The sequence below is a fragment of the Topomyia yanbarensis genome, chromosome 3, assembly GCF_030247195.1.
Source record: "Topomyia yanbarensis strain Yona2022 chromosome 3, ASM3024719v1, whole genome shotgun sequence".
Lineage (NCBI taxonomy): Eukaryota > Metazoa > Arthropoda > Insecta > Diptera > Culicidae > Topomyia > Topomyia yanbarensis.
In genome coordinates, this window is record NC_080672.1 from 276668374 (window position 1) to 276783688 (window position 115315).

Here is a 115315-nt window from a genome sequence, read left to right on the forward strand (position 1 = left end):
CTCCTGGTAAAGGCCTATTTACACCCTCGGTGAAAATGAACGTGAAGTCGATGCGCACCAAATTGTTTTTTCCAATATCTCACATATTAGTGCATAGAAATTGATGAAACTGGAACTAAACGATAGTACATTAATATACTTAGCGAATCCATGCACAATTATTCGATATAATTGAATCAATGCAATAATATTCATATTCCCCGATCATTTTAAATATTTTACGGTGAAATATGTTCGCAGTGGATAATTCACTTGTTCACTGGGAGTGTAAACGCGACGATGGGCGGAATTGATGCGGAGTGGTGAATATAAATGTCATCGCTGTTCACGGTGAACGTTCGCCTTCACACATGTTCACGTTCACTTTCACCGAGAGTCTAAATAGTGCTTAATCCTAAAGTATTGATCAATACCGGCGCCGGCCAGGCCCGAACGTAGATCGCGGAAGGAAAGGGAAGGAATGGTTAGTCCGATACTTGCTTTTGCTAGAGGCCGTATATACTACTGCGCACTCCACAAGTATCACAGGAGGAGGATATTTTTGTTAGTAAGAGTAAAGAAGTTGATCAATTCTTCTTTACCGATGCCAGAGAGGTGACTTCACTATCTGGACTAGATATCGAACCACCAAACTCATAGACCGGGGACCAACGGCTTTACTTCCCTTCCGAAGGAAGACGTGACCAGATTTTTTCACCTTAGAAAAATCTCAAAGACCTCGGCTGGAATTGAACCCAGGCAAATTGGAATGAGTGGCGGTCACGCTTACCACTCAACCACCGGCGCCGTCAAGGAATTGTTAGTCCGATATACTTGCTTTTGCTAGGGGCCGTATATACTACTTCGCACTCCATAAGTATCACGGGAGGAGGATATTTGTTAGTAAGTATAGAAGTTGGATCTACTTCTTCTTTACCGACGCCAGAGAGGTGACTCCACTATCTGGACGAGATATCGATCCATCAACTCATGGACCGGGGACCAACGGCTTTACTTCCCTTCCGAAGGAAGACGTGACCACAGATTTTTTCACCTCAGAAGTAGTTTCGACCATGAGTTTGATAATACCAAAACTTCTGAATTGCCGAAAACTTTATTACCACCTAACAATGCTGTTGGTGTTTATGACGTTTCAAATGTGGGCACTCCAACTATACATATACCATTTGTAAACTGACAAATATTTTGTCTGAATCACCCTTTGTGGTGATTTTAACTAATCCTGTGTCAGTTTTGAGATGCTAAAATTGTTAGGATGACTATATATAAGTAAAATGAAAACGTATAACTATTGTCTTCTTCGCAATTTAATAATAAGCCAAGAAGACTATATATATATATATATATATATATATATATATATATATATATATATATATATATATATATATATATATATATATATATATATATATATATATATATATATATATATATATATATATATATATATATATATATATATATATATATATATATATATATATATATATATATATATATATATATATATATATACATATATATATATATATATATATATATATATATATATATATATATATATATATATATATTTTTTTTTTTGGCATCACTGTTTGCTATATTACGGTCGTCAGTAGAGCTGATAGTTTTTTTTGATTTTTTAGTGTTTTACACTCGCGATCATTTTTATTCTCGTTTTATCTGTATATCGTTTTATTCGGTAGTACGTGTGCATTGAAATTTCGTGACTTCAAGCACGATTATATCTGCCGTTGTGATTCGTGAAAGTGATTGTTTTTGGTTGAGATTTTTGTTTTCACTTGTCATTATCACTGCACAGACGTTACGCTCAATTTTTTCGCCAAAAGCGACATCTGCTGGTGGGTAGTTGAGTTGTCACACGTTGCGTGCAAGTTTGCTTCCATTGACGCACGTTACGTCTCCTGCGCATATTGCATACCCGCTAGGCGTTATTTCTACATCAAAAGCATGGCTTGTAACAACTGCTCGAAAGTGGTTAATGATTCTGATCGAATCACATGTCGTGAATACTGCGGAAATTCGTTCCACATGATATGCGTCAAGATGGATTATGATGTTCGTGACGTCCTGGGAACCCACCCACGGAATTTATTCTGGATGTGTAATGGCTGTGCTGATTTATTCTCGAATGATAATTTCCGTAGAACGGCTTCGCGTTGTTGCGATATAGTGCCTGACGACAATTCTCTGAAATCTATAAAGAACGACATAGCTGATTTGAAAGATGTCGTCAAAGCACTCTCGGTTAAAGTTGACTCTAAACCGCTATCCCCAATTATAACGCCTTGGAATCGAATTGCTGAATATAATCCAGTTTCAAACACGCCTAAGCGCAAACGCGAAGATGATTCGCCCAAAACAAAAATTCCTAATATTCGTGGATCCAAAGCTGCGTTTGAAACAATAAAAACAATTTCACGACCTGAGGAGCTGTTATGGGTTTACTTGTCAGCATTCGATCCCAGCACGACGGATGATGAAGTTTCTACCCTTGTGAAAGATTGTCTGGGGGAGAATCTGCAACCGAGAATAGTTCGTCTAGTTCCTAAGGACAAGGATCTCTCATCTTTGAGCTTCATTACTTTCAAAGTTGGCGTTAGCAAATCATACAGGGATAAGGCTCTGTCCAAAGATTCTTGGCCGGAGAACATCTACTTCCGTGAATTTGTGACCAATTCAAAAATCCAACGACCTATCATCAGGATTGCGGCGGAGAAATCCATCTGGTGGTGGACAGTAGCGCCAAGCTGTTCCGGATAAACTCATCTGTCCAACTTCTTGTATCCCGGCGAGCGATTCAGGTCTACCTGGCGAATCGGCGACTTCTTCTGTGTCAGGTAAAGCCAAGAAGGGTATATGTCCTTCCGAAGCAATACAAGATGCTGCACCCCCTCAATGTAAATTTCACTTACAGTCTGCTGATGAACACAACTCTACCGCCGCTGTGAATCTTCAATGTCAAAAACAAAATTTGGATCCCATCGTAACGAGCTCGTCTCTTCACAGCACACTCGGCTCTACAACGATCACAGAAGGACTAAGCACTCTATGCTATGCTGGTATGACTCATCGCACCCTGGGACGCACTGCAGCTAGCACTATGGAAGCCCTTGATCCCCCTGCCACAGTCGAGCCATTGCAGCCAGCGTTCACCAGTCGTCACGGTCCTGTGTGCAGGAGTGGTGAAGGGGTCTTCCAAATCGATACCAACGACAATCAATCGCGGCATTCAAACCTACAAATATATTACCAGAATGCCGGTGGTATGAATTCAGTAATCGAAGATTATCTGGTAGCAAGTTCGGATGAATGCTTCGACATAATCGCCCTCACAGAGACGTGGCTTAGCGATAGCACTCTGTCAGTGCAAGCATTTGGTGCCAACTACGATGTTTTCCGAACTGATCGCAGCTCACGCAACAGTCTCAAGGCTACCGGCGGCGGGGTACTTGTGGCTATCCATCGTCGATTGAAAGCGCAACTGATTGACGATACTTTGGGGGTCTGTGTCGAGCAGGTGTGGGTGCGAATCAAACTGGCTGGCTACGCACTTTATCTTTGCGTGGTTTATCTTCCACCGGATCGCACTCGCGATTCGACATTGATTGATTCACATACTGAGTCACTGGAACGGATTTCCGCTCAAGCAAGCCCGGTTGATGAGATCCTGATTGTTGGTGATTTCAATTTCTCCGGATTAAAATGGCGCTCTGCTTCTGACGGATTTATGTTCGCTGATCCCGAAATGTCATCTTTTCATGCTGGTATCACCAGTTTGCTTGACTGCTACAGTCTAAATCTGCTGCGCCAAACGAATAATGTGGTGAACGAGAACAACAGAATCCTTGATCTCTGTTTTTCGAGCAAATCTGACTACGCGCCAAAAGTTACCGCAGCACCGTTCCCCCTGGTAAAGACTGTTAGACACCACCCTCCCCTGCATATATTGCTTGAAGCCATTCGAGTGAAGCATGACTGCAATGCTTCTGACACCGTCAGCTATAATTTTAGAAAAGCCAACTATAATAGCATTATTGACTTCCTGTCGAATATCCACTGGACTGAAATTCTCGACAATGATGATGTCAACGTTGCAGTGCAGACCTTCTCCAATGTTATGAGCTATGCTATCGATCGCTATGTACCCAAAAGAAGTGGCCTTCAATCTAAGCACCCAGCGTGGCACACTGCCGAGCTGAGACGGTTAAAAGCGACTAAAAGAGCCGCTCTGAAGAAGTACTCCAAGTTTGGGGGCTACGTGCTGCGACAACACTACGTTCATGTTAACCAAGTCTATAAAAAGACATCGAAGCGTTGCCATGCCGATTACTTGCGAAACGTGCAACGTAAGTTGAAGTCCGAACCTAAAACATTCTGGAAGCATGTAAACGAGCAAAGAAAGGAATCCGGGTTGCCTTCAACGATGAGCTATGGAGGACGTATGAGCTCTAGTTTACAGGAGATCTGCCAACTATTCTCTGAAAAGTTCGCGAGTGTTTTCTCCAACGAGAAGTTGACACCGACCCAGGCTTCACGCGCGGCTCTCAATATACCTCAATCATACCAGTCTTTGAACTCTATCAATATCGACAATAATATGGTACAACTGGCGGTTAGGAAAATGAAGGCTTCAACCTCGGCAGGCCCAGATGGTATACCAACTATTATTCTAAAAAAATGCTCTGCCGGTCTAATTGAACCTCTTTGTCATCTGTTTCAATTGTCGCTATCAACCGGAGTATTTCCCGAACTCTGGAAATCCTCCTTCATGTTTCCAGTTCACAAAAAAGGTGATAAAAAGGTAGTTGACAATTACCGTGGTATTACAACGCTAAGCGCAGTTCCTAAGCTGTTTGAAATGGCTGTGTTGGAACCCATCTCCAGCCACTGCAAACAGTATATCTCCGAGACTCAGCATGGATTTATGCCGAAACGTTCAACATCTACGAATCTTCTGTCGTTCACAACATATGTTACAGATGCTATGTCGGACGGCCTTCAAACTGACGTTATCTACACGGACCTTTCAGCTGCTTTTGACAAGATAAATCACGCTATTGCAGTGGCAAAATTGGATAGACTCGGCTTTGGTACTAATATTCTCCGTTGGATGCAATCGTATCTCAGTGATCGTCGTCTAGCAGTCAAGATAGGTGATTGTGTATCCGAAGAGTTCTGTGCTTCATCTGGTATTCCGCAAGGCAGCCATCTCGGTCCATTGATTTTTCTTCTGTATTTCAACGACGTTAACTTTTGTTTAGAAGGACCACGGTTGTCTTTCGCCGACGACCTCAAGTTATACCATAGAATCCGGAATACTCATGATGCAGCTTTCCTTCAACGCCAACTGGAAACCTTTGCGGAATGGTGCGAGATCAACCGAATGACCCTAAACCCCAAGAAATGTACGGTCATTACGTTCTCGAGGAAAAAAAACGCCAATTCGATTCGATTACTGTCTAGCTGAATCCACAATTGACAGAGCGAATTGCGTCAAAGATCTCGGAGTTTTTCTCGATGAACAACTGACGTTTAAACAGCATATCAGCTATATTGTCGCAAAGGCATCACGCTGTTTGGGGTTCATAATGAGAATATCTAAGCACTTTTCAGATATTTACTGCTTGAAATCTCTCTACTGCTCACTCGTTCGATCAACTCTGGAATATTGTTCAGTTGTGTGGAACCCTCATTATCTCAACGGTGTCCATCGAATTGAGGCAGTACAGCGCAGATTTGTTCGGTTTGCCCTTCGTCGATTGCCTTGGAGCAACCCTCACCAGCTGCCAAGTTATGAAAGCCGGGGTTTGCTTATTGGACTCGATACATTGCAAGTGCGACGGGATCTATTCCGTGCTATGACGATTTCGGATATTTTGCAAGATCGAATTGACTGCCCCGAGCTTCTCAGTGCGATAAACATGAACGTTCGCCCTCGCGCCCTTCGCAATAATTTATTCCTCCGATTACCTCTTCGCCGGACTAACTATGGAGTAAACGGTGCCATCATTGGTTTGCAGCGGACTTTCAACAGAGTTTCATCCGAGTTCGATCTTCACATTCCACGTAGCAGATTACAATTTGACTTTTTAAATAGATTAAGAAATTATCATTAGGACCACACTGTGTCTGTTGATATTAATTATAAATAAATAAATAAATATATATATATATATATATATATATATATATATATATATATATATATATATATATATATATATATATATATATATATATATATATATATATATATATATATATATATATATATATATATATATATATATATATATATATATATATATATATATATATATATATATATATATATATATATATATATATATATATATATATATATATATATATATATATATATATATATATATAGTTATCACAATGTTAATGTTGAAATAACTAAATACACTGTTTATGTGAACGTGACCCCCTTCGACATCACCTTTGGCGTACAGTATTTTTCAGCCGACTATGCTTTGTATTTGTGCCAACTATGCATCCTGTCAATTTTTTCATTCCATTTTGTAGTTCTATATAACGTCGCCATTATAGTGAAAATTTTCATGCTTAACACACGTGCGTAGTTTACTTCCCGGATTTTAAATTTTCCACATTTACTTCGTCGGATTTTTTTTATTTTACCATTGCATCAGGCGAGCAAATTCTTCAGAAAATTTATAATAGAATAGGATTTCGAAATCTTAAAATCATCAATTTTTTTATGTTCTTTGAATTAAGTGTGATGGCAGGGAAAGAAGAAGCTGAGGTCATAATTGACGATTACCTTGCGGATTATTTGATCGGTAATTATTTCGACCTTGCGTAAATGTAATACTTGTAATTCATTCGAGTAATGAATATTGCTTTTCAGAGCAAGATGAAGATATAGAGTTAAAGGACATTATTGTCGACGATTTTGCGCTTTGTGCTGAAATTTATGCCATTTTGATCCGTAAGTTGTGGTTATGTTGTATGTAGAATTTTTTATATTTGTAACTCTTCCAAACGTTCTAAGTAATACGCATTTTATTCCCTTATGATAGAGCACGGCGTCAATTTAAACTATTTAAAAATATTGGATGACCGTGCTTTGGCGGATATATTTTCGGTTGCAAAGTGTACGGCACACAAGCACGCCCTCCGCCAAAAGTTGGTTTGTTGGGAACAAAGTGTTTTATTTGCATGGGATGCACCAAGCATGTGTTGTCCCAACAGCTGTGGACAGCACGATATCTGGAACGAACCTGGCCTATCAAATCAACGCTTCAAGTATCTACCCACCGAAATCACGACCCAAGTATTGGATTCGCTGTTGGTTAATAACGAGAAAGGGAAGATAATCACAAATTATTATGCGAAACACGGTATGCTGGATCTCGAGCACCGGAAGAATTTAGCACACGTTATAGTTGATCGGTATATTGCTAATAACCAGTACTTTTCTCTGGCGGATATGAAAGCGTTTTCGGAAATAATATCCGAAAAATTTACCGATGAGTTCGACTAAATATCAATTCTTTCGCAATCTATTTTCTATTGTTTTTCTCTACGTTGCAGGAGTTGCATTACTCTTCCAGAAATAAAGACACTGGCAAAAAGAATCCGTCCGGTTTATTATACGAACGTTTCCATAACCGTAACAAAAATGAATCATTGAAATGCAAAAGAGATCTTCGAGCACAAAACCATGATTGTCTACAAGCAGTAAAGAAGCAAGTTTTTGCTTTGACAGATAGTAATTATGTTCAGAGGCGACGCGTGGTTCCACCGTTAACCTGTTCAATATATCACGAGGGCCCTCAAAATGTCACGAAATAAGCATCGGATCAGAAGCGTCACTAATTCAATTCCATGAGACGTTTCTGATCATATGATGTTTAATTTACCGTAGAACAAGAGCAAAAAATATATTACATCTTTCAAATGGGATAGCAATTGGAATTTTCCAAATGCAAATTATTAAATCCAGAAAACTTTTTTTCCTCGCAAAATATCATAGGAAAACTGCATTCAATATCTAACACTCATGATTAGAACATCTCCTGATTTGAATTTGTTTATTTTACACTTTCAGTAGACATATTTTCAGCATGCAAATGCAAACAACAAACAGTTTCTTTCAAGCAAAAGTAGATGGTTCATTATTGTCGTTGAACCAACCAAATACATACGCGCTTACAAGTATGTCCCTCCCAAGGAGAGAAACATTTTGTTAGGCTACCCAAGAAAACAAGCGTGTGAACGTATGACGCAACGTATTTGAAAATTATAGAGTACTTGACAATCTGTAACTGTATTAGTGTGTTCAACGATTTGTTTTCCTCCACCTGTCATAATTTCTGATAGCTGGAGGAAAACAAATCGAAAAAAAGCTTTTCGGTCAGATTATTTGCATGGTGGATCGAACCCAACCGGTATTGAAGTCTCCGGAATAAGTTTCACAGTGACACAGCATTTAAACACCATTATAAATACTTTAGGCAAGCGATTTCAAACGTTTAAATTGACGGACAGGTTTACATATGCTGGAGGAAAACAAACTCCCAAGTAGTGCGAGTGCATAGAACTCTATAAAGCGCTCTCGTCTTGCACATAGCTCCAACGCCCAGCAATGCACGCTGGTTCAATATTTGATTTGAACCGGTGCAAAAGGGAATAGAAAAAGCAGTCATCCTTGACACTCACCCTGTTATTCCAGCCATCGCTCATCAAGCTGGTTCCATCCAGAGCATGCGGTGAGAGTAAAAGATGCGTGCAAGTTTTTGGTTGAACCGGTCATGGGAAAGCAGAAAATTTCTGAATTCTACTCGCTGGAGACGTCGAGTTGGTTTATCGTTCGGATCAAATTGTCAAACTTCGAGGTTCGGAGATTATTACTTTCTTTTAAAATAGTAATCGTGCTACTGTCGTAATGGGTTTCGGGTCGTCCGATTTTGGAAACCTGTTCAATGAACAGATTGAACGTACCGACGCGTCGCCTATGATTATGTTTTATTATGTTAACATTAAATGTGTTAATTTTAACGTTGATTGCAGAACTTTCGTGCTTCGATACAGAAAAAAATTGGCTGCGAAATAATATAGCGCCCAGTGAAGAAGTAATGCGTTGTTGGAACGATACATTCTTCTTACGCGTTAAGGATATATTGGCTGACACCACACCTGATCGACACCAGATTATCGAACAGTGGCCACGATTCAACGATCCTGAGGGGTATTTGTAGGTAAGTTACGCCAAAGTAACTAGATTTTTCATTAAACTCTAGTTTCTAGCATAAATATATCAGTCCAAATCGATAAGATCCGACTTAAATTTATTCAAAAGTTCTGTTTATCCCGTATTTCAGAATTTGATATTGTTTTATTAACAGGTTGACTCGGATTTCGTGGCATTATTTGGCGAGGACAAGTCATGTTTTTTCAACGAGTGCGATAAATTTTCAAATGACTTTGAAGTATACCTCAAGCAATCACAAATCAAAGAGAAAGTTAGCTTGGCCCTTTCCAAAGAAATAGATTCAAAAGATTTACAAAGAGGTAAACAACATCAAAAATTAAGCTCACGAGAACTAATGCTCATTTTTCTTATAGACTACAGATACTATATCATCTCTGTGTTATTCCATTCCATCATAAAATCCATCATAAAACCCGTCCGCATATCAGAAAATAAGGTACCAACAATTGCTCAAGCTCAAAGTGATCTTTGCATCGCTTGTGACAGCGAGGACGAGTACGTTAATGCTGTGAAAGCAAGTCGGGATGATTACAATGTAGCTCGACGACCATTATTTCCATGCATTTTCGTAATCAGAGATAAAAGCCAACTTACGAAGTTCTATGTCGTATGTAACGGACTGGAATATAACTTACCTTCATTTTTGCGTTCTATAGACGTGGTGTTGAAACTAAAATTTGTCTTCAACCTAGAATTTGCAGAAAGCGTAGAGCCAACGTTGGTAGAGCTATTTTGGGGATTTTTAACGCGCCATTTCTACCACATAAACTACCAAAATAAGTCAAAGAACAAACAACTTTTGCTGCTGGAGCGATACTTATCAAATAAGCAGTGAACATGAATGGAATAAACTGCTTCAAGTGCAGGCATATTTTCTATCAAGCATCAATTTATTTCAAACACCTCACTGGTATTCATGGTATACCATCTAACTCTTCTTACATATGTACACTTTGCTGCCCGCGATCCGTGTTTCACTCCATTTACTCATTCAAACGACACGTTTTGAGACAACACCAGAACAAATTGGAAAATGCAGCGAAGAATGTTGAATATTCCAGTCAAAAAGGGCAAGTTGCTGGCTAACGGGGGGCTGTTTGCCAACTCGGATGCGCTAATTGCCCTACAATTTGCCAGGCAATTAGGGGGCTATTTTAAATGCAACATTTGGGCGATTTGCCACCGTCATTTTTTTGCCGCTCTACCCGCCCTTGAATCGCCCAGGAAACGCGCCATTTAATCGCCCTTAATTGCCTGATATGAAAATTAAAAATAATAATTATTTTCGGATTCACTATCTACTCACATAAATTTATCAGTACACTAGGTAATCCCCACCAGACTATTCAGCTTTTTGTTGGTGGCTGCGTCCCAAAATGCGCACCCCACTTTGACAAGTAGTCCGTCCAATGTCAATTTTGACAAATCATCAGTCTTGTCAGATTTGACAAACCGTCCTTCAGATTCAAATTTTTAATCGTGGTAGGCGTTCACTTCTGCTCTCAACTAAAATTGAACGTCAAATAAAAATATTGTTTTTCAGTTGAAAAACTAAACTGATTTCGGTACGGATCCGCACAGTCAACTGTAGTTCCATTCAACAGCAGCACTCAACTCGAAATGAGGATACAGAACATCTGCTATTCAAAACTATTCGCTACTCGCAATCAGCATACAAAAATCGGTCGACCAATACGGCAATTAATCAGTCTTATAACGTAATTGAGCGATTGTTATACTGAGGAAAACTAATCAGCGATATTCAATCTAGTCGAAACTAATAAGTCAGATGAATTGCAACCGTTTTCTTCGGTAAACGCAGCTGTAGCTGACAATTGTCAATTCTTGGTGCTAAATTTTGCTACAAATTTGAATCCAAACACAGATGTGAACAAACATTGTTTAGGTCTAGGTTTAGGTACTGTATCGTTAGAAGATGCTTTTCCGGGTCGTTTAAAAGCAAGTTTTTGACGTGCTATTATTAGTCATTTCATGTGTGATGAATTTAGGTAAGAGCAGAGGTTTTAATCGCATAATTCTCTCGACACTTTCCAACAGCTGAGAAGATGCTTGTAAATAAATTCACAAAGAAATTAAAATCATCGAAAAAGGCGTTTGAAACTAAACTAACAAATTTCAAATTTGACGTTTAACGTTTATTAAGAAAATAAATAAGCAGGATACATGATAGCCTTATGAAACCCAAGGCTGATGAGACCACTTGTCAAAATTGACACTGCTGACGAGTTGTCAAAGTTGACACTGTACACTTGTCTAAATAGAGTGCGCATTTGAAAACGCAGCCACCAGCAAAAAGCTGAATAGGAAGAATCAATGGTGAAATTCGAATTGCACACCAAAACTTACCACAATCTGACTTTCATATAGATTTTAGGTCAGAGATCTTGTTCCACTATACTTACACACGATTCCACAATTTCCCACACTCGTTGGCTAAATGAAGTGCACTAAACAAACAAAATACAAGCGGGAACACACCAATTGTTAAAAAAAACAATTTTAAACTTAAGCCAAACATGAACCGCCATGTTTGAAAAACGCAAAAAACAATCAAGTCCATTTCAGCCGCCAGAAAATTTGTCTAAGTATTGAAATTGCATTTAAATCGCATTCGCAAATTGCATTTGTTCCTAGGGGCAATTAACACAGGCGAGTTGAGTCAAACGTCAAACTTTTTAAATCGCGTGACCATGTTCGTCCGCATTTTTTTTGATAGGGTTCCAATCCGGATCATTAAAAGAGATTATAACTACTAGAGGGAGCAAAGCGCTACTGTCTCCATATGTATTCACGGACTGAAACATGGGGTCTCGCTCTAGCATATTGTATCCCATTACTTTGACATGTGTGTACCCGGGGCATTATGTGTCAAACTAATGGGCCTATACATGTATCGCAAATCTGACTACCCCTCAGTAACCCAGGTAACTGGTACTGTCAAATATGACATTTGGTTGGAAAATGTATGAAACCTGCAACACTGAATATTCTGTTATTTTTTCCAAACAATCTTCCGTGGCAACCCCTGGTTACGCTGTATGAACTTATTTGTTTACAAAATCGTTATTAGGTTTTACACGTAACCCCACAAAATGAGCCGGATGAACTTCGTTTGACAATTCTCGGTGGTTTGTTTACATGAAAGTTACGTGAGTTCGAATGTGATGAATGAGCACCCGTTGCACTCGCACTCACGCAACCGACTAGGGAAAACAAACCACCGAGAATTGTCAAACATGAACTTTATTCACCATGAGTTCATTCGTGTCGTCATCTTGTAGAACTCAATAAGTTAAATTTTTTCGGATAAATATTTTGAGTAGTGTATAGAGTAATTTATCATTTGATTGCTTTTTGTAATGTTGTCGTTGGTTTAACCGCCCGAATAGAAATGTACAGTAACAAAACCATGATTTTCACTGTGACAGTACAGTAATTTTACAATAATTTACAGTAAGTTTTAGTGTTTTGCTACAATACAAAAACAATAAACTTTAACGTTTTTACAGTAAATTTCAATGTAAAATAGACTTTTACAGTGAAAAAGGGGGGTGGTTATGTATCTTAACATTAAAAAAATTAATTTTTCTCCATACATTTTTTTCTTCAAAACAGTAAAATTTACTATGAATTCACTGTATCAGTTTTTTGCTGAACAGTGAAATTTATTGTAACATGAAATTTTATTGTAAATTTACTGTGAGAACTTAGCATCGAACAGTGTTGAAACAGTAATAACTATAATATTTATTGTTTTATGATTGTTTGTAGGGTAAATGTTATTGTAAAATTCTATCCGGGCGAACAAACAAGTTTGAAGAAACAAAAACAAATCTTTTGTATCAACCAAAGGAGAGAACAACTCAAATTTAGTTGAAATTAAACAAAGATTCTGTTGGTTTTTAACAAAGGGATAAGTTAGATCTAACAAATTTTATTTTGATTCAACAACACTGAAAAAAATCCAAACGTTAATTCTATTTGCTTCAAACCGCTTAAAATTCATATGAAGAAGAAATGCTATTGTTATCACGCTCACACATACCTTCTATGTGTCAACTGTATAAACTATGTATGCACACACATAAGTTATATGTGCATATTGTTATAAAATGGGGTTTTATGTGCCTAATAGTTATGGAATGTGAATGTAAGACTAATATTTCTTGTAAATACACACATTAGGTTTATGTGTTAGCAAATAGTGTCTATATGCCTCCGTCAATTGCAAAAATCTATGTGTAAAATCAATAAGCATAACGTTTACTTTTTTTTTAGTGAATGTTTCTATTTAAAATGTAAACAGAAGTATTTGTTGAACTAAACCAAATACATGCTTTCGAAAAATGCCCATTTTAGTTTGAAACAGTCATTCGCCGCGTTTTAGATTCAACTAAACGCTTTGTTGATTCAAAAAGGCCCGATTCTTCTGCGTGATTATTGGGTGGAACTTTTTGGATGCAGTCTCCGCGCATCTCTAATACAAGAATTATCTCTGGTCTGAACGATGTAAAATCTGGAAAAATCCAAAAGTGGAAACTTGGCGGCCCTGCCATGAGCTAACGTCTCAAACATTTATTATTATTTTGAATTTAGATTTGGAATTATAGGTATTGAATTATTAAATTTCTAAAATAGTAGTCCATGCTATTATTATTCAATCTTTTTATTAAAGCAACATAAGTGCAGCCAATTGAAATTCAGTAATTCGCGAATTAATTTTGTCTTACTCGTGTAAAACGATTGAAAAATAATTTAACCAATAACCTGTTAGTACAGACTTTGAATCAGGTCTAGAAAGTTGCTGCTATAGTTTAGTATTACGGCTTCATTATGACTTCTAGTTCGTATAGGTAATGTATTTGTATTCAAAAATTGCCCCAATTACTCATGCTATGTAACTAATGGTGTTCCACAGCTCAGCACACCCAATCGATATTATTGCCATAAAGGACATTTATCCAGGACTTAAAAATGTTAACGTCATATTTATTGTACTGGAGATTGGACCTGTTACGTTGACAAAGGAAAACCGAGAAGTTCGGACCTTCAAAGTAGCAGACCAAAGTGCGGCTATTAATGTGTCAATATGGGATGAACCAGGCAAGTTGTTGATGCCGGGAGATATTGTTAGGCTGACTAAGGGATATGCAGCAGTTTGGCGCCAGTGTTTGACACTGTACTCTGGTAAGAACGGCGAAATTCATCGGTTGGGCGATTTTTGTTTTACCTTCAATGAAATGATCAACATGAGTGAACCCAATCCAAACTTGATTACGAGTAACCAGCCGCTTCATGGCAATGGGGCTGCCGGAGGGGGTAATGCAGCCGGCAAATCCAATCGACAGCAGTCGGCACAGAGTGAATCAAGCCCAGGTCCATCGCAGATGCCCGCTAGTGGATCTACTGCGGCAAAAACTTCCCAGCAAGGTGGACGATATTCCGCTGCTGGATCTGAGCAAAGCAAATCTTCCCCCAAGAACACCCCACGTACTGGGCGGAGCGGCCAAGCGAAAGGTGCTGCTGCAAAAAGTGAAAGGAGATAATAATTATTGGAGTAGTATAAGAAAAATGTCAAATACGCTCAAAATGTGTTTCACAGTTTCAAAAGTTTTCCTTTAGAATCTTTGATTTCTTGTTTCACATACAGTTTGGCCTGGTTGTAAGCTCGTAGTTGTTACTTTTCTCCAAATTTTCGATATTTCTATGATTTCTGTGCAATGTAGGGGGCCTTAATTTTAACATTTCAGATTGACCCTAGTTTAAAGGTTATATTCACCTGTTGCTCGTTGAATATAAATACAGTGAAGTTCTAAATTCCACCAACTTAAAATCTTGCAATGATACCGACATTTGTAATTTTACTAGTGTTACCGAGAACCTAGTAGTGAAAACTGTTTTTCATGTCAAGGAAAAAAAACATTACATTTTTAACAAATGAAAAGATTTAATCTTACTATGAAGCAAGGCTTCAATCAATTTGAATTTTTTACTGACTTACGATTATGGGCAGTATAGGCTTTTTATTAGTAGTCTGTATTTGTTTTTGTTTGAAATAGCCTGATTTTTAATTTATGTGCATTGTTATTCACGAAAAGACCGTCATAACCGTAGTTATGCTATTCAAAAAGTGAGTCACTTATAAATTCCCTCAATGATATGACATCCACTGGAATGAGTACTACCTGCTGACAGTTTACCTTTTAATTTGTCTAGTAGATTTGCCATTGGTAGCGTAATGGAGCTCAGCACTGCTTTAGGGTCCAATTTGGACACTATTTATTTAATACTTCAACGGAAAAATTCACAAAGAAACCTTTTCAAACACGTAAAATGCATAATTTAACCATTAGCAAAATTATTAGATTATTAAAATACCCTACTACCATTAAATCTGGTATTTTAATCCTATTGGAAAATTTATCCATTAAATATTTTGCATAATGGTTAGGTTTAAGCCTTTTGAAGCGATTAGAGATGAACTAGCGATATTGAGACTTCAAAACGACTTAAACAATGTAATTGCTCGCAATAAACTAAAGGAATTATGCAGGAGTTCAAATCAGGTCGGTTACTCTACATCGTATTGTACTGGTAGAAAGTCGTAAAGGGAGCGTCCGATGAAAACCTCAAAACTTTTCAAAGCCAATTTAGATAAAACCTATATAAATCTGTATTGTGGTTTTGAAATCCGTAATAAAGCTATATTCTGCATCAGATCTGTGTTGGTACTTTTTAATTTGCATAGTAGATATAAATATAGATAAATCTACATAAGTGACACTTCTGCTTTCAAGTAATACTATCTTAACCCTTAAATGCATACTTTTGCCATTTGGCAAAACATACCGGATTCCGTGATATAAAGCCTTAACAAGAGGTATAGATTGTATCCAACCAGAAAAATGAGTACTAAGGAAAAATGACTTCCATGCATTTAAGGGTTAAGATGTGAATTGAAACAAATTTTTACGGTCGAAAGCAAAATGTCAATGTTATGTAAAAAGAGAAACAGTCTAACCCCTGACCCCACACAGAGCAGCAGTTAGAAAACACCGTTCGATACCAGCAAGGAAAATGAACAAATTTTACCCGCGTCGCTTCGTTACTCCTACACGCCAATACCAGAAAAACCTCGTTGCCCCACGAAGAGCGACATGAGTGAACCCAAAAACAATGTGCGCCCGCGAAGGGACAATACTGTCGTGATCGACTTTATGCAAACTCAAAGAAGATCTACAGTGCGCGAGGTGTTAAAGGTGAAAGTGGACCATGATTTTACGTTAGTGACACACTTCCAAATACATCATACAGAAATATGGTTTTGATAGCGTTCAATATGCTATTCGCTGCAGAATTCTTTTGTATGATGTATAGCATGGTATACGATGTCGAATACGACACCGTTAAAATCAAGATTCCTGTTTGTATTGAGAACGTTATTACGGAGATTCGCCTACAGGATTTGGTACCGTGCTCCAGTTTCGAGTACATAAAATTCATGTCGAAACACAGAAAAGCAGATTCGGTTACGAATAAAACATGGAGAAGCTTTTTCCTCGGCATTCTTTGCGGGTTTCCTGTGTTTAGAATGCAGCTACACCAATCTAATCAATCTTACTTGACCTTTGCATGCAAATTTGCCCAATGTATTACCTACATTCAAAGAATCCTATGTATAATAGAGTGGGACATGGTTATACGAAAAAAATAAAATTTTGCTCCGACTTACTTTTTGGGTCCCATTTAGCTCTCAGAACAACTCTGCAAATTTTTAGCTCGATCGGTGAAACTATATTTTTGCGCCCACGGTTTAAAGTTTACATGGGATTTTGCATAAGAAAATCGTCTTTTGCAAAATAATTCTTCCAAGAGTCACCTTTTACCTCCTAAAAATAAATAGATGTCTGATTTTTATAGGAAATTTGTCAAGGAAACAAAGTCTAGAAGACCGTGAAATGATCTGATGCTTTTGGAAAAAGTTATTAAGTAAAAACCGATTGATGTCCTGAAGATTGATGAAAATTTCACTTTTCATAGCATCACTGCTGCTGATGGTCGAATTATATACAATTTTTTTAACATTCTTTTATTATGTACAAAAGAAGCTTCAATTTATCCCTCAAATCTCTTGCAGTGTCCAAACAGCATAGATAAATGATTTAGACACATTAAGAGAAAATTAAAACAAAATCGCGTATAAATGGACAACCAAAAGCAGTGGTGCAAGAAAAAATGAATATTTTAACAATCGTCAGAGCATCAATCGGTTTCTGCTTAATAACTTTTTTCTCAAGCGTCAGATCGCTTCGTGGTTTTTGAGACTTTGTTTCGTTATTAAATTTCCTATAAAAGCCACATAACGATTTATTTTTAGGAAGTAATGGGCTGCTCCTGGAGGAATTATTTTGTGAAAGTTAATTTTCCCATACAAAATCCCATGTAAACTTTAAACAGTGGGCGCAAAAATATAGTTTCAGGGATCGAGCTAATAATTTACACAGTTGTTCTAGGACCCAAATGGCACCTACAAAGTTGCTCGGAGCTGGAATCTAATTTTTGTCCTACCCTAATGTATATACCCTGAGTAGACGCCCACGTGCCTGTTCTGGAACTAGACGGCACATGCCGGTTAACCATGTACCAAAACTGCTGAGAAAAATAGATCTACAATCATAGTCTGTGCTACTACAACACACACACATTGACACACAGCCTTCCCATGCGAAGTCACAAACAGCCGGTCAAACGAAAAACATCAATAGCCCCAACATTCAGTGAACACACACAAAGTGAAGGAATAAGCAAAAACCTGCTTTAATCCACCTAGGGGTACAATTATGCCTTTCTCATTTATCCAAACTATAATTTAGTAGCTGGTTACGTTCAATAAAATACAGTAGGATTCCGTTTTTGGCAACATTTTTTTTCAGTTGCCAAAACTGGAACCGTGCCAAAAATGGAACCCTAAAAGCTTTACAAGAATATTAATTATATAAGAATATGTGAAATGAATTGAAATGATAGAAAAAATCAACAAATTTAACTTTATTCGCTATGCCCGCCCCCATAAAATATAGTAAATAAGACTCCTATGTTTCGAAATTAAGTCAAAAGCGATATCCATTATTACAACAAAATGATTATTGAACACTTTCAAAAGATTTACTATGAACAAAAATAATGTTGCCAAAAACGGAACTTTTTTTGCCAAAAATGGAGCATGCCAAAAACGGAATCTTACTGTATTATGGAAATGTCCATTATATTATTACACTTGGTAAGTAAGTATATAAAAGATTATGACTGCCACGAAACTGATGAGCGACATGTCGACACTGACACACTTGAAAAAAAATATAATATTTAATTACCTTAATCAGCGCAGCGGGAGTTCAATGTTGCTTTAATGTTAACATATTTTAAAATGCGGGGTTATGGAGAAGGGGAGGGGGGATTGTATAATTAGTGAGAGGGGGGAACCACCTAGCTTATTTTGGTATAAGGGGCAGATGAAGGGAATGCGGGTGTGAGGTTGATCTGAGAGGGAGGGGGTGAGAGAGTGAGGAAGCTGGCGAGGGGCAAGCACTACCAGGTTTGAGTGCGTCGTATTGAAAATACCAACGTATTTAGAATATAATTAAAGTAAATAATGAAAGTATTAAAACAATACTTCTGTCGTACTTAATGAGGTCTTTAATGTAATTAATGTCGATGTGTACGTACTTAATATTTAAAGTACATCTTGACAGTAATTAAAATATTTTCCGTATTTTAAGTACGAAGGCACTGTACCACTGCCTGTACTTAAAATCGTTTCTGTAATTAAAGAACAATGAATTTGAGGCGTACTTTTTTAATCTTTTCGATATTTGAAGTACTTTATGGTACTTGAAGTAATTACACTCTTCGAACGAAATTCTGGCCTGCTGCACTACCTTTCGGTTGCTTATCAAAACCATCTTGGTTTTGTGGTGTACTAATGTCAGCTTCTTCTCGCGCATCCAATCTTCCACAACACCTATCACCTTCGTTGCGAGTACTTCTATTGCCGCTAGTGCCGATCACTAGGAGCGCCACGTCGTCTGCAAAACCGAACATCTTCAGGTCACTGGGGAGTCAAAATCAAAGAGTTGGGCCGAGTATGGAACCCTGTGTTACGGTTACACTTCTCTTTCCGGCGTCAGTTTCGTAGATCAGTTGCCGGTTCTGGAAGTAGCTTCTCAGAATCCTACAGAGGTCCTTGGGAACCCCCAGTCTGTGTAGCAAATCGGCGGTTGCAGCCGAACTAGCGCTGTTGAAGGCATTTTTTACGTTCAGTGTAAATATCCGTGTATGTATGTGTATTTCATTAAAACTCACAACATTTTCATGGAGATGGCTGAACCGATTAGTTTCAACTAAAAAGCTCTTATAAGCTACTATTGAATTTTTGGTTCCCGAGTTGCGGGTTGAAGAGTGCGGTCACACAGGTCCTGATTCACACAGCTAATTCCCATATAAACGTGGAACACCGTGATGTCCGAATGATGTAATTCATATTGACATGGGTGTAACATTACTTGGATTTGCGGGTCAAGATTACTAATGACCAATCAAAGTAGCTTTGACCACAATAGTCTCCTGTGGCGGTTCTTGATGCCCCAGCGGAACTCGCCAAGCTTCTAAGCTATTGTCACACATATTTCCCGGCTAATTCTTGACCGATTTTTTGCAAACTTGATTTCAAATGAAAGATACATTAATCCAAGGGGTGAGTCGCTTAGAACAATGTGCACACTATATCTGCTACGAGAACACGATATAATTGTTCGATCCACAGTAATACACAATCGTTTCATTCGTTATCACAATGAGGCACACTTCTGTCAAATTAAAGAAACAGTCAACAAAGTTCTGTTGAACCAGTATTTTTGTTTTGATGAACACCATGGTACATCGTTGCATTAAATAATTTATGGTGACGTTACAAATGAACTCGAGTGTTCATTTTCGACAATTCGTTTGTACTGTTTACATGAACGTTCATTGTACGTTTTCTCACCAGCGAATCTAGTTGTCCACAAAATTTTCTAAGTCCATGTAAACAGTACAAGTGAACTGTCAAGAAAAGTGAGGTTAACTGTATCAGTAAAGAACCTAATTGCGGCACAGAATACCACGCTGTTTGTTTACAAGCACAATTCACTTTGTGCTAAGCGACTCACCCCTTGCAGTAATTCCATTGACTGCCATTGAATTTCATTCGGTTCTGCCTTTTGGTTCCGGTGTTACAGGTTGGTTAGTAAGGTCCGAGGTAAGGTCACACTATAATTTCCCATATAAACCGCTACAGTCGCAATACCTCAGAGGCTAGAAATCTATTGAAATGGTCGCCAAATTACTTTGATTCGCAGGTCCAGATCATCAAACATTCTTTAAATTTATTGTCCACTATCGACAAGTCCGGAAGTCCTGAATTTCAATCATATTCCACAATAAAAGTCATATCGGTTCTTCAGTGATGACTGAACCGATTTATTCAAAGCAAGTCTCAAATGGAAGGTATAATATGAAGCTTGGTGTTGCATCACCTCCATTAATTTTGTGACTCTCGTTGTATCTGGATGTATGAATTTCTTAGCTTGTCGAGCGCCTGCTACATTACGCCAGTCGTTTAGTAGTTGGTCTCTTGCCCAAGCCGAAAGTTCTAGTTTGATTGCACAGGTAGATATACTTAGAAATGGTTCTGGTCCAACAAACATGTTAGATGAACCACGCCTGGCTAATTCATCAGCCACTTCGTTACCATTGATTCCTTGGTGATTAGATACCCAGAATATCATTACTTTATTCCGAGTTGCCAGTTGTTGTAAAGATGTGATGCACTCCCAAACCAGTTCGGATTCACATTTCGACGACCGTAATGCCAACAGTCCTGCTTGGCTGTCCGAGAAGATTGCGATTTTTGCATGTCTGTATTTTCGTTTCCTACAGATCTCCGAGCAGGTGTATATTGCATATACCTCTGCCTGGAAAACACTTTCCTATTGATATCGCTTCTTTAATTCCTGGTCCATAGACTCCCGAGCCAGTCAGCTCACCCATTTTAGAACCATCCGTATAGAATGATATTGTACCTTGAGGCAGGATATCTGACGACCTAGTATGTGGACCTCATATGAGATATCTAAGCTGACCAACTCTAAGGAAAAAAACCCGTATACCATACCGCAACGAAGCCTAATCGTTCACCACGCTCAGGTAAACCGTTTGCACAGTGTACGGATTTTTTCGTTAGAGATGGTCAGCTTAAAGATATCGAAGTTCAGTTTAGCCTCCATTTTATCCGTTTTTGCTGGGTTCACGTTGAGTCCCTCTTTGAAACACCATGTCATGATGAAGTTCATGAAGCATGGCTTCCGTGGCTGTAGTGGATGTTGATTTCATAGCGCCTGTGATGGAGAGGCAGGCTAGCCTCTGAATTTTCGTTAGTTTAGCTTGGGCGGTCTTTTGCTTGACTTTGGACCACCACACAATGGAGGAATAAATTAAGCGTGGTCTGGCGATGGTCGTGTAGGATCAGTAAGTCAACCTCGGTTTGAGACTAGAGCTTCCATCTCGGGAATTTATTTCCCGGGAATCCCGGGACTTTTGGTTTTCCAGGGATTCCCGATTCCCAGGAAATTGTGTTTTCTCATACCCGGGATTCGGGAATCTCGGGAAAAAAGATTTTTAATTTATTCCAAAAGGCTTAGGTTCTGCGAAAGAAATTATGTAGGAAATATTTTTACCGGTAAACATTTGGAGTGAGCAGTGAATGCAGATTGTAGCGATTGTACCATTGATCAGATTTTTTTAACAATTCTTTTAATAGTTTATTTTAATAGTTAGATCGTGAATGAAAGGGCTTGTAATCAAATTAGTAATGGAAATGGCGGTACTTTTTTGAAAGTTCGATGAGCGTATGTTTCAAAGCTTGGGATGGTGTATAGTGATTTCATGCTTAGCGCAAACGCTATTTAAAATAAGGAATGTTTTTAGAACGTCTGCAGAAATCTTTGGTCGGTTCATCGAATGCATATTTCGTCTAATTTGTTATACCGTAACTGTAATATCTGTAAATTTTTTGATGTATGAAAAGAAATACATAACGCTGTATCTGTCCAACATCAGGCGCATCCAAACTCTTTGAATATCGTTTTCAAGGATGCAGAAAGGATTTTTGAAGGGATAAGGATCACACAATCCAGATACTCGCCCGTAACTAGAAATCGATGAAAAGCTTCATCCATCGCTGCACAGTTCGTCCATTATCTGTTTGATTTTGATTCACATTTATTTCTGATCATACTGTGATGAAAATGGATTCCATATATCACATTTTCTCATTTGATCGTAAATAACTGCACACTACCCTGAATCATCTCAATCTTTTCATTCAAGGTTACTAAAGAAAGTGCTTTGCATTAAATTGATTACATTCCATCGTATCAGAACAACGAATTCCAATGTTGAACAGTAGCTTCAGCAGCTGCGTTTAGTCCCAATCGTAATCGTAATTAACAAAATTTAGGTTATACATATAGCCAAGAAAAATCATAAAAAGAAGTTGATGTTGCGTAAAGTTATTGACGAGTTATCGAATGACTGAATGATGTGTAGGCCATGCATGCAATCAAACGGGTTTGAAAACTTTTCAATTTATTCCTTTGTTTTCAAGGAAATCTTTCTCCTTTTTATTTTTCTTCTGTATTCCCGGGATTTCCCGGGATTTTTTTCTATTTATTTCCGAATCCCGGGAAGCTGAAAACCGTTGGGAAATGGAAGCTCTATTTGAGACCCCAAGTTTTTTTTTACTGCACGCCCACAGTGCTGTTGTTGCTTTAGTCACGGCGTATGTCAGGTGCGAGTTCAAAGTCAGTTTTTTTGTCTAGGATAATACCTAGGCGTTTCGCTTCTTCTGCGTAGCTGATTGTAGTTCCACTGAGCGTTGGGGGAACCAAGTTCAGTTTTTTCCTATAGGAAAACGGTACAATAACCGTTTTTGCAAGGTTCACGTTGAGTCCCTCTTTGAAACACCATGTCATGATGAAGTTCAGGGCTAATTGAATCCGATCGCATAGTACAGAGTCATGTTTTCTCCTAGGAAACAAGGACAATGTCGTCTGCATATTCAACAATCTCGAAACCAATTTCAGTCAGATCATTGAGATGATCGTTCCCCACTAGCGACCAGAGCAGGGGTAATAGCACGCCTCCCTGGGGCAGCCTCTATTGACTGTCATAGTTGCTTTCGTGTCTTCCAACGTTGCTGTGATCTCTCGACTCCTGAGCATTGCAAGAATCCCCTATCGATTTTTCCACTTCTCTTTTTGCCAAAGCCTTTTGAACTGATTTGTAGGACGTATTATCAAAAGCACCCTCGACGTCAAGAAAAGCGCAAATTGAAATCAAGTGTTCTCCATAAGTGTCACTTCCGTAGATGTGCCCTTTCGATATGCAAACTGGTACTTGTTTAGCGGAACTTTCGATAAGTGCTTCGTTCGAATATAGTGGCAGTTTTTCCATCAGTTTCAGAAGTGTTGATGTCAAACTAATAGCACAGACTAACAGACATAACACTCGAAAATATTTCTTCGCCCACTTTAACGGTCATTTTAAATATATTTGTAGTTGGGACTGTGGCCGCTTTTGAAATTATGGCGCCACTGACATATGACAAGCATATGGGGGATAGACCACTAGTAAAAAATTGTTCCCAAACCTGAGGGGTAACCCACCAGCAAATGAGTGATTGGGACCGTGAATAAAAGGTGGAGCTAGTGTTGCGGGAAAATTACCGGATCGATATTTTTTACGGAAATTCCCTTATAGTGTTATGTCTGTTAGTCTGTGCTAATAGGTAGTGTCAAGTCTTTTTACCTGTTTTTGGAATAAATATTACACACCTAGAAAAAATCGTGTAAATTTAGGTCTCCTGACCTTGACATATACGAGCATCAAAAATGACTTACTTTTAAGTTTGATTTTATTTTTACATGACGTTGAATTTCGTAAATCACGTAATTTTACTCCACATATAGCGTTTGTTCTGAATGGCAGCAAGTGCAATTTTATGTCATTGTGCATGTAATGTATATATTTCATGTGAAATTAAACGGAGCACGGTTATATTTCGTCATTTCGTGAATTACGGCTTGTTAAATTCTGTCATGCTTGCAATTACGTCAACGATAAAATTCATATTTTTTGGTGTGTACCCTAACTTCTCTCCAGCTTATAGGTGTGTGCCCAAGCATAAGACTGGATCTCAGGATGTTTGTTAAGAGCGGTCCTGTAGGTTGACCAGTTACCAGTAATATTCGCTTTGTTGAACAGGCGCCTAGCTTCCTTCCTAACTGTTGCTAGATTTTCGTTCCATCAAGGAACATCACGACATACAGACCTAGATAAAAGGGGGCAACTGGTATTGTAAGCTGTTATGATCCTCTTTTGTAGGTCGTTTGCCTCATTGTCCAGATCTGCCGGAGATTGGATCTTATCCACCGTTTCTTCGACTGTTCCAGGTGTGAGCGGAATACAAACCAATTTGTTTTCCTTATTTCCCCGTGTTTTTGCATTGTGAGTTAATTGGCGTCTATGGCGAACATTATGTGTCTGTGATCCGACAGACCAGGTTCATCAGAAACGTGCCAACTCTTTATCTTTTCAGTTATTTGAGCGCTGCATAACGTGAGGTCCAGTACTTCGCTCCTAACTGCGGTCATAAAGGGCGAACACGAAATTATTGCGACACCGAAAATGTCATGCCAATTTTCTTATAATGTTTAAAATCAAACCAAAATTTTAGGGTAATTTTATACATATATTTACTTCAAAAATCAAAAGAAAAGTTAATCGATGGAGCCTTGAATGTAAAATTGAACGCATTTTCGCTTGATGCCCTCCATCAAAGTCTTTACAGTGTCATCCGGTACCAGTTTCTCAGTTTTTTTTTTCCATTTTCTTAACATGTCCTTCTCGTCTTTAACTGTCTTCTTGCTCTTCCGAAGTTCCCGCTTCATCATTGCCCAGTACTGCTCCACCGGGCGCAGCTCCGGACAGTTTGGCGGATTCATGTCCTTTGGAACAAAATGGACAGAATTGGCCTCATACCACTCCAGGACACTTTTAGAATAGTGGCATGATGCCAAATCTGGCTAAAATAGTGGAGCTTCGTCGTGCTGCTGCAAGAACGGCAAAAGGCGCTTCTCGAAGCACTCAGATTTGTAGATCTCGCCATTTACTGTGCCCTTTGTCACGAAAGGCTCACTCCTCAGTCCGCAAGAGCAGATATTTGGAGGCGAACTTCGACATTTTCTTCTTCTTAAATTTGTCGTTCACATAGAACTTGCTCTTGCCGGTGAAAAACTCCAACCCCGCAATTTGCTTAAAATCGGCTTTTATATACGTTTCGTCTAGAGATGGGCCATTCGTTCGCGAACGGTTCAAGTGAACTGATTCTTCGAAGAGAATGAGCGAACGGAAGTTCTTTTTAAAAGAACGGTAGTTCTCAATTCTGTTCAAAGAGAATGAACTGAATATAACCCAAAGCCCTTCGGTGAATTCCTCGGACCGATTTTTAGGCGAACGAATGAAAATGAACTGACTTGCCGTCCCACAAACCGCTCTCTGTGCTCTCCCAGAATGAAACCGGCGAAAGACGACTCACAAGCGAACGACTCATCTCATTCTCTATTTCTCTAGTTATACATCATGAAGAAATCGCCACCCTTGAGAAACTTGTGAAGCATACAGAGGAATAATAGTTTGGGCAGCATCTGTTTGGTTCATCACCAATAATCGAATGTTTTGAGAGACTTTCGGTAGATACAAGTAAAATATCAGCTGAACGGAAGAACGGTTCATCTGAACTAGTTCTTTTTACAGAACTGTTCAATCGGGAATGGTTCTTCGAAGTGAACTGTTTCGCCCATCTCTATTTCGTCGTCCATCACACAGCAGCCATATTTTGTCAGCATCTTCTCGTAGAGCTTCCGTGCCCGAGTTTTAGCCGTCGATTGTTGCCGCTCATCGCGGTTTGGGAAGTTCTGTACCTTGTATGTATGTAGTTCAGCTCTCTTCTTTGCATTCTGGACGTAGCTCTGCGACATGCCGATCTTTTTAGCCAAATCACGGCTTGAGACGTTGGGATTTGCTTTAATCATCCGCTTCACCTTTCCCTCTGTCTTTTTGCACTCCGGTCCCGGTTTTCTTCCAGCTTCTTTGCCGTGGTCCAACGTCAACCGTTCCTGGAACCGCTTCAACACTCTGGAGACGGTTGAATGATGAATGTTCAATATTTTTCCCAACTGCCGGTGCGACAGGTCAGGAAATTCCAGGTGTTTGGGAAGAATTTGTTCTCTCGACTCGCGTTGGTTCACCTCCATTTTCGTTGAATCGAAAAACACGACTTCGAGTTTGACAGCATCTAAACAATACACATCAATGAGAAAGTGTGCAAAATTTGGTTGATTTTTACCCAATGGTAAAAAAAGTTATGCCCTGTTGAATGTGTGGCAATAATTTCGTGTTCACCCTTTAAATGTAGGTACAACTCCCTTGTTACATACATTAACATCATTTAACGCAGGTATTCTAGTAGGTGCTCATCTCTGGTATTTAGATCTGTGCTACCTCATATAGTGTGATGTGCATTGGCATCCCATCCAATGATAAAGGGCTTGTTTATGCTTCTGCAGTACTTTATGAGGGCATTTTAAAACTTGATTGGCGAAAGAACAGATACTTTACATAATCATTCCGAATATAGACACAATTTTTAAAATTTGTTTCATGTTGGGTATAAGTATAACGGACACAGTAGGGTAGGGGAGAGTGGGTACACTTGATCCCATTTTTGATTTTTTGACGTAGGACTACGTCTTTGTTTTCGATATAGGGGTGCACGTTGCAAATTCTACAAAAATGGTATGTAACTAAAAGTGGTCCAATTTTAAACGCATATAATTCATCCATCTCACGATAAATTTTCAACTTTTTTGCACATATCGCCCCGAAATACTTCTAAGAATAGATTCCAATAGATAAACCCAAAGATTTTTGATATCATGGCATTAAAAATTTAAATAATGAACAACCTAGTCAAAATATCGCGCATTTACACACAGAAGATAGCGCTTCCCTAGTCCAGCACGACAGATTTGTGTACCTAGCGCGCTACGCTTCTATGAATGACATCATCATCGACTATTTAAACGGACGGATTTCGCCAGTGCAGCTCAGTTGTCTGTTGAGCGGCAGACGAAGCAGGTCACTGCGTTGTGTGTTTTCACAGCCAGTGTAGCTGAGTTTTTTTTTTTTTTTCCATACGTTTATTTGACACGGCATTTGCAAAAGCTTTTTACGCCAGTTTCTTTTTTTACATAGCACGTTACAAAAATCCTTAAGACTAATTTTAACTATACTAGTACTTTGTCTAAAACTAACACTGAAATCACTTTATTGTTTGCTTTTTTCCTTACATTATTGTATTTCATACTGATCTAGTATTTTCGGGTGTATTTATTTACTTTTTTTTCTGTTATTGTCTAAATTTAAAAACTAAATATTCTAGGACACTTTAATTGGTGAATGATTAGCCTTGGATGAGAGTATGAGGAGACGAATTTAATTAAATTTTGACAGACGCTGTTTTTAGAAAATGATAGATAAGTTCCATGTATAGAGGATCGCGATACGCCAGGATGTCTCTAACAGGAACATGGATTGGTCTTCCTCGGACTTGTAAAGAATCTACTAATTGTGATCTGGCTTCACGATATTCAGTGCAGGACCAAACAACATGCTCAATGTCATGGTAACCCTCTCCACAAGCACAATGATTACCCTCAGCGAGCCCAATACGACGGAGATGCGCATCTAAAGTATAATGATTGGACATGAGCCTTGACATCACACGGATGTAGTCCCGACTTACATCCAATCCTTTGAACCATGCCTTCGTTGATACCTTAGGGATAATTGAGTGTAGCCATCGTCCCATATCTCCATTGTCCCAAGATGTTTGCCAACTAGCAAGTGTCCTCTGTCGAGAAGCGCTATAAAATTCATTGTAAGCGATGGGTCTTTCATATATTTCACCATCTAGTGCACCAATCTTGGCTAAATTATCAGCTTTCTCATTGCCCGCAATAGAGCAATGGGCGGGGAGCCACACTAGGGTAAATTTATAACATTTTCTTGTCAGGTTACTCAGAGATTCTCGTATCTTCCCCAAAAAGAATGGATCGTGATTATCAATCCTCTTTGAGCGTAGAGCTGCAATTGTGCTGAGACTATCAGTGAGGATAAAGTAATGGTTCGGGGGTAAAGTATTAATTATTTGAAAACTATAGTGAACTGCTGCTAGTTCCGCTATATAAACAGAGGCGGGTTCTGCAAGTTTGAGAGAAATTGAAAAATTATTGTTGAAAATACCGAAACCAGTGGCCTCACTGATTCGTGACCCATCAGTGTAAAACATTTTAAGGCAGTCTATGTGTTGATATTTACTTGTGAATATTTTAGGGATCTCCCGCGAGCGTAGATGATCCGGAATTCCACGAATCTCTGCTTGCATGGACGTGTCGAAGAATAAAGTGGATTCAGGAGTATCTAGTATATTGACGTATGTGGGAACATACCTAGCAGGCGTTATTTCTTGTGACATGTGATTGAAATACACTGTCATGAATCTGGTTTGGGGTTGAAGCTCGACAAGTCTTTCAAAATTTTCAATTACCAGTGGGTTCATAACCTCACATCGGATAAGTAAGCGAGAAGAGAGATCCCAGAATCGGTCTTTTAAAGGAAGAACTCCCGCTAGTACTTCAAGACTCATCGTATGGGTCGACTGCATGCAACCTAAGGCAATTCGTAAACATCGATACTGTATCCGTTCCAGTTTAATAATGTGAGTGTTCGCAGCTGAACGGAAACAGATGCACCCATATTCCATTACTGAAAGTATTGTTGTTTGATACAATCTTATCATGTCACTTGGATGAGAACCCCACCATGATCCAGTTATTGTTCGCAGAAAATTTATCCTTTGTTGGCATTTCGTTATTAGATACCTAATGTGGCCTCCCCATGTGCCTTTAGAATCGAACCAAATTCCAAGGTATTTAAAAGTCAGGACTTGGGCTATCGTTCTACCAACCAACTGAAGCTGAAGCTGAGCTGGATCATGCTTCCTTGAAAAAACAACCAACTCTGTTTTCTCCGTAGAGAAATCGATGCCTAACTTCAAAGCCCAACTTGATAAATTATCCAAACTATCTTGCAGTGGTTGTTGTAAATTTAAGGCTTTTGGTCCTGTAACAGAAACCACGCCATCATCTGCAAGTTGTCTTAGAGTGCATGGGCTGACAATACAATTATCAATATCATTCACGTAAAAATTGTAGAGAAGGGGGCTTAAACAAGAACCTTGTGGGAGGCCCATGTAACTTATTCTGAGTGTCGCCAAATCGCCATATGAAAAATGCATGTGCTTTTCTGACAATAAATTGTATAAATAATTATTTAATATTGGTGAAAGACCACATTGATGTAGCTTCTCCGAGAGAACATCAATGGAGACTGAGTCGAATGCTCCTTTTATGTCTAAGAACACAGACGCCATTTGTTCTTTTTTTGCGTAAGCAAGTTGGATTTCTGACGAAAGTAGCGCCAGACAATCATTCGTTCCCTTTCCCCTCCGAAAACCAAACTGGGTATCTGATAGCAAGCCGTTCGCCTCAACCCAATTGTCGAGACGTCGTAGGATAATTTTTTCCAACAATTTCCTGATGCAGGATAGCATTGCAATCGGTCGATACGAGTTATGATCGGAGGCTGGTTTTCCCGGTTTTGGAATAGCGATAACTCTCACTTGTCTCCAGTCGTGCGGAACAATGTTCTGCTCAAGAAGCTTATTGAATAAATTCAACAAGCGTCTTTTTGCTAGGTCAGGCAGATTCTTCACCAAGTTGAATTTAATTCTGTCTAGTCCCGGAGCATTATTGTTGCATGAGAGGAGTGCAATTGAGAATTCCATCATTGTCAAAGGCGAATCTATGAAATTGTTACTTGTAGGAGCATCGCGAGTGATTTTCTGCGCAGGAGCAGAATCGGGACAAATTTTCTTGGCAAAATTAAATATCCAACGATTCGAAAAATCTTCGCTTTCATTAGTCACGTTTCGATTCCTCATTCTTCTGGCTGTGCTCCAAAGAGTACTCATTGATGTTTCTCTTGACAAGCCATTAACGAAGTGTCTCCAATAACTAGATTTTTTGGCACGACGTATACTGTCAAATTTGTTTTGCAAAATGAAATAATTTTCAAAGTTCTCACGTATACCCCCTTTCTGTTTCATAATTTCTTTGTAGGCAACTTGTTTAGCTTCATATGCATCAGAGCACTCTTTGTCCCACCAAGGATTAGGGGGCCGTCTATTTATTGTCATTCCAGGATTGCATTTCGTTTGGGCTTGTTCTGCTGCTTCAATAATTAAACCCGCTAAGAATCCATATTCTTCGGTAGGGGGTAGCTCTTCTGTCGAAGCAAGAGAAGTGGAAATTAATGTTTCGTATGTTTTCCAATCAATATTTCGTGTTAAGTCATAAGGAACATTGATTGAATTCGTAAGGCCTAATTCACTGTTAATTGAAACAACGATTGGCAAATGATCGCTACCGTGAGGATCAGGTACAACCTTCCACGTGCAATCTAACCGAAGTGATGTCGAGCACAGAGATAGATCTAATGCACTTGGACGTGCAGGAGGTCTGGGGATGCGTGTTGATTCGCCAGTATTTAAAACTGTCATATTAAATTCGTCACAAACATTGTATATCAAAGAGGTTCGATTATCATTGTAGAGGGAACCCCACAATACTCCGTGCAGCCATGGATTCCACTACCTCAAAAATTTGACGTTGTCCAATTTGAACTTTGGGAGGTATATATATAGAAGCGATAGACATGTCTTTGCCTTTAATGTTCGTTTGGACAGCTACAGCCTCAATGCCCGCAAACAAGGGGATGTTAATTCTATAGAAAGAATAGCACTTTTTAATTCCTAGAAGCACTCCTCCATACGGGGTGTCTCGGTCTAGGCGAATAATGTTGAAATCATTTAAGTTGAAATTAATGTTTGAGGTAAGCCATGTTTCACATAGAGCAAAAGCATCGCATTTTAAATTATGCAGTAAAATTTTTAAGGAATCAATTTTAGGTATGATACTTCTGCAATTCCACTGTAAAACAGTGATGGAATCTTTCATTGGAGGAGGTGAATTACCCATTGAAAGATACAATCGCTGCAAGGATGGGCCATTGAGCAATCAGCTGCTCTAAAAATGTTCTAATTGTTGGGAGGAAAGCTGAAAGTATACTCTTTAGTGGTTCAGAAATATTGAATGCTTTAAAAATCCAATCAACAATTTCAGAAAATTTCAATAATCCTACCCCCGGCTGAGGCTCAGAGGAAGTCGAAATTTTATTATTTCCAGTAATGGTGTTCTGTTTGGATTGTACGTTCCCAAAACCGGGCGGAATTGATTTCGGTTTTGAATCGGAATTTTTCGGTTTTGGGCGCAGTTTATCTATTGGTGGAGAAATTTTAAGGCCCTTTCTTGGCAGCTTGGGAAAAGAAGACTGTTTTCTTTTTCTGGAATTTCCGGGTAAAACAAATGATGTACCTTCGCACGCTCCGTCAGAGTCAGACTGTTCCGAAAATAGAGATGCGTAAGTGTTTTCTAAGAAGATGGGTTTAGGGGTAGCATTTTTCAACATTTCTGCATAGGAGCGCTTAGACCTCTCCTTCAAGGATCGTTTAATTTTATCCTCACGCAATTTATAAATGGGGCATGCAGGGAGCTCATGTGAGTTTTCTCCGCACATTAAGCATTTTTCTGAATTTTCATTGCATGTATCCTCTTGATGAGAACCCCCACATTTGCCACACCGTGCCTTATTGGAACAGTAAGTGGCTGTGTGGCCAAGCTGTTTGCAATTAAGGCAATTTATTACACGAGGGATAAAAAGGCGAACAGGGAGACGAATCTTATCGATAATGACATAGTTGGGCAGCGCAGACCCAGCGAAAGTCACTCGAAATGAGTCAGACAGTCGATAAACTTTTTTATCTCCTTCGTGTGATACTGAATGCAATTGCTTGCATTCAAGTATTTTTACGTCTTTAAGTATGGTGTCTTTGAAACGACCAACCCCATGCTTAACTAAGTCATCAACAGTCAAACTCGATTCTGTGATGACCCCATCAATTTCAATTTCTTTTGAAGGAATATACGCTCTATATTCACGCGTAAAAAGCTCGCAAGAAGCAATTGCATTGGCTTGTTTGAAACTACCAACGACAATGCGTATTTTATCTTTATTAACTTTGACGATCTCTTTTACATCCGAGAATCGCGAAGTCAAATCTTTAGAAATTTGAATGATATTTAGCGCCTTTGCTTTACGCCTAATAAATACAATCCATGGTCCCGTTGACGACTCTGGGTAAATTTTAATTCTAGTCGGATTTACATTTTCAGCATAAGGCTTAGGGGGAGGGTCTGTTACTCGTTCTCCCATCTCTTCATCCATTTTACCTAATAAGAAAAACTATCACAAAAAGGAATGAAAAATATACCTGTTATCTGCTATCTATTAGGTGACGAAGACACCGGTAGAACACACCTCATGTGTTACGTTGTAAACTCGGTGCCCGTTGTTTGACAATGTGACACTTGCTGTCCTTCTTCGTCGCGTTGCTTCTTCAGTAGAGAAATAGTCCTACCTGCAACACTTCAAAACTCTCTCCGATTAAGCTGCTCGTCGGTATCACCACCACAAGCGCGCTCTCTCCGTTTCCACCACCTCGGTAGACAAATGTGGCTACCTGTGGCTTGCTGCGAAAATCCCACTGTCGATGCGGCACTTTTCGGTGCCACTTGTTTTCCTTATTCGTCGTACCACTTCTGCGGTAGACAAATAGAGCAAATGGGTCTACCTGTGACGCTCTCGTCGATTAGAATTGCCCGACGACACCAATACACTATATTTTTTTCTGTGTGTACAGGCACGATCACTGTCGATTTCTGCCACCGCGGTAGGCAAATTCGTCTACCCGCGGTTTGCTGTGAAAACACCACTTGTTGAGGATGCCGTTGACCACGCCTCCGACGTATCAACTGTCGACTCACACTTAACAAACTGGTCTCTCTCTCTCTCCCACAATAACGCATACAGCGTCTCGCACTCCGTCACTCTCTCGAGAACAAAACCTTCCACCTGGAGGCACAACCGTCTCGGTCGGTTGCAAAAACTGTTATGTGTAGCTGAGTTAGAAGTCCGTTACACTGCCTGTGGAGGTACGCTACCCAGTGAATGCGACTGTGCTTGCCGTTCAAGCACTATGGCATCTTTTGTGTTGTGCTCGTTTCCAGCACACTTTTATGTATAATTATTCGTACACAAAATAGTTTGTACAAGCGAGCTCCATTTGCAAACACGGTTAACATAGTGTCGTGGTATTAGTTGTCTCTTTCGCTCTACCCATCATCATCAGCGTTGATTCATTTTGCTTTGTGCGCTTGGGTTTAACGCTTGAGTCGAATGTGTAGGTAGTTAGATCTAATTTGTTACTACATTGCACAACGAAAGTTTATTATTTACGTTCGATCAATTCATTGATTCATTTCCCCATCACCTGATTCATTTCCACTCAGCCTATAGTATTTTGATTCTACTAATAGGTACATACTACAAAGCCTATTTATGAATGAATACACTGCCACTTGAAAAACCGTTGCAAAAACGCATCTTGTCCATATATAGAATTGTTTTCGATTCTTGTATATTTTTAGTTTCGATATATGATTAAGTCCACTGCATTCGCTATATTTGTATGCGTACTTTAGGGAAGTTACAATTGTCTAAAATTTGATTTTTCTTCACTGGTCCGGGTTTTTTACCACACACAATCGAAAAGTTTTTACAAGCTAATCTTATGCTAAAAAGATTTAGTTCCAGATATTAGTTCGGTTACAGTTTTCTGTCTTCTTCTTCAGATCTTCTTAAATAAGTTCAATCGGATTCGATCACTTACTACAAATGAAATGACCCGATAACTAAGAAGGTTTGGTTCAATGTGTAATACTCGATGTTGATTGGTTGTGATTAAACCATACGTAAGAAATATATTCGATTTATTATTACTATAAATGTACTAACAAAATAAATATTTTACATTAAGTAGTATAGTCCTACGTCTACAGCTCGTGCAACCCCATAGGGCTGCCCCTTGTAGTTTTCTCGTAACTTTTAAATGCAATAAACATTTTAATTGCAAAGTTCGCCAGCTTGTAGTCAATTCGCATTTTTTTTTATTTCGATTATAGAGGTTTTAACCTTAGGGTCATTCGCCTCTTCGGGTTAGAAAAGTCTCTTATGAGAAATTTCTAACCCTATGTGCGGGGTCGGGACTCGAACCCAGGTGCGCTGCGTACAAGGCAATCGAATTACCAACTACGCTACGCCCACCCCTCAATTCGTATTGTAAATGCTATGAATAATATTTAAATCCGAATACTATGTCCTGTCAGTAATATGAACAGTTCAAGTCAAAACGAGGTTTTTGTAAAAACGTATGGTAACTTGATCCCCCGCCTACTAGGACTACAGAAACAAAACACACTATGACTTATAGGCACGAAAGCTCAGTTAATCACCTATCCTGACAAATTAATCCATAAATCTATCTTTTTAGATGCACGACAAACTTTAACCACAGTAGAAAGTCAAGACAAGTATTGGTGCTAGCTACTTTATGGAAATGATGTTTTTATATTTCTATACATTTCGAAAGTGTTTGAGAGAACTAATGATAGGGATCAAGAATACCCAGTGTTACAGGGATCAAAGATACCTATTGTATTGAAATTTTTTGTATGTATTGTGAAACTTTTTATTCGAAAAATGTATTTTTCAATATGCTATATTTCACCCTAAGGAGGAAAATTTGGTAAAAACCAAAATTTCTCACTAGGGTGAAAATTTGTTGGTAAAAACCAGTCTTTGTACAGGAGGGCGTTTTAGTTTTAAGGGATTTGCGTCAAGCCGGCGCTAATCTATTCCAACAATGTGTTAGTGTCGGTTTCTGATGAGGCGAAGCCGAAACGCAACATAGTATGAAATAAGGATTTGTGCCCTCCTGTACAAAGACTGGTTTTTACCAACAAATTTTCACCCTAGTGAGAAATTTTAGTTTTTACCAAATTTTCCTCCTTAGGGTGAAATATAGCATAGTGCTTTCGCATAGGCCTGCTAAGCCAAGACAAGTTTCGGCTTCACTTGTGTCTCATCGGCATAAACAGAACTTCTGCTCGAACGGGACATCACGTTTGATCAGTCGTTTGATTGAAACACATAGTGTGTTTTAGTTTTAAGGGATTTGCGTCAAGCCGGCGCTAATCTATTCCGACAATGTGTTAGTGTCGGTTTCTGATGAGGCGAAGCCGAAACGCAACATAGTATTTTTCAAGACAAAATCCCTTAGAAAGTAATCGAAAATATTCGTATATAATTAGTTCGACGATCATATATTGCACAGTTTCCACCAAATCGAACTATGCACAGTATGAAAGTGTGATGAATTAAAAATTGTGATCAAAAGTGCAACTTCTTCGACCTGACAAATTATTGACATGGAAAAGTGTCAAAAACAAACTTCTTCTTACTTTTAGTAGCTGGAAGGTTAGCATGGCTGCCAGTATCCCGGTTTTTACAATAAATTTGATGAAAAAAGTTATTTTTTGTCGATTTCATATCATTTCATTTGGCAACCGTGAAAAAAGTGTGATAGCGAAGTGCATCAAAAATCCAACTTTCAAAGCAATAAGCAATACAACCGTTAAAAAAATTTGTAAAAAGATCTTCGAGATGGATTTGAGCACATATTTTCTGAAATATTATATAACTTTTCCAAACCAAATGTAATACATAAGTTTGTGTTTTTAAACATCATAAACGACCAAATATTTCATTTTGTTTTAATATTGTGATAACACTCTCCCCTGGGGAAAGATGAACATATTTCTTACGCCAATACAAAGCAGAATGCCGTCAAATTGTATACCCTTGAGCAATTTTTTGTTATCGCTGCGTTGTGCTGTACTGACAGAAAATAAAATTTATTGGCCGAGAAGCGTCTCACTCTGCCCTTATCCTGTCCATCTTTACCAATGCTGCATGTTCATCTTACCCACCCCAGGTGTCCATCTTCCCATACCACTTTTGAAATGACGATTTGAGGCCTCTTTTTCAAAATTATTTCAAACATATTTCTATTTGAAATTTCATTAGTATAGGATCTTATATTGATGCAACAATATCTCAAATCTCGGTTTAGGTGCAATTTGCGAGCAAAGCACCCATGAATGAGTCGAATTTGCTATTTAACCTTAAGGTGTCCGTCTTAGGTGCCGTTCCCCTATTGGTCGAGATGCGTCTCACTCTGCCCCTGTCATATGTTCATCTTTGCCGCATGTCCATCTCACCCTTGCCAGGTTTCCGTCTTTCCCATCCTCGATTTATCATGACTATTTTGTGCCCCTCGTTCTCCACCATTTTAAGCATCTTTCTGTTTAAAATTTTAATAATATAAAAATTAAAATGAAACCTTTGGAAATCGAATATAAATAATATAAATATTTGAAATGAGAAAAATCAGACTATAGTTCTAAAATCGTTTTATTTGCACTTTATATTGAAGCTTCGTTAAAAGATTTTCTGACGTTTTGCAACATAGGGAAAAAGATAAACCTACATCTAACAAAATAGCAATCGTAATAGCAATTTATGTACACACGAAACAAGTTTATTCGACCGAATCACAGTTTAAAAATAATATTAAAAATACGTATTTGAGCTCATTTCATCTATTCGACATTTTAGTAACTCATCCTTTTGTTTGGAATCATTGCGCGTCTGACAAATCTACCCAGTGATTGGGTCCCAGCTTTGCAGACCAGTTTGGCCATTTTTTAATTATTTTGAATAATGCACCGCCTGGACTTTCGAACGGTGCTAACTGTCGGTGACCGTAAAGTTCATAGTTCTTCACAAGTTTACCTTGCTCTAAACCCATCTTTATTAGTTGCTTAGCAGCGCTCAACTGTGTGATTGGTGGCTCAATGCTGATAAATGTTCCGATGAATGCAATGCAAATACTGTCGTCATTGAATCCTATATTGAATCATAGAGGTTTAAGTTTTTTCGAAATAAGAAATTAGAGTAATAAGTTTCAATTACCTTTAGTATGAGCACCTTGTTTATCCCAGCCACGTCCTTCGTATGCATTCCCTTCGCCGCCCACCAGGTAGTTGTAAGCAATATCGGAGTAATTCCTCGAATCTTCCGCCATGTGGAACTCCTGAATATTACTTGTCATAAATACGCATTGAGCCTGTGAAAAAGAATGATTATGTAAATGACGAATGCTTTTTGTTCACGACAATACGGTGGATTTCTTTCGGTATATCGAAAACAGTGTTTGTGCTTTCAAACAGATTCAAATTTTCCCAGTTAATTCAGTATTCTTATATTTTTACACATCTTGAGTAAACGTGAATCAATCGACTAGTTCGTCGCTCCATCTTTTATGTTTTTGCAACTGTTCGTAAAGCATATCTCCAGGGCTTTTGGTTTGTTGCCACTGCCGTGCACCGTACAGTTTGAAGTTGTCCGCCACATATCCACTTTTGGTGCCATTCATCAGCAAACTATCGAGCGCCTCCATTTGTGCCTGCGTTGCTTGCTCACGCATGTAGTCTCCGACAAATGCGATACCTTCGCTCTTTGAGTTTTGACCTGCATTTAACGAACATTTGCGTTACTTGTATGTACAATGAAACAACTGTTCGATTTATTTGCACATACCTCTGAGAAATGCTCCTTCTTTGAGCCATCCACGACCCTCGTAAACGTTACCATCGCCGCCGATTAGAAAATTATAGCCAATATCGGCGTAGTTTTGTGATGACATGTGCTTCTCTTGAATTAAGCGTATGCGAAAAACACATGCTGTCTGGAAGGATACGGGTTAAAATTTGTTCAACGGAATGTCGCTTAGTGTTAATCAGAAAAGATATCTGATGCTTTATGATTCGTGATTTGCGATAATTGATCCCAAGCCATAACTGGTAAGCAAAAGCTGACACTTGAATTTTTATATTCCTAGATAGTATTTACAAGCTTTACAAGTATCAAATAAGCCCTTAACTGAGAGGTTAGGAAATTTTGCTCCGAAGCAGATCGTTGTAAATTCCTGTTCTTAAGGTCAGTATCATAGAATGATTTTTCTGTCTGACAACCTTTAAATACGAAAAAAACTCATGTTTTCATTTCTAATAATAACAGGTATCACAGTGTGTCTAAAACATTAATTGACATTAATTAAGCATTATGGACAAAATACTGATCCTCTTAAAAGCATTCTGATACATTTTCTCCTTATAGTGCAAACATTTTTGAAGCAGTTGACTGCTAAATGGCCCCTCCTTGCAGTGATCGTATCCTTCGGCTAAGTCATCAAACGAGGTCACTGATTCGATCACTGTCTTACAGTGGAATTGCAGAAGTATCCTCCCGAAAATCGATTCCTTCAAATTTTTACTAAACAGTTTAAAATGTGATGTTTTCGCATTATGTGAAACTTGGTTAACTTCCGATAAAATAATCAACGGTACAATATGGAGTTGTCTTCACGATGATAATAGATCAACATTAAGCCAAGATCTTTGCGACAATTTCAACATGACCATCTCAAACACGGGAGAACCACCAGCACGCACGAGCGCGTTGGATTTCGACATCGCTACAGTTAGATTGCATGTGGAAGGTGATCCCTGATCCCCACGGTAGCGATCCTTTGCCTATCGTAATTTCAATTGCTAACGGTTCAAGACCATCGGAAATAATCAATGTCTCGTATGACCTCACACGGAAAATTGATTGGAAGAGTTACGCGACCGCGATATCCGTTAAAATCGAATCCACCCAAGAGCTTCCTCCGGAGGAAGAGTACAGGTTTTTGGCTGGCTTGATTCTCGACAGTGCGAATCAAGCTCAGACTAAACCAGTACCCAGCGCGAATACCCATGGACGGTCTCCCACCCTGTGGTGGGATAAAGAGTGCTCAGAGCTGTACGTGGAGAAGTCCACTGCATATAAGACCTTCCGGGAAGACGGGTTACCCGCTAGCTATCAGCAGTACGCGTCGCTAGAAAGGCGAATGAAGAGTTTAATGAAAGCCAAAAAACGCAGTTATTGGCGCCGGTTCGTCGACGGGTTAACGAGAGAAACAGCGATGAGCACTCTTTGGGGTACGGCTCGACGTATGCGTAACCGAAACAGTACCAACGATAACATGGAATATTCAAACCGTTGGATATTCGCTTTCGCCAAGAAGATCTGTCCGGACTCTGTCCCGGTACAGAAAACGTACCACGCCGCGTCTCCTCACGATACTGCGAACGAAACACCGTTTTCGATGGTGGAGTTCTCACTTGCTCTCTTGTCATGCAACAATAACGCCCCAGGGTTAGACAGAATCAAATTCAACTTGCTGAAGAATCTGCCTGACACTGCAAAAAGGCGCTTGCTGAATTTATTTAACAAGTTTCTTGAGGGTAACATTGTCCCTCATGACTGGAGGCCAGTGAAGGTGATCGCCATTCGAAAACCAGGAAAACCAGCCTCCGACCACAACTCGTATCGACCGATTGCAATGCTGTCCTGTATTAGGAAGTTGTTCGAGAAAATGATCTTTTTTCGCCTCGACAATTGGGTTGAAGCAAATGGCTTACTGTCAGATACACAATTTGGCTTTCGCAAAGGCAAAGGGACGAACGATTGCCTTGCGTTGTTTTCTACAGAAATCCAAATGGCCTATGCTAACAAGGAGCAGATGGCATCAGTCTTCTTGGATATTAAGGGGGCCTTTGATTCAGTTTCTATCAATATTCTGTCAGAGAAGCTGCACCAGCATGGTCTTTCACCAATTTTAAATAACTTTTTGCTAAACCTGTTGTCTGAAAAGCACATGCACTTTTCGCATGGCGATTTAACAACATCGCGATTTAGCTACATGAGTCTTCCCCAGGGCTCATGTATAAGTCCCCTGCTCTTCAATTTTTATGTGAATGACATTGACGATTGTCTTGCCAATTCATGCACGCTAAGGCAACTTGTAGACGACAGGGTGGTCTCTGTTACAGGGCCCAAAGCTGCCGACTTGCAAAGACCATTACAAGACACCTTGGACAATTTGTCTGCTTGGGCTCTTCAACTGGGTATCGAGTTCTCCACGGAGAAAACTGAGTTGGTTGTTTTTCTAGGAAGCGCGAGCCGGCGCAACTCCAACTTCTATTAATGGGTGAAACAATCAATCAGGTCTTCACATTTAAATATCTCGGGGTCTGGTTCGACTCTAAAGGTACCAGGGGATGTCACATTAGGTATCTGAAACAGAAATGCCAACAAAGGATCAATTTTCTCCGGACAATAACTGGAACATGGTGGGGTGCACACCCAGGAGACCTGATCAGGTTATACCAAACAACGATATTGTCGGTGATGGAGCACGATGTTTCTGTTTCCGCTCCGCTGTGAACATACACTTCATCAAACTGGAGAGAATACAGTATCGTTGCTTGCGAATTGCCTTGGGTTGCATGCACTCGACCCATACGATGAGTCACGAAGTGCTGGCGGGCGTTCTTCCGCTAAAAAATCGATTTTGGGAACTCTAATATCGATTGCTCATCTGATGCGACATTCTGAACCCGTTGGTAATTGAAAACTTCGAGAGGCTCGTCGAGCTTAATTCTCAAACCCGATTTATGTCCCTGTACTTCGACTACATGGCACAGAGCATTAATCCTTCTTCATATATTCCCAACCGTGTTAATTTCCTAGCTACTTCTGATTCTACTGTATTCTTCGACACATCCATGAAGGAAGAGATTCGTGGAATCCCGGACCATATACGCCCGCAAGTGATCCCCAATATATTTTATAATAAATTCCGAGAAGTCGACTGTGACAAAATGTTTTACACTGACGGATCAAATCTCGATGGGTCCACTGGCTTCGGTATCTTCAACAATACTATCACCGCTTCATTCAAGCTCAATGATCCCGCTTCGGTTTACGTCGCAGAGTTAGCTGCCATTCAGTACACCCTTGGGATCATCGACACTCTGCCCACAGATCACTACTTCATCGTTTCGGACAGCCTCAGCTCTATCGAGGATCTTCGTGCGGTGAAGCCTAAAAAGCAATTCCCGTATTTTCTGGGGAAGATACGGGAGTCCTTGTGTACGTTATCTGAAAAATCTTATCAGATTACCTTTGTTTGGGTCCCCTCTCATTGTTCTATCCCGGGCAATGAAAAGGCCGACTCATTAGCAAAGGTGGGCATTAAATGGTGACATATACGAAAGACCAATCTACTTCAACGAATTTTTTAGTATTTGTCGTCAGAGGACGCTCAACAGTTGGCAAACCTTGTGGAGCGATGGGGAACTTGGACGATGGCTACATTCGATTATACCAAAGGTATCAACGAAGCCTTGGTTCAGGGGGATGGATGTGGGTTGGGATTTTAGTAGTGTAATTTCCCGACTTATGTCCAGTCACTACGCCTTGGATGCGCATTTGCGGCGTATTGGGCTTGCGGAAAGTAGTCTGTGCGCTTGTGACGAGGGCTATCACGACATCGAGCACGTTGTCTGGGTATGCGCTGGGTATTTGGACGCCAGGTCTCAGTTAAAGGATTTCCTTCGGGCCCGAGGTAGACCACCCAATGTCCCACTCCGAGATATGCTGCCAAATCGTGATTTCCCCTATATGTTCCTTATTTATACTTTCATAAAATCGATAAATATACCAATTAAGCCCCTCTCTTTTTATTTCTCGTTTTTAGAAGTTTCCTCCTGCCGTGTGGAACCGATCAGCTCCAGACTGCCACTATGTAACCGCCGTCGCCCTTACCACTACGGAAACTGAACCGAGAGCGACTCGAGGTCCGATGACTTTTGAAGGATTTCCCGCGTGTCCGAAGAATACCATCCGCCAATCCGACCTACTAGACTGAGGCGCTAATTGGTTTCGCTGATTTCCCGTTTCTCCGAAAGTTGCAAGTTTTACTCTTCTCTCCCGGTCACCATCTACGCCTTCTTGATACAACTGCTTCTACACCGATTTTGGAAATAATCCCCCCTCTGAATATCTTGACCAAGCATAAGTCTCCGATAAAAAATCAAATTTGTATTCCGTATTCCTAGTTTTAAGACATTTGTAATTTTACCTCTTTGTTAAAACTATTGTCCCCCATCGTGTAAATAGAATTGTATCCCTTTTTATAAAACACCGGTGAAATTTTTCATAAATATTTGTTCCCCCTTTTGTGTACCAAACTATATTGTTAGTTTTAAGATAACTGTAAATATTTCCTAAAAAACTATTACTATTCAATTCCTTGTTTTAAAATTTTTCATAAAAAATTTTTTTTTGCCCCCTCTCTTGTATATAGAATCTTATTTCTAGTCTTAAGATAGCTGTAAAATTTTTCTCTTTTATAAAAAAAAAATTTCAACATTGTAACCTCCTAGTTTTAAAATATCCAAAATGTAAAAACAAAAGAATTTGGCACCGCCAAGCTAACGCATTTGTGCCTATCAAATAAAGAAATGAATAAAAAACAAAATTAATAAGTAACTGATACCAACTTATCAAGTCTGACAGAAAGAAAGATAATAAATTGGTTCCTCATGATTGGCAGAACAAGGGTTACAAAGTTGGTCTGGATTCAATCCCAGTCGAGGTCGTTGAGATTTTTCTGAGGAGAAAAAAATTGTGGTTACGCCTTCCTTCGGAAGCGAATCAAAGACGTTGGTTCCCGGTCCATGAGTTGATGGGTCGATATCTAGTCCAGATAATGCGAGTCACCTCTCTGACCACGGTGTTTAGCCTCATAGCAGAAATAGGCATATGGAAAATAACTAAAACAAGAAGAAGAAGAAGAAGGGACTGTGCTCCTTCTATTACAAAGTTTCTGCCTCTATTATTTTAAAATATCTAGTGTACCATAAAATTATGAGTATTTATTCCTGCGGTTATGGTCTCGATTAGTCTTTGAAGATATCGTTTTTCTGTCACTTAGTTATCGATTTATTGAACGTTTTCTCAGGCAAATTCAAATTTTTACGTTTAACATTTTAGTTAATAATTCCTCGCGTTTATAATGCTCAGAAATAATTTTATTCCAGACAAAATGCATTATTTTACTACCGAAGAGACCAAGTGGTTTTCACTTTTTTGAAAAGTGTTATGGCATATTTTATACTTATTTTCCTCTCTGTTGCATTTCTTTCAAAAGAAATGTGTAGGATTTGTGCATTTACGAATCGACTCAGCTCGACTTATGTCTGTATGTGTGTGTATGTATGTATGGATGTACACTAATGTCAAGTAATAATCTCAGCAACGGCTGAACCAAATGAAAGGCCTGATGTGACCATTAGACGCTATTATTTTTGTTTTTGGATATTTTGTTCACTTTCTGATATATAGGTGATTTTGTCAAAATACAACAAGTTTTTACATTTCTTATATAAGAAATGTATAGAATTCGCTCAAACTTTCAAGATTTTTTCCGAGGCCCGGAGGGCCGAGTCTTATATACCAATCGACTCAGCTCGACGATCTGGGACAATGTCTGTGTGTGTGTGTGTGTGTGTGTGTGTGTGTGTGTCTGTGAGTGTGTGTATGTAACGGACAAATTCTCATTCGTGTTTCTCAGTGATGGCTGAACCGATCTCATCCAAACCAATTTTAAATGAAAGAACTAAAAAACAGTATGAACGCTATTAATTTGTTTTTGATTCTGATGTTTAGTTTCCAAGATATGAATGTTTGAATGTGTAAAAATTGCGTTTTTTGCAGTTTTTTTAAATTATCTCCCGAAATTGACAACATAGATTAACAATTTTTATGTTTTTAGATAGCTTTAACGAATACCTTTCGAACAAGCTATAGATTGTTGAAATCGGACCATTATCAAAAGAGATATTTAACATTAAATGCGGACGAAAGATTTTTATAATTTCCCATTGCCAGAAATATGACCAAAACATGTAATCTATTATTAACGCCAAAACGGTTTATTTTAGGTCAATAGTATCTTCGGAGAATTTAATGGAGGTAATATGCCCTTTCTTTTGGTATTGTGCTTTTGCTGATTAATCCCCCTATCAGTGAGATATTTTCACAAATTTTCTTGGAAGTGATTATATCGAAAAGATGTCTTCAGCAAATTTGTAGCTCTTACTTTTGCGAATAACTTTACTAAAGACTTCAAATATCTATTTTGAATACTTTAAAAGTTATGGTTTGTTGTTTGTTGATTACTCTTTGTCGCCTATTTATTGTTCAATATAGTAATAATCCATTTAAATAAGCTAAACATTATTTCGATAAAACGAATTTTGTACTTCATTTTATTATCTACAACCGCTAGAAATAATCACCGAACACTTCCAAGTTGTCTGGAAGGAACTTGATAACTTATCAGTGTAAAAATGTTGATTTGTGCGAATCTTCTGACTGCAATTTTTCTAACTTATAACCATCGGATCGATCTGAAACATATCGGAAAATGAAAAGCGAAATAAATAACTCCAAGCAACGGCGTAGCCAAGAGAAGGTTATATATTGGATTGAAGTCGAAAATGTATTGATGCTGACTGATTTAATTCAATATTACAATAAAAATTATCTGATCCGTAGATTGATAACCTGTTGTTGTAAACATCATGAGGAATTTTGATAAATTGTCGGAAAGGGGTCCTGATATGTAATGGTCTTGATTTCACAGTTGTCTAATTGCATCAATATCAAATTCCTGCCTGAAAACATGCAAATAGAAAATTCCAGAGCTCTGTAATCAATCATAATCCTCAGATTTCTTTTCAAATTGAGCTCGCTTTTGTAGAGATGTACTGTAATAAGGGACTTTATTTAATAGGAAGCGAAGTTAAAATTGATTTAATGTCTATGAAACATAGAACAGCTCATCAAGAAAAATGCATAACTTTCAACATTTGCCAAAAATGTTTTTGCCTTTCTCATTCACTCTAAAATTCGTCAATCTAATCCCGACCCGGAGGGCCGAGTGTCATATGCCAATCGACTGAGTTCGTCGAGATCGAAAAATGTCTGTGTGTGTATGTATGTGTGCATGTAGAAAAAAATGTGACCTCTGTTTCTCAGAGATGGCTGGACCGATTTGCACAAAGTTAGTCTCAAATGAAAGGTACAACCTTCCCATCGGCTGCTATTGACTTTTTTATTGATTGGACTTCCGGTTCCGGAGTTACAAGTTGAAGAGTGCAATCACACAGCAAATTCTCATATAAACTGAAATGAAAAATATTCAAAATCAAATTTGTATTTTTGATGCCAAATGACTTTAAAATGCATGAAACATTGAGATGTTTGACAAAAATTGACTTCTTTGGACTTAGGTACATTTTTGCCTTTCTCATATAGAAAGGTTATGCAATCACTCCAAAAATCGTCAATCATACCGGCCCGGAGGGACTATGCAGTGAGGGGTTGCTACTTTAAAATTAAAACTAGTTTAAAATTCCTTAACAAGTTGAAAATTTTCTCTGTGATCCGCCGTTGGTTTCAAGCGCTGTTTCAGTATCACATAGCATATCAAGATCGTGGCTGTCGATCCATTGTATGTATGTGCAAATCGTACTGAACATGTAATATTCATTTCCACCATTGTATTGAACATAACCAGGAATCGTAGTCTGGACAAATGAGACAAGCACAATTGCACCACTAGGTGGATTAAAACAGGTTTTTATTTTGGGAGTGCGTCGAGTTGAGACGAAAACGTAATATGATTAATAACGAGGATAACACTTTCCGAATGTAGAGAGAAATTTATGAAAAATGACGATTTCCATTCGACTCTAGCAGGTTCTGATCGATTTTGATGAGCATTTGATTTTTGTTGTATGACCAATTATATGTATAGATCAAATGTTTAAAAACAGTAATTTAAGGTCAAGATAGCATCATTTTGAAACCGCCAATTTCGGAGGTTTAGTATCTTCGATGAGTTTTACAAACGTTAAACAGCGCATCATTTGATAAAATAATTTTGACGGTATATCGTCCAAGAAGTATTTATGGTGAATTTTCTCAGGTTAATATTCAAATTCGCTAAAGACACGAACTCTGTAACTATTTTCTGAAAAAATAATTCTGCATAATTTTAAAACTTCAAAAATTACGGTTTCGGAATTATGCCGTTTGGACAGTATGATCGATTTTCACCAAACCGAGTTTCTGGCTACGCCGCTGATTTCAAGTAAGTAGAAACAAAGTCGTTCTACACTCGTTCAAAAGAATCTTCTTCGAATGCTGAATATCTATTATAACACATTGAAATCTGAATATCTATTATAACAAATTGTTAAAACTATTGTCCCCCATCGTGTAAATAGAATTGTATCCCTTTTTATAAAACACCGGTGAAATTTTTCATAAATATTTGTTCCCCCTTTTGTGTACCAAACTATATTGTTAGTTTTAAGATAACTGTAAATATTTCCTAAAAAACTATTACTATTCAATTCCTTGTTTTAAAATTTTTCATAAAAAATTTTTTTTTGCCCCCTCTCTTGTATATAGAATCTTATTTCTAGTCTTAAGATAGCTGTAAAATTTTTCTCTTTTATAAAAAAAATATTTCAACATTGTAACCTCCTAGTTTTAAAATATCCAAAATGTAAAAACAAAAGAATTTGGCACCGCCAAGCTAACGCATTTGTGCCTATCAAATAAAGAAATGAATAAAAAACAAAATTAATAAGTAACTGATACCAACTTATCAAGTCTGACAGAAAGAAAGATAATAAATTGGTTCCTCATGATTGGCAGAACAAGGGTTACAAAGTTGGTCTGGATTCAATCCCAGTCGAGGTCGTTGAGATTTTTCTGAGGAGAAAAAAATTGTGGTTACGCCTTCCTTCGGAAGCGAATCAAAGACGTTGGTTCCCGGTCCATGAGTTGATGGGTCGATATCTAGTCCAGATAATGCGAGTCACCTCTCTGACCACGGTGTTTAGCCTCATAGCAGAAATAGGCATATGGAAAATAACTAAAACAAGAAGAAGAAGAAGAAGGGACTGTGCTCCTTCTATTACAAAGTTTCTGCCTCTATTATTTTAAAATATCTAGTGTACCATAAAATTATGAGTATTTATTCCTGCGGTTATGGTCTCGATTAGTCTTTGAAGATATCGTTTTTCTGTCACTTAGTTATCGATTTATTGAACGTTTTCTCAGGCAAATTCAAATTTTTACGTTTAACATTTTAGTTAATAATTCCTCGCGTTTATAATGCTCAGAAATAATTTTATTCCAGACAAAATGCATTATTTTACTACCGAAGAGACCAAGTGGTTTTCACTTTTTTGAAAAGTGTTATGGCATATTTTATACTTATTTTCCTCTCTGTTGCATTTCTTTCAAAAGAAATGTGTAGGATTTGTGCATTTACGAATCGACTCAGCTCGACTTATGTCTGTATGTGTGTGTATGTATGTATGGATGTACACTAATGTCAAGTAATAATCTCAGCAACGGCTGAACCAAATGAAAGGCCTGATGTGACCATTAGACGCTATTATTTTTGTTTTTGGATATTTTGTTCACTTTCTGATATATAGGTGATTTTGTCAAAATACAACAAGTTTTTACATTTCTTATATAAGAAATGTATAGAATTCGCTCAAACTTTCAAGATTTTTTCCGAGGCCCGGAGGGCCGAGTCTTATATACCAATCGACTCAGCTCGACGATCTGGGACAATGTCTGTGTGTGTGTGTCTGTGAGTGTGTGTATGTAACGGACAAATTCTCATTCGTGTTTCTCAGTAATGGCTGAACCGATCTCATCCAAACCAATTTTAAATGAAAGAACTAAAAAACAGTATGAACGCTATTAATTTGTTTTTGATTCTGATGTTTAGTTTCCAAGATATGAATGTTTGAATGTGTAAAAATTGCGTTTTTTGCAGTTTTTTTGAATTATCTCCCGAAATTGACAACATAGATTAACAATTTTTATGTTTTTAGATAGCTTTAACGAATACCTTTCGCTATAGATTGTTGAAATCGGACCATTATCAAAAGAGATATTTAACATTAAATGCGGACGAAAGATTTTTATAATTTCCCATTGCCAGAAATATGACCAAAACATGTAATCTATTATTAACGCCAAAACGGTTTATTTTAGGTCAATAGTATCTTCGGAGAATTTAATGGAGGTAATATGCCCTTTCTTTTGGTATTGTGCTTTTGCTGATTAATCCCCCTATCAGTGAGATATTTTCACAAATTTTCTTGGAAGTGATTATATCGAAAAGATGTCTTCAGCAAATTTGTAGCTCTTACTTTTGCGAATAACTTTACTAAAGACTTCAAATATCTATTTTGAATACTTTAAAAGTTATGGTTTGTTGTTTGTTGATTACTCTTTGTCGCCTATTTATTGTTCAATATAGTAATAATCCATTTAAATAAGCTAAACATTATTTCGATAAAACGAATTTTGTACTTCATTTTATTATCTACAACCGCTAGAAATAATCACCGAACACTTCCAAGTTGTCTGGAAGGAACTTGATAACTTATCAGTGTAAAAATGTTGATTTGTGCGAATCTTCTGACTGCAATTTTTCTAACTTATAACCATCGGATCGATCTGAAACATATCGGAAAATGAAAAGCGAAATAAATAACTCCAAGCAACGGCGTAGCCAAGAGAAGGTTATATATTGGATTGAAGTCGAAAATGTATTGATGCTGACTGATTTAATTCAATATTACAATAAAAATTATCTGATCCGTAGATTGATAACCTGTTGTTGTAAACATCATGAGGAATTTTGATAAATTGTCGGAAAGGGGTCCTGATATGTAATGGTCTTGATTTCACAGTTGTCTAATTGCATCAATATCAAATTCCTGCCTGAAAACATGCAAATAGAAAATTCCAGAGCTCTGTAATCAATCATAATCCTCAGATTTCTTTTCAAATTGAGCTCGCTTTTGTAGAGATGTACTGTAATAAGGGACTTTATTTAATAGGAAGCGAAGTTAAAATTGATTTAATGTCTATGAAACATAGAACAGCTCATCAAGAAAAATGCATAACTTTCAACATTTGCCAAAAATGTTTTTGCCTTTCTCATTCACTCTAAAATTCGTCAATCTAATCCCGACCCGGAGGGCCGAGTGTCATATGCCAATCGACTGAGTTCGTCGAGATCGAAAAATGTCTGTGTGTGTATGTATGTGTGCATGTAGAAAAAAATGTGACCTCTGTTTCTCAGAGATGGCTGGACCGATTTGCACAAAGTTAGTCTCAAATGAAAGGTACAACCTTCCCATCGGCTGCTATTGACTTTTTTATTGATTGGACTTCCGGTTCCGGAGTTACAAGTTGAAGAGTGCAATCACACAGCAAATTCTCATATAAACTGAAATGAAAAATATTCAAAATCAAATTTGTATTTTTGATGCCAAATGACTTTAAAATGCATGAAACATTGAGATGTTTGACAAAAATTGACTTCTTTGGACTTAGGTACATTTTTGCCTTTCTCATATAGAAAGGTTATGCAATCACTCCAAAAATCGTCAATCATACCGGCCCGGAGGGACTATGCAGTGAGGGGTTGCTACTTTAAAATTAAAACTAGTTTAAAATTCCTTAACAAGTTGAAAATTTTCTCTGTGATCCGCCGTTGGTTTCAAGCGCTGTTTCAGTATCACATAGCATATCAAGATCGTGGCTGTCGATCCATTGTATGTATGTGCAAATCGTACTGAACATGTAATATTCATTTCCACCATTGTATTGAACATAACCAGGAATCGTAGTCTGGACAAATGAGACAAGCACAATTGCACCACTAGGTGGATTAAAACAGGTTTTTATTTTGGGAGTGCGTCGAGTTGAGACGAAAACGTAATATGATTAATAACGAGGATAACACTTTCCGAATGTAGAGAGAAATTTATGAAAAATGACGATTTCCATTCGACTCTAGCAGGTTCTGATCGATTTTGATGAGCATTTGATTTTTGTTGTATGACCAATTATATGTATAGATCAAATGTTTAAAAACAGTAATTTAAGGTCAAGATAGCATCATTTTGAAACCGCCAATTTCGGAGGTTTAGTATCTTCGATGAGTTTTACAAACGTTAAACAGCGCATCATTTGATAAAATAATTTTGACGGTATATCGTCCAAGAAGTATTTATGGTGAATTTTCTCAGGTTAATATTCAAATTCGCTAAAGACACGAACTCTGTAACTATTTTATGAAAAAATAATTCTGCATAATTTTAAAACTTCAAAAATTACGGTTTCGGAATTATGCCGTTTGGACAGTATGATCGATTTTCACCAAACCGAGTTTCTGGCTACGCCGCTGATTTCAAGTAAGTAGAAACAAAGTCGTTCTACACTCGTTCAAAAGAATCTTCTTCGAATGCTGAATATCTATTATATCACATTGAAACCCCGATTTTATCAGCCAAATATGAACATATGTTTGATGGGCTCTAGCAGACGAACAAGACTGAATTCGAGTAAATCCTTTCTTGAGCATGTTTTCCTTATCATGAAGATATGCGAAATATGCGAAAATAACAAGTTCATCATAATCAGAAATAGTTATCAGACTACATCAAGGGACGAGAAGAATATTTTAACAGCTTCAGTTTATTATAAAGAAAAAAATTGCCCGATTTAGTCAATGTCCCCATTTTGTCAGCCTAAAATACACCATGAGACTGATAAAAATGGGTGTTTATTGTATGTATTATTCGCTGTGTTTCACATTAATTTCTTTTTTGGAGATTTTTTTATTGCATCGAACTACAACAATTTTTAGGTAGTTTTCAAGGGGTTATTTTATAGACTTCTTCCAAAATTTGGCGAACCTATTCCAATTCGCATAACAATTAATTGGTATACTTAAGGGTTTATATGTTGCAGATAGAGAAAATACTGAAATTTTCAACTTTTTTTCGTACACAACATTACGAAAGCTTATTAATACATTTTTCCTAATAAGTTTGTGAAAATTATAAACTATTTGAAATTTTTTAATAGTTTTATATTTTATTTAACCATGATTTTTTAATAAATAGTGACCATCGCTTCACAACGTAGTCTATTTTTCATCGCTTGCGGTGAACACGATCTCTCGAATTGCTGAACTGAACATTATGGAATAGAAATTAATTTTTAGTATTCTTTACAGTCCCGCTGGTGCCCTAAGACGATTTCGCTAGATTTTCAGAGCACTGTGCATCCAGTGCATTAACGCAAGTGACGGAAGGTTATCGAAAAGTTTCGTGAAAATGAAAATTCCAGTAATGATGATGATTTTCCCAAGCGGTTCGTTTTCGTGAGGTTTTTATTTGTTCTTTGGCATTAGGATTAGCGATAATAATTCAAATCAAGGATACTCCTGGGAAGTCACCTTTAGAAAAAGTCGATTTTTTCGCTTTCCCATTGATTTGGTTTGAGATTTCTAGCACTGATGTTGTCCTATGCTGATTTGAGCGATTCTCTGAGTCCTGCCACTATCCCATGTAGTATGTGTTATCAAAGACATCGCGAAGCATCAAGTTCTAAATGTTCTCAAACGATATAATATCCGAAGAGAGTGATAAGAGTTATAAGAAATGTCTCATCACACTGTTAGGTGGATTAAAAACGTTTTTGTCTAACAAGCTACAAATTATCAAAATCAGTTCACTAACGGCGGATATAATAAACGCTTTATGTTTCCATTCCACACTTGTTTGATTGTTTAGTTGAGGCATCAACCTTCAAGGTTATTCGCCTGCATTTCACACTTTCCGTCATCGGGGGCTACTTTACGCCAAGAGAGCTACTTTATGCCAAAATTAAAGAATGATATTTGAGCTTCTAGTTCAAATTTAAGGTTATATTTTAGCAAAAACAAAACATAATATTATTCGTTGGTTCAATAGAAATATAAAAACTAGATGTAGGTTTACAGGCATGTTCTCAGTCAAAATATTCAAAAAATTGTGTAAGTGGGTATAAGTGTCTACTATATTGTGTTAAACGGATTTTTCAATCCGCGCGTCAAAAAAGTTTCTACAGGCCATTGTTCGAAGCGGCGTGCTGGCCGCCATGGGACGCTTTCGGCTTGAAACGCGCATCAGGTAGAAACCTTTTCATAGCATTTTGTACGTTCCCAGAATGCTTGGAGTTGCACTGTACATGTGTACAGGTCTCGAGGACGTATTTCACGTATTTTTTAATTTGATCATCCAAAGTCTCTTTAGCCACATTGTCGCCATCAACGGTTATGTTACATCGATTTCTCAGTGATAACTGAACCGATTTGACCATATTTAGTCTTGGTGTTGCGTCACCAAAAGCTGTTATTAAATTTTATTTCGATCTGACTTTCGGTTACGGTGTTACGGGTTGTGAAGAGTGTTCACAGAGAAAACTCTTATCAAACCGATACCGCTATTAATGCAAGAAGGATTTATTTTGCTAAAATAATAGCCAAACATCTTGCATTTGCAGTTTTAGGTTACTGGCAGCCCATCGAAATCTTGTTGGCCACATTGACCACCATAGATGGTTCTGGAAGTGCCCGGAAAATTGACCATCTATCAAAATTTAAAAAAACCTACATCAGTTTCTCGGAGATGGTTGAGTCATTTTAATAAACTTAGTCGTAAATGAAAGGTATATTATCCCTATAGACTGCTATGAAATTTCGCACAGATCGGTTATATGGGTCCGGAAATGAATCGTCTTCACCTAAGATATTCCCGTATAAGCCGGAACAATAATTTTTGTTTCAAAGGATGAACCCCATGAAATTTCTGAAATCGAATTCGTATTTTTTTTTTCTAAATTTTGGCTAAAATGCTACTTATTTTTTAGCCTGCCATATTGGATCGACCAGACTTCAGATTCGGAATCAATGATGTCCAAAACCCATAATTCCATGTAACTGTTACAAAATATTGACTTTCTACCACAAATAATTAATCGAAAGTGTTTTCAAAACTTCATTTTATCGGTTTTATTCATTTTAATCATGTTAGTCATTTTACTCATTTTATTCATTTTGTTACTTTTTTGTCATTTGGTTCATTTTATTTATTTCATTCATTTTTGTTAATTTTATTGATTTTATCCTGTTAATTCATCTTACTCAGTTTCCTGGTTTTATTAATTTTGTTGGATTTGTTCTGTAATTCATTTTATTCATTTCATTCAATTCGTTAGTTGGAATCAATTTAATTTATTCTATTAATTTTATAACCTTTTATATTGTCTATTTTTTACTCAATAAACTGAACTAATTTGGTTTATTTATTTTATTAATTTGAGTTATAATAATCATTTTACTGATTCTAACTTTGTATCACTTTTTAGCTTAATAATTTTTAAATTTCTATTGTTTTGTTGATTTTTTTTATTGGTTGATTATCTAGTCGGTGATTGCAACAATTTTATGAAAAATGTCTATCTTTTGCATCTTTCACCACATCTTAAAATTCACTGTATCTCTTTTGGAAGATTTTTGCGAAGAGCATTTTGACCCAGAAAATCATATTTTTATCATCAAATGGTATTATTTTCAATAATATGTTCAAAGCTGTTATTAGAAAAACTAGGGCAATTACACATTAAAACAAATTTGCGTCTATTTTGGAGAATATTAATATTTTGGAAAATATTGTATTGTTGAAACATGAATAATCTATGAAAATGGCGTATTCCGTGAATTAATCGCTTTGTTGAAACATAATTTTAAACACACTATGTAGTTTTTTAGCAAAGATATCTGATTTTTGATGAATAATATAACCTTTTTCCATTGCATTGCGCAGTGCTGTATAGTATACAAATGAATGTTTTCTAACGATATTTTTTAAGGTAGTGCATTCAAACACAATACTTCCTTTTCTAAATTTATTGCTTATTATTTTCCGCAAGCATTCATACAATTTTGGCTGTATGACTACTTGTGGAAATGTGATCTAGCATACATGTGAAACGTAAAGTTTTTTGTCCAAATTGAAGAATGTCGATCACGATTTTTAACGTAATTGGAACTATGTGGATTTTTTAAGGTATGAAGTATAACGCTCTCGTATTGTAAAACATTGAAATAACACCTTAGTCAGCATAGTAAAAAAGTTAATTATTCATAATATTAAGATGGATTTCTTTTTGTAAATCGAAATTGAAACTGTTCCAATTCTCTTAATTCGAATCTTTCCAATCAAATTCAGTATTCTTACATGTTTACACTTTCCTTCTTTGATTCTGTTTGGTTAACTGCAAAGCTTCACTTCTTCGGTCAATCACTAAGGACAATTACGAGTAGTCTATCTATGCTGAGCTAGCAATTTTCGCACTTGTCTTGCCAATGCGAATCAATCAACTAGTTCGTCGCTCCAGTGTGGATGTTTTTGCAACCGTTCGTAAAGTATATTACCAGGGCTGTAAGTTGGTTGCCATTGTCGTGCACCATACAGTTTGAAGTTATCCACCAAATATCCACTTTTGGTGCCATTCATCAACAAACTATCTAGCGCATCAAACTGTGTTCGTGTAGGTTGTAAATGCTGATAGTCACCGATAAATGCAATTCCTTCGCTTTTCGAGTTTTGACCTGCGTTGAACGAACATTAATGTGACACGCTCTATATATGTGAAGCGTTTGTTGAATTTATTTAAACATACCTCTGAGATAAGCCCCTATAGTAAGCCATCCACGACCTTCGTAAACGTTGCCATCTCCGCCGATTAGAAAATTGTAGCCAATATCATCCCCAATATCCTCCGATGCCATGTGCGTCTCTTGAATAAACCGTACGCGATAAGCACACGCTGTCTGGAAGGATACATTTTGTATATGGCCATACTGAGTTCAAGAGTGCAGATTTATTTTAGAATTGGATACGCTAAATATAACTTAGTGTTAGTTAAAAAGAATTTTGCATGCTTCACGCCAGTCAGAGAATTTTTCTGCGGCTGAATGTTTTTATTGTAGATCAATTTGGGAATTTAACCTAGCCACTTGCATACTTGATGAGTGTCTATGCTACAACTACGCTAGGTCGCTAGGATGGTTTTTGTCCAAATTAAATTCAAAATAATTTGCAACGAATTTCTGAAAAATTTGCTACGACTTTTGGACTGAAGACCAAATGCTCATTAGAACCTGCTCTCGAATGTGTCATTTTATGCCCCTGCGATAGCATTTTGTTTTGGGCACTCGAACACTCGAAGAGATGAATGAAAGTAAAAAGCTAATACGCTAAGCATTTTATGACGTTTGTACTGCTTAACGGGGTATTTAACCCATTCATGCCCATGTTGTTTGTGGACAACAACGTTTTTAAACAGCTATAACTTTTGATGAAGGTGAGATTTGCTCACAAAAACAAGTAAGGCTCATTAATGTGATTATTGCCTTTAATTTGAGTATTAACAGTTACAAGGATCAGCTCTAGAACTGAAGTTATTGCAATTAGTCTGATTGGATTCCGATGGAGCAGTGCTGCCAGGGACAGTTTACGTTGACGACGGAAAATGATTTCTTCATATATCTTCGTTATGTTGCAATATTATTGAAACCTGATAAAACTTATCAATTTAGACTGTCGTTGGCTACGTTCTCCGCGTAATTGGACTATTCTAATTATTCTAGGAGAATTGTATTGAGCATAAGAAGGTAAAAATAGACCAGCTTCTAGCACTGCCATGTAAGCATCTACCTTTATGAAAATAGGCTTTTCGTGTTTCTTGACCCAACCGTTTTCAAGGAAAAATAGTTTTGAAACCCTACATGCACTAGAAAAAAGTTGGGCATGAAAGGGTTAAGGTGAAAGTTATCCAAAAAATTTCAGAAGATTTGGAATATACAACAGATAGTTACAATAGAAGTAACTTTGTGTCGCAAAATTATGTGATGCGATGACGTAAACAACTTTGTGGAAGATTCCAAGAACGTGTGAAAATAACTAAAAAAGTTATCGTGAAAAAACTAATTTTAAGAGGTCTTCTATATAACATGTTCCATAACTCGAAAGCTATTAAAGTTAGATATTTGGTGTCTTCGGCAATTTCTTTTGTAGTAATGTTTTGTACAACTTTACCATAGACAAAAAGATTCTATCTTAATTAATTTAGGAAATACATTTCGTATATCACTTATAAGTGAATTAATCACTGAACAATAAATTTCTGTAGTTGCGCTATCATAAAGACAAGAACTTCTCCGAACAAACTATTCTCCTAAAGTTACCGGTTTAGATGCTTTTAATTTTGAGCACGAAAACGACGTTTCAAAAAACTGTGCATCAAAAACTGTCTAGAGCACAGTAATGAGCACTTTGAATCATGCGACAAATGAATAAATATACTTTTAGTAGCCAATATTTTATTCTATGTTCGAAATGAATTATCTAAAAATATTACTTCATACAGAAATATTTAATTCCACGAACATCCGTTTGAAAATCATTAAAATGGTGATCGACTTTTTTGGTTCTTTATACGTTTCACCGGCATGGAAGACTGAACATTTTTCACGGTTATTGAGATCATTTTGATTCAAGAGCTATTTTTTAAAAGGGTGTAGAAGATTTTACATGAAGCATTTTCCAAAAAGGTCAATTACTGTATTTTATATAGCAAACTATCAGAGAAAGAGTTACAGGGAATGAGTACTTCTGCACGAAAAAAGTATACACTGAGAAAAAGTTGTAACATTTATCACATAAATAATTTATGTTAAAAAATTCAATTACAAAAATATCATTTTTTGATACTTGATCTTGATATTTGGAATTTTATTTCAACATAAACAATTAATTCGAGAGACTATGCCCTTTTTAAAAGTTATTCGCGTTCACAATCATGAGCTATTAATAATCAAATGCTTATTATTTTAACCACGAAAAAGTTTTTTTTAGTATATTTAAATCATGGAAAAGTTATTAATAAGAAAGTTTTCCTAAAAATAGCTTTTGATATCTTTAATAATTCATACTATTTGCAGTGAAAAATACGATTTGTCAACGTAATTTCAAATAAAAATAATAAAAAATATCAGAACAAAAAATTTCGAAAATGTAGTTAGTAGGTTTAGTGATATTTAAAGGAAATTGTACGTGTATTTTTAAAAGCGCGAATAACTTATGAAAGGATGTAATACAACAGAATAATTGTTTTTGTTGATGCAAAATTTAAAATATCGCGGAAACTACTACATTTTCAAACTTTTCGTTTGAAACATTTTGATTTGAAAAGACATTTAGAATCATATTCGTATTTTAAACTGCCTAATGCATATAGTAGGGGAGACCGGGGCTTGTTGGCGGTGTTTTCAGTTTTCAATTTTTACCGCTTTGATGTAGCTAGATCTTGCAAAATAGAACACGCGACATGAAAGAGCAGACTATTGGCAACATCACTGATTTTTTTTTAAAAGTGTTTGATGCATTGTCTACATTTTTAGAGACAAAAATATGTGACGCGGAAAACCCGCCAACTTACCCCGGCCTCGGGGTATATTTATTATGGAGAAACGCGAATAACTTATAAAAATAGGACAATTTCACGAAATTATTGATTGCTTTGAAACAGAGCTTCAAATACCTCGTAAACTATCATGATTTGGAAGATTTTTGATGATTGTATTTGGATGTAAAATGGCATTATGAATTGTATTCTGTTATTACAGTTTTGTATGTTAATTAGTATGAATTAATTTCACACGTATAAAGTTGTTGTTGAAAAACTTTTTCATTGATAAGTTATCCATGATGTAATGACATATAAAATGTCTTTTTTTGTTGACAAAAAAACCAACAAAAAATTGTTTGTTGTTTGCAGTGTACATTTTTTGCGTAGAACTTTTTATTCCCTTTAATTTATTCCTGGATGGTTATGCTGTACAAAATGCGGTAAACGAACAAAATCAAATTGGTAGTGATGCATGCAAAAACTTCGTCGTCCTTCTGGAAAATTGCACTTGTTCTAATGGCCAGGGGAAATCATGCAGAGTTATAAACTGAACACAGCGGCAAAGTTTTGTTCGAATCGGCGATGGGCACATTTTATGGTCGGTCGCTTTTTGAAGGAATCCCTCATTTCAAACCATCCTCTGAGTTGTAATATTTACGAACATACCATATTATACGTAATATATGCGAATGATGTTCGTAAATGCTGCGAATATGTGATTTTCGTACTACGTACACTAAATAATAAGTGAAAAATACGAATTTTTTCGCTCAACTGAAAAATTTCGTACGAGAAGCTGGGTTCTACAGCATTTTGTCATGAACATCAAATTTTATTAATTTCTTATGAATTATCTATATTTTTAAACAATTTGTATCTAATATAGCGTGTTGGAAGTATTTTCGTTATAGGTAAAATGAAGAAACATAACCTTTGTGACCGTTGGTCCAGAAACCATATTTTTCCATTAAATGCCCCAATATCAAAGATAAACTCAAGATAGAGCGGTCCGATGTTTCCAATGTACCATCTAAATGCGACCCCTCGATGAACCCGGTTCACCGTCAGAGTGACAGCTCAATAATAAACTGAAGCGAAGCTTTGCGAAAAAGAAACAACGTCGATCTTTGCGTCGTATCTATGGCAATGAGTTATTAATGTGGTTTTTGTTTAAGGCGAAACTGAGTCAGTTCCTAACCCCAACTGCTGTCAAAATGTATGAACTGACAGCGGTTGGGGTTAGAACCTGACTCAGTTTCAGGTTCAAGCGGAATCGCCATAAGAAAATAACAATGAAATTTTCGACATAAAAATAAACAAACCTTTCAAAGCACGGTAATTAGGTGATGCACCAAGCAATATAACTAGTTTCTGTTTACAACTGAATTAGTAAATTAATCGGCTAACTAACAACTGATACATTTTACGGCAATTTCAGCAACGAAAGTCGGTAGTGTCAAGGGGATTTTAAATCGCGAATTTTCTTGGTTTCATTGGTGCCATATTCACTTGCTAAGGATATGAACAGTTAGAAGCGGGCGACGGACGGTTAACTTCAATAATTCTGGCCACAAATGCTCCTATAATTTAGTAGTCTTTTAGTAGTAAACATTTCTGTATTATTTTAATGGCCGAACAGATTACCTGTTTCTTTCATAACAATATTGTTTACTATTTTTATTTGTTTCGTAACCATAGCATTCTATCGACGCATTCTAAAAATTATCGACGCCTATTAACGAGGGGGTAGCAAAAACATACTATTATTGAGTTCACTAGTTCACGCTTACTGAACCATGTTTTGCTAATGGTTTGTATGGGGCATAGTGATCTTAAGTTTATCTTTGCCAATATCTTAACTTCCCGTATTTTTCTACCATGTGTCTGAGTGATTTTAACACTAGTAGTAGTGAGTTTAATTAAAATTTGTTATTTAATGGAATTGTTATGTGCATTTTAATGAAAAATGTTAATAATGAATCTACCTTTCACGTTCAACAATGTACCTTTGAAAAAAATTGACTGCAGGTTAAAAGAGATATATGATTGCGATATTGATTAAATTTGATATGGATGACAAAGTGCCCTGGAACTCCAACTTCTCGTATTCTGCTTAATACCACCAAGGTGTCATTTGATTCCAAAGATTTTTTCACATTAGAAAAAATATATGATTTTCAGCATAGAGAAGTAATATTGTAAAAAAATGTGGGATTTTTAAAATGAAGCATCCCAAATCTCTTTCCATATTTTTAAAGTTACAGATACATTCCCATTCAAATACTAATATTGTATCATTAAAAAAAATATATATAAATTGTTTAACTTCAAAAGTTGAATTTAGTTAGTTCAGAAATGCAGACAAAATGGCCACCTTCAACTCCATTGTTCAAATCTAGTAGTGTTCCTATAAGAGGTAGATTCTTCTTCTTCTAGTTCTAGTTATTTTCCGTCGGCCTATTTCTGCTACGAGGCCAACGAGGTGACTCCCACTATCTGGATTAGATATCGACTCACCAACTCATGAACCGGGGACCAGTGGCTTTACTTCCCTTCTGATTGAAGGCATTTTTTCACCTTAGAAAAATGGCAACGACCTCGGCTGGGCTTGAACTCAGACCAAGTGGGATGAATTTGATAGTTTGGCTGGCTCATGGTGACGTCTCTGCAGATCTCTTCGTAGAAGATAACTTACATTTAGTGTATAATATCTTTATACACAAAAATCTTTCAAATGATGTGAAATTTCTTATCTATGCTTACTTTGACATTTGTCACAATCCTGAGGGGGTGGGGGAAATGATTATTTACCATTTCTTCTCCATTGATATTATTATACTGGTTTATAGGAACGTAGCAAAGATGCGGATATCATTTAATAACCATTTCATCGATTCGTACGGTCAAAGTAATTCCCTAATATGGTTAAAATAAGTCATGTTTATGCATTTTAATTTAAATAATTCAAAGTACATTTCTAGGCTGAAATCTTGAATTCTAGAGAAAATTTTCAATAGGACGTAAGTAACAATGAGAGATTCTCTTTGGGTTCTTTCTCTTCCGTTCATTACTCGGCCATTTCCACATTTACTACTCTATTCCTTGCATAATATTCTAGTAAAAATCCTCGGCTTTCGATATGTACTGGAAAATTAGTGCAAAGTGTTGTAATGACGTCGTAATAAACGAAAGAGAAAGTAAACAAAGAGAGGTTCTCAATGTTACTTACGTCCTATTGAAAATTTTCTCTATAATTCTTTTTTTTTTACTAACCAACTGTGTTATCCTTAATATTGATTGACTTTTTGTGAGGGAGCTGGATTTTCAAACACCCCCCTTCCCCCAATCTGCGTGTCGCGTCTTAAGTTTCTTATATTTAACCTTCTAAAAAGGCAAGAGGTCTCATAGGCCTGGCTTGTTACAGTTGTCTAGTTTCAATTAACTTGTAATTTGAAACACAAATGATCGTGCGTATTCGGGCTTTCGATTCTCTCATTGATAAACGACATTAAATAAGGAGCGATGCTTGTTGAAGTCACAATTTTAGCTTGCCTTTTTGAGGGTTATAAACAACTATCAACCGAAACCTAAGTTATTTACATTATTTTTACATATAAACAACTCTCATCATAATATTTGTAAGATGGTTTTGCAGTAACTATTACTAAAACGACATACACTAGATGCGTAATATAGAATAAACATGTGTATGTGCATGTATATGTGTATGTGTATGTAGATGTTTTATGTACATATGTATGTGTAGGTGTGTATATGTGAATGTATAAGTGTAAATGTGCAGTATGTAAAAATAAGTTTAATTGTATTATTTTGTGATTTAAATGATCGCCTTTGCAAAATTTCACGAATCTATTGCAATATCCGCATATCAAATCAAATAAATTCAAAACTAATTAATCAAGTATCTGCTGAAATACCGAAATTTTTCTTGTCTTTCATTTTTTTAGAAAATTAATTATTCAATTTGAAGAGCAACTATAATTAAATTTTCCGCATTAAACTTGTGAATATATTATAAACAAGTGAAAAATAAGTATTAATAAACTTGCATTCATCAAAGGCTAATTGGGTATCCATGCTTTAGAAAAATTTTCTTTATTGGTGTTAAGATAATTTTAAAACAATCAAGAATAGCTTGTGGGTAATGAGACGCTTCTGTTATATTCTGGGTGAGTTTGTTTACTGGGGAGTCAACAAGTGAATATTTGTATTTTTTCCATAAAAAGTATTATTGTTGATTTTGTAAACCAATTGCGATGTGAAAATTATGAAATTTACGAAACTTCGCTTAAAAGTTGAGTTAAATGATGCGAGTCATAGAACCAAATATCAGTTTATCAGATGAATCCTTTCCGACAGCATTGCAATCACGTGCAGCTTCGTTGATGTTTCTACTAGTAAATTTCCACACATGTTTAGAAATAGAAAACTAATAGAATACTTCCACATATCGGTATGGGTGCCGCACTTAAACTCGAAGCACTCGTCCATTAAGATTTCAAACTAAAAAATATTGTACATTAATATTCCACTAAATTTTTGGGAGCGAATAAATTGCCATGAATTCCGAAATAATCACGTTTTTGCGTGATGAAAACAGAACTGTTAACAAATATCATGTGTTTGGTAATTGAACTCAAATTTTTCTTCGGTAACGCCTGCATAACGATTTTATTCAGTGAGATTTTTCTTTTTTGTGAACCTTAGTTACGATTTCCACTATCATTACCAATTCGTTTTTCTGTCAGTGAACTAGTTCACAGCATTATGTACATTATTCAAAATATAATATTGATTCGTGATTTTGTTCTTTGTTTTAGGAACACCATTTGCGATCCGACTATACGACATGAACTGATTCATGATTCATTACATCTTTATGATGATTTTCGTGGTTGTTGTTGTTGGTTCATGTATCCATTCTTGCCTCGTGAATTTGTTGCCGATTCATTGCTTATTGGTCACGATAGTCATTCATGCACAGAAAAAAATGGCACGAAACCGTAACTTTCATAATATATCAATTTTGTACATGGTCCTTTATTTTCACTAAACTTATTATGAATATTATTCATGCAACAATAATCGTGATATATTTTACGTATTCGGAAAAAGTACATATATTTAGAATATATTCCTAGTCATATTCGTTTTTTATGACCTTATTCTTATTTCAAGCAACTCAGACTCTAGCGGTGATAATTTCGCATGAGCTATTCCATAAAATTCGGCATGATTGTTCCAATTTAGCTCTGTGAACTGATTCACAAAACCATAAGATACCGCTAATCGATTCATATTGGTCTTAATATTTGTATGTGAGTGATTTTACGAAAATATTATTTTTGGATTCATTTATACCTCGCGAACTGATTCCTGATTCATAGTATATTAGTAACAGTGTTCTATTCGTGCTTGTTCATAAATTCATTTCCACTTTCATGTTATAGTTAATATAGTAATACAATTTGTGTACAAGTCTTAATATTTTCACGTGCACGGTTTCACAGAACTCATAAATGGTATATAAAATATAATATAGTTGTGCCCAGTTACTAGCGATCAGCGATAGTTTCGGGCAGCAGATATAAACAATCCCAATATCGTTTTTCGTTTGTAAAGATCCAGCTCGAAAGAAGAAACGAACCGCCAAAAATGCATTGCAGATTCACTATTCGTATTTGTAAAATAGTTCACAAAATGCTAAGATATGCCGATCGATCCCACTTTAATGATTCTGTTCATATCGGCATAACATTTGTGTGAAAAATCCAATCCAACTCAAGAATTAAATGCCACGATAAAGTACATAGAGCTTACGGAAATCGTGACTAAGATTCTGAAATCTTGCACATGAATCACATTACTCCAGAGTATCCCTATTTTTGTGCAAACAAGTTTTGTTCAAACACAAACACTTTCATGAATAATACAAAGATTGGGGTGGGCGTAGCGTAGTTGGTAAATCGATTGCCTTGTACGCAGCGCACCTGGGTTCGAGTCCCGACCCCGCACACAGGAATAGCAATTTTTCATAAGAGATTTTTCTATCCCGAAGAGGTGAATGACCTTAAGGTTAAAACCTCTATAATCGAAATAAAAAAATACAAAGATTATTATTAATGATTTCGGGAACTTGGTCACGATTGTCGTTAACATTCCAGTTAAGGAATTATGATTTTTTCTATGATTAATTGATAAAAAAATTTTCCCCGTTAAATGAAAACTTACAAAAGGTATTTTCTGTTTTGATAGATAAGCAGCAAATCTCCAACAAAGCAAAAACAAATCTGTTTACAGTTTCGCGTGAAGTTGTGGGTGCTTGAACGAATATCTATATTCGACTTGGCCGGTTCAAATAGTTTATTACTCTAAACAGTGGTTAACTTTTTTTAACACGGACCCATTCGAAATCATCATGACATCGCTTTGGGTCCCTCGTATAAAACCGATATTCATTCGGAAAAGCTGTTCCGCTTCGCGGACCCCTACGCTTCACAGCCGCCGAGGGCACGTGGATCCCAGATTGAGGATGTCTGAGTTAGAATCGCAACTTGAACATGATTCGTTTTCAGACAAAGTTGCTTGTAGAAAACAAAATTTGTAACAGCTTTAAACATTTTAGAAAGAAAAAGCTATTTCAATTGAGAGGAGTCTTGCGAGATGAACAGACTGACTCTATTTTTACATACTGTAATCATTTTGAAACAACTTGAACAGAAGCACGATCAAGACAAACTGGTCCAAAAACGGCATACATAGGTTTTGCATGTACACATATTGACATTACGGGTGCAGTAATGTATAATATACAATATTCAAATAGGTTGAAAATGAAACATTCAAACGAACGAAGTGTAGTAAAGCGTGTGAACGAAACTTACCTGAGTAGTACATCCCTCGCTGGCCGTATGAGCGATGATAACTTTATGCACTGGTAGTTTAAGTAGAGCTAAGGTTTCTTTCGGCGGTTGTGCCAACCATTCGTTCCGTGTGACTATTCGGAGCGGCTTCGCATCTGGTAAGAAGTCTTGATCTGAAAGATGCAAAATACTTCTGTAAAGTCTAGCACGTTTACTGATATACTTAGTGTAGTGAAATTAGAAGGCATTCTAGATGTGTCAAAAATGATCAATGAACTCTAAAATACCTATGCCAGTATCTGGAGGGACATGCGCCCGGTCATCGTCGCCATCGCCGTAGTGAGGTTTTAATATAGTTTTACCTGTTGACGTGGCCAAGTATGTTACGATCACGATGGTAGTTATGACGAGCATTAGGGTGACGAGAATTGTCACACTCAATAATGGTTTGTCCCTGATAATGGTTTTTAGACTAGTGCGCCACGATGGAGGTTCGTTGAGATCTATTGAGAGTTTAGAACATTAGATTATTTTTTTCACGATTATTATAGCCAGCATACCTGTCTTTTGCTTTGTAATCCCTAGTGCACCATCCGTTTCATTGCCTCCCTGATATCCTTCATTAACTATCCCATTCTGTCTATCATGGTAAATATTTTTGATCACAACCTGTCCCTTAATGTAGGTCTTGTTGCCGAACGTAATGTCCGACGAGTTTTGAACTGCTATACTGCCGATGTTAGGCCCCCGGTTGGAGGTCGGCGAACCGTTTTCGTTGTTTATGGACAGCATACCATTCTGCACCAACTGTCCGCCCGGCTGAAGTGCGTTGGGAATTCGCTCGATAGCCTTCTTAATCTGTTCATCGTCACACTCACTGTCGCTGCTCTCGAAGGTACTCGAATCGTTGTTGTCATTCTCATTTATTGAGGATATTGATATGTTTTGACTGCTACCACTATCGCTCTTATCTACAACTTGATTTACACTATCACTAATATTACTGGGGTAGTTCACTGGAACAGAAGAAGACTGCGTGGCGGAATCTGGGGCAGGTGATGCATTGTTTAGTTGCGTTTTCGCTTTAGCCATTGGTGTAGTGCTTTCGCGAGCTTTGAAATGTTCGTTGACGAGCAGCCGTGTTCTTCGGATTCTTCATTGCATTGCTCTTGCCGTTTAGTTTGGCGAACTGCTATTAGCAAGTATGTAAAATCACTATCGCTGCAGTGGGAAAGTTAAAAATAAAACTTCCGTTAGTTATTTTTAGGGTCTTTACATCGAAAACAACTGTGCTATTTTTCGTGGTAGTAGAGTAATTTCTACTGATTTGCCTACTGTGGATTACTTCGAACAATTTTAGTATCAAGCATTCTGGGTTTCAAACCTAAGTTTTTTACTGAAGTTATGGGCAACAAGGTACATACACTGTTTATAGAGATGAAATATACACTAAGAAAATAAGATATGCAGGGTTTCTCCATTTTTTATCCCTGTCAAATTCTGCAACGATTTGTATATATTTTACGGCCCATACTATGAGTACACACGGTGTGCCTAAAACCGTTATTAACACAAAAAATGACCATCAATTCGGCATACGGCATTCGAAAGGTACAGTATCCAAGCATCTTCTTAGTGAATTTCAAAATGATCCATCGAGAGATATGGAGATTTGAAGTTTCATGACGCGTTTCTTAAGGCTACTAAAACAACCACGGGTTTGGTCCTATTTTTATAAACAAAACAATTTTTTTCTACTAATTTCTTACTTAGAATTTGCAAGATATATTATTCAAGTTTATCCTCTAAAAGTTTGAAAATATTTCATTGACGGAATCGAAAGTTATAAAGATTTGAATGAGGTCATAGATGGATTTTCTACCAGATTTCAAGCATGAATCCATGTTTGTCCATTGACTGTTTAGATCGTTTAAACATATTGCGTTTTTAAAGAAAAGTTTGACTACAGTAATGTTTCGATTATATCACGCCTATATATATATATATATATATATATATATATATATATATATATATATATATATATATATATATATATATATATATATATATATATATATATATATATATATATATATATATATATATATATATATATATATATATATATATATATATATATATATATATATATATATATATATATATATATATATATATATATATATATATATATATATATATATATATATATATATATATATATATATATATATATATATGTGAATTTTATCGTTGATGTAATTCTAAACTGGCCACAATCTAACAAACCGTAATTGACGAAGTGACGAAATATAACCGTGTTCTGTTTAATTTTACATGAAAGATGTACTTTCCATGCGCAGTGCCGTAAAATTACATCCTTCAACATTTTAAACAAACGCCATATGTGGAGTAAAATTATGTGTCTCGCAACATTCAACGACATGTAAAATTAAAATCAATCGTAAAACTATGTCATTTTTGATGCACGTATATGTCATGGTCAGGAGACGTAAATTTACACGATTTTTTCTAGGTGTGTATGTAAATACACAGATCCATGCATACCTATATGGACATATAAGCGTGATATAGTCGAAACATTACTGTATTTAATTACATAAATATAATGTAAAAAAGTGTAATTTGTATGCTGCACTGAAAAAATATGAAAATAGCGTTGTCTACCGAACGTTAACTATAACGTGTAAATTAACAAAATTAATAAAAGTTGGAATGTTTACTTCAAAAGGCCATATCTCAGTGGTTTGTTAGCCGATTTTAAATATTTTTCCATTATTGAACAGGTGGACGTTTCATCAATAAGTAAAATATATAATAGAGCTGCCTACCTCAAACATTAAACAAGATAATTATTCTCAACTATAAGTATTATCATTATTTAGTGAATATCTTTATAATCAAAATGATCACCTATCAATTTCTATACATTAGTTGAATGCAACGAACACAAACTGCAAATCATGGAAAAATAAAATCATAAATTCAATGGATATATTCAAAAATATGATAGTATTTGCTGATTCAGAACAATTTATGTTATAATATGGTTTATGTTGAAAGTTTCGTACAATCGTGATTTGCTGGTTGGGTTGACAGATGTCAAAAACTGGTCAAAGGGAATGTTATCAGTACAAATGCATCTGTTCACATATTTAACTATTATCTGTTTTATTGTCGAAATGAATTTAACATGAAAATTTGACATTCAGATGCTTTTTAGTTCGACAATGGACCAATTAGCGGAGGTCCAACTAAAAAGCGGCTCCTGTTAAAAATTGACCAACCAACGAATCACGACTGTGTTAGTATTAACATTTCATATATTTACATTTCGTAGTTACTGCAATTGCAATCAATTAGAGTATAAAAATGGATAGGTTGTCATTTTTAATATAAAAATATTCACTAAATAATGATAAGACATATAGTTGAGATCAATTATGTTGTCTATTATTTGAGGTAGGCAAGTCTATTTTATATTCCTCTTATTAAAAATTATTGATGAAACGTCTACCGGTTCAATAAAGAAAAAATATTAAAATCATTGGACAAACCACTGAGATATGGCCTTTTGAAGTAAATATTCCAACTTTTATTCGTTTTTTTTTAATTTACACGTTAAACTAATACGTTAGATAGACAACCCTATTTTCATTTTTATTTTCAGTTCTGCATATAAATAACACCTTTTGTACATTATATTTCTATACCGTTTATTCAAAACGTAATAACTAACAAATGTAAACAAACTGAGTTTATTATGCCAAATAAAAGCTAAGCATTGACTCTTTATCGTCCACAAATAATAGAGAAAAATGATAACTCTTTATATGTTAATTTAATCTTAATTTAAAATGTCACATATAGTATACCAAAGCTTTGCTAATATTTTGTAGATGTGATGTTTTGCGTTGTAATGTTTCTCCAAGTCGACTGTAGTTAGTATGTTTTGCCAATGCCAAACCTCATATCTACACTCTCGGTTGCAATACAGCACATGAAATATATCACAACTACAAGCCCGTCTCTCAAAACGTCACAGTAAAATGTACCATCTACAAACGGTGTTGCCAAGACCGCATATGTAAAAGAGCATAATAGCAAAAGTGATCGGCAAAATGTAATAAAATAATAGTTATCAATTATCTCCCTATTATTTTCGCGAAAAACATGTAATATGCTTATACGATTCTGCAATGAGTAAATGCCGAGGTGATAGTAGATTTAATAGCCTTCTGTGTGCTTTAATTGTTAAAAAAATTTAAAAGTTGCAAGGAAATTTTTGAACGCGATTTTCTCCGTTTGACGTTTCTGTTAGATATGATGTAATGAAAAAAAGCTCTAGATTTATGTAATTTAATGGTAAAACCGTGACACGTATAAACGATCTAAATGCACTCAAGTTTTTTTTACGCGGTTTTTTTTTGCGCGGTATTTTTTACGCGGTTTTTTTTACGCGGTTTTTTTTACGCGGTTTTTGAAATTTATGCGGTTTTCATTTACGCGGTTTTTGAAATTTACGCGGTTTTCATTTACGCGGATTTTGGAATTTACGCGGTATCCATCAATGAGGTTCCCTTTATCGCGGATTCTTAAATTTAAGTGGTCTTCATTTACGCGGATTTTGAAATTTACGCGGTTTTCATTTACGCGGATTTTGAAATTTACGCGGTTTTCATTTACGCGGATTTTGAAATTTACGCGGTTTTCATTTACGCGGATTTTGAAATTTACGCGGTTTTCATTTACGCGGATTTTGAAATTTACGCGGTTTTCATTTACGCGGTTTTCATTTACGCAGCTCGTATCCCCCGCGTAAAAAAACCTGAGTGTACATAGTCAATGGACAAATATGGATTCATGCTTGAAATCTGGTAGAAAACCCATCTCTGGCCGCATACCGCATTCAAATCGTTATAACTTTCAATTCCGTCAAAGAAATATTTTCAAGCTTGCAGGGGATATACTTGAATACTATCTCTTTCGAATGCCAAGTACCAAATAAGTAGACAAATATTGTTTTGTTTATGAAGATAGGACCAAACCCTTGGGTGTTTGCTGGTATCCTTATGAAGCGCGTCATAAAACTTCAAATCGCCATATCTTTTATTTTATTTCGATTATAGAAGATTTAACCTTAAGATCATTTGCCCCTTCGGGTTAGATAAATTTCTCGTGAAAAATTTCTAACCCTATGTGCGTGGTCGGGACTCGAACCCAGGTGAACTGCGTACAAGGCAGTCGATTTACCAACTACGCTATGCCCACCCCCTAATCGCCATATCTCTCGAATCTCTCGATGGATCATTTTGAAATTCACTGAGAAGATGCTTGGATACTGTATCTTTCGAATGCCGTATGCTGAATTGATGGTCATTTTTTGTGTTAATAACGGTTTTAGGCACACCGTGTATACATTCAAATAGTTAATAGATCCCTACTCAACAAATTGCTAGAAATAGAAAGAAACATGATTAACGCTTGTTACTGATAACATGTTTGATATGTAACACTTCTTAAATTGTTCAAAAAAGTGTCTTTTTCATCATACATAAAAAGCTGAAATCTATAAATATTATTGCTGTTGCAAGGAACCGCGGCTTTTCCAGTTCGACAATCTTTATTATTAATAGGATTATAAAATTTCTGAAACCTAGTTTAAGGTTATTTGAATATTTAAAGTAATGGTCACATTTCTTACGTTTAGTGCCTTTTTAACCTCTTTTGATATCGGTTCGGTTCTTGCTCCACGTTTGTAGCAACTATAATTTAGGTTAGGTTTTCATTGAATATTCCGAATATCAGTTAATTAATTTAATATTACCTCTTTACGGTTGAATCTACTGCGTATTCAAATTATACCCACAGAAAGCGTAGACCACCTTTCACACCTGCATTAGTTTTAACATAAGTTTATATAAATTATAGTTATTAAATTCACATGTTTATACCTTAGTTTTTCACCAAATAATTATAAATAATGCCTTTACTGCTTAAATTTCGCTTGTAGTCTATAGTTTAAATTTAAGTTAAATATTTCTTGTAGCATTAAGATAAGTAAGTAATTTACCGATTGTATATAATAAATTTGTAGATCTTTAATTTTGTATAGAGAGAATATAGTCCGCTTCCTAACTAGACTTATTCATCTGTCGCTGTCAATGAGTTGACGTTCGATCGGACAGGTCTCCAGGTACCGGTAAAGAAGATTTGTATGGACGAGGGGGCTTTGTCGTAACACTCCCCCCCAGTATGCTGAAGCCATAGAATCAGCATACTCTATGTTGATCCGACGTCCAGAACGGCAATCTTCACTGCGGGTCGCTCCATCATCCCCCCTGATGTTTGAATTACGGCTCTGCGTACTTGTCCATCCTTCGAGTGGGAAACAGACACCACTCGACCTTTCGGCCAGCAGTTCCTCGGTAATGCAGGATCCACGACAACGACGATATCACCCGTTTGGATAGGCTTCACTGGCTGGAACCACTTCGTTCTGCGCGTAATGGTGGGGAGATATTCCGTTAGCCAACGTTTCCAAAAAATGTTAGCGTACACTTGAGACATTTTCCAAGTTTTGCGTAAGGTGTCTGCGCTGTCGTCGTACAGCACAAGTGGTTTGACACCATTTGATGTTCCCAGGAGAAAATGGTTTGGCGTTAGTGCTGATAAGGATTCATTGTCGGCTGCTACGTATGTCAGGGGTCTAGAGTTCACGACCATCTCAATTTCCATCAGCATGTTCCGAAAAATCTCGTCTGTTGGTAGTCTTTGTGGCTTGATCTGCATGAGTCCTTTCTTCACGGATTGGATCAGCCGTTCCCAGCTCCCCCCCATATGGGGGGAGGCAGGTGGATTGAAATTCCAGCGTGTTGAACCTGTTGTAAAAACTTTTACCATATGATCTTGATCTACAGTTTCCAACACATTTTTTAGCTCCCTATCGGCACCGATGAAATTGGTTCCTCGGTCGCTATAAATTTCAAGTGGGATTCCTCTTCTGCACATGAAATTACGGATGGCCATGATACAGGAGTCCGTCGTGAGAGTGTGTGCTATTTCAACGTGGATGGCGCGCACGGTGAGGCACGTTATTAGCACGCCCCATCGTTTTTCGACACGGCGACCTACTAACACTTGCTGTGGTCCAAAGTAGTCTACGCCTATGTACGAAAACGGTCGTGCGTAGGCTGCTAATCTGGCTGCTGGTAGGCTACCCATCATTGGAGGTTGTGGCGTTGCTTTGCGTATTTTACATAGCTGGCAGTTCCGTTTTACGCGATCATATTGTGTGCGTACTTGAGGAATGTGGTATTTTTGCTTCAGCTCGTTTAGCACGGTTTGATGATTTTGATGATGATAGCGCTTATGCAGATCATGAAGTACGAGTGTAGTTATGTAGTGCTGTCGGGGTAAGAATATTGGCCGTTTTACAGAATCACTAGCAAATTTGCATTCGTCTATGCGTCCAGGAATACGCAAAACTTGATATTCGTCCATTACAGGATGTAATTTGTACAGCTGGCCTTTTTCGACAAGAGGTTTTCGCACACTTGTTGTAAAGGATGTTTCTGCTAGGCAATAGTCCTTCGGGAACATTTCTTTCTGTGCCAAGCGATAGATGCACATTTCGGCCAGCTTCAGCTCATCACGGGATAAAGCACCATACTGGAGGCTACCATGCCTCACTTTCCGCTGAAGATTTGATAGATATCGTTGAATCCATGCCATCGAGCGCAATAATCGGCTCCAGTTCGAGAATCGTTTCCACTCCACGGTCGATGCGCAAACGCTGTGGTGTAGGATACTAGAACGAAGTTCTTCGTCCATCGATCCGAAGCTAGTACAGTTAGTTGGCCAATTTACTTTTTTCGTCCACATGAACTCAGGACTCCGGAACCAGCGACTGTTTGGTGAGAGATCAGGCAATTTTTGCCACTTTGTGCCTTCGTCTGCGACGTTAAGCTTCGTCGAAATCCAGTACCATTCGGTTGTTGTAGTAGAGTCAAGTATTTCACTAACACGTGCAGCCACAAACTGACTGTACCGACGGTGGTCCGAATTCAGCCAGTGCATGACATCTTTTGAGTCCGTATAAAAGTAGCGCTTTTCAATCGGCCGGTTATGTTGCTCAGCGATGTTCTTAGCGAGTCGAGTTCCTAGGACTGCGGCCTGTAGCTCGAGTCGTGGAATAGTCACGTACTTGAGTGGAGCTACGCGTGTTTTGGCTGACGCGATTGCGCACTCTATATCATCGCCCTCCTCGAACCTGAAGTATGATACTGCAGCATAACCGCTCTCGTTCGCATCCACAAAGGTGTGGAGTTCAATTGTAGTAGTTTCATCGGATGCTGATGTGCGTTTCCGGTAGCACCTAGGTACAGATACCGATTGCACTTCTTGAAGTACTCGTAGCCATATTTTCCATTTATCCAGGAGATTTCCCGTTATTTTTTCATCCCAGCCCACTCCTGACCGCCACACTTCTTGTAAGAGCACTTTAAGATACATAAGAAAATTGGCGATTAACCCCAGTGGGTCGAATATGGTCATTAGAGTCCGAAGGAGTTCACGTTTTGTTGGAGCAGTTTGTCCCGAAAGCAGACCAGTATCATGGCGTGGTGATAGCTTGAAGGTGAAACAATCTGCCCTTGTATCCCACCACATTCCAAGAATTTTTTCAATGGCTGTCCCTGCATTTATGTTGAGGCTTATTGCAGCGGTGTGGTCGGCGTCCAGTCGTTTTAATACATAGTCGGAGTTCGAGTGCCAGTTTCTTATCTCGAACCCTGCTTGTAGATGAATGTGATGGACGTCTTTTGCCAACTTTACAGCCTGTTCAGCTTGCTCCACACTTGTCAACATATCATCAACATAATGCTGCTTCGTGATGGTTTCTACCGCTTCTGGGAGTTCATTGACGAATCGCTGGGCGTTTAGATTCATGCAGTATTCGGTAGTTGCTGGGGAGCATGTAGCATCGAAACTCAGCACTGTCATAACATATTCGAGCGGTTCTTCTCCCGGGACTTCAGCGGGCCAGAAAAATCTCTGGCAATGTTGATCGTTTTCGTTCATCTTCACTTGATGAAACATTTCGCATATGTCCCCCGTAACGGCGATTTTATATTCTCGAAACTTGTATAGCACTGAGACTAGCGAGTTCAGTAGGTCAGGGCCTTTCAACAATTGGGAGTTCAACGATATTCCACGAACCTCTGCTGCCGCATCCCAAACAATACGGATCTTGTTTGGTTTATTTGGGTTAACGACAGGAAAAATCGGTAGATACCATACTCGGCTACGAGGTATTTTCCGTTCCACCAGCGTTAACTTTCGTATATAGCCCTTTTGCTCATACTCTGATATTTTTGACTTGAGCGCATCAGCTAAATCTGGATCGCGAACCATTCTTTTTTCGAGACATTTGGTTCTCATGAGTGCCATCGCTCTAGAGTTTGGTAGTCGGACGTCGTTATACTTCCATAGGAATCCGCTCTCATATCTCCCATTTTTAAGTGTGGTGCATTTTTCGAGAAGGTGTAGGGCACGCTCGTCTTCCTTTGATTGCAGAATCTTTCGAGGTGATACGATCCCCATACTGTCCAAAGCAAAATATTCTTTAACAGCTGAGGGTAGATCATCATCATTACCTTTATTACATGCGCAAATATGGTACGAACGATGAAACCAGCCCAGTCTAGTTTTAGCAGCTATTGGCTCATTTTCTCTGCCCTCTCTGCTATCCAGTACATGTCCAAGTCGACAATTATTCATTCCTATCAATATTCTTGGCGTTATTCCGGAATATGACTGAATCGGAAGGCCTTTGAGGTGTTTATATTTCTGAGCCAGGTCTTCGATCGATAGTGACTGTTCTGGCAGTTTAAGCTCGGCGACTGTTTGAATTTCAGATAGGCGGTAACTTGTGTCTGGGTTATGCGCGCCTGATATATCGGCGACAAACCTAATTGAATTCTTTTCCCATCTACTAGTTCCGCCTGTCCAGTTCAAGCAGAGTGGCTGCGGGGTGCCTTCCAGCCCCAGTTCATCGAAGAGTTCTTGTTCAATCAAGGTTGATGACGACCCATCATCTAGGAACGCGAACGTCGCAATTGAATTTCCATTTCCGTGCATGATCACCGGTACGTAACGGAAGAAAACAGATCCCACACCACTACGATGAATATTGCAGCAATGATTTACGTCTGTGGAAGAGGATGATAGTGGGGACACTGCGGCCTTGTGCTTGTTCATTATGTAATAGTTTGTGGTGTAGAAATGAACAACCGTTATGTCCGCATGGATCTTTGACATCGCATGATGTGAAGTGTTTTTTTAGACACCTACGACAAAGTTTGCAGGCTCTCAGGACTTTCCATCGTGAATCAACACTCATCGCCAGAAATCGTTTACAGTTGTCAACTGTCTCACAATCCCCATTACAAACCACGCAATCTTTAATCGCCGATTCACACGCATTTTGTGACGAGCACTCAGAATGGACGTTTAAGAATCCATGGGTTTTCTTCTTCTCTGTCTTCCCAATGCATCCGAGTGTCATGTCCGGAGTTGTAACTTCGCAAGCTGCTTCTACAATTGTTTTCAGCCATTCGTTGAAAGTTGTAAGATTAACCTTTTGAAGGGGTTTTCGTGTTAGCGCCCAACTGAGCTTAATTGTTGGTGGAAGTTTTTCTTCTAGCTCTTGAAGCAGCGTTACGTTATAGTTGTATTCGTCGAGCTCACATGCTTGAATAGTTGCGCATAGATTTTGTACTGAAACTCCGAAGTTAATCATTGTATTTAACTTCTCGGGTGGTGGGATTTCTCGAATTTTCTGAATCATGCTTCCGACTATGTGGTTCGGTCTTCCAAACAAGGTTTTAAGTGTGCTTATTACCGTATTAACGTTGGCTGGGTGCAGCAGCAGGCTTCGCGTCGCATCGAAGGCTTTGTCTTTTAAACAGCGTCTCAGACGAAACATGTTTTCTTCATGGCTGTATCCGCACATTGCGGTGCTACTTTCGAACGTTGCGAAGAACAAGGGCCAATCCTCGGGGTCTCCAGAGAAGATTGGTAAATCTTTGGCTACAGCTTGACGTGCCGCTAGCTGGTTCTTCGAAAGGGTTGGAAGGTGGCATGCCGTTTGGCGATAGCTGTTCGTTTTTTTTGTAAAAGTCGCCGATAGTATATCAGTGCAGACGTTACTCGAGTGAACTACGGATGAACCGGGAGGAGATTGGGTCTTCAGCCACTCATGAACTTTTTGCTTACTGTTATTATCCTCTTCTTCTTCGCCTGCGAGATCGCTTTCGCTGCTGGGTTCTTCCATCAGCTCGAGTTGCTCTTCGAGATGCTTTTTTTCTAACGCTTGTCGTTCCTTCAAAGCAATGAGGCGCCGCTCCCGGTCTTTGGCCGTACGTTTTGATGGCGAATCAGATTTTGTCCCTCCGTTCGCTTTTGGAACAGATGCAGGCAGGCTCTGCCTTTTCAATAGTGCGATCTCTTTTTCGAGCTGATGTTCACGTTTGCTCCATTGTTCCTTGCACTTATAGAGTTGTTCGTTAATCGAAGCGTTTTTTTGCTCTTCTAGGAGACCGATATGTCGCACAAACTCGGTACGCTGCATCTCGAACATGAGACGTAACTCTTTGATTTCTTTGCGGAGGTTGAGATTTTCTTCTTTTTCCGCAAGCGATGACGTCAGCTCTGTGTCTCCGGTACTAGGAATTATAGCATTATTTCCAACTTTAGCTATGTTTGGTTTAGGGTCGACCACGGACGATTCATCTACGATAGTAACAGCCAGTTCCTGTTCATTGGAGGAGACTGGGGTTGAGGTTCCTGTTGGCTGGGCTTTTTTAGTCACGCATTCGTCACAGCTCCAGTCGTAATCAGCGATCCCTTCATCTACCATTACGCAACTGTAGTGATACCATTCGTTGCAGTCGTCGCACTGCACCATCCTGCTATTATCTGGAGAATTGCATTTTCTACAACTCGCATCCGGTGGTGGGTCAATCTTGTCCTGAAACTTGCTGACTTTCTTTGGTGCCATTCTAGGCAGTGCTTTCTTGATCTTGGGTGATTAAACAAATTTTATAATTTGTTGCAAGGAACCGCGGCTTTTCCAGTTCGACAATCTTTATTATTAATAGGATTATAAAATTTCTGGAACATAGTTTAAGGTTATTTGAATATTTAAAGTAATGGTCACATTTCTTACGTTTAGTGCCTTTTTAACCTCTTTTGATATCGGTTCGGTTCTTGCTCCACGTTTGTAGCAACTATAATTTAGGTTAGGTTTTCATTGAATATTCCGAATATCAGTTAATTAATTTAATATTACCTCTTTACGGTTGAATCTACTGCGTATTCAAATTATACCCACAGAAAGCGTAGACCACCTTTCACACCTGCATTAGTTTTAACATAAGTTTATATAAATTATAGTTATTAAATTCACATGTTTATACCTTAGTTTTTCACCAAATAATTATAAATAATGCCTTTACTGCTTAAATTTCGCTTGTAGTCTATAGTTTAAATTTAAGTTAAATATTTCTTGTAGCATTAAGATAAGTAAGTAATTTACCGATTGTATATAATAAATTTGTAGATCTTTAATTTTGTATAGAGAGAATATAGTCCGCTTCCTAACTAGACTTATTCATCTGTCGCTGTCAATGAGTTGACGTTCGATCGGACAGGTCTCCAGGTACCGGTAAAGAAGATTTGTATGGACGAGGGGGCTTTGTCGTAACAATTGCTATACCCTTTTTTAAGATCAGACGTGTGTGGGTGTGAAACATAGACGAGAGAACGCGTGCTCGACGCGTCTGTCGCTGTGGCTAATAATTATAATTTGCACTCGATGCTTTCATAAGCTTGAAAGTTGCTAGATCGTATATAAAACGTTGGTGCTTTCTGCTGAAAGAGTGTGATACGGAGAAATGAAAATCCATTATCACTATAGGCTTTAAGTAAACTAAGTAAATATTGCTATCAGTAAACCATTATGTCATTATGGTCCTGGAAACTGCCAGTTAGACCAGTATGCGGTTGATTTTTCTTAGGACACCAATCTGAACATCCACACAAAACGGGTTATGTCACGGCTAACGGTGTTGAGGTGATGACTCATTTTAATAGAAGTTCTAAATTGATAGCGAATCCAAAGAAAGATGAATCAGCAACAAATCACGTCGCTCTCATTTCCCCGTGGATATTTAATTGTAATCCATTACAATCAATTAATCAATTACCAATATCTTTTTGGACTTTAAACAAAACTTGGATGTGGCAGGGGGATGTATGGTGTGGCATCATACCTACTGCTTGATTTTTAATTTGATTTTAAGCTGTGACAATGGCATCGAAGCAACCGAGCAAAATTTTGCTCTCACATCGCGAAAATCAAATCTCGCACGCTAAGTTAGCGAATTTGTTGAAAGTGGCTAAATCAACTGTCACTAACAATGAAACCAAAGACAAATAATGATGAAACTATTAGGAAAACGTTTGTCGCTAACCAGGAAGACTGGATCGGGGAGAAATAAAAGTGTTGCCACCTGTTTCAAGCTCTCCGCCCGAGATGTCGAAAGTAAGCTGGAAGTGTCGTCTACAACCGTAGATCTAGCTGTACGTTGACTTACAAAAAGCTGGTGACTCTAAATCGAGACGATAAGCAAAACAAGTTGACCAGATAAGGGACCATTCATAAATTACGTAACGCTTTTAGGGGGGGGAGGGGGTACGACAAGTTGTGACAAGTTGTGACATAGGGGGGAGGGGGTGTTAACTAGATCGTTACGTAACATGTTTTCATCGAAGAAAAAACATTTTTTTCTTGGAATTTGTTACGTAACAGGGGAGGGGGGATGGAAAAATTTGTGACAATTTGTTACATAGGGGGAGGGGGGGGGGGGGTCAATTTTGGGCAATTTTTGCGTTACGTAATTTATGAATGGTCCCTAATGATAGCAGAAACAGTCCATGCAGATGCTGACTTTGCGAAGTTTGCGTGGTACAGGCTGATGAAACTCACCCAAAGGCAGACTTTAAACAGCTTCCTGGACAGAAATATTATACGTCGACTGGAAGAGGAAAAGTCGCAGAGTTTTAACTTCATTAAGCTGCCTAATTTAGCAAAGAAACATCTTCTGTTGCGAGCCATTTATTTATGTGGCTGAATGAGCGATATTTACATCGCAACTGGAACCATCAACCAGGAAATTCGTGTGCAGGAGTTCTTGGTAACGCCTGTTGCCTTTCACCAAGTAACGCAATTGTTCCGTTTTGTTCTGGCCGGATATGCCCTCTTGCCATTTCGGAAAAATGCCATGGGGTGGTATTCAACGAACCACATCTAGGTTGTGCTCATGAACTCAACCCTTCTAAAACGCCAGAGCTCCGCCCAATAGAAAAATGTTGGGCAATCGTTAAGCGGAAGCTTAGGAAGATACGAAAGACAGTTGTCAGCGAGATGCAGTTCAAGGAAAACTGCCGTTCTGCGGCGAGCAAAGTAACACAAACGAAAGACTCGTCTATTCGTATTCGTTAAAACGAACGCTTGAGTTTGCAGACGAAATGACTTAACTTTTTAATAAAAAGTTTGCAAGAGACTGCCTACTTTGTCTCATCTGACTAGTTCGATCAACATATTCCTCTCAAGTAGCTGACAAGAAAGTATTAAAGACAAAGAATCACTACCAGTGAACCGAGCTGTTGCTGTATTCAGTATTTGAAACGGATTTATGAACTTTATTTATGTGGAGTAGTCTATCGGTAGGATCCATTTACATTTTGGTTAAACGTACCCTCTAGCTTTCATTATCCATAATTTTCACCTTTAAATTATTTTTCTGCATTCTTTTTCTGAAGATGCTGATAGAGTATTGCACGGGATTTAATACGGTCGTCTGAATTGGATGTTGTGAAGTTAAAATTGACATATCACTTCCTGTACCTTTACCACCGAAGAACTGACGTGACGGAGGCATTTCAAAAGCGTGTCACACAAAATAGCGATTGTTTTGAAATAGAATGATCGCTTCTTAAGTTATGACAGATTGATCCCCCATGTATTATTCCGGACCAGGATTCTCTATTAGAGCAGTCTAGGTATAGTGTGGCTAGAATGAATTTTACGTATCCAAACGAACAGAAATCTGACATTTTTTTTCAATTTGTTTATTTGATAAGGCACGTATGCGTTAGCTTAAAGGTGCCATTTTTTCATTGTTTTACATTTTGAATTTCTTAAAAGAAATCTGACATATTACTATTGTGAATACGTTAAATACGTCAAATCTTGTTCGTTTGGCTACATCATATGTATTCTTCCTCTTCAAAACCACACTCTAACTAAAGAGTTCTATTCTGAGTGGTAATATGCTTAAAATAGTATTCAGAATTTAATGAAAACGCATGTATTCTGTTACTTTTCTTTATCCATTCATGCTCATGTTGTTTGTGGACAACAACGTTTTTAAACAGCTTTAACTTTTGATTTAGGCAAGATTTGCTCACAAAACAAGTAAGGTTAATGAATGTGACTATTGCCTTTCATTTGAATATTAACAGGAATTACAAGGATTAGCTATAGAAGTAAAGTTATTGCAATTAGTCTGATTAGATTCCGATGGAACAGTGCTGCCAGGGACAGTTAACGTTTACCTTCGTTATGTTGCAATATTATTGAAAACTGATAAAAATAAGATTTATGTCTTTGGCTACGTTTTACACGCAAGTGAACTATTGTAAATATTCTAGAAGAGTTGTATTGAGTATTGGAAGGTAAAAAGCTTCTAGCACTGCGAGAAAAAACTGGTTTACAAATTCACTGCCTCTTAGGGGCGATGCTTTTTGAAGTCACAATTTAAACTCACCTTTTTGAGAATTAAAGAGATTTCGCTATTGTAACGCATTTAACATGTAATTTAAACGGTTAAGGCAACATATGAAGCATTTTGGTTCCTTGTGGCACGTAGGCTCGTAGTGCTTTTATGGTCCTCGGCTATCAGACCGAAGATCATTTGACCGAATGAGTATTAGACCATATGGACATTAGGTCGATGGCCATAAAGCCGAATATTGAGTAGAGAGGGTGCAATAAAAGTTTAAGCTTATTCTGCTAAGCTCCAAGAACTACTCCGATGGAGATAATTTTCCATAGAAGTATAAAAATAATTTCAATTTTTTTTGGGATTTCAGTATATCTTTAAAGCTGAAGTTGTAATCTCAAAGTCAACCGTTTCAGAGTTCAACTCCACAATTTATCATTTTTGAGATGGCAGGTGATGGCTGGTAGTTGAAAATTTTTCCCCACCAACAACTTGTTTTCAGATTTTTTAACAGACGCGTGCTAAAGGTATATTTGTTCTTTTAACTGAAATCGAGTAGGATTGAAAGCAAAACTCAAATTTTCACAATTTCAGAAAGTTAGCCGAATGTTTTCGTTTTAAGTTAGTCGTTGAATGGTTTGCAATATTACTCCTTAAAATTTAATATTGATTTGAACTGTTTAACATATTAGAGAAGAAATACATATTGATTGATTCTTCTGGTATTGTAGAATTCAACGATAACTGCTAGACTGTTTTTGTTTCTCAACTTCTATTTTCGAAAAAAAGATATGTACCTGCATCTCCCCAACACTCCCCTAAACCAAATTTCTGGCTACACCACTTTTGATTGAGCTGCTGGAACTGACAAATTGGTACCATAAATTGTACAATCATTGAGATCTTCCAACATTATACAAGCTCGATTGGTACATCCTGATCGTGATATGAGTTGTTCTAGATATGTGTAAGATGTGAACCTAACCCAATTAGCTTTGTGTTAATTAAACAGAAAACGCTCTTATGATAGTAGTAACTGCTTATTGATAAATCGAGAAAGTGACTTGAAGAGTTGAACTCAGCATGAGTAATCAATTGAATACAAATCTGTCTTTGATAAGTTTAAAGAGTATGCAAATATTTATATGACTCAACCAATTCTTTTTCCCGTGAACATTATCGTTTCTGTTTTATTTTAGCAGCTCGAACAATTTTCATAATTTATAAAATCTACTACTAGCATATGAATTACAATTGAATTAAATATGCTCAACAAAATAGGAAGCTGATTAAAAATCTCTCTTCAGTCATAATCATTCGTAAAATATACGAATATTGTACATATGATGAATCATACATAGCTCTCCAGGTATAATTTTTATTTTAATTACAGTTTTCTAAATATCACGAGCTGGATCCGTTAGTAAATCGAATTGTTTGATGCACGAAAAATTTCATTATGTTCACGAACACTTGACGTAAAATATATAATTGTGAAGTAGATCTCGTTCCGACGTGTTTTTATTCTAATAAGAATATGTATTGTTTATTGCAAACGTTAGTCATTTTGACGCGACGAATTGAATTGACGCGTTTAGTAATATATACTGAGAAATGTCGAGAAATACACCCAAAACAGTGCGCTATCTTCTGTTTTGCGCTCACAATCTCATGCCCAAAAATAATCCTTTTTGAACATGGATTTTAAGCGCTATTGGCGCAGTTTGTAGTGAATGTAACGCGCTCAAACACATTTTGTTTTGTATCATTTTCCCACAGGGTTTGCTCAGAAACACAAATACTGTTTTCGTTTTTGGAGCTCCGTCAATCCGGTGTTAGTTTAGTCCTACCATTAAGTTAGTGTCGGATTCTGACGAGACGAACACGAAACGTAAATTCCATGAGGTTTTGTGCCCTATCTACTTGAGTGGATCAAAAAATTCGAAAATATATTTTTGTATTTCCTTATGTACCTTCCCTTAACAAAATTTCAAAATAATACAACTATTGGAACTGAATTTACAGCACTAAATAGCCAATGGTATCCTGCGACCTAAGACCGTCTTTACGCATGGGCATACCGGGCCAGGGCCAGGTACTACATGACTAGGATAGTATTGGACCAATTCAAATGTCAATCCAACATTTCGATTCAACTTTCAAATCATTTTGAGCAAAAACAATGAAATGTTTTCTACAATACTAGTCTAGTCTAGTCTACACATACCCAGCCAATACATATAGGAATTCTGGAAAATTGCAGTTGCTCGCCTACAATTTTTCTTGTTAGTATTAATGCTTGTGACACATATGGTATGCTTAAGCTGACCAACTGTGAGCTAGAAAAAATCCGTACACATTTCCCCAAAAAGACAAGTCGATTATTCAAGGTTTGAGAAAACCCGTCGTTTCATTAATCCGAGACAGTTAGGGAAATATTTTTTTGGGAATAGAATAGTTGTAGACTTAGGAGGGGGCGAGCATAACGTAGTTGGCGAGTCGATTGCCTTAAAAGGAGCTCATCCGGGTCGATTCCCAACCCCACCCATAGGATCAGCAATTTTTCTAAACAGAAAAGAAGGCAAATTAGCCTATGGTTAAAACCTTTATAATTGAAACAAATAAAAACAGTTGTAGACAGAGGGTTTAATTATCAATAACTTACAAAACAAATTACGGTACTCAAAAGAAATTAATATAAAGCGTTAATATTCCAAATAATATAACATCATTGCGGAAAGTCAAAAATGAAAACTTATCTTGGCATATTTATTCATCGTTACTCACGTTTTCTACAAGTGGTACTGTTTTGTTTACAGGAATCGACAAAAATCCTGTAATTTGCTTAAAGTCATATTTATCTTGAGAAGCAATTTGTTGTAACAGTACCAAGACTGTTTTTTCAGAAATGTATAAAAGTCAACGCACTTGAAGTCCACATTATTTTTTAAAATTAAAATTGATTTTAATGTGTCAACATGAAGCTGTGATGATTCAGTTTTCCAAATTTGATTAGCCAACGAAAAAATGCGCTCGACGGGTGCACTCGTTCCTGGTAAGCAAAGAACGAACTCAATCATACGAGAAAACTCCAAATAAGGAACTTGTTCTGTTTCCATGTGTCGAAATACCTGCACCCAACGCTCTTCTGTAGGCGTTTTGCACTTGTTCCATGCAGTTATTTTATCTGACGAACAGTACGTTTTAATAAAGCCATATTGGCAGAACACCTTAGACGAGTTCACATTCAGATCAAAATTAAATCTTTCCGAAATATCTTTCATCGTGTTGTTAATTTCATTCCATATTGGGACGGTTCGCATTGATACCCAACGAAACGTTCGTATCTGTTCAAATTGTTCGCTCCATTCGCCAAGATAATCATTAGCTGTGTCTATAAAGAAGAACTGATTGAAAATTAAAAGAAATTTCATATAAAATCACTTGTTTAACCTAAGAAACTTGATATTATTTGATTGATACGAGATTCTTTCAGCCCCCCATTCTTGATAACTTGAGTTTTCTCGGCTTCCACATCCGGACTCAAATAATGTTCATCTTTCCGAAGCATGATGTTTCCTCTCAACTCATCTAAATGAAATGCGACGTCGATCGCCGAGATGTTGTCACTCTCAATCTTGAGGACTGTTTCCTTAAAATAGTCGGCCTGGCATAACAGGAAAAAATCCGTGAAAATGAATCGTCAGACTGGGAAACTAAACCTACCTGTTCTTTAACAAAATAGAGCCAAAACTTCAACGTTGGATTGCCGAAAATCTTTTTAATCATTGTTTCGCCTTTCAAACCAAGGAAATACATTTTTAATGCATCGAATATATTGAGGATTCTTCCAATCGCTGGCCCCAAAGCTAAAAAACGTGTCTTTGCATAACCGAGTAATTGACTATATTCTACGTTGTCCATCTCGGAACATATCGACTTGAGATTCTCGACTCGTACCGTATAGATGTAAAAATGGGAATAAATTTTAACAACGATACACTCGATGTCGATAGGCAACGAATCACAGGCCGATTTGAGTGCGCTGTGAACAATGTGCGCAGCACAGCCGATTCCAATTATTCCTGGAATCCATTGCTTTGAACGATGGTACACGTTATTTTGACCACCGCGATCTTTGGAACCAAAATTCGTCGGACAATTATCCGCGCAGAATCCCACGATTTTATCTTCAATTTGAAATGTTTCGGCTGTTGTTTTTAAAACATTCGTGATTATGATCGATGATTCTCCTTTTTCCGAAGAAAAATCTAGAACTTTTACACGCACTCCTCCAGTCGGTGTGAAATAACGTACTAAAACTGGAAACATTTTGACATTTCCGCGATTTGAAGCATCTGTTAAAACGGTTACGTATTTTACATCAGTTAAATCATTTTTCAATTCACTCAATACAAATGGAACAAATACATTCGTTACGATCGCCTCACATTTAGTACGAGCACAATGAAATTTTTTCATTTCGTAGCAACTACGAAAAATCTTTGAAGCGCAGTCTGAAGATCTAAAGCTCTGGTTTGACTTAACAACGTGATAGGCCCAAACACCCTCATATGCCGATGTTTTAAAATCCGCCGAGTTTTGGAAAAAATCTGTTACTGTCGTAGAACTTGATCTAGCAATCAATGCACTTTTATGCTTTTTAGATTCCAGGTGCTTTTGAATACCGGTTTTTCCATGCGTCGCTATATTGATTCTAGCACCGCAAATTCTGCACTCGATGTCACTACTCTTTGTGCCTTTTGCTAGAAAAGGATACTGTTTCTGAAGAGTTTCGTTAAATGAACAGTTCCTGCGTAATTTCAGCATTTTATTTTTTGTTTGGATTGCAACCCGCGCTGTAAACGATACTGAACCCAACAATTTGGAACCGTGTAAATATCGAATGTGTGAAATGTCAAAAAAAATCAGCCTGGTGTGCATTCTGGGTAAAGGCTAGTTTACAGTTCGGGAAATGGGTCACGGGATTTCGCACGGGATTGGCGTCGGGATTTGATCAGGGAAAATTTCCCGCCGAGATCTCTCCAAACTGTCAAACCAAAAACTCTGCTGCTTCTTAAAAATACAAACAGTATCAAACATGCAGCGAATTGCAAACCTTATAAGAATACTATTTTTCCCGTCGGAAACAATTTGTGTTGAATTGTTCCCGGCCGGATTTCTGTGTGGAGAGTTTTAAAATCCCGTGATGTTTCCCGCGGTTGGGTTTACACTTCAGGAAAACTGTCATTTTTGTGTAGACTCATTTCCCGTCGCGGGATTTGAAATCCCGAGCTCCATTTAAAATACACAGGGACTTAAATCCCGTGACACGTTTTCCGAACTGTAAACTAGCCTTAAAGTGAAAATGAAAGAATGGTGACCCGACGAAACAACCTATTTTATATGATTTCTATCTGAATTTCTGCTCAAATGTGACAACCGATTCCAACTAAATCGGTTTCAGAATCGACTGTTGCATTTGAACTAGAATTAAATCAGAATTCCAAATCAGATATCACAAGGTTAGACCGGGTGTGACTTGAAAGTACCCAGTAAAGTTCAACCGGAAATGAGCCGGAGTTCTGGATGGTTCTAACTCGTATTCCGACTCCAGTGACACAACCGATTCTAACTAGAATCGGTTGTGTCACTGGAGCCGGAATACGAATTAGAACCAGCCAGTATTCCGGCTGATTTTCCGGCTGAGCTTAACTGGGTAAAACAAGCAAAAAGTGTTGCTAGGTGGTTTTATACGTTTGCAACCAATTTTATAAATTTATTTGATTTACATGTTTATAATATTCACCCTTATTCTTGTTTACGACGAATGCGAGATTCGTTCGAAAGCGATGCGAACGAATAGTAAGCCCTTTTGATTTTGCTGTAGTAAACGGGAATACAAACCACTTTCGAACGGGTCTCGCATTCGTCGTAAACAAGAATAAGGGTGATTTCTTGACCAGCTAATGATTAAGTTGTTCGCAATACTATAATGTAAATTTGTTTCAAAGTGACGAGCAGGCATAGAACTGACAAAAAGACATCTAAAGCACGATATTCTTATTTCCACGATTTAAACAGCTCTTCTTAATTTAATTTTCCAGATTTTTTTATAGTTTATCGGTTTTATGGCACTTGTCGATTTATCTGACATCAGTCGTCACACATACTAATAATAATATTTGAATCAGCTTTCTATTTATGTTGTGTGAAATTTAAAATAGAATTCCAAAATAGTGATTGAAATAAAACTACATTTCAGCCTTATAATTGATCTGTTTTGGCCCATAGATGTAACAGCTCATAAATAATTTATCTGTACTGCAAATAGCCTCAAGGCAGCTCAGCTATTTGATTCCGAATTTTGTGCTGGATTTGGATCAGGATTAGGACGATAAGGTACGAGCACATGCACAATAAGATTATTGTGGAAAACCCTCGAAAAAATTTAAAAATCTTTAAAGTGCTTTTATTTTAATGCTCCTTTTTTGGGACACAATGCACGATCAATGTCATGTAGATTCTGCCGATTATATAATTGAAAGTTTCATATTATATATGTATTTATTAGGGTGGGGCAAAATGATCGTTTTTTCAGCACAGCACTTTTTTGGTTCCTTTTGGGGTCCCAAACAACTGTGCAAAATTTGGGGTCGATTGGTGTTGACCCGGCGTAGCGCATTGCGTTTGAAATTTGTATGGAGATTAGTATGGGAAAACCTACATTTTTGCATTTTTAATTTTACAGACTACAATTCTTTCTTTAGTATGCAAACAAATAGATAGAAGTGTAGTCCAGGATATGCTGAACAACTTTGCCGAAGGATGTATGGTGTTATAATGTCTCTAAGCCAAGTTATAGCTGTTCAAAGTTCGATACATCAAATTAAATGCCAAAAATCATTTTTATTGCCAACACTGCCGGTATACCATAGTATTTCATATAGCATTCCAAAATAACATTATATATTTTAGTTTTACCACATTGGTATGTTTGGATGAATTATTCAAAAGCCTTAGCTCAATTTCATGAGCGTAGGTAGTTGAGCAATAGGGCGTAGAGAGTGGAGATGGGGGGGGGGGGGGGGATTTTAATATGTATAAATTCGAACTGAAATGTTGTCGAGTTGGAATGTTCAGATGAATTATTTCAAAACAATCACACAATGTCCTACACATAATAGTAACAATGAAATAAAACATACTGTATCCCTTTGCCTTGACTTTTATCAATAGAAGTTACGTTACAGACTGAATTAACTGATGTCGCGATGATATGTCAGAGGATTATATTTCGGTTTAACCGTTGTGTGTCCGACGCGGTACCTGGGTACCTTTTTAAGTTTCAATTAATTAAATTCCTATGTTTTATCCATAGCTGGAAATTGAAATTTTGTGACATCTTAGAGCTTCACTAAATCAAGCTTTTGGGTTAATAATATTGTTAATATAGTAAGGGTGGGAGTAAGGAGGGGCTCCTGATTTTTTTTTACTACGTAACAGGCCGACGTGGGTACCCGGGTACCCACAAAACTAAAATGCTCATAACTAAGGTAATATCCAACCGATTTCGATACTTTTGCCCGTTTTGGATTCAAGAACTCATCCACTTTTGGACTTGGTAAAAATGAATCGGGTTACTCCATTCGGTTCCCGGGAATCCGGGTTTCCGGAAGCAGGTTCCAGTGCGGGGGTACTATTTGCGAACTTCAATGGAATACTAGCAATATGGGCATCAAAATTCTTGGAATTGCATCAGTAGGCTGCATCTCGTAGTTTTGGAACCATTTGGTGATTTGACCCCGGAACGGACATTCCGGAGCAGGTTCCTGTGAGGCCGTGAGTGGCCATTCCATTCCAATTCCATTTTTCAAATTGCCATAGGGTCCCGTAACAATAAAAAACAGACCTCCGAGACAATTTGAAGAGTTTTGATACTCATATTGCTAGGACATTATTAAAATTTACAAATCATATCCTAGTACTGGAACATTACTCCGGAAAATCCGGATTACCAAAAACCAGATCCATTATTACGGTTCTACTGTACAAAATCAAAAAGCAGACGAGTTCCTGAATCCAAAACATCTAAAAGTGTTCAAATCGGTTAAAGGAAGCCATAGTTATGAGCATTTCAATTTGTGGGTACCCGGGTACCCTCGTTGGCCTGTTAAAGGTGTTTTTTGTTGGACACATAACTGTTAATACGCATTATGATTTGATAGCATGCTCATTTCTATGCTGTTCGATCACGAAGCGTGAAGCTAATTTCTGGATTTCAAAATGAAATCCACCAGATCCCTACAACAATTTTTGCTTCAGGTGATCGAACAGCGTCGAAATGAGCCTTTCATCAAATCATAGTGCCTATTAAACTGAAATATAATCAATGCAATTCTCTGACATATCAACTCGACATCAGTTGATTCAGTCTGTAACGTAACTTCTATTGATAAAAGTCAAGGTAAAGGGATACAGTATGTTTTATTTCATCGTTACTATTATGCGTAGGACATTGTGTAATTGTTTTGAAATAATTCATTTGAACATTCCACCTCGACAACATTTCAGTTCGAATTTCTACATATTAAAGTCCCCCTCACCCCTCACTACGCCCTATTGATCCACTACCTACGCTCATGAAATTGAGCTAAGGCTTTTGAATAATTCATCCAAACATACCAATGTGGTAAAACTAAAATATATAATGTTATTTTGGAATGCTATATGAAATACCATGGTACACCGGCAGTGTTGGCAATAAAAATGATTTTTGACATTTAATTCGATGTATCGAACTTTGAACAGCTATAACTTGGCTTAGAGATATTCTAACACCATACATCCTTCGGCAAAGTTGTTCAGCATATCCTGGACTACACTTCTATCTATTTGTTTGCATACTGAAGGAAGAATTGTAGTCTGTAAAATTAAAAATGCAAAAATGTAGGTTTTCCCATACTAATCTCCATACAAATTTCAAACGCAATGCGCTACGCCGGGTCAACACCAATCGACCCCAAATTTTGCACAGTTGTTTGGGACCCCAAAAGGAACCAAAAAAGTGCTGTGCTCGGTTGATGTGACTATGATTACGTTTTTCCATATAACAATGCCCCATCCTAGTATTTATAGTTTAATACATATAATGTGAAAGTTTCAATTATATAATTTGTTTTTACCTTGGATTTTCACGTCAGTTGCTATTTGGCAAGTCCATAACTTGATGTTGGGAACAATCTATCCACAGGAATGGTCATTGAAAGGGCAGTCCCTCCTAATAAATACTTCAATTTTACTGTCGAAAACAATTCATGTTCTTGTTTTTGTGTTGTGCGGGTGTTCTACGTGAATTTTTGTGTGGATTGTTTTCCGTACCGGACAACGGCAATCCGGTTTCCATTTAAAATACTTCGGAAAAAAAATCGCTATCAAATTTCTTAGATATGCGGCTGCTTTTAGGGCGTAAATACCAACTCTCAACGCTAGTTGTCCCAGTCACAGCAGAAGCCGATGACCAAGTTTTCTGAAAAAGACCGCCCTTGATTTTTCTGTGTTTGGTTTGGTAGTCCTGCTAGATTTCTACGCGCATCCTGCCGGGTCAGCTAAACTAGGGCGAAATCGATTTCACTCGCACTTTCTGACAACAGTCTACGCAAAACACTGGCTAAAAGCGTGCAGTACCATTTAGTTTCACCGTGTGTACCAGAATAGGTTGTTAAATTTGAGCTAATTTTCTGTCCGACTTTTGGTAACGCCCTCAGAATGCCAGCCGGATTCTGTCAGAACCAATTCACGATGATGCGATGACTTGGAAGTTGAGCAAAACGAAATGGCTTCTGACAAACTGTTGTTGACAATCTATGGGCGCGTTATGAAAATTTAAGCAGACATTTAGCTCAATGGAACAGCCGAGGCAGAAGCGCTAACACAAACCGGCGCTGCTCGCTTTAAGCCATATTTCCGACAGGAATGTAATGTCAGGGATTTTCCTTAATTCCTACCATAACAATGATAGATTTTTGCTCGAATACTGCTATAATTCCACCTGGAAGATATCCAGCTTTTTACGTGCCATAATGACGGTCTAAATTGTTCAGTTCGTAATACGTTTAATTGCCCTTTTTTGACAATAATCGTTTACGCCTGCTTGACAGCAACGCCCAGTTGAAGATGTCGGGCGTTCATTGAATAAACATCCAACGCATTGGACTAACGTAGATTATTTAATCTCACTGGGCGGTTGATGTAAACAATTATTGCCAAAAAATGACCATTAAAGGTATTACGAACTGAACAATTTAGACCGCCATTATGGCACGTTAAAAGCTGGATAGGCACGGTGCGGGTGCCTATCAGTATTCTGCCAAGGTTTTGCTCGTTTCCCGTCGGGATTTTGCCAGGCAGTGCGAGCGAACCCACACACCAAAATTTGGTTGTCAATCTTAGCAAAATTTTGGTGAATTTTCATCAGATGAAAGTTTCAGCAATACAAGGTGCCGAAAGATCGGCAATTTGAATTGAACCTGTTTGACAGATTCGCTTTGCTGAAAATTCAGTAATTCAAATTGTCAAATTGACAGCACATTTACCGGATTTAGAGCAATCCAGACCGGAATACTGAGAATTCGGCAATAGCGCTGTCAATTTGACAATTTGAACTACTGAATTTTCAGCAAAGCGAATTCGTCAAACCGGTTCAATTCAAATTGCCGATTCTTCGGCATCTTCCCAGTCACCAAATTTTCTGGCAGAGACTGTCCTGCTATATTTCTGTCAGTCTTGATTTGGCAGCCCTGTCAGATTTCTACACGCATCCTGTCGGGTTAGTTGAACTAGGGCGAATTCGGTTTCGCTCGCATTTTCTGGCAAATATTGACAAGAACCGAGCAAAACCCTGGCAATCCCTACCTAGTAGAATTTAGCACGAATCGAGCAAAACATCTGACAAAGATGTGACAGGTAGCGCATAGAAATCCTGGCCGTGCATTCCTGGCTGGAATGCACGGCCAGGCGTGCCCTAGCAAAAAGTTCGCAGAAGTTGAGCAAAGCGAAATTGATTCTGGCAGAGTTTTTGCCAGCATTTTGCACGATTTGTGCGAGAATTCTGGCAGAGAATTCAATCAAATGCAACAACCGTTTCTGACAAAAGCGGTTAAACTAACCAATGCTGCTCACTTTTAACCAGAATCCAGCCAGAAATGTATGAACAGAATTTCTGTACGCTCCCTGCCACAACTTTATCGGAAGTTTTGCTCGATTCGTTATAAAATCCTACCAGGTAGAAATTACCAGGATCTTTGCACGGTTTATTTCCGAGTTATGCCAGGGTTTTGCTCGGTTCCTGTCAAAATTTGCCAGAAAACGCAAGCGAAGCCGAGTTCGCCCTAGTTCAGCTAAGCCGACAGGATGCGCGCAGAAATCTGACAGAGCTGCTAAACCAAGACTGACAGAAATCTAGCAGAACCCAAGTAAAGATCAGTCAGAAATGAGCAGGAGTTCCGGCTGGTTCCAATGAGTATTACGGCTCCAGTGACACAACCGATTCTAGTTAGAATCGGTTGTGTCACTGGAGCCGGAGTACTAGCTGGAACCAGCCGGAATTCCGGCTAGTTTCTGGCTGAACTTTACTGGGATGGTCTCTGCCAGCTACCCAGTTAAGCTCAGCCGGAAATGAACTGGAATTCCAGCTGGTTCCAGTTCGCATTCCGGCTCCAGTGACACAACCGATTCTAGTTAGAATCGGTTGTGTCACTGGAGCCGGAATACGAACTGGAACCAGCCAGAATTCCAGTTCAGTTCCGGTTGAACTTTACTGGGTAGTAAGACATGATACGCGCAGAAATCTGGTAGGGCTGCTGAACCAAAGATTGAAAGAAACCTAGCAGAACGGTTTTTGTTGGAGGATTTGGTGGCTGGTATTGTGTGTTTCATTGGATTTTGAAGCGACAAAATTAGATTTGGTCCAGTACCAAGGAAACTGGAAGTACTCCGGAGCAAACAGGGACAAACCGTTCCTGTATTTTTTGCTTCTCTTTTTTCTTCTAGTAAACCAAGTGAAGAGGAATTTATTGCTCCTGTTTGCTCTTGTGCAACTGGAAGCAAAAAGCGTGTACTGGAACAAACCTATTAATGAAGTGTCCGGAAGTCGCGTAAATGGCTCACTGGACGAACTGCCGCTGGTGCCCTATTGCGTCAAGATTTCGGGTTTAGTATATTCAGGTTACAAAAACATTTTTATGATAAGTAGCAATCAGTTTTTTGATATTACAAGAAAAGCGATCAATTGTGCGGCGAATGGCACTTCGAAATGCGCTGCAATGAACAATAGTCTCCTTTGGAAAAGCACGGGCAATGACAAAAAAAGCTTTCTCTTTTATCTGTTGATGTAATCTCTGTTCTGTGAGTAACGAGACTCACAATTTTTGCTCATTTTTTATACCTTTTGCTTTTTGCTGGTTTTTATACCTTTCTCGTAGATTAGGGGAACATGGGGAGACTTGACCAAGCGCAAAATTCTATTTTCGGCTATGGCGTCTTCTATTTGATTCTTATTTTTTTTTCAAAAATATTTTTATACTTGTTTCGATCCCTTAAGGTAATTTTGAAAGTTTGGAGTAAAAAATCCTTTCCTTGCAGAAAATATTACGTGATTAATAAATTTGCATTAAATGATGTAATTTTTTATCAAACTTTGTATGGACATATCTACTCGACTACTAATTACTATTAAAGGACTAATATACCATCTTAATCCTTGTGAAGCAGTGAAATGATCTTACATAAACTGGAACATTGGAATAGTTATTATTAGAATTCGTATGAAATTGAACGCAATAACTAATGTTGGGGAGACTTGACCAAGATTTTATGGGGAGACTTGACCAAGTGGCGATCAGCTGAAGAAAAATACAAAATTCCTAACATTTATTATGCTTTGGTATCTACTGTTAATGTTAATCACGCCATAAAAAAAATCCCACCCCAAACATAAGTCTTTATATTTTAAAATTTGTAAGCAAAGTTAGCAATAGTAGGATTGATTTCGTGACGTGTGAACATGCAATGCAAACAGTACAGTTAATCCTTAAAAAGAAATGCATTTAAAAAAAAATCTAAATTTATCAAATGCAACTCTTTTATATTTTTTACTGCTACCTAAGGATCTCGACAATAGGGAAAAAAATAATTACAGTATGTTTTATGTCATTATTTTTTGTTATGATTTTTCAAAATTCTCTTGGTCAAGTCTCCCCACGCCTTGGTCAAGTCTCCCCATTGATCACCACGATCACAGAAAAACTTTTGTAACTTTTCAAAAAATAAATTAAAAATTCTGCAAAAAATCATGAAGACGCGCAATAACTTTGTGCATTATATCTGAATGATTTTTGGGGGATTGAAGGCTTTTTTTAGAGATTTATGCAGTTTTAGCTGAAAACCTGGTCAAGTCTCCCCGTGTTCCCCTACTCAAGATTAGTTTACTTTTTTGTTGTTTCTCGTTCACTTTAATGTTTAACAAAATTTAGTTGATCGAATCTGAACTTCGATTTTCGACAGAGCAATTCTCATTTCATTTTCGGTTTTAATGTAACCCAAACACAAGATGCGAAAAGAAATACACCGTTAAACCTGGTTTGAAAGGTAAGCGGTGGTGGAGAAATTGGTTCTAATAAAACAAATAAAGTTGTACTTGCAGATGTTATTACAAATTACTAGAAAAAATCAGGTTTAAATTGGTCTCTTGAAGGTTTTGATCAAGAGCTAATTTTTTAACTTTTATTATTTTTAGTTAAATTTCCATTACATTATTTTGAAATACTGCGAGCATTTGAAAAAACGATAGAAAATGTACTACAAGTTTGAGCCTTTCCAAAAAGATTCGAAAAGTTTTGAAATATCCGGCATCCCTGCCAAGCACTACTCCCCAGTAAATACAATCACAATCAGTTGTGTCATTAGAACCAGAATTACGACTGAAGCCAGCTGGAATTTCAGCTTATTTTCGGTACCCACTAAGAAACTAGTTCAACGTCCAATGGAATATTGGGACATCGTCTTTGCAGAGAAACTGCGCGCCCTTATGGCAACTAAATGGCTATTCGTACACCCCACGGCGGAACCAACCTGCAACTGTAGAGCGGTTAATAAATATTGGGAGGACACCCCTTTAATTTTTTTTGGAAATTCCGTTCAAATTCCGGACAAATCCGTACAGGATCTAAATCCGTACACGTATTGAAAAATCCGTACAGTCCTCCCAAATTCCGTACGGTTGGTCAGCTTAGGTATGCTACACAATCATTAAAGCGGCCAGGCCAACTGTGCAGCGTACAGATGAAGATGATTCGGCAATCAAATTATTCATTTAATGAAGAATTTAATGAATCATTTTGAACCTTGAATAAGAAAGAAACGTGGACAACCGTACCGACCGTGTCAATTTGATGGGGGTTTAGTAAATCGTTGGGAGTGACTTGGCTAAGAGGGTTAATATCACTCCTTTGGTCCTAAGCTCCTGAGATGGGACAGAGGTATTCTACAATACGTATAGAAAGTTCGAAAGGCACCAAGCAGGAGCGGCAACAAGGTGGCAAAATTTTGCATAATAAAGCTGAACAGAAAGTGGAAGAAGAAGATGTCGAAATTCGGTACACAATCCTTGTTTGGCAAGCGATCCGCGCATGTGGCAAATTTTAATTTCTTCATCACATCAGGGATTGTGAATGGACAAATCTTCATGAAAACCTCTAAAGACTCCTGGACTTCTTGAGATTTCACGATACTTTCGCAGCCAGATTAAGCATTTTCCACTATGCCGTCGTAAACTAGTACATAATCAATTATGTTATTTTTGTACGACACTCCGCCTTATCATAAATATTTTAGGCCGTTAGAATCAGGAATCAGCAGTCGAGGGTTTGTGCCTCACGGCAACGTGCATTCGAGGTATTTCCTATTTCGACTGTTTTACATAACTGGTATTGAAATAAGCTTTTTTTAACTTAAATTTTTATGCGTTTATGTTTGGGTTTGCATGTTGTATAATATTGCAGTCACAGTGATATATTATTACTCAAATCAAATATTACTTATAATACTTGTTTGCTATTTTCGCCTCTCCGAACCGTTCACTTAAAAAGAAAGCACAAAACTTCTGTCAGAATATATAACCAAAATCCACCTCACCAACAATTTGTGCATGAAGAAATACTATGTCAAAGAATCGTTATATTCCTGCAGCGAAAAATGTGAATATCTAAAATGAATCACGCACTTAGATTCGACATAATATCGATTGATTTCAATGGCTGAAATATTGAATATTGTCATCTGTAAATGTAGTTGAATTACGGTTGAAAAAATGGGGCTTTTCAGTAAAGCTGGCAATTGACTTTTTCCAGCTGCATCATATCAGGAACAGTAAGAAATCCAGAGCAACATTGTACGATTCAATATAACTTTTGTAAATCATGTAGTCTTCATCTATTAACAAGTTTAATTTTATTCGCATATTGCTAAATATTTTTCCTAGTTGCTTATAGTGAAAGAACAATTATTGAATGAATCGTCGACATTATAGTGTTGACGTTTAACCCGCCTTACTCCATCATTCCTCATTATTGACAAAGGCAGTCTTCAGCCTCAAACAGCGTTTTACAAATATTAAGATCAGACTATATCATATGGGGAAATAGCGCAGCTGCTAAGTCGATAACACGTACGTAGCTCGCCTCGAACTTCCACAACCGCATATAGTTAGTGTGTTAGACTCTTTGCCAATTTCGGTCAGATTGGTTAGAAATGCTAATATCTTTTTAAGATCTATTAAAATCATCTTCCGTTTTTCGACGGTACCTGGACATTTAGAATGCCACCTATAGCGATGGAAATCTGTATTTTTCTGCATATAATTTGATTTCTGTAGTATTTTTAATATTTTCACACGGTTTAATGATTTGGCTTAAATTTGAAAAATAAATCTCAAGGTGGTATAGGTGGTTCCCTGATGCTGGGGATCATTGATCATCCTACTCTACATCAGTTTATACCTGTTATAGGGGCCCCTCAGCTCAGTTCAGTTGTGCCCAGGGGCCCCGAGTAGTCTTAAGACGGCCCTGATTGGGTGTGAGAGGCAGCTAGATAGAACATTAATAAGCCCCAAAAATATGTATCTTCATAACCATTACGTTGTAGATACAGAAAAATAAAATCTAGACTAACAGACATAACACTGGAACACAATTCATCTCCAGGTTTACCTGTCAATTTATATTTTAGTAGGGATAGTCGTAGCATATGTGATGCAGGTACTACTGACATATGCGTAAGTATGTGGGAAATATCCCGACCAGAAACACATAAAAGAAGTATTTCAAAACTATACCTCATATTATTACTTATTATAAATTTCTAACCTCATTTATAACATAATACGTTACAAAAATGTGTTATAATCTTGTTATTTCATTCTGATCGGGATACCACGTGTGAACAATTATTCTCAAGCATGAAAGATAAACCACTTCACTTAACTCTGAATTCTTCTGTCAGTGTATAAAATTTGGAACTGTTTTGGTAAAATAAATAGACCGATATTTGTGGAGAAATTTCCTCATAGCGTTGTGTTTGTTACTCTCTGATGAAATTCCTTCACAGGTGAAGAATCCTATCTGTAACTTTTTGTTTTGTGTTGTACTTTCCCGTCTTCCTACAAGGCTAAAACCCCAATGTTACGTTGGAACGTGTCCATTGAGCCATTTTATTCTTATACCCATGCATAAAGATGACCTCGTTCAAATATGTCTCGTTGGCTAAACATTCGTCCATTGAGTTATATTTATCCCTAAGCATCGTCATAGTCTTCCTAAGATTGTGTAGAAACCTATCACCTCTATTATAAAACCTCCATTAAGGAGAAAATTGTGCAGAACCATTTTGGTGCGTGCAGAGCAAAAAACCTACAAATAAATTAGTTATGGATTTTTCCATTCAGCTTCATCTCATCAGAATCCGACTCTACCTTAGAGAAAGGACAAAGCTAGCGCTAGATTGACGCCAGCTACATAAACGGAGACACGGACATCTTTTCATGCTGTGCGTCACACTTGACTTCGTTGTTTTTCCGGAACATGAATTGTTTTTGGAGCTAAAGTCAATCAGGCGATAGCTTAGTCCTGTCACTAAGTTAGTGTTGGATTCTGATGAAACGAAGTCGACATGAAAATTCAATTACAAGTTCAACATTCATACTTTTCGACAGATAATTGGAAAATAATGAAAAACAAATAATTAACCGATACTAAAACATTGCCATACGTTTGTTCTAATGTAGCTGGTAGGTGTTCAAAGGAAAGAATGCCTTAATTTTCTTTGTTTGAAGCCATCGTGGTTGTTGAATCTTGTTTGAGTTTGAGATTACAAAAAAATAACGGGCCAATTCAATGTATGTAGACCGGTACTTGCTGTAAATCTATTTCTACAGGTACGGATTATATTTTTCAATGGACATGAGGTCTGATCCAAAAAAGTACTAAGATTATCTTTTACTGCTAATCAGATGTTTCGTCCGAGAATAAAAGTTGATCAAAATTCACAGAATATTAGAAAAACCCAGCCACCAGCACCCAATACCTATGACGACATAGCATAGCGGACCACTTGCTCGAGGTAAACGTGATTACAGTAGTCAGTTCTCACAGTGTTAGTGTATTCACGCAGAGGAAAGTGATCGTACAAAAACTGATCACATTTTGCCATCAAAGTGTCGCTGATAATAAGGTGTGTGAATACACCGAAACTTTTGTTGTTTGTTTCGTTTCAGTTGATAAATCCGGTTCTCGTTGTATATTTTTGTGAATCGAAAAATAATGATCAACTCCACCAGTCTGCCGTTGTTGTGCTTGCTTGTTCCAAAGTAATATGGTATCAGATTTGCATGCGACAACACAGCTAACGGCCAACGATCAGCTATTTTCGCGCATTGTGTTTGTGCTGCTTAATTTCTACATTGAGCACTGCTTATTTTCAAGTGATGAAACATGAGGGTTTATTCCAGGATCCATGAATGCGTCGTCATTAACCGCTTCAATTGGTGAAGGGCGAATAAACAATTCGTTCAACAGTTATCTTGCAGCTAAATGTGCAATTCGATGTTCACTTTTACCACAGCTTTTACCACATCATCTACCATGTCACTGGAATTTATTGCGTTGAGCACAAAGACAAACATTTTAAAAACAGTGGACGTTTGATATCTTGCGTTTTCCGGTCGCAGTACACTCTTTTTCTTGTTTAGATAAAAGCATCAATCACTCTTGCTTTTCCACTGAGGGCATCACTATCAATTGGAGAAACACGCTGCTTATCGTGCATTTCTTCTGCTTTGTTCATAGGCAGGGCTAACCAGAAATTCCGCTCCACTCAATGGTCTCCCAGGAATACGCCAAATTTGTTAGAATTATTATTTATCGTCATGCTAACCTCTATCGCAGACTGTTGGAAACGTTTGTGATAATTAAGTTAATACGATGTTCGCGCACTAGTTAAGCACTTAACGATCCAATCAGTTGCGCGATCCGCCGAGGACTAGCCACACACTCCGAATTGGTACGACGTGTAACGAATGTGCGCGAATGTCTTAACGTTGTTTGCACTGGAGAGTGGCGGATGGGACTTGGGACATAATACAAATATACACAAAATGATGAGGAATCTAGCAATATTATAGTGCGCTAACGAACGCGGTGCGGGCTTGTGATAGTGCTTATTATTTTCATTCTGGTTTTGTTATTAATACTTCGATAGCGCATGTCGGCGTATAGCTTTGAATACTGGATGGTGGATCAATGATGGTGTAGTTGTTGATATGTATAAAGTAAACTTGTACATATCTGTTCTTGACAGTTCAAAAAGGGGATTGTTATACTAAACGTATAGTGTGGAAGGTTAGTGTAAGGATTGTAAATTGATGATTTAGTATCAATGCAATGTAGAATACAAGGCGGTTTATCAATGACGTCAGGATATGTTTGCAATGAAATTTGTGATACACAGATCACTTGTGAAGAATGGACAAAAGAAGCGCTGATCTATGAACTGGAGAAAATGTAACTTGGCAAGATGTTCTGTTTATAGTACCATCCGCATATGTTGTCAGTATCACACAAAGGGAGTAGAGCACTTCAGATTAATTGAATCTACAGGCCATATTCGATTATCCGTAGTCTCGATTATCCGTAACTCGATTATCCATAGAAAATGACTCGATTATCCGTAGCCTGAAGAAATTGTTTCAGTTGTTCGCATATTATTTTTTCTAAAGCTACATTACACATCTATAATTGTAATTGATACCAACTACAGTTTCTGAAAGAATAAATATTTTCTAAAAAATTATGAAAACTTCATGGAAATACAGAAATTTTTTTTAATCATAATTTTGAATTCGATACGGTGACTTACATATTATCGTCCACCAATCGATTACAATCGATACTAGCTACAATTTTTGGAAAACAAGAATTTTATGTTCTCACAAAATCTTCACAAAAATACGTGAAAATACATAAATTTCGCATTTTTTACAAAAAAACCTTTTTTGTTATATACCACTATTAATATACATAAATCGATAGAAATTGATATCAGCTACATTTCCTAGAAGCACAAAATTTTAAAATCTTAAAAATTACAATAATTTGGGAAAATAAAGAGATTTCATTTGATCAACCAATATTTCAATTCAAAGTGGTGTGCTATAAAGTTTGATGCACCTAATCAATTGGCTACAAACTACATTTTCCTGTAGATGCCTGTGATTTTCTCTGTGATTTTTAGAATGAATGCAATGACCGATTTTATGAGCCCCATTATGTATTTAGGACTGACGTACCACTGCACTAGTTTGTATACAACAACATAACTTTGGGAATCCTCTAAAAGAGAAGCAACACGCTACATTCCACTGAGTAGCCCAAAAATTTGATTCAAAACCATCCAACACAAGCACAGTAATGGACACCTGTTGAACAGTCTGCGTCGCCCAACGTTGTTCCAAAAAAGAACCGCGTTCTTGGTTCCAAGATTCCAAGATTCAGCTAGTTTCTTATATCTCTAGAGCGCATGATGACGATGATGATACTGCTGCTGATTGCATAACGCGCGCTTCTTGATGTCGTGCGCACAAAAGGTTTGCACATTATTTTTTACTCGTAACGTGTGCAAAATTCATCCTTCCAAGAAATTCCTGTTTCAAAATCGTCCAATGCTGGTTCTTTGTTGGAACAACGTTGGGCGACGCCCAGCAGACCGTTCAGCAGGCGTCCATTACTGGACTTGTGTTGGATGGTTTTGAATCAAATTTTTGGGCTTCTCAGTGGAATATTGCGTGTTGCTTCTCTTTTAGAGGATTTCCAAAGTTATGTTGTTGTATACAAACTAGTGCAGTGGTGCGTAATCTTAAAAATTAGTTGTTATTTCTGTCTGAATTTACCGAAACCAGTATTAAGTTGACTGAAGTTTTACGCAGAGAATTTAGTTTTATGCGTCTTGATTATTAGACCAAACATAAGCATATTAATCCAAATTAATCGAACACAATAAAATAAGTTGGCTAAATAACTTATTAAATGTCTTATTTTCACTTTATAGAATATAAAGTGATCCATATTCGTCCATAAGTCAAACATTAATGCATGTACCATAAGTCAAACATTGATGCATGTACCTTAGATACCGTTTTTCAACATATAACAAATATATTTCATGAAGAAAAAAAAACATTTTTTTTTATTCGATTATCCGGATGATTCGATTATCAGAAGCGAAATTTTTCTGCACCCTACGGATAATCGAATCTGGCCTGCAGTACTATTTTGTTCCTGACAGAGTGCTCACGTTCGTAAAAAATGAAGATGATTTATATGGACCAAAACGCGAAAACGAAACCTCGGAGAAAATATTTTTTTCAATTTCGCTGGTTTTCAATTTTATGTTTGTACTACATATCTTGTAGTATCGTGCTATACAACCGTCAACGCAGAACTGTTATTGATAATAAAAATATCACGTTCGTTATTCTAAGTGAGTGAACATAGGCTAAAATTCAAAGTATAATAAACAGGTTTGTTGTATTCATTGAATGTTAGTTTTTTGTAAGCTATGAGCTTTCCTTTGGGGGGGAGGGGAGGAAAAAACATTTTTTTTCAGAACTATGCATGAAGCGAATTGATCAAAACTTTTGGACTTAATAGTATATCATTTCAGTAACATGCTGTAATTTTTCTATGCAAAGATATCGACATACAACTCGCTGACGAAGTTTTTTGTAGAACGTCTCTGGAAAACCATGATTTGCGGTGTTACCTGCCATTCCGAAACTACTTAACCGATTTCTTTCAAACTTTGCAGAAACATTCTATGTAAAAAATGCCTAACCCCTACGTTACGTTGTTGAGAAAATTTTTTAATTTAGGGTTTTTTTACTCATTTTAAATAAAAATTACTATTTTTCACGAAAAATTACGTCCTTTTATGAGTAAACACCCCCTTAAATGAAATATTACCTCAAAAACTCAACGTAGGGGTTCGGTATTTTTAACATAGAATGTGTATGCAAATTTGAAAGAAATCGGCTAAGTAATTTTTGAATTGCACGTAAACCGCCAATCATGTTTTTTTTCAGAGACGTTGTACAAAAAGCTTCGTCACCGAGTCGTTTGTCGATATTTTTGCCCAGAAAAATTACAGCATATTATTGAAATGATACACTATAATGTACAAAGCTTTTGATAAATTTACTTCACGCAATGTTCTAAAAAAATCGCAAAAAAATTGTTTTTTTTTAGGCTGAAACCTTTACCCACCTCCCCCCCCCCCTTAAATAGCATGAAGCTAATTAAAAACAATTGTAAACATATTCGAAGAAATAAAAAGTCATCAGCTCTTTTATGTTTAAGTATTCGATTTCGAGCAATTTTGACCTGTTTCCAAAATACAATAACTAATTAGCAGTATTTTAGATTTTTTTGTATTCAGTGGCAAAAAACAATTTGTAACGCAACACTCGTTTCTCGTATGGTATTCAATTTTTTAACTGTAATGATTCATAGCCAGAGGGGGGCTAGGGAGCTAAAGCCCTCCCATTTGTTTTATCCCTCTGCAATTGTGCCTTTCTTATTTTTCCAAACTATGATTCCATACCTGGTTATGTTCAATCTAATTGTGGAAATGTTTATTACATTCGTAGTACAACTATATACAATGGCTCGTCATCTACGAGTTTGATGTACTACGTGTCGACGCTGAAACCCGCAAGGGGGCGTCTGGTGTAGTGGACAAATAAAATCGACTTCTTTTTATCCGCTTAATTGTTAGTATTGAACCTCTGGAATAGTATCCCACTACCTCGGTGGCCCCGCTGAACTTCTTTTGTTTCAAACAGGTGTGCATTCCTCGGGCGTATTTGGAAGCACACACACACACAGATTTCAATCTATCGGCAACAATATTCGAAAAACTAACAGCCATAAAAATACAGTGTAAACAATAAACTCTAAACTACTTCGACCCAAACTTTCAAGATAAAATACCCAGTGGATTCTTTTCTACAGCGTTTTTTTCGTGATGCAATTTGATGTGGGACACCCTTTAATAGCGTTTTTCTCGAAACCGCTTTTTCCAAATTGACGAACACGATAACTCAAAAACTAATCAACGAATTGACTTGATTTTTTATGAGAATGCACAATATGTGTAGCCTGTTGTTGAACCACAGAAAACTGAATTATTTTTTTTGAAAGTCAGATCGCGATGAAATTTAATTGCAGCAATTGAAGCATTACATTAGTGATTCCAAATTTGAAAGATGGAGGAAAATTTGAAAATTCATCAAATCAAAATGATGAAAACTCAGCATTTTCATTTCAATCATTTGACAGATTCTTTTTGTTGGAAATTCAGCAATTGGTTTGTCAAAATGACAACACAGTGACCAAATTTTCAGTAATTTGGGCTGGATTACTGAAAAGTCGGTGATTGTGCCGTCAATTTGACAACTAAATTGCAGAATTTTCAGCAAGAATCGGTCAAATAGTCAATTTATGAGCAAGAGGTGTGACTCTAATTTCGAACTTGGCCATTTCTTCGGATATTCTGGAATCCTCAACAGTTCCCAAAATGGTCACAGAGATTTTGATTTGCAATTAGTGACCAGGACTAATAATTCCAAGTAATCTAAAACTCATTTCAATTAGTTTTGCATCATTGCGATATACGACTAAACCGGTTTACATGGGAATCTCGCATATGACCGCATACTTCAACTCGTAACACAGGAACGAGAACTCCGATTCCAATGGAATTTAATAGCAGTTAATAGGGATGCTGTAGATTTTATTTAAGACTAAATTTGAGAAAATTGGATCAGACATTTCTAAGAAGCCGATGGGAATTTAAACCAGGAACTTTGCCGCTTTTTCCGAAGCTTCCAGTTCCACCGAAGGTGTCCAAAGTGGTCAAGGTGGGCATCAGCGAGCTGAAACTATAAATCCAAATAATTTAGAACACTTCATAAAATAGTTTTGCATCTTTTGGATATCTTGCTCATTCCGATTTATGTGGGAACCCGGGGCTATTCGGACTTACCTAAGAAAATTACACTTTTAGGTGGATAGATGTCAAAAAATTTATCGGTCAAAGGGCCTAATTGTTAGTTTGAAACCTCAGCTACATTTTTTTTTTGATTTGAGGGCAATTAAGTTTGTCATTTTATTAATTTTTTACAATGGAATTAACCTATGAAACATTTATTAGAGAAACTCCTTAAGAAGCGAAAAAAATAAATTGTTTTACAACAACTTAATCTGGTTACTCACAGCTGTCGATTGGCGCCTCATGTATTTTATTTGCTGTTGCGTGTGCAATCGTGTGCGTAGCCGCAAGCCGCTGAATGGTGTTTGAAGGAATAGGTGGTCTGAATAGCCCCGCACGCTCATTTCGCACAAAAGAGGCAAGCATCTTGAAAATATCTGTTTTTCACCCAAATAAAAATCATTCTTCGTAATAGGAGCCTCAAGCTTTCTAAGATCTTACCCGTTATTTTTTTCACTTTTATTTGTTGCTTTAATCACGGTTTTACATTTCTTATAAAAGAAATGTATAGAATTCGCTCAAACTTTAAAGATTTTTTCCGAGGCCCGGAGGGCCGACTCTTATATACCAATCGACTCAGCTCGACGATTTGGGACAATGTCTGTGTGTGTGTCTGTGTGTGTATGTAACGGACAAATTCTCATTCGTGTTTCTCAGCAATGGCTGAACCGATCTTATCCAAACCAATTTTAAATGAAAGAACTAAAAAACAGTATGAACGCTATTAATTTGTTTTTGATTCTGATGTTTAGTTTCCAAGATATGAATGTTTGAATGCGTAAAAATGGCGTGTTTTGCAGTTTTTTTAATTTATCTGCCGAAATTGACAATATAGATTAACAATTTATATTTTTTTGGGCAGCTTTAACGAATACCTTTCGAACAAGCTATAGATTGTTGAAATCGGACTATTATCAAAAGAGATATTTATAATTAAATGCGGAGGAAAGATTTTTATCATTTCCCATTGCCAGAAATATGACCAAAAACATGTAATCTATTATTAACGCTAAAACGGCTTATTTTAGGTAAATAGTATCTTCGGAGAATATAATGGAGGTAATATGCCCTTTCTTTTGGTATTGTGCTTTTGCTGATTAATCTCCCTATGAGTGAGATATTTTCCCAAATTTTCGTGGAAGTGTATATCGAAATGACGTCTTCAGCAAATTTGTAGCTCTTACTTTTGCGAATAACTTTACTGAACATTTTAAATATCTATTTTGAATACTTTAAAAGTTATGGCTTGTTGTTTGTTGATTACTCTTTATCGCCTATTTATTGTTCAATATAGTAATATTCCATTGAAATAAGCCAAACATTATTTCGATAAGACGAATTTTGTATTTCATTTTACTATCTACAACCGCTAGAAATAATCACCGAACACTTCCAAGTTGTCTGGAAGGAATTTGATAACTTATCAGTGCAAAAATGTTCATTTGTGCGAACCTTCTGACTGCAATTTTTCTAACTTATAACCATCGGATCGATCTGAAACATATCGAAAAATGAAAAGCGAAATAAATAACTCCAAGCAACGGCGTAGCCAAGAGAAGGTTTTGGGGTTTAACACCATACAACCCCCCCCCCTCCCCACAACACCCAAAAAAAATATTGGATTGAAGTTGAAAATTTTTTGATGCAGACTGATTAAATTCAATATTACAATAGCAATTATCTGATCCGTAGATTGATAACCTGTTGTTGTAAACATCATGAGGACTTTTGATAAATTGTCGTAATGGGGTCCTGATATATAACTGATCTATTGGTCTTGATTTCACAGTTGTCTAAAAAAACATTCCAATAGAAAATTCCAGAGTTCTGTAATCAATCATAATCCTCAGATTTATTTTCAAATTGAGCTCGTTTTTGTAGAAATGTACTGTAATAAGGGTCTTTATTTAATAGGAAGCGAGGTTAAAATTGATTTAATGTCTATGAAACATAGAACTGCTCACCAAAAAAATTAATAACTTTCAACATTTGCTAAAAATGTTTTTGCTTCTCTCATTCACTCTAAAATTCGTCAATCTAATCCCGACCCGGAGGGACAAGTGTCATATGCCAATCGACTGAGTTTGTCGAGATCGGAAAATGTCTGTGTGTGTATGTGGAAAAAATGTGACTTCTGTTTCTCAGAGATAGCTGGACCGATTTGCACAAAGTTAGTCTCAAATGAAAGGTACAACCTTCCCATAGGCTGCAATTGATTTTTTTTATTGATTGGACTTCCGGTTCCGGAGTTACGAGTTGAAGAGTGCAATCACACAGCAAATTTCCATATAAACTGAAATGAAAAATTTTCAAAATCAAATTTGTATTTTTCATGCCAAATGACTTTAAAATGCATGAAACATTGAGATTCGTTTGACAAAAATGGACTTTTTTGGACTTTGGTACATTTTTGCCTTTCTCATATAGAAAGGTTATGCAATCACTCTAAAAATCGTCAATCATACCGGCCCGGAGGGAGTATGCAGTGAGGGGTTGCTACTTTAAAATTAAAACTAGTTCAAAATTTCTTAACAAGTTGAAAATTTTCGGCAGAACCTGGACCTCCCGGATCTTTCTCCATGATCCGCCGCTGGTTTCAAGCGATGTTTCAGTATCACATAGTATCTCAAGATCGTGGCTGTCGATCCATTGTATGTATGTGTAAATCGTACTGAATATGTAATATACATTTCCCCCATTGTATTGCACATAACCAGCCATGGAATCGTAGTCTGGACAAATGAGACAAGCACAATTGCTCCACTAGGTGGATTAAGACAGGTTTTTTTTTGGAATGCGTCGAGTTGAGACGAAAACGTATTGTGATTAATAACGAGGATAACACTTTCCGAATGTAGAGATAAATTTATGAAAAATGACGATTTCCATTCGACTCTAGCAGGTTCTGATCGATTTTGATGAGCATTTGATTTTTGTTGTATGACCAATTATATGTATAGGTCAAATGTTCAAAAACAGTAATTTAAGGTCAAGATAACATCATTTTGAAACCGCCAATTTCGGAGATTTAGTATCTTCGATGAGTTTTACAAACGTTAAACAGCGCATCATTTGATAAAATAATTTTGACGGTATATCGACCAAGAAGTATTCATGGTGAATTTTCTCAGGTTAATGTTCATGACTACAATAAAGTCTCAACAAATTCGCTAAAGACACGAACTCTGTTACTATTTTCTGAAAAATTAATTCTGCATGATTTTAAAGCTTCAAAAATTACGGTTTCGGAATTATGCCGTTTGGACAGTATGATCGATTTTCACCAAGCCCCCACCAAACCGAATTTCTGGCTACGCCGCTGACTTCAAGTAAGTAGAAACAAAGTCGTTCTACACTCGTTCACAAGAAACTTCTTCGAATGCTGAATATCTCTTATAACACATTGAAACCCCGATTTTAACAGCCAAAAATGAACATATGTTTGATGGGCTCTAGCAGACGAACAAGACTGAATTCGAGTAAATCCTTTCTTGAGCATGTTTTCCTTATCATGAAGATATGCGAAATATGCGAAAATAAAAAGTTCATCATAATCAGAAATAGTTATCAGACTACATCAAGAACCGAGAAGAATATTTTAACAGCTTCAGTTTATTATAAAGAAAAAAAAAATTGCCCGATTTAGTCAATGTCCCCATTTTGTCAGCCTAGAATACGCCATGAGACTGCTAAAAATGGGTCTTTATTGTATGTATTATTCGCTGTGTTTCACATTAATAGGTACATTTTATTTTTGGGGATTTTTTATTGCATCGAACTACAACAATTTTTAGGTAGCTTTCAAGGGGTTATTTTATAGACTTCTTCCAAAATTTGGCGAACCTATTCCAATTCGTATACCAATTAATTGGTATACTTAAGAGTTTATATGTTGCAGATAGAGAAAGTACTGAAATTTTCAGCTTTTTTCCTACACAATATTACGCAAGCTTATTAACTAATTTTTCCTAATAAGTTTGTAAAAATTATAAACTATTTGAAATTTTTTAATAGTTTTATTTATTATTTAATCGTGATTTTTTAATAAATAATGACCATCGCTTCACAACGTAGTCTATTTTTCATGGTGAGCACGATCTCTCGAATTGCTGAACTGAAAATTATGGAATAGAAATTAATTTTTAGTATTCTTTACAGATTTAACTCGCCGCGCAGATAGCTCTGAATTAGACCCGCTGGTGCCCTAAGACGATTTCGCTAGATTTTTATAGCACTGTGCACCCAGTGCATTAACGCAAGTGACGGAAGATTATCGAAAAGATTCGTGAAAATGAAAATTCCAGTAATGATGATGATTTTCCCAAACGGTTCGTTTTTGTGAGGTTTTTATTTGTTCTTTGGCATTAGAATTAGCGATAATAATTCAAATCAAGGATACTACTGGGAAGTGACCCTTTAGAAAAAGTCGATGTCGAAGAAAAATTTGAAACTATGCACGCATGCACTTCAGAGATAGCGTGATATCAGGAGCTGCGATTTCATTTCAACTCTTTTTTGTGAAAAGGGCGATACTTACAAATGTAAACATAGGGCTTTTTCATACATGCGAATGAGGGCTTTGAAACGCAACAAATTAACCTAAAAATTTTGATTCTACGATATTACTTTCTTAAACTACAGCAAAAAATACAACGGGCGAAACTGTATTTTTGTTTGGTTATTTAAAGTTTCGCCCTCCACGCTCCATGCAAACAAACAGGGCGATACTTTTTTGCTAGCAGTTTAGAGGCGAAACTGTTATTTTCGTATTTATTTTAGGATTATCAAGCTGATACCAGCTGTAAATAGTAACAATAGTCTCTATTGAAAAAACACGAACGAAATCGGTGGTGTAGAACGGTAGTTATTGTAAAAAACGTAAGGGCGATACTTCAATGCTGATAGATGGGACCGAAAAAGTAAACAATCGCCAAAGGGGCGATACTATCATTTTGTCAATTTGAATAGCAATAACAAATTTTAATTTAATAATTTCAAATGAAGTTTTGGGTTTCGATCACTGAATCATGCAATCTAGGATGTAAAAAAACACAATAGTTCTTAAATAGGAAATAAAACCAAGTCTGGAAATATTCACTGTTGATTTTCTTTGAATGGTATAACTGCTAGTATCGCCCTTTTCAAGAAAAAGCGTTCATTTCTTAGTTCTCAGTCGCGTTGGAAATTTGAGTAAAGTAGGGTTTGTATGCCTATAATGGACCCTTTGCGTATTATGGACCCCCTGACGATTTTTTGTCAATTATTCCTCATTAATAACTGTTTTAACGTATACTGTTGGTTACAGGACAGCTTTAAGACTTAGACAGAAATTAGAATGTGTTTTTTCACCATAATTCATTTCAAAATTGATATTTGCACTCAATTTCAATCCAGTGCAGCATGACACAGGGTTTGTAAGTAACTGTTTTACTACTATAAAAATGATTAATACCTAACACTAACACAATCTTTTGCGATGTAGATCTAACAAACTAATATAATTTAAAATTTATATTGAAATTCTGGGGGTCCATTATGGGAACAAGTGAAACTATGTATCTGCGCATTATGGACCCCTGACACATTAATATAACTAGAAACTTGTAATATTAACTAATAGAATTAAAAAGAGTTATCAACATTCTGAGGATTCAGTATAAGATTGATTGAAACCATCGAATTGAAAATTTTGCAGCTTCTCAGTATTGGATCAACAAAAATTATGGTTTCTACACCAATCAATAGATAAAAACTAATAACAGTAGGTACAAATACATGAAGGCTGCTATGCAAAAGTTCATTCGAGCGGCTACAACCATGTTCTGTCAAAAAAAGCGTGCAGACAATTTGATGTATCACGCTCTACTGTGAAGTATCGCAGAGTATACGGAAAAACTGGCCTGAAGGAACAAGAAAAGGTCCACGCTTCCCACCATAGAAGAAAATAAAATAGTGACATGGATAGCCCGAAAAGATTACCTAATAACCACGTTAAATTAAATTCTGGAGTAATACTTTAGCAAGTTCGTCGTGCACAGGTTTTCAGAATGATTGCAACTTATTCACTAATATCCTTCTATTGAAAAGTAATATAATAAATATATTGATTTAGAAAAAAGGTGGTGCTAAACGTTCAAGAAGCTTTACTAAAATTTGATTCTACGGAATACTAAAATAAATACCGCAAAATGAAGCATTGATTACTGTTTCGAATAACTCGAAATCGAAATCAACGAGCTGTAATTAATTTTATTTTTAAAATTAGATAATATAGTTCGAAATCTTGTATACATTGCATATATCCAGGCAATTTCATGTCCATTATTGTTACGTCCCAAAATAAAACAAAACTAAAGATACAAAGTACTTTTATCGAACTTTTTCAGGAAAATAGTAGAAATTAAATAGTTGGGGATTAAATCATGTGAATCATGGGCCCTGTCAGCTAAAATACTTACGGTTTCTTCAAAACGCTTCAGATATAGCTATACATGAATGTAGAAGCAATTGTATCAACTGATCCAAGCGATACACGAAGTTGTGTCGTTTTTAATTTGTATTTGGTATCTTTAAATATTATTAAATGACAAAATATTCGTTGCCTTTAGACGCTGAACATGTTTAGAGCCGACTCGTTAATATTGCAAATGCTTTACTCCACTGTATTGTTAATGGATTGTCATAATTCGACCACCAATCAATTCAGACAAGTGCCAATTACAATTTTTGCAAACTTGTGTAAGACTTTCTATAATGCAGACCTCATCACTTTACTCATAAGCGTCATAAAAATCACATCGCTTGATATAAAAGTCATGTTTGCCGTTGAAATCAGCATCAGATCAATTAAAAATTTAATTCATTAGTCAAAGGTTTCGAGTGCCATTGAAATATTTAATAAAAGGAAAGAATAACAAGATTTTGTTATTTTTCATATTTTATATTTATTGTGCTAAAATGACTCTTGATATTACCAGAAAACTGAAAAAATACAATTTTATGTATTAATTGTTGGATATGCGTATAATGGACCCGGGTCCATAATGCGCATATTCGACCCTGGGTCCATAATAGGAAAACGGGTCCATTATAGGGATATGGATACCAGTTCGAAATATTGAATTTTACTAAAGGAATCAAGTTGAAATGCTTTAAATTTGCATTATATTGTTTGAAAGACTTGGTATCATCAATTGATAGAATATTACATTAAAAGTACAACTGGATTTATCCAAATTCTTTGAAATTGTTAGCATCGTCTACTGCGGGGTCCATTACTAGCACATTAACCCTATAACCCCTTTAGGAAAATTCAGTTTTCCCACCACAATATAGATATTTTATTAACAGAGCATTAACAATAATTCGTTGGTATGTCTATTTTATGGGCCATTTTTTCGCTTTCCCATTGATTTGGTTTGAGATTTCTAGCACTGATGTTGTCCTATGCTGATTTGAGCGATTCTCTGAGTCCTGCCACTATCCCATGTAGTATGTGTTATCAAAAACATCGCGAAACATCAAGTTCTAAATGTTCTCAAACGATATAATATCCGAAGAGTGATAAGAGTAATAAGAAATGTCTCATCACACTGTTAGGTGGATTAAAAACGTTTTTTTTTATTAGAACGATCCGGTGAATGTTTTGAAATGAAATGAAATGAAAGAATGCATTCATTTGCGATCCTTTCTGCTTTCATTCAAAACACTACGTATGCGATGGAGAATAAATCATAGCCGGACGCTGTCACTTTTTTACAGTTTTGTGTTTTGCTTCTCGCTTTCGCATGAACTCGTAAGGGGCCGTACACAAATGACGTAGCTTTTTTTTCGGCGTTTTTCGACCCCTCCCTCCCCCCTCGTAGCATTTTGTCACAAAACTCTAACCTCCCCCTTGTAAATAACGTAGCATTTCTGACAACCCCCCCCCCCTTTCCAACGCGACCGGGGAATGAAGAAAAAATATGTTTTACAATTTTTTTAAATACGTGTGTTTACAAAATTTTTGACGGATTTTATCAACATTTTGATTATAACAGCAAATTGCGAACAAAATAAACCCATTTCATGACAAATATCGCGTTAATAATTTTGTTTTGAGTTTTATATGTCATGGAACATGAACAAAAGATCTCTCAGTTCACGATGCTGCAGCTGCCCATGATTCTAAGAAGCATACATTCGATAAAATTACTAAATTTTGTTTGGTTGAATCCGAAGAGAAAACTTAATTCAGCTAACAAACTAAGTCTACTAGTTAGCAAGATTAGCTAACTAATGTAGCAGGTTAAATCCGTATACACGTAAACTTACCACATTAAAAATTTCATGAAAAGTAACTTGTGTGAATTTAAATTTATTTCTCTTGGGTCCTCCATTCCCATCATCCATCAAATTGTTTTTTTTCTAATCAATGGGTTTTAATTCTCGTAAAAAAAAATCTTAATGCTACGTCGCGCAACTTCTGACCCTACCCTCCCCCTCGTCACACTTCGTCACAAATTTAGTATACCACCCCTACCCCCCAAAATGCTACGTCATTTATGCATGGCCCCTAACTCTGCACAAGAAGGGTTGCCGAATCGGGTTTCACAGTAAGAGCACGTTGGTGGATGATTTCAAATTGATCGTTTCGTGAAATGATTTTTCCCATGCCAGGCCTGGTGGCGATGGGAATGAGAGAGTTACATCTATCTAAGTTAAAAAAAATTAATTTCAACTATTTAAGTAATAAAAATTGGCTTGGATTAGGTTGACGATTTTCTGAGTAATGGCAAAACCTTTCTATATAAGAGGTAATAAGTAAGTATTATGATGGAGTGCGCTAGCTGGATGTATCCTTTTTCAACATCGAGCAGCTTCGCCATTTTCAGCCGATTTTTGCAAGTAAACAAGAATATTTTTAGAATATTTTATGCTATTTATTATAATCCAGGTTTAGAATACAACTTTGATCAAATGACCACTCCCATTTGATACACAAAAAGCAGCTATTTTGCGGGTATTTTGGATGACATTTGACAGCATTTCGGGCCTAATCGCAGCGATTTCAGCTCGTTTATTAGCTTTGAGTTCGTCAAGGTTCTTAGGTTTGCTAGAATAAGCTTTCCTTTTCAAGTAACCCCACAGAAAAAAGGTCTGGTACCGTTACTTCCGGAGAACGAGAAGGCCATTCCAAATCACAGTTTTTTTAGATAACGCGTCCTGGGAATTTGCTCTGCAAGAACTTGATTGTAGTGGCAGCGGTGTAGCAAAGTGCCCCGTTTTGTTGAAAATAGGAATCTGGGGAGTTGCTACAGACCCGCACTCAAAGAAATTCTTCACCAAATTACGGATTGTCTTATTTGTAGGCGCCGAATGCCTGTCATATTTTTTACGATAAGCACGCACAGTTTCTACTATTGAACGATTTCAGTGCATACTTTTGGTGTAAATCAACTCATAGCCAAAATGGCACTAAATGACGTTTCAGAATTTAGTCCAACTTTCTCCATATTTTTTTTAATTACATCGTAATGAAAAATGACGCGGTGGGGCAAATCCGACCTCTAAGAAAATGTTTATTTATCAAATTGAAATATATTTTTATTATTTTTTAAGCACAATGGTAATATGCTTTTATTATTATTTTGCACAATGATTCATAATTACAAACGAAAGACACAAAAACTTGATGAATATAGTATTTATCGAGCAATTGCTCCGATGCAAATGGGAATATCTTAACGTGCTACTGCTCGTGATTTTGACATTCCAAGATTGACATTGAATTCCATTTTCTTCATGTCACATTCATCAACATAACTTTCATTGATTTATCATTGCAAAAACATAAAATTTCTGTAGTATCTGTACTAAATCAACCAAAAACATACGCGGTCGGGTTTTCCCCACCATTTTTGAAAATAGCAAAAATGAACTTTTTCGTAAAACGCTTGCATGTCAAAGTTTTCCCAAGATATGAATAAAATGTCTAACCTTTAATTTGGTATATAAACGACTTGATCCGATGTAAAATGAGCACTTTACAGCCAAAACCATTTACTAGGTCGGATTTGCCCCACCTTACCCTATAAATAAAACGAACGAGATGAACTTGATTGGCATCACGTCATCTCTAAATGTGAGTAAAAAAGCTGGGTAACAATCATCTGAAAAATTGGCTACATAATGTAGCACTAAGCCTGCCACTGCTTCTATTTCCTTCTTTTGCGCCTTCTTATTTTCCTATTACTTTTTTCGACGCTTAATTGATTTTTCGAATTGTTTTTTCGATTTCATAGATGGCTTTCAGGACACGGATTTCTAACAATGACATGTATACTGCGTCAAATAATCAAAAATTAGTAGGAACATCTCTCCATCTTTAGGGCAAATAGTAAATTAGGTACAATATCCACATAGTTGACACATAGTACTGACACTTGCAACGGTGGGAAGTGTCGAGTCTAGTGGCTGTGCAAGTCTAGTTGAAATATATCATCCACATCAGACCCCTTATTGAAAATTGCCCAACACTAACCCACGGAAATCAAGGGATATCCCTATCCTGGAACATTCTAGATTGATCTAGAATTGAACAATATCGTGGCGTTGTTGTATTGTCTACAAAATAGCGAGGGTTGTGGATTGGGTGGTCGTCAAAAGAGTAGTTACCTCAATAGTGCAAGCGCTTCGAAGTGACCGCATAAATACGTCTAGCTAAATCGACTAATATATTGAATAGAACTATGTTTGAATCTTTAAAATTAGTAATAGGAGAAGAACAAATAATTAAAGTCTAGGTCTACGTTTTCGAGTAGAAGAAACTGGGGTCAATGTATCCCACTAGTAGTATCTTATGGGAACAATGAAGTGGTGATAGCAATGTA

The 115315-nt window shown here is 37.1% G+C and overlaps 5 protein-coding genes across 11 annotated transcripts; 1 reads left to right on the forward strand and 4 right to left on the reverse strand.

Moving 5' to 3' along the window:
* Positions 1–13828: 13828 nt before the first annotated feature.
* On the forward strand, positions 13829–16024 carry LOC131692036 (SOSS complex subunit B homolog). Of its 2 annotated transcripts, XM_058978863.1 has the most exons (3): positions 13830–13917; positions 13983–14160; positions 14226–16024. In XM_058978863.1, the coding sequence occupies exons 2-3, from the start codon at positions 14141–14143 to the stop codon at positions 14851–14853; spliced, it is 648 nt and encodes a 215-aa protein (XP_058834846.1). In that variant the 5' UTR covers positions 13830–13917; positions 13983–14140; the 3' UTR covers positions 14854–16024. The 2 variants fall into 2 exon arrangements, with proteins under 2 accessions (XP_058834845.1, XP_058834846.1); XM_058978862.1 differs by having other exon boundaries at positions 13829–14160.
* A 21046-nt stretch (positions 16025–37070) lies between these two features.
* On the reverse strand, positions 37071–99452 carry LOC131694258 (peptidoglycan-recognition protein LC). 5 transcript variants are annotated; one of them, XM_058982815.1, is made up of 6 exons: positions 99276–99444; positions 65478–66138; positions 65205–65420; positions 64939–65090; positions 37637–37790; positions 37071–37570 (listed from the first exon to the last, which is right to left on the reverse strand). In XM_058982815.1, the coding sequence occupies exons 2-6, from the start codon at positions 66007–66009 to the stop codon at positions 37302–37304; spliced, it is 1323 nt and encodes a 440-aa protein (XP_058838798.1). In that variant the 5' UTR covers positions 66010–66138; positions 99276–99444; the 3' UTR covers positions 37071–37301. The 5 variants fall into 5 exon arrangements, with proteins under 5 accessions (XP_058838798.1, XP_058838801.1, XP_058838800.1 ...); XM_058982818.1 differs by having other exon boundaries at positions 65280–65420; positions 99276–99439; XM_058982817.1 differs by lacking the exons at positions 37071–37570; positions 37637–37790 and adding exons at positions 37877–38194; positions 38264–38411 and having other exon boundaries at positions 99276–99452.
* Positions 67200–74810, reverse strand: LOC131694256 (uncharacterized). 2 transcript variants are annotated; one of them, XM_058982812.1, is made up of 2 exons: positions 70896–74810; positions 67200–70835 (listed from the first exon to the last, which is right to left on the reverse strand). In XM_058982812.1, the coding sequence occupies exon 1, from the start codon at positions 74719–74721 to the stop codon at positions 71224–71226; it is 3498 nt and encodes a 1165-aa protein (XP_058838795.1). In that variant the 5' UTR covers positions 74722–74810; the 3' UTR covers positions 67200–70835; positions 70896–71223. The 2 variants fall into 2 exon arrangements, with proteins under 2 accessions (XP_058838795.1, XP_058838796.1); XM_058982813.1 differs by having other exon boundaries at positions 67200–70706; positions 70769–74810.
* Positions 75122–78638, reverse strand: LOC131694257 (uncharacterized). The gene is made up of 2 exons (XM_058982814.1): positions 77421–78638; positions 75122–77360 (listed from the first exon to the last, which is right to left on the reverse strand). Exon 2 carries the CDS (start codon positions 77000–77002, stop codon positions 75122–75124), a length of 1881 nt encoding a protein of 626 aa, XP_058838797.1. The 5' UTR covers positions 77003–77360; positions 77421–78638.
* On the reverse strand, positions 83559–90134 carry LOC131687947 (uncharacterized). The gene is made up of 5 exons (XM_058972047.1): positions 89975–90134; positions 84516–84586; positions 84243–84456; positions 83872–84183; positions 83559–83581 (listed from the first exon to the last, which is right to left on the reverse strand). The coding sequence occupies exons 2-5, from the start codon at positions 84576–84578 to the stop codon at positions 83559–83561; spliced, it is 612 nt and encodes a 203-aa protein (XP_058828030.1). The 5' UTR covers positions 84579–84586; positions 89975–90134.
* Positions 99453–115315: the final 15863 nt, after the last annotated feature.

Coding starts and splice junctions, on each gene's coding strand:
- LOC131692036 (XM_058978862.1), top strand. CDS start 14,141: ATGACTTCTAGTTCGTATAG. Junction 14,161..14,225: donor ATGACTTCTAGTTCGTATAG/GTAATGTATTTG, acceptor GGTGTTCCACAG/CTCAGCACACCCAATCGATA.
- LOC131694258 (XM_058982815.1), bottom strand. CDS start 66,009: ATGGCTAAAGCGAAAACGCAACTAAACAATGCATCACCTGCCCCAGAT. Junction 65,421..65,477: donor GATTACAAAGCAAAAGACAG/GTATGCTGGCTA, acceptor AACTCTCAATAG/ATCTCAACGAACCTCCATCG. Junction 37,791..64,938: donor GCGAGGGATGTACTACTCAG/GTAAGTTTCGTT, acceptor TCTTTTTCACAG/GCTCAATGCGTATTTATGAC.
- LOC131694256 (XM_058982812.1), bottom strand. CDS start 74,721: ATGAATAATTGTCGACTTGGACATGTACTGGATAGCAGAGAGGGCAGA.
- LOC131694257 (XM_058982814.1), bottom strand. CDS start 77,002: ATGGCACCAAAGAAAGTCAGCAAGTTTCAGGACAAGATTGACCCACCA.
- LOC131687947 (XM_058972047.1), bottom strand. CDS start 84,578: ATGATTAAAAAGATTTTCGGCAATCCAACGTTGAAGTTTTGGCTCTAT. Junction 84,457..84,515: donor TCTATTTTGTTAAAGAACAG/GTAGGTTTAGTT, acceptor CTGTTATGCCAG/GCCGACTATTTTAAGGAAAC. Junction 84,184..84,242: donor AATAATATCAAGTTTCTTAG/GTTAAACAAGTG, acceptor TCTTCTTTATAG/ACACAGCTAATGATTATCTT.